The 120,996-nt window shown below is 35.6% G+C and overlaps 8 protein-coding genes across 11 annotated transcripts; 5 read left to right on the top strand and 3 right to left on the bottom strand.

Annotated features, from left to right (window-relative positions):
• Positions 1-5,331: 5,331 nt before the first annotated feature.
• On the top strand, positions 5,332-7,511 carry LOC144443303 (mitochondrial import receptor subunit TOM6 homolog). Its single transcript, XM_078132784.1, has 3 exons — positions 5,332-5,426; positions 6,804-6,927; positions 7,312-7,511. The coding sequence occupies exons 1-2, from the start codon at positions 5,332-5,334 to the stop codon at positions 6,901-6,903; spliced, it is 195 nt and encodes a 64-aa protein (XP_077988910.1). The 3' UTR covers positions 6,904-6,927; positions 7,312-7,511.
• LOC144440470 (mediator of RNA polymerase II transcription subunit 20-like) lies at positions 7,467-10,139 on the bottom strand. Its single transcript, XM_078129841.1, has 4 exons — positions 10,027-10,139; positions 9,029-9,171; positions 8,353-8,612; positions 7,467-7,753 (listed from the first exon to the last, which is right to left on the bottom strand). The coding sequence occupies exons 1-4, from the start codon at positions 10,038-10,040 to the stop codon at positions 7,538-7,540; spliced, it is 633 nt and encodes a 210-aa protein (XP_077985967.1). The 5' UTR covers positions 10,041-10,139; the 3' UTR covers positions 7,467-7,537.
• Positions 10,140-10,391: 252 nt separating this feature from the next.
• On the top strand, positions 10,392-12,312 carry LOC144439693 (small nuclear ribonucleoprotein F). The gene is made up of 4 exons (XM_078128931.1): positions 10,392-10,437; positions 10,964-11,089; positions 11,554-11,618; positions 11,965-12,312. Exons 1-4 carry the CDS (start codon positions 10,429-10,431, stop codon positions 12,029-12,031), a joined length of 267 nt encoding a protein of 88 aa, XP_077985057.1. The 5' UTR covers positions 10,392-10,428; the 3' UTR covers positions 12,032-12,312.
• Positions 12,313-12,712: 400 nt separating this feature from the next.
• Positions 12,713-18,802, bottom strand: LOC144436624 (putative imidazolonepropionase). The gene is made up of 8 exons (XM_078125453.1): positions 18,641-18,802; positions 17,971-18,077; positions 17,451-17,515; positions 16,177-16,454; positions 15,466-15,691; positions 14,964-15,182; positions 14,411-14,571; positions 12,713-13,857 (listed from the first exon to the last, which is right to left on the bottom strand). The coding sequence occupies exons 1-8, from the start codon at positions 18,781-18,783 to the stop codon at positions 13,767-13,769; spliced, it is 1,290 nt and encodes a 429-aa protein (XP_077981579.1). The 5' UTR covers positions 18,784-18,802; the 3' UTR covers positions 12,713-13,766.
• Positions 18,803-19,120: 318 nt separating this feature from the next.
• LOC144436607 (cilia- and flagella-associated protein 100-like) lies at positions 19,121-30,394 on the top strand. 2 transcript variants are annotated; one of them, XM_078125434.1, is made up of 15 exons: positions 19,121-19,221; positions 19,572-19,646; positions 20,800-20,883; positions 21,341-21,438; positions 21,936-22,128; positions 22,810-23,041; positions 23,491-23,571; positions 23,851-24,114; positions 24,560-24,629; positions 25,118-25,368; positions 25,915-25,951; positions 26,370-26,449; positions 27,724-27,820; positions 29,559-29,678; positions 29,970-30,394. In XM_078125434.1, exons 2-15 carry the CDS (start codon positions 19,586-19,588, stop codon positions 30,081-30,083), a joined length of 1,782 nt encoding a protein of 593 aa, XP_077981560.1. In that variant the 5' UTR covers positions 19,121-19,221; positions 19,572-19,585; the 3' UTR covers positions 30,084-30,394. The 2 variants fall into 2 exon arrangements, with proteins under 2 accessions (XP_077981560.1, XP_077981568.1); XM_078125442.1 differs by having other exon boundaries at positions 19,122-19,223; positions 19,580-19,646.
• A 2,168-nt stretch (positions 30,395-32,562) lies between these two features.
• Positions 32,563-81,924, top strand: LOC144451136 (laminin subunit beta-1-like). Its single transcript, XM_078141948.1, has 30 exons — positions 32,563-32,703; positions 33,125-33,389; positions 48,572-49,125; positions 49,610-49,876; positions 52,712-52,832; positions 54,559-54,747; positions 56,246-56,425; positions 57,101-57,210; positions 59,628-59,843; positions 60,368-60,526; positions 62,404-62,531; positions 63,354-63,474; positions 64,432-64,621; positions 65,177-65,320; positions 65,850-66,081; positions 66,967-67,130; positions 67,432-67,656; positions 68,335-68,555; positions 69,377-69,473; positions 69,897-70,088; positions 71,277-71,457; positions 72,404-72,588; positions 73,011-73,246; positions 73,981-74,157; positions 74,584-74,815; positions 75,433-75,553; positions 76,019-76,160; positions 76,761-76,937; positions 77,603-77,759; positions 78,303-81,924. Exons 2-30 carry the CDS (start codon positions 33,341-33,343, stop codon positions 78,461-78,463), a joined length of 5,328 nt encoding a protein of 1,775 aa, XP_077998074.1. The 5' UTR covers positions 32,563-32,703; positions 33,125-33,340; the 3' UTR covers positions 78,464-81,924.
• A 3,141-nt stretch (positions 81,925-85,065) lies between these two features.
• On the bottom strand, positions 85,066-93,741 carry LOC144453864 (vacuolar ATPase assembly protein VMA22-like). Its single transcript, XM_078145234.1, has 5 exons — positions 93,558-93,741; positions 92,252-92,358; positions 89,853-89,983; positions 88,766-88,933; positions 85,066-88,274 (listed from the first exon to the last, which is right to left on the bottom strand). Exons 1-5 carry the CDS (start codon positions 93,660-93,662, stop codon positions 88,123-88,125), a joined length of 663 nt encoding a protein of 220 aa, XP_078001360.1. The 5' UTR covers positions 93,663-93,741; the 3' UTR covers positions 85,066-88,122.
• Positions 93,742-94,085: 344 nt separating this feature from the next.
• Positions 94,086-119,799, top strand: LOC144448785 (histone lysine demethylase PHF8-like). Of its 3 annotated transcripts, XR_013482142.1 has the most exons (21): positions 94,086-94,183; positions 95,622-95,707; positions 103,368-103,426; positions 104,511-104,730; positions 105,054-105,195; positions 105,567-105,765; positions 106,422-106,584; positions 107,252-107,339; positions 107,835-107,941; positions 108,237-108,331; positions 111,142-111,159; positions 112,610-112,699; positions 113,112-113,390; positions 113,663-113,820; positions 114,587-114,762; positions 115,219-115,528; positions 115,864-116,111; positions 116,287-116,492; positions 117,021-117,240; positions 118,028-118,575; positions 118,657-119,799. XR_013482142.1 is itself a non-coding variant. In XM_078139116.1 (20 exons), the coding sequence occupies exons 1-20, from the start codon at positions 94,086-94,088 to the stop codon at positions 118,114-118,116; spliced, it is 3,051 nt and encodes a 1,016-aa protein (XP_077995242.1). In that variant the 3' UTR covers positions 118,117-119,799. The 3 variants fall into 3 exon arrangements, 2 of the variants coding, with proteins under 2 accessions (XP_077995242.1, XP_077995362.1); XM_078139116.1 differs by having other exon boundaries at positions 118,028-119,799; XM_078139236.1 differs by lacking the exon at positions 111,142-111,159 and having other exon boundaries at positions 118,028-119,799.
• The last annotated feature ends 1,197 nt before the right edge of the window (positions 119,800-120,996 follow it).

The raw sequence follows: 120,996 nt of genomic DNA, 5'->3' as shown, positions 1-120,996 counted from the left end.
CATATGCAGCATGCACATCTTAGATGTGTTGTGTAGAATGTGTGGTAGGCAAGAAGAAATCAAAGACTATTTGTTACATTGCATACAAAAGATGTGAGTGCAAATGGTAGTGTGCGCCGAATGATGGGAATCCCACATTAAATCACACACACACAGAGGTATTGGTAACAAAGGGAACTTTAATCCTTAACTAACTTTACTACAAGGTAAGTCCCCTGAAGGACAAAGGCTTCCCCTGCATAGGGGTTACAAGATTACATCATTAAAGATACAATGCAAAGAGACAATGTTCTACAAAAGTATTGAACACTATAAATGCTTACAGTAACAAGAGAAAAAAAACAACTTTTCTCCACACAAGGCATGTGTGACAGCCCAGGCGCCAATATCAAATCTCGTATGCTACAAGTCTCGTGAAGTCTCACGTCACTTTGGCCTGTCTGTCACACTGTATTATTTAAACTACGCTCAAAGGAGCTAAACCTTAAATCACACACACACAGAGGTATTGGTAACAAAGGGAACTTTAATCCTTAACTAACTTTACTACAAGGTAAGTCCCCAAACATCCAATACTTGAGTTAGTGAGAGTTAGTTGTAGGATGTAGGTAAAGAGGAAGTGCACTGTAAGGCTGAGTTAACTTTAAACAGTAGGGGTAAGGTTAAATATTTCATGTAGGCATCACTCTGCCAATCCCCCATAATCTTAATTACCTCTCCAGGAATACCACACTGCAAAGCCCAAGATGCACCGCCCCGGCGCAAGCTGTGAGCTGAATAACGTTCCTTTGACACTCCTAAATGGCCTAGGTGTCTACGCAGCTTACTACAAAAGGTAGACGGGAGAAGCGGTTTAAATTCCCCATTGGCACAGGGCAGTACAAAAGCTGGTCCTTCCCCAGGGGCATTGATTGAAAAAGAGAAAGCCTTAGCAACAGCCCATACAGGGCAGAGTGGATGGCTGGGTACCATGGGGAGAGGCACCATTAGCACCCGATCCTTAGTTTGAATAGTTTTTGACCATCGAATGGACATGGCAAGTCCCCATGGGTGAACCTCGAAAGCATTACGAGAAAGATGTTTAGTGCCATCAAACCCTGTGGCCGATGGTGCCAAGAAATTTGACTTACGCAATAAACCAAAGAAACCCACTAGACAGGCTGCCCAGAAAACGGCATCAGAGGCAACCTGAAAATGTAATTGCTGTCTAATACCAAGTAGAAGCTTAGGAGTAATTGGGAGTTTCCTGTCAACAAAGGTTCCCTTATCTTTAGCAATGCCACGCAAGAGAATAGTCAGGAACCAGTTATCCTGCAAGGGGTTGTCAAACCCATGCTCAAGATGCAAAATGCGAACAATGTTTAAATACTGTCGGATTGAAGTAAATTTAAGCCTACGTGCCAAGTACTCTGCATATCTGCACACCATGAGGGATGAAGCAGGAACTGGCGGATATCCCATGCGCAAACAGAATTCAATATATGATCTCCAGTGTGTACTGTATGTACGTTTTGTGCTAGTGGCGAATGCTTTTGAACGATATCTTTCTACTTCCAAGTCAAGCTCTGTTTCCAACTGCGTGACCTGTGGATCTGTGAATAAACAGTTTGTAGTGAGGAGTAAGACATATGGTAGGGTAAGTTATCATATGTCCAACATGGGTGGACAGTCCCTGTTGGATGTAAAAGGGTATGAAGGCGAAGAAACTGTCCTGGTTCATGTAGCCTGGAGATAGCATCTGGAATATCATTTTGTTTACCTGGAATATAAACAGCATGAATTGAAAAATTGTACCTGGCTGATAGCCAAAACAGGGACCGCAGACCCTTCATCACAAATCTATTTCTGGTAGTACCTTTGTTTATGATGCTGACTGCAGTCATATTGTCAGTGTAAAGGATAACCTTGTGGTTTGCCCAACATGGTGACCAGCGCACAGCTGCCAGCAAAATTACCAGTGTTTCTTTATAGTTTATATGAAAGTCAGCCACAGTCGGCCAGTCAGACCATGGGTAGTAAAACCAATCATTGCGAAAGAAAGCTCCTGCTGCACGACCTGATGAGTCTGTATGAACATCAGTAATAGGAACCCTATTTAAAAAATGTTTAGTACCATTAAAAATCGGCAAATACTGGATCCACCACTCTAAATCTGCAAAAAATTCAGTCGACAATTTAACTTTGTGCCCTGGCTTCTTAAGCTTAGCCATTGTGTCAAGTATACGGCGGAGGAAAGTTCTACCTCCCTGAATAACCTGACATGCCCAGTTTAATTTCCCAGCAAGGGATTGCAATTGGCGTTGTGATGCGCGCTTTCGCTTTCTGAAAGGCACAAGCAGGTCAGACAAGTCGCGCAATTTGTCTGACGGCAAGGATAAAGTCTCCGCAACAGAGTCAATCACGACTCCTAAAAAAGTAATACGCTGTGTTGGGCCTACCACCTTTTGCCAAGCAATGGCAAACCCAAGTCTACGCAACAGCTGAAGTAAGGCATTGAGGGCCGCTTGACAGTCCTCATAACTATCGGCAATGATCAAAAAATCATCAAGATAAACAACAACACTATTAATCCCCATTCTATTGAGCATACGACGCACTGCTTGAGTAATGCGATGAAAAATCATAGGAGACCTCTTGGCCCCAAAAGGTAACCTAGTATCAAACATATATGTCGGTGAATTATGTTGATCAAATGTCCACTTGAGGCCTGTGGCCCTGTAATTGGAAGGATGTATACGTACAGACCGGTAGGCTGACTTAAGGTCAACCTTTGCCATGTATGCACCTGGCTGTATCAAATCAATAGCATCATTTAAAGACTGGTAAGTGAAAGAAGGTGCTGATGCATAATCATTAAGACCCGCACCATGTGGGCGACTACAATCATGAATAATGCGAACATCTGTTGAGTTTGCCTTAGGTATAGCACCAAGTGCACTTATAATGTCTGGCTTGTCTTTAGTAACCATATAACGACCCTCACTCAATTCAACACGAATCTGAGCTTCAACAGCATCTCTAAGTCCATGGTTAGTGGTCGACTTGTAATTATTCTGTTCAACCTTAACTATCATAGCATCATGGTCCACTATATGAAACCCATTTAAAACCCCATCTAAAATAAAGTCTCTGTCTGGGTCATCCTGTGCTAATTCAGTGACCCATGCCTCATAATTCAATGCGCTAGGGTGAAGAGGCGGGAGAGGAAGATCCCCTACGCACTGGCATTTTTTGCTGCAGAGTCATTTTTCTCACCAGGATGTGAGAGCTTAGCATGTTTTTGAAAACATATTTGACAGACATGACTATAATTGCATTTTACACCAAACTTGCAATCACCCCTATTAAAACCTAAGCAAACTGGTTTTCCTGTCCGCTTATCCAATGGTGCAGTCTGCACAACCCTACCTGAGGTTTTACCATTTTTGGTCTGAGTTATGACTGGTACTTTCTCTCTGAGGTACACTGTAGACAGATGTTGAGATTCAGTACCCCAGGGTAAGTTGTATGCAGACTGCAACATTCGAAATTCACGGTCATACAGCAAAACCGAAACCCATTCATATCTATCAGCTAGTTGTGATATCTTAACTGTATAGGCAAGATATTGCTTAACCTGTACCATATCATATGCATGATTTGAAATAAATTCAAATAAAATACGAGCATTAGCAGCTGCCCACTGTTGTGGTGTAACAGCATTTAAATCTGGCTTGTTTGGCCCAGATTCCAACACCAACTTCATGTCCCCTTCACCCACAGATAACAAAGTCTTGTCCATTTTAACAGTGAATGATCCGGGGACATAATCTACTATGTCCAAATGTTTCTGACCTGCAAGTGTTTTTGGTTTAAGATACACCAATGGATCTAAGTCCATTCGTTCTGGAATAGGGGCACGATTTTGAGGACCACTGCCATCATCTTGACGTAGTAATTTAAGCATCCCATCCAACGAGACTGGTGCGGAATCCAATTCAGTGTGTGGTGATGCTGCCTCTGGTGTGTTGTTGACGATCGGTGACGGGTTATCCGGAGCGTTTGTTTTTGGTATGGCCGCCGCCATCTTTGTTGCCGTGTGTTTGTTTGTGTGCAACTCCTCCAATGCTGCTTCTAGTTGTCTAAACTGCGCTAGAGGGCTCACTTTCATTAAAATCAAATCTTCGGGTTTCATTCTTTTTATCGAATTTAAAGTTACAAAACCATTAGCGCCCAACAAAGCCATCGTTGCTGTGGTTAGTCCACTCCCTTCGGCCCACAACATTACCTCCACGTTTGGGGTCAGTGAAAGTATGTCTTGTTCAGTTGACGTTGGTGAGCTAACTGATGTAGCGGGTCCATGTGCACCAGCATGTGCGCGTGTGGCTTGTGCCGACATATCGGACTCCTTCTTGACGGGTCCTTCCATATCATGCATATTGTCTTTAGAAAGTTCCACTGTGACTTCTGGCGTGTCGCAAAAGTTTCTTCTTGGTTTCTTACACCCAGTGTTATCCACAACGCAGACGTAAGCTCTTATTGCTCGTGGAAAAACCAGAGAAACTTTTCTCCACACAAGGCATGTGTGACAGCCCAGGCGCCAATATCAAATCTCGTATGCTACAAGTCTCGTGAAGTCTCACGTCACTTTGGCCTGTCTGTCACACTGTATTATTTAAACTACGCTCAAAGGAGCTAAACCATTACAAAGCATAAAATATACCCATCACCTGATCTGATTTTTTGCGCCAACTTTCTCGGTAACATAGACTACGTATATCCAATGGCGGCGAACGCTCGTGATGTATCAATATACATATACGTTTTGTTCATAAACGAGCAATTGTCAATTTATTTAGCCAAGCCATTTTTTTGTACACTCTTGGCCTAAACATATTGCAATGGTATATTTTAGTTGTGCAAATAGTCCTGTGTCATCAATAAATACTGAAACTACATGAAATGCGACTACTTTCCAACATGAGTGTCTTCCATCTTTTTTATTCTTCATGTGCAACATTCTAAAAAGGTCAGGTATTTGTCTGGTCTGTCCTATACCCGGGTCCTGTACCACAGGGGCCTGTATTATTGCTTAGATTGCCGTTTTCTTAGGAAAATATCATACGAATCTTGCTGCTACAAATGTATCAATCTCTATACTACGTAGATATACAGTCAAAAGGTTGTTATATTTAGTCAGTAGACCTGGAAAACAACAATCTATGAAATAATACTAGTATTACACGCCCCTATGGCCTATCAGCACACTATAATAGTTCACTCGTGAGGGCGCACTATTTGCCTAATTAAATTTTGCGATTGATCGTTAACTTAAGGATACCTAATTTAAAAATGGCGCCCGAGAAAGCATTACCTGCTCCAAAAGCTAGACCTGGGGCAGGAATCGTCGCCAGTGTTAAAGATTTGTATAAAAATCCAACAAAAAGGTACATATTATATTATCTCTGACGTGTGATATTTTGACGACATTTATTTTCAGCATTAATGAACGCTATATGTTTATCAACATTGTCAATTGCACATGCACGGCATGCGGCATGGGCACCACTCGTGGTTCACGTGTTTTAAGTAAAATCGGACTAAAATGACAGAAGCTGTAACGGGCCGAGTACAACTCCCTTGACGAGTCCACATACGTATTTCTTGTTAGGAATATATCCATTTAAAGTCTTGCAGACGAACTGTACTATTATTATAATTGGACATATAATTATTATAATATAAAATCGAGTTTTAGATGCAGTACGTAGTCAGTAGTCTGTAGTCTGTAGCGGTTTTACTCCGTCGCTCTCGGTCCTCCTCAAGAACTTGTTTTTCTTTGCAAACCCAGTAAGAAAATAAAAAGTCAAACTAAAAATTATGTCACAAATTATTAAAAAAAGAATAAAAAAAGTATTATAAATACAATTATTGCAGCTAATCGGTTTGAACTTTGACCTCGACTAACCTGTTATGAAACCTAAGGTAGGCCTAGGAGGGTTGACGACTTCCTCATGTTTAATATATGATGTTTAATACACAATGGTGGTTTACCCATTAAAGCTACTTTTTGTGACATTTGCAGATAGAGATGCAGACAGACAGCTAACAAGATAACAAAATAAATAATATCACAAATCTTTCATTTAGCGCTGCACTTATTGCAACTAGAAACTTAGATATGATGACTTACTTGTAATATGGTACATCATGAAAAGTATGGAATCACCTGTTGGTAAACATATTCATAATAGCGAGGTTTCATTCAACAGATTTTCAGAATAAAAACCACCCATACCCTTGCTAATGACTATATAAAATACAGAAATGAACTTTAAATCACTAAATTCAACCTACGTCTTGTGTATGCTGTCAATTCTTGAGTTACGTTCACTAAGTAAGTCATGCAAACAGATTAGCTCAATATTGCACATGTGCACAACCTTGTACACATTTAAGCCGTTGTCATGTTGCACATTTTGCAGCTCAAGTGAATGTTAAGACAAGAAACGACAAAATAGACAAGACGTAGGTTACATTTAATGATCTAAAGTTGTTCTTAGTATACTTTTATTGCCATTAGCAAGGGTATGGGTTGGTTTAAATCTGTGCAAATGAAATCTGTTCGCAGTCTTGCTATTTATAATAGGGAAGAACCATAGCGGAGGGGGAAGACATGTCGAACCTCGTAGCGTATACACCCAGAGCTACTGTTAGTGCAGCTTTAAAATGTTTTCATACATTATAAAGTAGTTCATAATGACTGATTAATTATTCATTGACAAGTCTGTCAACATTAAAATGCTATGTTTTGTCACTTGCAGGCAGTTTGTCAGAAATCTTTTGCTGTTTGGTGTTGGTATATGGTTGGCTAGAGAATTTGCAGATGTTGATGTTATGGGATCTCCACAACCTGTAGCATAAGAGTGGAAAGACAGAAAGCAACCGGTACTACATGTAATTATTTTTTCTGTTTAAATTACTTAAGGATCCGTGTATCTTCTTATACATAAAGCATGACTTCACAGCAATATAACATGTGCATCTTGGACAACAATAAAATAATTGCATGTCATTGTGACATTTCATTTGAAAACACATTGTACGTGGTTCCAAGAATCAAATTCAACTATAAAATAACGTCGCTCTTGAATGGTAAAAATTGAAACAATTGCAGAGTTTGGATCTGTCTACTATGGACCTTAGTCATGCAATAATGTTAATTACTCTGTGTTGATGTCCCTGACGTGGACATTTCAGTACTACCTCGGTAGTTGTAGTAAAGTCCATATACATATTCCTAAAACATAACATGATTTTACTTTTTGTTAGTTTTGCAGATTGAAGAGTGGACAAACAAAGCTGACAAGATCTTAATGAGAGTTTACCAGGAAGACAGGATTTTTTGTGACACTCAATACAGTTCTTGAAGTGTAACTTAGAAATGTCAGACTGATAATAGTTGTCAACACACATTCATATGGGTTTCTACATGATTTTATTTATGAAAATATTACAATAAAAAATACACATAAACATGACAATGGTGTACAGTGATCTATCTTTGTGGTGGTGGTAATACAGGTTTCCTTCCCATAAAAGTGTTGAAATGGTCAAGATATTGCATGATAGTGTCTGTAGGAGTGTAGTTGGCATCTTGTTTGCCAGCAAGATACAGTGGTAATGATGGTGTGTGTGTTCCCATAAAGCTTTGCATGAACTCTGACAGTAGATTCCAACAGTCCATTACAACTACACATGGTGTGTATTCAACCTGTAGAATAATACATACACGACAAAAATCTTGAGTATATACCATTTTCTGAGGTTATCTGCATGACTTCAAATAAGCTTTGCTGCCAAAAACTTTTAAGATAAACTTTTTATGTTTGTTAGATGGTGAATGAATTCTTTAACATATTGTGTATGCAATGCATCTCTAATGACATCATCATTCTTTGGACACAATACTGTCATTCTTGTCAATACTCTTCATTCAGGGTATGACCAAAAAGCGCTGACAGCTCAGCATAGCATTTGCTCTGTAGACATATTTTCATTTTCCAAGGTCATTCATGTTCACCATATGGCAATAACTTTAAGCCTTTAGACAGCCATTGCTGATAATAATATGCATTATTGCATTATGTTAATAATAATAATAGCTTCCATCATTTCAGTTGAACTGTAATATTAAAGGCAAATACTTTCCCTTTTGACTAAATATGAAAGTACTTGGCTATGGACACAATGAACTCAATTACCGGGGTAAGTGTACTCAATGCTGTGCTTTATTTGTTTATGTAGACAAACGCTATATGCTTCATATGCTTAGCTTACCAGCACTGTATTTGCCAATATGATTGGTCTTACCTCAAACAGAATACCCTTGGTACTTGGTCCAACTGAAACTGTTCCAATTTTGATGACAAAATCACCAAGTTCATAGTGTTGGCCTTTGGATTCAATCTTGGCAGCTTTTCTTGGCATGTAAAATCCTTTTAGTTTTTGCATAACTTGGTCAAACATGGTATCAGCAACTAAGCAGTTAGAGGAGCCAGGATTTTCCAGTATTGTATAACAAGTGAGTGGTTGCTCTGTGTTGTGCATCACATGAATGGTCTTCTGTGGGACTATAAATGATTGACAATGAAGAAAGATTTGTCAGTCACAAATCAATCTTGTTCCAAAGTTGGAGATTTTTTGCAAGTTATGGCATAGCTTTTATTGCTGTGGCAGCAATAAATGATCAAGAAATGATTGGTAAGTCCACAATACACTCATTAAAAGACACCAATTTTGCTCGTTGATGAATGATAAGTCTAACAAGACATACCTATGTCTGTTGATGATTGGTATTATTGTTTACAATCCACACACAATACTTACAAAATGTAACATGGCTGGGAAGTCACTGAATGCATACACACAATACCTAGCCCCTACCAATGGCTACTGATGATTGGCAAACTTCACAATGCATACATGATACTGGTCACTGAAATTTGGAAACAGACATTTCTTCTCCAAAAATTACACACATACTTACCAATGGCCATTGATGATTGGTAAGTTTCACAATCCACACAGAATGTACCCACTTTGCTGGCACCAAGTAGCTCTGCTCTTTTAGTGATCATATCAACCACTTGTTGTTCACTTTTGTTTTCAGGGACAGGCCACTGACAAACACTGTCATAAAGAAAACACATGATGGTCAACACTTAATATGGAACGCATGGGTTTCAAATGATAAATCCTTGAGAAAAAGTCAATAATGCAATTATTGTTAGTCATAGATAATAACTACCACTGATTATAGTTGAATTGGAAGTCGGTGAACCACACGTCACTGAAATTCTCACACCAAGTTTTCATATATCCTGTAAATTACTAGAAATAAAAGTACATGTAATTATGAATAAAATTAAATAAAATTGAAATAAAAGTGATTGCTTCATCTGGTGTACAGTCTATATTTATTCTGCCAAAAAACAAACAAACTTTCATCAACTTCTGCTTAACAATGCACAGTAGATAATTATTTTTCAAAACATGTATCATTAAATGGCAAGTTATAAAAAATAATCCCCCACTTCTTTCTTACCAGATTGTATACATATCACAGAGTAACTTCAAACAAAAACTACCCAAATTAAATCAGATTAAAGTGCAACAACCAAGCACATTTGGTGTATTTCACACCAGAAAATTTGATATAATTATATTGTTTTGAGATTATATAATTTCTGACCAGTTCAGTAAATTATAATGCAGCTGTTTACCTGTCACACAATACAAATCATACCCAATGCTCAAATGAAACTGTTTCATTGCCATTGGTTGCACTTATTTATGTATTGATTTGTCTTTCATATACAGAGAAAACAGTTAAGTGCAAAAGCTCTGTTCTCCTGTCAAAAGGTCTGCATCAGTCAACAAATCACCCCCCCCATCCCTTTCATTGTCATCTTCATCACCTGTATCTTCATCATCTCATATACCTCCTCCCCATGTTAAATGCACCTCTGCATATACTCAACTTACCATGTAACCCCCATCTTGAAGTTTTCACTGCCCTTTAGTGAAACAGCCAAGATGAAACAACGTCTGTGCTTATGAAGTACACAAATGTTTATGGAGTGCTGTGCTGTGTTTTGTTTTCCTCACCGCTCTTTTGTATGGTTGTTTGGTATTTCTCTTCGCCTATACCGAAGCCCTTTTTTACACATCACAGGTGATTTGCAATCTATTTTGTGTACAACAATAGAGAAACAGTCTTGGCCTTGTTCAGGGGATTAACATTTTTAAGAAGAAAGGTCGTTCGCGTTCGTTTTCCCGCACAATTTATTACAACGAGTAAATTTGTAGTGGGTACATCTTTTTACCTACTTAGGGGGTTTAACTTTTGCGCAAACTCAGTAAAACGTACAGTAAGCGTGGTTAGCAATGGCGGCGGTAAGTGACGTTTATTTTGAAATTTGTTTCTTTGCAGCGTTTAATCGAATATCTATTATCTATGATACGATATTAATACTTGCTTAAGTACGCTTTTCTATGTGGGAAAGCAAGACATAGTTGCATTCTATCATTTCCACCATTCTTTTGTTTGTTGATGTTCAGGCATCGATTTCCGCTAGTACTACTACTAGTAGTAGTAGTACTGCACACTGTACAGTGTAGGCTGTCTCACTACTAGTACTACTGTAGTCTGCACATGTGAATCTGTCTGTACATTGTCGTTAAGCATTGTGTATGTGAAGCTATATGGCCCAGATGAATTTATAGACAGACCTATAACATTTCTCTGATTACAAATAAAATGTATGCATCATTAGTAAATGTTCATAAAAAAAGTGCTTCCAAGTTTTCTAGTATTTGTGCAAACCATTGGATAGATGTATCTATGCTAACAGTAACACATGTCAATGTATAAATCTTGTTTGTGCCAATATTCATGATATTTGTCATTGATAACTTTCAGGCATTACCACTGAATCCCAAGCCTTTCCTGAATGGATTGACAGGAAAACCAGTTATGGTCAAACTTAAATGGGGAATGGAGTACAAAGGCTATTTGGTATCAGTTGATGGATATATGAATCTACAGGTTAGTGGACCACATGATGGATGTACACAGACCATGAGAGTACTTCCATGCATAGATTGAGACATCTTTGACTTGAGTACGGTGTCAAGTATATTTATATGTATATATGACGCCATTCTCAAGAGATTCAAAGGCCCCAAAGCTCTTTGGATGCCAACACCGAGTCATTAGTAATTCCTGTCTCCCCAAAATATGTTAAATTGGCAGATAAAAAAGTTATCCTGGTAACTATAATTATGGTCACTGATCTCCAAATATCATTGAAAGTCAACATTTTTAAACCTCTCATTCAATAATAGTAACACTCCTGATGAGGTAGACAAAGTTTTGGTGTGATGATCAGCTGCAGACATTACACTTGCCCTATATAATTTGGACTCTTCTGAAGGAGGAAGAATCAGAAAGTCATTGGAACACCATTTCTTTCACTTCTTAAATAATTTTTCTCTCTCAATCTTTATCAGTTGGCCAACACAGAAGAATTCATTGATGGAACTTTAACAGGGAACCTTGGTGAAGTACTCATAAGGTAGGTATAGCCAAATATTGAAGTGTCAGCTGGTGAATGTACTTGCAATTTTCAAATCTAGTTAAATTGAGTCATACACCACCACCACCACTGCTGTAATTATTACATCTGAAGAACAGTTGCCATCATATACATATCAGTTGTGTTAATGACTGTGTATGTAGTGTGTTATGCAGTGATATTCACAATGCATATAAACTGATAATTGTAATTCTGTAGCACTTCATAGATCAATGCTGCAAACGTTTTACAAATAATAATGTCCAAAAAAATGAACCGATGTCAGTCACTCTGGTAATGTTGAATGATCAAACAAGTGTTTAATAATTCAATTCTTTCTCCATAGATGTAACAACGTGATGTATGTAAGGGGTGTTGAAGAGGAAGAAGAGGATGGTGAAATGAGGGAGTAACAGCAGACAACACAACATGAACATTTTATACTTGAGTGTTTTATGTCTACTGCCACCATACAACAAAGATTGAAAGGGGGGGGGGGGGTATTTGTACTATCCTTGTGAAGAAAGGATTGTTTGATCCACTATAATTTCAATGTTTTTTTCCCCCGTCATTCAAATCACTAAGAGTCAATCATGTAGTGTAATGTAAACTTTCATATTATCAATGTATGTATTCTGCTATTCAACATTTTATCTGTGTTTTCAATTGTTTTTGTCAAGACCAGTAAACTTTTTAGAACATAAAGCATCTTGTTTGACTCTTCATTGCTAACACAAAGACATCAGTACTTTCTGTTCATGTTAAAGTATAGAGATTACAAGTACAAGTAACTGTGGAAAGAAGTGTAAATGAATGATATGGTAACCAAATAGACTTCAAATTTCACTAACATTGCAGAAACATTCATGTATCACTCAGTGTGTCTCTTGATAACCCATTGAAAATGTCACTTCTACAAGAATGTTGTCTCTCTGTACACTAGGCATACACCCTCCACTGTGCACCAGGGGACAGATACAAATGTAGTACATTAATTACATAAGAGTTTCTTGGGGAAAAAGGAATCACACAATTTACTTTCTTAAAATATAGCTTTATTTCTCAAAACATTCATATGTCTCAGACTGGCTGTGACATGGCATTACAAGTATCTTGGACACTACAGGGGTAATAATGAAAACAATACTCTATGCTGAATTAGAGTCCCGGTCAATAAAGCACCATTATTTAAAATGAGAATAAAAGAACTATAACACTCATGTATAGCTGGTCATGACACTTTCAGTAAATATTTATACTTCGTTCAAGACAAAGTTAGCTGCCAAAATCTGTCAAGCACTCCACACAACCAATTTTGAATTGTCTTACTACTAGAGTGTAGTGATATATTAATTTCTAATGATCTTTAGAAGAAATTGGTCCAGTATACACTACTATGAGGTTATATATTGGGTTGCATATAGTAGCATTGGCGATGTCATTGTGAAATGCATGTACCTGTATGAATTTGTAATTTAATGTATGATCATAAATAGTATTATTTATTTGAGTATGGATATTTTCATCAAAATTTCCCTGTTTTGAAAGATGTCTCTGTATTCTGTGGTCATACATGATAACATCAATGTCAAACATTGACTGCTATTTTTGTTTCTTTATGCTCGGAATCTTGTTAATCAGAAAGTACTTTTTTATGACGTTGAATGTGAATATCAATGTTCCATATCAGAAGTGATATTTTATGTGAAACGTCATCAAGAATGATTAATCTGGGCATAGGTATTTGATAAATTGTATTACAAAGGTAAAACAGTCCACAATTTATGCTGGGTATGGAGTGTGTGTTTGAGACTGTCACACTGCAGTATGTACAACTAAATCAGAACTTCATGCTTCTGAATACTACACTGCATTAAAAGCTTTGCTGAAGATCAATTGTTTCCATGGTAACCCTATAAGCCATTAGATTTTATTTAGTCTATATAATCCTACCCTAAATTAGGGTATAAGGGTTAATAAAATCGGAATATACCAAATACCATATGTTGTACATGTATATGCCACCAGGGGTGGAATACATTGATGATGGAGGATGCATAGGGAGATCACATATTTGTTAGTTTCCTTGACATTTGTTTGAGAGGCAGTGATTAGGGTCCAAATGGCTTTGAAGTACTGAACAGTGGTCTATGGCTTGGTATACACAACTTGACCTCTTTTCACGACATGTTGGATCAGATGATCATGGCCACCTATCTGATAGATCAAATGTTCCCACCTGAAGATGAAGAAGATGATAAAATTGTTTGGTAAGGTGATGTATGACAAATGAGTAAACTCATCATGTCACCACAGCTAGACTGGATGACATGAAGAAGAGAAGATGATGTCTAAATGTCACAAATGATGATAGAGGATCTGTTTCATCTTTGTGCTTGCTTGCCCTAACTCAAACTCAGAAACAATGATGACAATGAATTCTACAATTGAAGTTAATTACAAATGTAATTCTTATCAATGAATTTTGACAAAACCCTCCTCACTGCAACATTCAAACCTCTGTAAGATCAAACTCTCCGTTTTATTTTAACAGTTAACTGATCCAGTCATGAACAATTTTGAAATCAACTAAAACTTGAAAACAGGACCATGAAGTTGGTTTGATGGTGTATGGGTCTTGAGAAAGTAAATGCATCAAGTGAATTCTTTGTGATAGGGATGGAGTCTGAGTTGTGAGAGAGAGAGAGAGAGAGAAAGAGAGAGAGAGAGAGAGAGAGAGAGAGAGAGAGAGAGAGACAGACTCATTGTCTAGACTGTAACTGATAACTCACCGTGGGGCATTGATGATGACCAGATCACCTACTTTACCGACCTCCAGTGAACCATGGCTATCAGATTTACCAACTGAAGCTGCAGCATTTATTGTTGCTGCTATTAAAGCCTCATCCATAGACATGTGAAGGTTAACACAGGCCAAATGCATTGCCAGTGGCTGTAAGGAATATATTGATATGTATATAAACTGAACATCAGTGAAAAGACATTCTTGCAGATGCACAACAGTGGAAACAAACATGAAAACATGTTACAGTCGATTACCCATTTGTTTAGTTTACTCAGATGTATACAGAATTAATAAGTTCCATTTAGATTACAAATACTTGTTTGACTCCTACCATTCAAATCTCAAATGATCAGTAGATAAAAATAGAAGTGCAGTGTACTGTTCAGAGGTGTTCTGACTCAAATACCTTTAATACTTTGTAGGTAATAGTGCACTGCACTGTTCATATTTTCTTATTTCGAACTAGATGCTATGGTTATCTCAAATGATTCCATCACATAATTGCTGTACTTTTTCATTAAAACAGTCACTGTCCTTACCATTGAGAGACAGAAGACACCGGGATTGAAGTCAGTACCAAGGGCTACAGCAACACCATTTTCTATCAGTTTTCTAGCTGGTGGTTTATTTAATCTGAGTACATATGCTGTGGTTGGGAGCAGTACACCAATGCTTCCAGACTTAGACATTGCTGTTATTCCTTCATCACTTATCTCCTCTAGATGACTGATGGCTCTAGCATTTAATTCAGCACCTAACTGGTTAAAATAAAATATAAAATTCCATAAAAAATATGCCCTGTGCATTATTAAAAAGTCCCATACAGACATTCAGTTATAAAATCAAGTGCATGAATTGGCGAAAAATGTGCTCAGAATACATGAAAGATTCACAAACTTTAGAACTGTACAGTTAGTATAACTATTGGGTCTCAATCATAAGAGAAATTACTAACAAGATTGATTTCATAATACATTTGAGTTAGTTTTCAGCGTGGACATACAGTTACTATCTGTTAGTCATTAGATTGTAAAACCTTACCTCAGCTGATTTCATTGGGTTCAGTTCTTCAGCATGGAAATTAATAGCTAGTCCTTCATTCACACCAGCTTGTAAAATTCTCTTTGTCTGATCTAGATCAAACACCCCTTTCTCACAGAAAACATCAATATGATCTACTTCCAGCTCACCATTCTTCATCAATTTCACTACTTGGGGTAACTGAACGTTGATGACATCATCTGTAGCTTCGTCCGCTGTCATTCCCCTGAAACAATCATTCCATATATGGCAGGTTAGGGCATAAAGCAAGCTGTGCTCAGAGTTTAAACGTACTACCTCATCACTGACTGCTTCATGTATGCAAGAAAAAATGTGACTCGATCCCTGAGTTTATCACATGATATCAATGAAGACAATATCCCCACCAAAAGTTTGTACAATATGTATATCCTATATTGATATTCATCAATACACATCCCTGACTTGACTAGAATATCAGACCACCATTTTTTTTGAGCTAGAATATTTGATGATGTACTCATTAAGCTATTGCACCTTACTGCTGGAATCAAGCCTTTTTTAATGAAGGAAGTGAAATGTATGTGTTGTTAGAAAGTTTGTGTGCAATAACATCCCATTGTCCATGGACATAAAAACTGGCCAAAATGCACAGTTTGATTATTTATAAATTTGCAAATAGAAAATTACTAAAATTGTCCAGTGTTCAGGAAGGCCCTTTAACTTACTTACTTTGGAATAGAATGTGCACCACAGAAAGTAGCAGAAATTTCAATTGGTAGTTCTCTCTTGGCCCTTTGGATAACTTTCAACATTTTGATTTCAGTTTCAACATCTAAGCCATAACCACTTTTACTTTCTACCAGAGTAGTACCATAAGTCAGCATTCTGTTAAGTCTTTCCTTGTACAATTCATACAGTCTGTCTTCTGATGCTTTGCGTGTGTGCTCCACTGTAAAGTTGATACCTCCTCCAGCTTTGTGTACTTCCATGTATGAAGCACCAGCTAACTGATCATGAGGATATCAAATCGAACAATTATCAATTTCAAACTCTAGTAATAATGAACACAGACCTATGCTATTGGTGAAAACACACTGAACTGAACTACCAACTTTTTAAATAATTTGAACCATTCAAGCTGTAGGTAAAAGTGCATTAATGAAATATTGCATGTAAGGGTGTACAAGTAATATTACATTTGTCATTTGACTCTTTACTTTTGATCTTTTATGGTGTTTCTTTATTTATCTTGAACTTATTTATTTACTGTTTTACTTTAAACAAAATTCAAAGCATCCATAGTACAGTAGTTTATTCCCATTACATGTATCAATTCAAAGGTGTACAGAAATAAGTATATAAATCAATAAATGGAATATTGACACAATTGATGTCATTACACACACAGTATTGAGGATGGAATGACATGACGTAGCTTACAGTCTATACACTACATTACAGAACACAGTAAGATACAATAGTTTTCTTACTTTTACTACTGGTGGGTATAAATTTTGATTTGACATTTCCTCTTATATTAACTATGTTTAAGTTTACTGTTCAAACAAGGATATGATCCAGTGTAGTAGTTCAAACCACCAAGTAAAATGATATGGAATGTTTTCTGGAATGTAGCTTTGAATGCAGTCTGTAAGGTACATCATAAGGGGCACGCTCACACATTGGGAGAGAGAGGAGGCCGGTGAGGGCAGAGCAACACGATGTATCCTACAGTCTATTTTGCATGCTATCTAATAATCTTCTATGGTATCTTGTATGTATATATAACAATCAGGATAAAGGTAAGCCACATTGTCCAGGTTTAAAAAACTTCTTCATACAAGTCCAACGTTTTGAATTACACAGGATGGTACTGTGCCACTCATTCATCCATCATATTTCTACCCAGCAGAAGGCATCCTATGTGATGTCAAAATGTTGCATTTATATAAAGCCACACTGCTGGTATAGGTACAAATTGTAATGAGTGTGATATAACTAACCTTCATGGCAAACTCCTTGACTCTGTCACCATCCCATACAGCATGTGTATGTCCATCTACCAGACCTATAAAGTATGTTTAATCAACAAATCAACTTTCTTTCTAACGTATGTATCAACAGTTCATTACTATAGATTGTACAAAAACTGCCAACAAAAACAGAACACTGACAGTTTGTCAATCATTCTTGTCTCTTTTACTGGTTATAGACTCAACCTAGTTTGATTGTAAAACAGAAATCTTTGAAAAGTATTTACTCGCAAGAGTTCCATGTATTTAATAGATATTTGAGAGATATTTGATAGATAGATAGAAGATAGATAGATAGACAGACAGACAGATAGATAGATAGATAGATAGATAGATAGATAGATAGGAGTGGGTGGGTGGGTAGAGGAGCCTGGAGGTATGTCGGTAGATAGATAGATGGATAGATAGAGAGAATGTTGACGGATTTGTACATTTATTTAGCTTTTTGACTGGTTTTTGGCATATGGCAATCTTATCAACAATGCCATACCTGGAATGACAGACTTTCCCGTAGCATCAATAACTTTAGTGAATTGAGTCTCCTTGTATTTCTCTTGTATTTTAACATCATGGTCAATAGCTTCAATCAAACCATTACTGAAGAGTTAAAAAAGGACTGCATAATTTATTCAAATGTAACTCATATATATCAAGAAGTTATAAAATGTGATACATCAAGAGAAGGACTGTATAATTCACATTTAAATATAAGTACCAATTCATATATCAAAGTGTAGTTAATAATAAACTGTGATACATCAAATTCAGATATTTTATTGGAAGAAAAAATCTTACTTAAAATTCATGAAGTTGTGGGTTCTGTGTAGACACCTGATATCATTGAGGTTGGAAAGGCAAACAAGTAAACCAACCACAGCTGATTGTAGGCTGTGATGGCTTCAGAACAGTTGTAATAAACGTGAAACTAGCATTTATAAAAGGAACAATTTATTGTAATACGTAGTAAAGTTCTTTAAAACTATTTTGTGGGGCGATTACTATTCATAAAATCAATTAAAACTGATTCACTTTGATTACATGACTGTTCACCAGTATAATATAATTATCACATTCACATATGAGGACACAAGAGTTCGTTGAACTTTGGCTAATCAAAATATAGTAACTTGTAAGTTGTACTCTACCACTACAGTACCAACCAGTCAATAACGATGCTAATCCCATTTTTACCGTCTTCTTCAATCACAGCTACATTTTTCATAGCATCCCCTTTCAACACTTTCTCCCCATTTTTGCAGACAAGAACGGCTTGCTTTGCGTGCTGTACCAGTAGCTTGTGCATGATTGACCCGACTGACTCATGGACTGGCACGGACGGATGAGTGTAGACTGAACGTTTTTTCTTCTCCTACATAAGTACGCCCTCATTTGACGGGTCCCCGGCGATCACAAGGAAGTGTTATATTCACCTTTTACAAAAAGTGCAGCGTTGATTGGAGTCTCAAATACGCAAACTTTGTCAAAGATAACATTTATACTTACATTTAGGATGTGGGATCCAGGAGAATTTGCAGCAAAACCATCGATTTATAATTTAAACCACCATAACAAATATGAGTGTTCCCCCTGGTTTCTCCCTTTTTTTCACTGGTGAAAAGTAATTTACAACAAACACATGGCAAGCGCTGTTGCTAAGTAAAGCCTCGTTTTCGACTTTGTTATTGTGGGATCTCGATTAGTGATATTCTCCCGGAGATATTTACTAAAATCGAAGAAAAAGGTAAATGTACACTGTGTTTTGACTAAGTTTCTGTTTATTAGTGCCATAAAGTATCAAATTGCATCTCTTGTAGCTAATATGTTCACTTTGGACCATGGAATTTAGAGCTTAAAATTTCGAGACGATCGACGAAGGATTATGTTCCCCAAAAACGATCAGCAAAATTATAATGTGTGATCTGGACATGCAGAAATATCGGACAGTGACTCCGTACCGATCCAATAGTGACACTATAATACAGGGACTGTGCTGCGGTAACATGGATACAGTGACATGAGTGATAGAAATACACGTCTTTTTCAATCTTGGTGTGATTTACATCTAACTTATTCAGTTGATTTTATTTTTAGGTGTCACTGTCAACATGTCTGAAAGTGCAAGATCATCTAGTTCACCGGTGTCAACTGTATCTGGGAAACGTTCACGTAAGTTAATATTCTTGACAGTTGTTACCTGTAATTCCAAACAAACTAATTTGTCAATCCATCTCTACTTCTGTATTCAAAATACCGTATGAAATTTATATTTACATGTAAAAACTGTCTATACTGGTTTTTCAGATATGATGATATATTGTATAAATTATTTACTAATTTTCAATATGCAAATATTCCATATGATCATCTAGAAAATATATGTGTATCATGTTTTATATCAGGCTTTTTTTGGTGGAATTTTTAAAGTCAGTCAAAACTTGGTAACCATATTAAAAATATTTGCCCTCAGTCAGTCAGAGCTTCTTATGTAACTTGTATACAGTATACTGGTGGAGATGCGAGGATGGAGACGCACCAACCAAGAATAGAATTAGCATGTGACATAAAGGTCACAGTCTCACTTGTGAGCTCCCATTGTGTTGTATGACATTATTACATTGTATTACATACAATATATGTAATATATTCATGTGCGTTTATGTAACAACTACATGATATTAAAAACAATATAAAAATTGAAATTGTGCAAATCCTGCATTGTGCAAGTGTTAAAATGAAAGGGTTTAGATTAAGTGGAGTCCATGCATGGGATTTACTTAACTGGGAGTAAGTTAATGGTGTACTTTAGTGCTGTTTGTTGCATGCCTAACAATGGCAGTCACACGCTCAGTTTGAACTGAACAAGGATTCATATGATGTAAGGGTGCAAATGTTGTGAATAATACAAACAGTCCTTAAGGAAGTTTGGTGGTTGTAAATAATGTGGGGTTTTCCATTGAATTTGATTATAGTCAAATCAGTTATATTTTTGCATGTATAAATGTAATGGTGGATAAGTGTGGTGAAGTGCATTGTGTAAATTTTATAATATTGGAAGTAATGATTCATGTTGTCTTTTGTCAACTCTTCAGACTTCCATTACAACAAATCAACATACTGGTACTATTTATATATCAAATGCATGCTGTGTCACCATCATTAAATGTCACATTCTGTACATATCAAAGTAATATGCTACTTTTAGCATAAATGTAGTCATATTCCTTTCATCTTGATAATTATCTAATGATAGGTTTTTTCCCATCTCTATCCATTGTGTGATTCATCACATACATTTGACCTTTGACATCATAACTGGTAGATGATGCCGTGTCCAGACAGTCAGGCCGAGTTACATTTCCTCACTCGGCCAAGTCAGACTCCCATCCCGGTACAGCTCTCTCAGGTAACATCTGATGATGCCATATTTTCATCGTGAATTCCTTTTCACAACCATTTTTTCTATCATATCAACTTTATCAGTTTATCAGTCCAAAATATTGTTGTCATATATATCATAGTTTGTATGTTTAATTGAAGAAAGAGAGATGATGTTTCATCTTTCACTTTGTTTAGTACAATTTGAGCAGTCATGAATCAAGACAATAGTCTGCACACAAGTCACATCCCTAAACTAGATTTCTTTAGCCTCAGCTGATGTACTACCACAAACTTCCATCGTACTATAATCATACTGTATGTTACCCTGTTGTTTTTGAAGCAGCTGTGTCAAGTGCAGTATATGAACTTTATCATATGTCTTCTAGCTACTCAATGATTTTGATCCACCAAATCAAATAGTCCTCTATGCACACCCCTAAAGAGATATACTATAATATGAAATCACAACTTTGGTTTTGTAGCAACAGACGATATGCAAGGTGATCAAAATCCATTCACTATGCCACCAGAGAATGACATCTTTTTACTCCGAGATAAGGAGAGGCAAAGAAAGAAAGCAGTAAGTATGGAATAGTGACTACAAATAATTCTAGCCCAGACTTGTCTTTGTCTTTCTATCTCAAGAAGATATCCAAACCAATAGCTTCTTTTGGTAGACCAAGACAAGGTTTTGGGCTAAACGAGTTCTTAACTTTGCTGTATTACATAGAGGTACTTGAAGTGTGTATACCATGTAAGATGCATGTACTGTACTTCACTTAGTACCATACCACTTTGCAATGTTGATGTACTGTGCAAGTGTGTTTACCATACTGGTAGCATACAATGTATTTGTTAGAAATCAAGGAAATGTTCAGAGATCATCATGATCATGATGCCATAACTTTGATTGCTTAGTGTGTTGTTGGTATATGTTAATGAACAGAGCATGACAACTAATATAATGTGACTTAATGTGAGTGGAATGAGGTCCTTCAGTTCCAAGTTACTGACAGTGGTAGCTATGTGAAACCTTGGCTAGTACACTGTTAAACAATCTACTTATTTACACTACAGGAACGTATCAAGCAGAGAGGACTGAAGGTACATGAAAAGACAACCTATGCATCTAGAGTGAATGCTAAAAGAGCATCCATGAGGAAACCTATGGGTGAATCTGATGATGATTTAGACTTAGAAGATGAAAAGGACACAGATAAAGCTGTGGCTGTCAAAGATGATCCTCAGTTCACATTGGCTGTAACCAGAGGTAACCATCTATACTTAAATGTTCATCATTCCCTTTGGATTTTTGATTATTACAAACATTACTGTGAATGTTTGATAATAATGAACCAAAAGAATGTGGCCAGTGTTTAGTAATGTCATGACATTTGACCTCCCAAAAGAAAACAATCCACATGCTGTGCAATTATATATAATTGGTGCATATGGTTTTATTTGTCCTTTTGGCGGATGTTTTGACTCTAGGTATCACCTAACATATCCACATTCCAGTCAACATGGTGTAATCATTACTACTGTTTATATAGTGTTGATGTTCAGCGATATCAGACTTCATAGTGGACTTGTTGACAGCATCCAATGGACAACAGCTGTATTTATAGAACTTGAATTGGCTAATCTGTGAAATCTTATAAGGTTCAGTCTTGGTCGCTGTGTATTATGGTTTATTGAGGTGTAATAGAAAGGTCACTGTATACTTTAATAATCATCTATGCTGCCATTAATGCATCTTATTGCCATATGCATCCTTGAAATATGATCACAGGTATCAGTATTGATAACATTCTGGCAAGAAAGTGACTTCAATTTCTCAAGAAATAGATTGATCAGATTTAGTATTCAGCACTGGTCAGCAACTAAATGGCTATATGTGATATTTCAGAATAATATACAATTATATTTGTTCACACCTTTCATTGTCTAGATCGCCATGTAGAAAAAGAAAACCTGACAGATTACATTGCCAAGAAGAGAGAGATGTTCCTTGTACAGTATTCACTTGGAGTTAAAAGAGATGAAATGAGAAAATTAGAAGAAATTGCTCAAGCTGAAGAGAGAAAGTTAGAATTGGCTGAACAGTACCTTGAAGAAGATGCAGCCATGTTTGATGAATTCTTGAAAGAAAATGATAAAAATTCTGTGGAAGCCATCAAAATGTAAGTTGTGATGATGATGACCATCCATTGATGTAGGAGTACATTGTGATCTGTAAATATCAAAATATAAATAGTCAGTTGCCTAGAAAGGAGTACACTGTAGTCTGTAAAGCCAAGAGGTTCAAAAACATAGTTGGTTTACTGTGATATGTGCATAATGTATTAACATAACAGCTTTATTTTAGTAAATTTTCACACATTATTCTTTGTTGTTGTAAACTTAGATATGGTATCTCTATTACCATACCTTTTTCTTCCTTGTGGTGAAATAGCTTCAAATATGCCACCTTGGTAATATTATGGATGCATCATACATATTGAAATATTGATATTTCATAGAATATGGTTACTTCTGTGATTTAACAAATACTTAGATTCAATGTATTTGAAGGTCCAATTATGATAATAACTATACTGTTTTCTTTATTTTACTTTCTATTGTAATCTAGAGCTGAAGCTGAGACAAGAGCCAAACTAGAAAAAGTTGGTGAGATCAAGAAAATTAATGCACAGATTATGTTAATCAAGAGGTGAGTTTATTTACATCTGATTGCTATCGACTCACTATTATACTTAGGTCATGGGTTGATATCAGTGACACAGATCGCAGTTCCCCCGTTTTATGCACATCTATCCACAAGTTTATCCACTTCCTTTTGCAGTCTTACAAATTGTCATCAATTATTTGTCTTTTGATTGGCAGATAACTGGTATATAGCACTCACTGCAATTTCTAGCTTGAATAATTTGTTTAGTTAGAATCATTTTTAAACCTAAAAAAACAATATGATGTATGTATATTCTTTCAGTGAAATCTCTAAGAATGAAGACTTACTCAAGGAATATCAACTGTACAAGAAATTCTTGGACCACCTAACACCACCTGAATGGCAGTCAGACAAAGTTATTGCAAAGGCCAAGAAAAGAGCAGAGAAGAGGAGAGATAAGGAAGACAGGACACTACTGTCTGGCAAGAAGAAAGGCGGTACCTCACCAACACCATCAGTGGACGGTAGAGCATCTAAGTCAAGTAGACAAAGTAAAAGTGCTACTAAAGTGGGATCTGCTAAAAGGTATGGGTTATGGATTTTAGATATTGTGAAAGTATGCTGATTTTGTTGACTTGCATGAAATATGGGTAAATGAAAATAAATCCATGTTGCAATTATTGGACAAAGGAGATAGCAGAATTTTGTCTTAAATATATAGCTATTACAGATTAGGAATGGATTACAATTTGGGTTAGAAAACAGTTGTCTCAAAGAGCCAGTTGAATTCTAAAGAATAGTGTGATCCTACTAAAGCCTTATGGCATGGCTCCACTTATAAGATAACACACATACAAGAACATGAGATTCAAACATTGGGCTTTGAAAAGGCAGACTTCATATGGATTGTTAATCATGTATATGTATATGCTTTACAGGACTTCAATCAGTACAGTATGCATGTATTCCAGGTGTATCACCTTGATCAGAATAACATATTCTGTACATTATGTTTTCCACTGTACTTCAGATCTCTGGCAGTGACACCAAGTGGCCAAGATGTTGATAGTGGTTTGGACTCAGACTCTGACAGTGATGAGGTAGGTTGGCTGTCATAAAACTAGCTGTCAGTCTTCTTCCTTGAAAGTACGGAATCATATGTGTATACATTGCCTTATTTTTTAAATACTATTATACTGTTAATAACGAAGTAATTATAATCTATCCTACTTGTTTTGAATGGCAACTGTTTCACATCCTATCCTGGATGCTTCTTCAGGCCGACATACTGTACTGAGTAATAAGAGTTCAGAAATTTGTGTTATTTTGAACATGATGTTGCTGACTAGACTGTACTGCAGTGTTGTGCTATATGTAAAGTGAGAATAATGTAACTATCGGGGTAATGCTGTAATCTTTCTTTGTGTTGAGTTGAAATTTTGAATGATGGGAAGCAGACTCTGGTTATTACTAGTAATTGAAATGTACTCTTGTATATACACACTAGAATAAATTATCTTTATACCTGCATAAACTACCAAAAATAGATTTTTTTTTTTAATGTTTTTTTTTTTTCTTTACCACACAGTCACTGGACCTGTTTTTCACAGATCCACACCAACTCTTGGATATTTTCCAAGAACTAGAAGAACAAAATTTATCACTCATCCAGAACAGTCAAGAGACTGAAGAAGCCCTTGAAGAAATGAGGCAAACTTTTGTCACTACCAAAGATAAAATGGAAAGAGAGACAGATATCCTAAAACAACAAATTGATATGTTGAATGGGGCCATCACAAGGGAAGAAGAAAAAGCTGCAGATTTGGAACACAAGTCAAAGTGAGTTTTCTTTTGATAAAAATAGATTACAGGTTGGAAATAAATAAAGAGTGACTTTATATTTGATGTGATTATATGCTGGAAATATTTATTGATATTATTTCTGTATAATTTGTAACTGGGTCAACAAATTTTTATTTGGTTTATGTGAATCATTACTATATTGTGCATTCAAAGGTTCAGTCAGTACTAGTTTTGTTTTGCTAGTGTTGTTCAGTTAATGCTTGAAATGAATCTTGAGTTGAGTTTACAAAAATAGTGGCATTGTCATGGTTGAGTGTAACACTAACTCTCCCTAAACATGTATTGCAATTTGCTGCAATAGTCACACACACACACACACACACACACACACACACACAGAACACACGTGCACGCACACACATACACACACAGACAGATAGACACACAGATACACAGACACACATAAACACATTCGTATACATGTGCCAAATTTTTTTATCTTAGCAAAAATATTGTTCATGTAAAATGTTTTTGAGTTTAAAATTACTATTATATAAAGACTCCTTACTTTTTTTCTTCTAGGATGTTCTCATTTGGTGAATTTAAAGCAGAGGATCAGGTAACAAGTCGTGTGAAAACAATTTTCAAGTTGTTTAGTGGGAATGTTTAGATTTACAAGGAAACTAATTCTCATGTTATGTCTTTAGATCTCAGAGATTTAGATATTTGTGTTGATGAGATCCCATTTAAGAGTGAACATTTTCACCATCCAGAAATATCAATCTCCCCAGTTACAATTATCTAACCATTGTTAGTTCAAAATGTGTCAGTAGTTATGACAAGTTCGGGTTATCACATTTCAGACACAATTTCATGTGAAAAAACCATATGATATTAATGACAACAAGATTGAATTTATGACATGTGGTGTTATGTTAGAAAATTTAAACCAAATCAATGAGGCTGTAGATCAAGATTGTATGATTGACCATGTTTTTTGTTTTTTTGTTTTTTTTCTCTTTACTCTGTGATAACAGGAAGCAATGTTAGCTCAACTGAACAAGAAGGTGGAGGAGGTGTATCGTAATTGTATCGGTGACAACGAGGCAAACATCAGGTTAGTGGGCTATTTACTATCATGTTGCCATGGAAATGCTAACAATGTTGTACTGAAAGCTAACAACCACATGTGGCGGTATAACGTATGCTCTGCATAACGTACCATCCATTTGTATTATTTACTGTATTCTATGTATTGTCTTTTGTCCAATAGTGTTTGATTTTGTGTGTCTACTCATACACTAATCAACTTACAAAAAAAAATATATGCTGACAAATTTTCGATGAACTTATAATCCAAAACTGAGTACTATGCAGGTTGGTACTGTGGTCCGAGTATAAAGACTACTGCCACATGTGATACGGTGTTTCTACTAGGCAACGTGAATGCCAAATAACTCACTGACAACTGATACTGTCATTAATATTACATTCTATACATTGCTATGCATGATCCTCCATGTATTCTTGTCATGTTGCATGTGGTGGCAAGACAGTTGCCTTTCCATCATTTGTACCGGTGTTATATATATATGTGGTGTTGTACAGTGGTGAAAGTGGAGCGGTGGTAACATAATCATTCGTTATTTTTTGTTACTCTTTCTATGTTTTTTTCATGTTTTCATTTTACTAACTAATGTGTAAAGATTGTGTAATCCCATTATTAATTTTTGAAGCTTTCGATGTTTTTTTTTTTAACTTACTGATACAAGAATTAGATTGACACTATTTTGTTATCATTAGATTTTAGTGTTACCCTTGTTGGTTTTAGATTTACTTTTTAATGAAAACATCAAGAGGAGATACTGCAAATGGTCGTATTGATATGGTTTTCTGTTTTGGCTTCAACCCACCTCACCTGTAAAAATGTCATTCTGGCAAATTTTATCTTCAAACTTACTTACCTATCAGGGTTTTACAGAGAAAAAAAATTGTTTATTCTATTTTAATGGCACAATAAAGGATCCTAAGACTCACTTGTGGGAGTGCTAGTTGTAGGATCAAGTTTTCACGACAGTGACCATTTACAGTATGCAAGATTTAGTTATGTAGGCATAGCAAGAGTGTAGAACAGTGAACTGATTTACGATAAATACAGTTATATTCAACCTAAGGAGACGGTATTAGGGATAGGAGTTGGGTTAGACACCCTAACACTACATATTAAAATGTGCTACCTTTTGTTTACTAGTAGTATGGCTACTGTGATACAGTGTAATACACTGCTCTACATTCCAATGCCTTAGATTGTTATAATGGTGATTGCATTAGCATTTATTTTTGTTTCATCACTTCATGCCATGGTCTCATATTTATCAACTTGTTAATCAGTACTCTACAGATGTTAACTAATATAGAAAACAGACTAGAAGAATTGTTTGAGATGATTGAAATGATGCCTCCAGAGAGAGTAGAGGCTGCTGAAAAGGTACTGTATAATGTCTTGGTGTACATCATGTCAAAAGTCAAGTATATGATTATTGATAGAACGCCATGATGTATGAGTGCAACTGTGGTGTACTTGGGGTATTTGCTTGAATACTTGTAGTGTTCTCTATGTCCATGCATTCACAAGCATAGCAAGTGAATGTGCAGCAGCAAATACTGGAAGCATGAGTGCAAGTATGCCTGATCACCCACATTAGCACTTGCACATCATGAAGTTCTGTTATTATAACATATGTTTGCCCAAAACAGCAAAATCCTGTAAAAAATTACATTGTCGATCACATGATTTCATAAACAAGGAATGATCTCGTAATCATACTTATATGTATACAATGGTGTTTTCAGATTTGCATTGCAGTGCAAATACCACTAGTATGCGCATGCACAGCACAAGTAATCACTGGTCATATCTAATAGTGAATGGTATTCAGTGTGTGGTTTTGGACCATTGATGGTTTCAAACCACACATTGCGCTTTGGACCATAGATGGTTCCAAACCACTCATTGAGTATTGGACAGTGAATGTTCCAAACCACACATTGAGTATTGTAGCATTGATGGTTTCGCACCACAGATTGTGCATCATTGACCATAGATGTTGCAAACCACATATTGAGTAGCATTGATGGTTTCATACCACACATTGAGTATTCGACCATGGATGGTTCTAAACCACACATTGAGTATTGGACCATGTCACACCACACATTGAGTATAGGACCATGGGCGGTTCCAAACCACACATTGAGTATTGGACCATGGATGGTTCCAAACCATACATTGAGTATTGGACCATGGATGGTTACCACACATTGAGTATTGTAGCATTTATGGTTCCAAACCACACATTGAGTATTGGACCATGGGCAGCTCCAAACCACACACTGAGAGTATTGTAGCATCAATGGTTTCACATCACACATTCCATACCACACACCAAATATTGGACCATGGATGGTTCTAAACTACACATTCAGAATTGCACCATGGATGGTTCCAAACTACACATTCAGAATTGCACCATGGATGGTTCCAAACTACACATTCAGAATTGTGCACCATGGATGGTTCCAAACTACACATTCAGAATTGTGCACCATGGATGGTTCCAAACTACACATTCAGAATTGTGCACCATGGGTGGTTCTAAACTACACATTCAGAATTGTGCACCATGGATGGTTCCAAACTACACATTCAGAATTGTGCACCATGGATGGTTCTAAACTACACATTCAGAATTGTGCACCATGGATGGTTCCAAACTACACATTCAGAATTGTGCACCATGGATGGTTCCAAACTACACATTCAGAATTGTGCACCATGGATGGTTCCAAAACACACGCTGAGTATTAAATTATGTTAGATGGATAGACAGCAAGCTCTTTACAACCTGTAACACCAAAGTAAAGCATTTTCTGTATGTACCGCAGTCATTTCTAGCATCCATATCCATGATCAAGTATACTGTTTCATTTGCTAATTGACCACATTAGAAAGGTCACATGCTAGGCTTGTAAATAAACCAATTGAAAGAGTATACTTTTACACTTTATATGAAAGCTATAAATGAAGTGTAGCACATATAGAAAGTGCTTTACTTCAGTGTTACTCATTGTAAAATCATTTTTAGCCTCTTATTTGTTTTCTCAAAATGCTTTCAAAGTTTGATAGCCAGTAAACAAATTATATTTTATGTACATAAATTATGTAGGCAAAAGAAAAGGAGAGAAGACTGAGACTAAGAGAGGAAAAACTTGAACAGCAGAGAATACATCAAGAAGAAAGAGTTAGGAGAGCATTGGAAAGAGCTCAAGCTGATCCCAAGAAAAAGGTAAGAAACTGAAAACTTCATTTTACTGATGCATACTCTCAGTACCAGTATTAATGCATGATGGTTAAAATGCAATACTTTGAAAAAATAACACAATGTAGTGTTATTAATACCGGAACAAGTGTGATTTGTGATAGTCACATTTTCTTTGTTTCTGATCATTTTTATTTCAAAGGATTATTGTGAAGTTTATTAGTTTAGAATAACATGGTTAGAATAACATAGGAGGAGAGTGATTGGGCTAATGTTGTAATATTTTATTATTTATTTATTTATTTATCATTACTATAGACTGGCAAGAAGTTGGTATACAGGTCAGAGCCACCACAGACCAAACGGAAAGTGGACAAAACGGCACAAAAAGCCAACAAGGAGGAAGAAGAGCTGGCCTATTTCTTTACATAGAAAATTATTACAAACAGTATTATATTACCAACAATAGATGGTGTAAATAAACCAGTCAGACAGATGTCAACTTCCAATTGACAACAACATTTGTACATTACACTGTAAAAAAATATGATTTTAGACTTTTGAGTTTACTCTTGAAATCTGCAGAACATTGATTCTAGAAATGTACAAGTTGATGATATACGGATGATTTCAAGTGTGTCATGAAGTAGAGATTAAATGTAAATATCAAATATTTGTATGTTGAACTCAATAATTTGGTATTAATATAAAATTACCCCAGTACAAATGGGAAATTATCTACAGAGGATTATAATAATAAAGTTGAAATCTTCAATTGTATGTCTTTAAAGTGTGTGTTTTATTTGTTTTTTCCTTCGGGAGGTTCTGTCGATTGTGTGTTCTCACTCAAGCAGTCACAATGTAACATAAGCTGTTAAAATATATTATTTGTTACAGCCAAAAACATAGTTTCCTTGTACTGGAATCATATCTTGTAGTAGTTCTGAATTCAGAGTGTAAATAATAAACTGATCTGAGTTGGAACTACTACAAGAGATTATTTATTGTCTTTTGTGCATATTCCTATTTTGTCAAATAAAAATCTTGCCATTTGCCCAAAACCAACCAAAATAACACGAAGCTTAGCTAAGCAGGATGGAATATCAACACAGCTGTTACTGATTCCTAGTGAAGTCTATTAGGATTGTCAAAAATAGAACTGCTAACATCTTGGAAAGAATGTCCAAACATGCACTTCACTATACTGCTACAATATTGGAGTTACAACTATGAATAATACATACTGTGTGTACCTGGTACTGATTAATTTAATTTATGAAACCACCATTTGATTGGCCGAATGTTTAGCTCATTTCACAGCAAGCCTCAGTTGTGCACCTGTTGCATATTTTATGTTAATTTATGATGTCATCACTTGATTGGAATGTTTAGGTCATCCCAAAGCAGCAGGCCCCCCCCCCCCCCCCAATGTGTCCATTGCTGGCAGGAGAAAGCACCTGATGCATAAGTTATGGTGCCCTCATAAAGTTGGCTCATTGGTATCTTCCACACCTGTACACGTCATACCCTAACAGTTGTGATTAAAACCAGCCAATGTCTGGTAGTGTTTTGTGCACTTAGTGCATCATCTATAATGTTATCATTTGGTTGGCTGAGTAATTAGCTCATTCACCTTCTCCCAAAATTGGCTGGTAGGATTCTGCCATTTGATTGGCTGAGCAACTTAGCTTGAATATGTAAGTGGCTGTCAAATGTTACTGATACATATATATAGTGTAAACCCATTCTGTTACAACTCATCAACTCCACACATCAAGTAGGAAACAAAGAGCAAAGGGAAACCACATTACTGTTAGGCATCTGCAGACGATAAGCCCCAAACCATCGGAATTGAGGTAGGTATACATCGAAACCCTCTTCAAAAAATTAAATGTGTGTATCTAATAAAAAAAATTGTGGATACTCATTTTTCAAAGTATTACTTGTGTCGAACAACACCAAAATGACAAAAATTAGTCTAAGAAGTGAGATTCCCAGGTTTTGATTTTTGTATTGATCAAGTGTTACATTCGATCTCATTCCTACTAGCTAAATGTTTACTTTTACATCTGGGAGAATCCATATAATAATTATTTGAACCATATTATTTTATTCTTGCTAAAAGTTGTCAAGTAAATGTTGTGTTTACATTTGTAATCCAGTTGTCCATAAACTTTGATAAAAGAAATTGGAAAATACCAACAGAAAATTTGCTCTGTACATATTGATATATCTTTCTTTCTCAAACTTGAGATATGGCTAACTCCTGTCATACGTCGCGTTATGTGAGTTTGGTTCACTGCACAGTCGCCCATGTTGCATGTTGAATTATGAAGTTGTACCCTGCGAAGTCTCTTCATCGTGTTCATTGATTCAGATTCGAGTTTGGGTGGTACGCCCTCTGTATTCGACTACCATACCACTGCTTGACAAGGGTGAAAGAAAACCACATTTCTCGAGATTAATTTCCCCAGGAAGTTAATTATGTACACCTTTTGATATTCTGATTGAAAAGTCACCAAAAAATGAAAAAAAAAGATGACTAATTATTTTACATCCGTAGTGCAATCAATGTCTCTCGGCCTGACTCTTTTTACTTACACAGCGCTTGTCTTCAAATCTTCCGCACAAATCCCCGGCGGAAGAATATTCCATTTGAAAGAGGGGCGGATTGGGAGGGAACATGTTAAAGTGCACCTTGTAATTAAAGAGTTGTTGATATTTTAGAAATTTAGATTGTTTATCGGTAACCTTTTTGTCCTTTCTATTCACTACCTAAATTAAAATATCCAATTTACATTTTGTGAAAATTGATCAATTTACACCAAATACAACCAATCATTGATTACCCCATGAAGGTAATTAGATTGGAGCTTCCCGCAAGTCTTTTTGACCTCGTCTCTTCTTCTCCCCGGGAACTACTGGTGGATTTAGCCGCGGAGATCTCTCGGTTGCCGAACGGTTGGACTTGGCCAGGAACTGTAGAACCGGACTTTATGAGACGTTTTGCAGTACTGTGTCCCGTAAGGAATTGGTCAACCAAGTTGTAAAGGTATGTAGTGGATCACTTTTCGCTAACTTTGTAAAGTTAAAGTGTAAATCAAACCGGATCTTTCTATGGCACTCAATGTCCAGCGACGAGACCATAAACACAGCTGGGCGAAACACAGGGCACATTCTTCGTCCTGCACTGAAACTTTCCAACAGGGTGATCAATGCTTATTTGGATACGACCCATCTCGTTAGTATACTTTTCAACACCCCACGCTCAGTAACAAGTTTCGCTAACAATTTCTGCCCCCGTGTTGTCCCAGGACATGTAGTACGTGCGACCTCCACAAAATCTCGCCAACCTTGCAGACGGTCTGGTTCGACCAGCCAAACTTCGAACCACCCACGCAAACCGCACAGTATACTAACAAACTAGTGCTAAATTGTCGCACCGTCTGACTTGAAATTTTCATATTTTACAGACACGGAAGGAGACCAACCCAGGAGTAAATAGTTCGGTTTTGGTGTGGCTCTGCCGGGGAAGTATTCATGATCCTCCATTGACATTTTCTTCGGCCAAACAGCAGAACACCACCGTCAATATTTGGAGACCACCCATGTTTCGATAGCGTTTCTCCAAATAACCTGGATTTTCGCAGCTTTTAGACAACCTTTAGGACTTATAGCGTGATTAAACGATGCTGCAAAAGATGTGGTGCTACTTTTTGTATCTTGTCGCAGTTTACGGTAAGAGAAAACAACTTTTATTATCGGCAGTGCTGCTGAAAATGGCGCTTCAGTATATTGAATAATTGTTGTGTAAAGGAACTGGTTTGCCAGCTCAACCCTTTGTAAATTGTACATCATGGAATTTGAGCCAATGGTTCTAAACTGTTCTTTACACACGCAGTTACATTTGACGAGTGACAACAGTCAGAAATGCAAAGTTATTTATAGCAGCCCCAGGTTCATGAAATGTAAACTTCAAAGCTTGGGCGCAGTCAAAGTTTTAGATCATTATTTTTGGCCACTGAGTATGGACATTGTTATTACAATGGAAACCCAATGGCATTTGCAGACCCATTGCCCAGAAAAAGGGACCAAGCAAGTATGTCAAAGTGTTAAATCAAGTGAAACTGTACTTTTTTTGTGACAATATCTGCTAATCACTGGTGTCATGGTAGGGAAATTGGGTTTTCAGTATGCTAAGTCTAGCCAGGTTGACAAGGACTGAAAAGGGAGGTGTCCTTTGAGAGTTGACAGATGTATGCTGTTTGCAGGACACAAAAGTAAACATTCATGAGTAGTTTCTCTGACCTCACCCTATCTACCATTAATTCTGAAGTTGACTTATGTACTTCAGAATTCTTTGTACAGGACTGTTGTAATGACTAGAGGAAACTGGGTTAAAATTTACAAACTGCATAATGAGGCAGTTACTGGCCAAACTTTGAGGGAAGCAAGCTGATCTTCCCATTGCATTGTACCATCATAGACATTCTCTTTCCAGTATCTGTGGTACCATCTACCTTTTATCTGGTTTTCAATGCAAAGCCTCAATCATTCATTAGACAGTAGCTTGCAACCGTGTGCTTTACCTGCAACACCAGGAACATGGAACAATAGTATGCAGGTTACAGGTTTGAAATAGGGCGAGTAGGATCATGGATGTATTAGTGAACAGTATTGCAGTACAATGTAATAAATTCATGGTGGGACAGAGGAAGAGTATATGTTACAATCATCCCCTTTAACAAAAACAATAGACAACTTTCGGATTTGTTGACGGCAGTCAATCCAATATTCCTTCATCCAGTATCAGGTCATCTTAAGTGTGGAATAATGTTTAATCACAGATATTTGAGTTTTTCTGTAAGCAACTGAAGAAAAGCTTATACAATGATGGCTTGTGTAAATGCAATTTTCTACTACCAAGATACAGTACTGGTGTAATAAAAGGAGAAAATAATGTTCTCACTTATGATTACAAAATTGAGGAATTATCAGTCTAAAAGGGTCATATTATACACATGAATGACTCATTGTTAACACCTACTTAGATATGTCAGAAGATTATACAATCAGTTACTATAGGTACACCAAAGATCTAAAAGATTGTTCAACTAATTGAAGAAGTTAGCTATTTATAAGACTGTAGTCTTAATGGTTTGCCTACAAAGAGTTTTGACATCACTTCAAGGCTTTTCAAAAAAAATTGTGAGCCTAAAACACATGCTGACCTGTTTTACATTATGTACATCAAAATACACAAATGCCATATAGTTAACATGGATTCCAGGCAAAACATTTGTGATTGGTGAAGAAAGAAGCCATACAAATGCCAGTGTTGAGGTCATACCGATTTAAGATATATTGAAATTTACTTGTAAAGGCATGTGGTGAAATACTTTGTATTATAAAATCAATTTATCAGCTGTCACAGCACAGACCTTTGATTTTCTTAGCAGAACTACTGACAAAATAAACATAAATATAGATTATTGGTCTGTGGACTGGGAATTGAAATTTGGAAATCCAGCAGAAAGTTCAACAAATCTAAGTTCCAGTCTATAACTTGTGCTTTGTTGTCAATAATAAAGATACATACCAACTGGAACAAGTGACATTCATAACAAATTCTTATATGTTACGCATGCACAATGTATTCGAAAAGTTCATTTGTTCACTCTGTTTTTCTCAATATAACTAATGAGAAATGACAGCGAGATTACGAGATCAGGGTGGTAAAGTTAACACATGCTACATAGATATAGGATTTGAATGCTATGCAGTGTTTAAACCTTAGAGAAAGAAACATGTAGTTTTATCCCAGTGAGACGTGTTATATAGCCCTACTTGACTGGTCTACAGAAATTCAATGGGGAAGTGGAGGAAACCACTAAACCTTCTTTGTTTCCTCTGTGCAGTTCACTACATTTTTGTATAACCAGTAATACACAACTTTCCATAGTGGCTGATTAGTTTCCTTTCTAGCCCGCCAATCTGCCCGCATTGTATTTCCAAAACTTTGAAATTGAGAATTAGGATAAATTATAAATAGATGCAAAGAAGAAAGTCAGTCATTGAGCCACGGTTCTAGTATTTGCTCAATGTCTTTGTCAAGTTGTATATAGTTCACTATGGAGCTTGTATACCATGTACCAGCAAGTTGTCTGGAAGAACCTGTGGTAGGCCTCCTTCAAAAAAGAAAGCTGTACAAAGTTAGTGTGTCAAGTAGTTTTGTCTGTGCTGCGCCTCACCCTACTCACTTACACCAAGATTTCATGGAATTTGCACTTTGTGCTCCTTTTAGAAGCTGATAAAAATTATTAGTATTGATTGCAGTATTTTGCATGGTTGCAATTTTCTTTGACAACAAAATGGAAATTGTTACCTGGGGCCTATTGTTTAAGCCTCTGCAACTTTTCTACTTCAAGATATTTGATGTATACATAATACACTAATACCACAGAATTTCCAGAAATAAAGTTATGTAACTTGTTGATCAAATTTTTCTTTAGTTTTCATTGATGTATTGTAACTTGTGAGGACTATGGAAATTTTTTGATCAAATTTCCGTAGGCATTAAAAATAGGATAGCAAGCTAGCTGTAAGACAGTGACAATTTTTGTAGACATTGAAATCCTGGATTACAGTCATGCTAATGGAATTTAGAGCATCATTAACTATTTAGTTTCTTATGTTGTCATAATTTTTTTTTTAATTGTGAAATTACAAACAGTTGAGGAAAGTTGAACATTAGCGAGGGCAGCCAAAATTTACAAAAGATGATTAATTCCTTTGTTTGAAGGGTAAATAAAGTTTAAGTAACTGTAATAAAACTCAAGGACCCTTTATATCTGCAAACACTTTATTACACAACCTTCAAGGGGGAACCTGGAAGCCATTGAAACTGGGAGTCCGAAATGTCAGGACTATTTGATATGCAAACTACTGATACTTCCAACAGAAGCAAAAGGAAGCTTCTTATCAGCTGTCTGACGGTAAAACTGCTAACTTGCAGCTTTTACTAATCATCAAACAAAGAATAAAACCCAGTCAAATTTCAGCTGTCAAACTTAAGTTCTTTGAAGATTGTTCGTCTTTCTTGTGATACATCTTGCTGTTAACTTGACATGAGTTTGATAAGTTTTTGTATGCTATCTCTATCCATTATGCTTACAAGGTATAAATCCTATCTACATACATGCACAACTGTAATTGAGTCATGATTGCTATGAAATCTGATGGGACTTCAACATATTTGCTAAGGTTGTTGTTTCTGGGTGGGCTGACAAGAGAAATTTTCTTTGACAAACCCGAGTATATTGTGTACTGCAGCTGTTTTGTAAAGGATTGGATAACTTTTCGTTTTTCATTCATTGACACTATTGCTAATCACATTGTAAATAAAAGGGTGTACATTTTGTAATTTTTTACTTATGTAATTCAAATGAAGTTAAAAATAAGCCATGTGCTCAACTGAAGTTCAACAAGATCTGTAGGTTGTAAAACAGAATTGTAAATGAAGATTATATTAGCTGCATAACTCCCAGATGGATTTTGAAATGTAATGACTTGCACAACACCGTGCAATTTTAAATCAGATGGTTTCCACAGAAATAGCAATGATGTATACAATTTCACCATCCAGATACATGATATGACCACAAAACAGCATTAAATGTATGAAACGTGTCCATTTATTACAAATGTGTAAGCTTGTCAGTATACATATGAACTACTTGTGAAAGTTCAATAGTTTATATTATTGTTGTTGTTGTTGTTTCATTTTGACTTGTGTTAGACTTGTAATATTTCAAGAAGACTGTTCAGTGTTTAGAATCGTACAAATCTGAAGCTTGAAAATGCAAATGTTGTGTATTGACCAGTGTTTTTCATTGTGTGGGAAGGTGTTAGCTTATGTCACCATTCAATATACAGTAAGCTAAATTCGTTCATATGTACCTCTACAGAAGAGAGGTTAAACAATCATTTTAATAGCCATCAATATGCGAAATAGCTGATTGATATGCATGTATATATACAAATTAGCTGATTGATATAACTGTAATTTAAACAAAGCCATCTGTTTCTTTGACCATTTTGCAAATACAAAGATGTCCATAAAATCAAAGATATCCAATCAGCAGCTAAGAAGTTTGTACACACCTTGTTGTATTGATCAATATGCAAATTAAGTTATTAGGATTATGATCACTGGAAGACATTGTCAGTAAGTAAAGTTTAGTAAAATATGGAACCTTTACAAAAAATGTAACCATTGGATGGGTTATACTTCCATGCTTTAACTATATACTGTTTCTGAATACAGTGTATCCCGTATACTCTAGCCATTTGCTATAAATCATTGACTGCATACTAGAGGTCGATTTGAACTGTCCTACTTTAGTAGTAGTCTGATTTCAGTAAAGCGTTACTATGTTTGGTATATCATTGAATTATTCACCTCAGGATCCAACAGTTACAAATTCCTTGTCATGGCCTTCATTAGCTGCTTTGTGTAATTGTCAGTGGTATGTGCTAGCACTGTAATTAGGGGATGTTTATTCAAAATAAATGTAATGGCGTGTAAAATGGATGTGCAATTTGTAGTAGATAGGTTTTGCTGACAAGCATTGAACCCGAAAATCTTGATACAGTTATTCTTGTAAGTTTCATGCACAAATATGAGGAGGACGCATGCATGGTAAGCAGTTTCATTGCAGGGAGTCTACATATGATACTTGGCTGCTGTATGGTGTGGTTTGTGATTCAATAGTTGGAATTCCTAGAGGAGGTTCAAACTAAACCTGTAACAGTTACTACCTGTTGTGTGATAGCTTGTCCAATGCTTTCATTCCATTAAAGACCCTCATCTCTATAAATTAACAAATTGGTGGTGTTTATTTAGATGATTGGTTGAATTCCAAAAATGACATAAAAGATGTGTGACATTTATACAGATTTGCAGTATGGTTAGCTGGTTGTCTAACCCAAGCAGATATATGTCCCTATCAAGGGCAGCCTCCTAGTGGAGGTCAATTAAAACACGTGAATGTCAAATCAAGTCCTTCTTTAAAGATAAAATACAGCTCTCTTGTCCTTTATTGTGATAGGCTTCTTGTGTTTTTGGACATGGTTGTTGTAGAAAGCCATCAATCAACCTTGACCCAGTGTTGATATATTAAACCTTCTTCTACTAGTTCTAGAATAAAAACTTGATGTATTATCTGACACTCGTCTTCACAATTTCACCAAGGCAAATACATTATAGTTCATCATCTGAATGTTCCAAATGATCAGACTGACCTCATTTCATATGAGGACAATTCTTGTCTGGAATTTCCTAGTCCTCACCAGCAACTTTTGTCCTTGCAGTATTACATTTTATCATTGGAAAAAGTGGATGATTTCACTTGTGTAGGGCTGGATATTTCAGCTTTGTGAATATACTACTACTATTACTACTACGACGATGGCGACAACGATGGCAATGACAGCGACAATGATGATGACCGCGACTACTTGTACATAAGTTTTAATCTCTAGTGTTTCCTTGTGGATGTTTGTTTGCTGCTGGCAACTTGTCTGGATGGATATAGCATGATGATACTTGATGTCATTGTAAGGGACAGTGATATTTTGAGCAGGTAAACATTTGCATCTTCAATGAAACATAAAATCATGAGAAAAGTCAACCTCATTTGTCTATATTACTAGTTCATGAAATCATCTTAAAATCCTCTTTCTACTAGAGGAGTATTTGTACACAAAAAACTGCAAATTTGGAAGAACAAGACTAATACTTGTTTTGTGCATGGTTGGAATACAGTATCCCTTAATAAAAGTGATTATAACTCCCAAATGTAAGACCATTTCTTGCTAGTATTATTGCGTATACAACAAAGGTTGAATAAGGGATTTTATGTCTTATGGCAGATCTCGCAAGATATGCAAATATGCCTAGCAATGATTGTTACGCATGTGTCCGTGGTCAAGCTTTCGCTGTGGCTGTATCTGTTTACATGAAAGCCAACACGTTTGTCTGAAAAGATTACTTCATTTTGTGTGACCATCTTCAACCGTAAATCATCATGGAAAACTTTGAAAATCTGAAAGGAGCAGAACTAAATAGCATGTTACAAAAATTTGGCGTGACAACAAGTTATGAGAAAAATGTACTTGTTTCCCTTGCCAAGGCAGTACATGATCTTCAGCTCACTGGAACAGCTAGTGCCACCACCTGTAATACTTCTCGTCGCTGAACATTTCCCAGTAAGTAAACCACACAGAACTCTTCAAGCACTTCCATTCTACCTGAAAACACTAAAAGGAAATATATTATTTCATTTCTCGTGCAGCGCACAACCACTTAAAAAGTCTCTGTATGTATACATGCATTTGACATGCATTTGACAAGATGTGATGACGTATTTCTGGATGCAAGGACTACGTACATGTGCACTGCATGATACTAGACTTGGCCTATTTTCAAACATTCTCAGTTCGATACCTCGAGCCGTAGCACTAGCAGGTATTGGGTCAGGGTGATTGTCTGTGGGTCCCTTTCTTCCAACAAAGTATAGCGAGCATATGAAAATATATGCCTTGGTACTATGTACACCAAAGTTATCACCCTGGGAACAGGCCTTTATCCAAAGCTGGCATTTCTCTGGTTGTGTTTTTGGTTTTGAGAATCTCATGAAGTGAACACTATCCATGTAGTCTCGGTCATAATATCGGGAATCCGACTTACATTCCCCATATGCACATCATTTTACAACCATACTTTTAAAGTTTGCTTCGCTTGATCAATCATATACTATACATATATGATGCGATGATATTTAGAACAAAAGTGTTGCTAAACATTGGACACTTCAGCTTGACCACCCTCATGTGGTTGATGTGGCCTCAATGGCTCATGCAGGATCTCGTGGGATCTGCCATGAGATGAAAAATGACTTATTTATCAACTGGCCGATTACATCATCACCTGAGATGAATGTTGCATGTTCTAAATCAATGTGATTGCAAAACAAAGTGTTAGTATTACTGATAATTAATATATAAGGATAACATGAGGTATCTGCAATAGTGACCTTTTCAAGTCATCGATCTCTGGTAGGTTTTCAAACTGTAAATTGAACCAAAAATAGATAGAAAGTGGTATGGTGTTATGAGCTAAGTTGCAAGTTTTGCATTGATTGCTTTGTCCTTGTAATGTATCCCCAAAGGGCAAAGACAATGGATTGGAAACGAGAGATATGTAGATTTGCAGTCTGCAATAATCCTTCAAAGGGCAAGAGATTTTGTCTTTAGCGAGCGTACTGGGCATGAACTTAAATCTCTTATTAGCTGAATGGGACTTTGCCTATAAACAATGCCAGTTACAACTATTGTCATGGAAATTTCAATTTAATCAATCACCAAGTTTTTATTTTGGTCAAAATTTGCAAAATTGATCCATGTTTTTGCATGTGTTCATTATTCCACGCAAATCAAATGAATACCTAGAAGTAGAAGTGTTGGCACTTTACACAGTACTTCTATATTCATCCAAAAAGTGGTACTTCCTAAGTTGTACCGAAAGTTGAAAAGGAGTGAGTTATTGATGAGTTAAAGCTAATGTTTTCAAGTTAGCATTTAGATTCTATTCAGTGCTTTGTATTCAGACTTAAGAAATCATTGACCCCTGGTGCCATCGTTTGTGTGTCTATTGTTGACTGTCTTATGGTGGACTGCTTTTACTCACTTTTGTTTTGGCATGTTTATGACTTATTATGTTGTAAGTTAGAGTTGCTGTAGCTACTTATTGATGGATATCCAGGGATATATACTATGGTTAAAAAGTTTTTGACGTGTGTGAGCTGTTATTTTGGTACAATGCAGTTTTCTAGGTGTCCTGTTAATTTAATGTCAAGGTTGCCAGGTGTTCAAGCTCCCAGTGACAAGTGACGTCATGTGTAGATAGACAAAGTGTTAAGCAACATTTGTATAATGTACAAAAGACTACATGTAATGTATGTATAGATCAAGGGTGGAGATGATCCACATTTTACATATTCACAGAGTAAACTGTGAAGTATAGATGTTGATGATGATTTAATGAATTTGTGTAATATCCCGAAGATATGTTTATTCACTGATTGTCTTCAGACAGAATTATTCTATTAAAGTTTGGCTTTGGAAGAAAGTTATTACCAAGTTTATCAATTGCATTCTGTAGAACCATGGCTCTGGAAAATATACAAAAGATAGATATTATCACCAGGAATCTATCCAATGGAAATATATTAAATGTCCTTTTGTAAAGTTTATAAAATGACATTTCATATCTTACCTTTGGAAGAATATAATTTACTTTATGAACTTATTCCAGATGAGTGTGATACTAACAGAGCAACCTATTATTTATTAGTTGAAAGTATGAACTGTAAGGCTTTGTATGGTAGTTGCCAGGAGTCTCCAAGTCATTGACATAGTTTGGGTGCTAGGTAATGGCAGCTAAACAAGTTCACAACCATGATAATAGACTAGTTAATGGCTTAAAGCTCACAAACTACACAGAAGCATTGCCACTTGGATTTACTAAGTACTTGTTCTCTTGGTAGTGTTTGAATAAGAAAGTGTCATCAGACTTAGTAAGACTGACACAAATCCTGCCACCAGCTTATGTTTGTTGATCGGTTTTGACAAGGTCTAAGGGATTTACATGTGAGGAGTCAACCCAGAAAGTGGTAACTTCACATACCATTTAGAGTTTACATGTATTTCGTCATTGCAAATTTATTGAAATTAGTAGATATTGATATTTATAACCCAAGGTAAAAGCAAAGTTGCAGACAATGTCCTGACATGTGAGGTCTTCATTTAAAATCCAGTTTTAGAACATTCTTATCTTGTTATAGACTTTCTAGGTACATGTAATACTTTTTTGGTAGTGAGGATATTATGAGACAGTCTGAATCTATAATTTATAAAGGTTTGCTTTAATGTTGTAGAAGAGGCAATGAAATTCTTATAGCATGGGCCAGCTAATGAATTCATGGATCTATGGATGATAATGTTTCCCTTTAAATATGGAATGACTTCAAATAGTGTAACCAGATACGTACACATTTTCATTACAAATCACATACAGTTGAAAAGCATGGCAGTCTCCACTCCAAGTCACACACTAAATTTGCACAATGTACAACACAGGATTCACAAGGAAAGTTTCAAAGGAGAGCAAAAAATCTATTGAATTATGTTTGTAACCTGGAACCAGTGCTTTCCTGGGGACACAATGTGTTTCTTCATGCATTGTCAGAAGAATTAGAAATAGCTGAAGGGAAAATAACAAAGGTTGCTGACTAGCATATCTGATGTTGTGCATAATTACTTAAAACAGTACTGTGATAAGAACACAAGTCCCAGCTGCCAGTTTGTTGCAGAGCCACCCAAGTACCATGGCCTATTATATCAAAGTATTAAGACAATACATTTATAGCAAGATTCTTTTCACCTTCAAGATGTCAGATGAAATATTTCTACTTAGATGTGGTTGCTTTGAGTACATCCTAACAGTTAAACCTCAAAGTAAACTATTTACAGTGTGAAAGCAAACATTATTAAGTTGCCATTAGAAAGTCATTGTTTTCAAACTTGGACAAACATATTGGTGTTGTGTGGCATTGTCTCGGTATTCCATCCCAAAATTGTAACAAAGGTGAGACTTTCAGCATGAAGAATTGAATGAGTCTGATATTCCCATTGTTATGTTTGCTATGTTATAAGTAAAGGTGCATATAGTATTTCAGACTCTGTAAAATAGGAATGTTTGACCTACGTGCACCTGTAATGGTACGTGTGTATTGAAAGTCTTTTTATATATATCTAGTTATGTGACCTATACCATGGTACTGACACATCCAAAGAATGTGTCATGCTGGTGTTGGTACTGGCATGTTAATCTGAGCTACTTGTGAGGAAATGTATTAGAAATAGTGCACCAGTCTTTCTACATGTGACTGTCTCTCTGTAGTACTGTGAGAGAGGAAACTGTGTTTTTAAAAATAAGAACTTCAAACTATATTGTCTGGAAGGGTTTATCAAACACTCAAATCTTTTCTTTTGGTGATTGCATTCTATTTGAACATTGAAAATTTTTGTCAGTACATCGCTTGGAAAGACAGGTTTTCAAATTGTAATTCAGAGGGGTTATCTTCTCAAATGGGAAATACCAAATTGGCCTGAGTATTTGTTCTAGGGTTATAAGTAACCATACACTTCTTGTATTTCAACCAAAATTAAGAGAGAATATGGAAAAGAATTCCAAATTTTACTGGATCCTTTCTGTACGTGTTATACCAATTCACAAAACTGACAAATCAATTAACACTAGCAGTAATAGTTTAATTTGTACATTTGTAACTACCGGTATATGATGTAGGTATGCTTAAAGATAGTGAAGGTACTGTATCTTTCCTTTAAAAACCTGACTACCAGGACAGCCATTACAAAGTCAAGTTCTTGTAAAGTTGTGGATTGTATTCTTTTGAAGTTTTACATAATAAATGTAAACTGTAAATGTATCGGTGTCTGCAGATTCAATTTGATTGTCAGTCTTTTGTACATAACTTCACAAATAGACAGACTACGAAATAAAGATTTTACAAAGCCCTAGCTAGTCTCCAAGGACATGCATGATATATTACACAAATGTCATTGTTGGGACAGAGGAATGGTTTGAATTCATAGGTTCACTCTGAATATCTAGAGTTCCAATTTGATTATGGCCTTCAAGGCTTGTCTGCATACAGAACATTCAGATTAGTGTAAAAGCTACCTGATAAAAGAAGTTGGCCTGTACTTGATTAAAAAAAAAACTTTTGTGGAGATGGAATAGATGTGTTTCTTTGAAGTTTCTGTAAATGTAAAGTTTACATTCAATTCAAAAGGTGCTGAGTAAGAATTACTTGTAGGAATTATAAAGCTGTAAACACATTCACTGCACACTGTAGAATTGTTATCTCTTTCATTCAGTAGCCTCCTTACTATTCACACCTAGGTTACATAAACACCTAACATCATCTAAAAGTTATAATTTGAAAATACTTCATGTGAGTATATTATACGGTATCAAAGTTAAAATATTATGTGGTGACTTTAATAGTTTATACCACTTCATTTGTCAGTCAAGTGTATTATAATTTCACATATGATATACACAGTGACACATACATGCACATCAGGGCTTGAAATTAACTATTTTCTTTGGTAGTCCTAGTGGGCTACCAATTTCTGAAATTGGTAGCTCAAGGATTGTGACCTGTTGTCCCATATTCCTGAACTGAAAACAGATTTCCTCTATTGTGTTATTAAAATACTTTCATGTCTGTAAATCTTCCATCTTCATCAAATAATCAGTGGTAGCCCAAGTTGCTACCAGCTGCAAATTATGGTAGTCCCATGATAAGAATTGGTCTGTGGGCATGGGACTAGTGTTAATTTCATACACGTATGCACATACACACACATGCATATATACACACAATGCATGGCATAGACACATACACACAGAGAGACAGACGTATACCAATAAAAACATTACATGTAATAAATCGAGCTGTTATATTAGAGACCCTGGTCAATTAAGATTAAAATGTAGATGATGATAGATCTGAAAAACACTTATATGGCAAAGCGATGTGGAAAGTTTGTTCTCAACAAAAGCATGATTGAGCACTCCGCCACTGATGAAATGAGAATTTGGATTGGACCCCTGGCCTTTACATGTAAAAAGCTGAATGTGTTGGGCTGGTACTGAACGTTGTCTTCTAAAAATACAACATATCATTGATACTGCCATTTTCTCATTCTGTTCAAACTAACTATGGTTATAGTGGTAAAATTTAACTGAATTGCCAGATGGGAATTTTCTTATTCAAATGGAATAGTTTGATGCTTTAAATCCACTATGGTGTTTTTTCTTTACCTCAGCCAGTACTTGTTTGCAACCATTTACAGATCAGATCATTTCTCTGAGTGACTTCATGCATGCCTGACAGCAGTTTTACTCTTCTCATTTGCCAACAAAAACAAACAGGAACCAGTCACATTCAGAACACTTCAGTTTGTGAAAAAAGAACCCTTGCTGAAACAGACATGAGGAATTTGTACTTTTATAGTGGCAGAGGAGAGCAAAGGTCCCACTGTCCTTGCCGACAAATGTACCAATCATTGAAAAGAACAACTAGTGCTATGTTGAGTAGCATTCTTACTACTTACAAGTTTTACCTGTAAAGAATTCAAATAGGTTGCAATGATTGTACTACAAACACTATTACATGTCTATGTATGTGCATCTTGGCACAAATGAGGGTTATGTAAAAATAGAATCAGAACAGAACAATGTAGCTCAACCCAGTGATACAAATTTTTGGTTTGGCTATACCAGGCTGGCAGCAATCAAGCACTTTGAATGGTATGGTAGTTTCTAGCATACATGTATTTCCATTATAGAATGATTATTTATGGCAATTCAATGATCTGAGAAACTATTCAAAACTGATGCTTGAATATCAATTGCTAGAAGGGCTTCAATACTTTCAACAGTTGTGGATTGAAATATTACTATTTATGGACAGTGAATGGTTTGCAATTTAGGTATTTAGTAGTATGAGTATTTCCCCCCTGATTTTGGTGGTTTAGGTGTACAGGTTGATAATACACCTATCCAATGTAGTCTGGTTTACACATGTAGTCTAGATCAGTCAGAACAGGTTCAGTATCATTTCCGCAGGGCTTGAAATTAATGGCAAGAAAACTGCCTGGTGTGTCTCTGTATGCATGTGTTGGGGAACTACCAGTCAAAATCATTTGACTACCAAAATTAAAAACTGGTAGCCCAGTCGGACTACCACTCTACCAGGAAAAAAGGTTAATTTTGAGCCCTGTTTCCCTTAGGTGTGTACACAGACAACTAACTAGATTGTGTTAGTTGTCTGTGGTGTGTAGGAGAAGGTGCAGCAATTTTATTGATTACTTTGCAGAAAGTTTTCGCTGAAACACCTATAGATTTTCATGGTAATCTAATAGTTGAATGTTATCTAGAGACTGGTGCTTGTGCTTGCTTGATATACATGTAGGTTGTCTACTGTTTGCTGTTCTTTACTAGGGATAGTTGGCAGGTCTTTATTTTTGCACCTCACTTTTTCTAATATTTGTTTTCTGACAACAGTGCAAAAATCTACCATAAAGGCACAGGGGCACGTATTATTGTTTAGATTGCCGTTTTCTTAGGAAAATTCTGCTGCTACAAATGTATCAATCTCTACTATACTAGTATACTCTTTTCTCCTTACACTTACAGGTAGGAATATATAGTCAAAAGGTTGTTATATTTAGTCTAGACCTGGAAAACAACAATCTATGAAATATTACACGCCCCTATGCACAAAGGGTACCATGTACATACTGGATTGAGCTTTCTTGCATTATTCACTGTGACCTAGAAAATCAAATTCCTTTCTGGCGTTCCCTTCAGTGTTGCAAAGAAAACACCATTGGTCAGAAGGTCTACTTTCGTATTTGTTATAAAACGTATTATTTATTTTTGTTACTAAAATCCTTGCCAGCTTGTCTCTATTTTTTATGTCAGGTTTACTATTCCTTGGCCTAACACAAAGATTTACTGTGTTCAATTGTATAAACCAGAATCTTACAACTATTTGCAAAGTTTATGCATGTTTACAGAGTTATAATGCAGTGTTCAAATTCAGGTCAAAGGTCAGTGAAATCCTTTGACCCTTGCCCCAATATACTGATACTCCCCATTAGCTATTTACATGCGGATGTCTCAATCATAGCACGTAGAGTCCATGTATATGTGAAAGACCTCAGTCGATTATTGCCACCATTATAGTTGGTTACAAGAGTTTGGAGCGTTTGCTTTTAAATATGATTTGACAGAAACCCGAGCAGAAACCATTTCTGTTGCTAAGACCGTTTTCATTTATATGACTCTTGTTCCAAAATGCTCTTTGATGCAACACTTGAAATGCACTATCAGAGCGGAGACAGACTAATGAATAAAAAATGTTTGACTACCATGTACTACTAAGAATTTTGCATGAAGTAAACTTTAGAAAATAAAGTATGGACACCATGTCCTATGTATGACTTGGGTTGACATGACTTGACTTCTGATCACACTGTAAAGTTCTGTAAGATATTATCAGTATCAACTTGAAACATAGGATCTATACCAGACATAATAATGCTGTACTTTGTATGGGTATTAGTGAAGTATCTCAAATAATAATACAAAACACATGATAATGATTGCATACATACATTTTATACATGTACGTACATGATGCTAATGGTAGAAAAAGTAAGCAATGGAAGTGTTTCAGATAAGGAAACCAGGACCAAAACTTTCCAGATGTTTCAGATTCCACTGCTTTACATGTAATTGCCGTCTGACTCTACGTTTATATTTGATCATGCTTTTCAAATCTTGTTTAATTCTCAGTATGAAATCTCAGTACACAATGACTGCTATGCATCTAGCAATTGACACTTGTCCACAACCAGCTTTACTTGTATCAGTAATTGTAATTGTACAGTGAATGTATGTGTTTTGGCTATTAACTTAGTTTGGCATACTACCGGTAGTTAAAATAATTACATGCAAAAATGAATCAGCATAAAAATGGAATCACTCACTGGTAAATTATGAAACTCCAGGTAATAAAGGCAGATTAGTAATATGAATGAAAATGACATAAACAAAATATAATCATCAAAAGAATGATCAGTGTTCAAGTTAGGTTGGTTTAGTACTGCTATTAACACCTGAAACTAAAAATATTGCAATGGAACTCACAAATGCTCTCTGTCTAAAACTTGTCCTTTGTCATTTTCATCATATATAGGTGCTAGTACAGTTGCCCAAGAGAGTACCTGTGAAGGAGGAGGCTGTTACCCAGCAACAGGTGACTTGTTGATTGGAAGACAAAATCAACTTTTATCTTCATCAACATGTGGTAAAGAGGGACCAGAACGTTTCTGTATCGTCAGTCATTTAACAGACCTTAAGAAATGTTTTTATTGTGATTCTCGTTCTGCATACAAAAAAGATCAAAATGAATTCAGCCACAGGATTCAAAACGTGATCACATCGTTTGATGTAGACAGGAAGAAAACTTGGTGGCAGTCACAAAATGGTCAAGAAGATGTCCATGTACAGTTGGATTTAGAAGCAGAGTTCCATTTTACACATCTTATAATGACCTTCAAAACCTTCCGTCCTGCTGCCATGTTAGTGGAGAGATCTTCAGATTATGGCAGGACGTGGAAAGTATATCGCTACTATGCCTATAACTGTGACGAGTCTTTCCCTGACGTACCTCGCGGACCACAGACACATATTGATGAAGTGATATGTGAACCTAGATACTCAGCTGTAGAACCGTCAACAGAAGGCGAGGTATGTGTATGGTTATAATGCTTATTTGTACAAACTGTTTGAATTTTTCTTTTCTTTTAAGATGGGGAGGGGAGGGGGGCAATACAGAGTGGGAGCTTGTAAAATTTTATGCTTTTGGCAGATTCAGAAATCTTTGTAACCTAATAACAAAGAGGGGAAGTCTGAGAAAATTCACAGAGTTCTCTATACATTTATTCATTCATTGTATTTTATTTTATTTTATTTTAGAATTTTCATAACTAGATTTGTACAAATTATGGAAAATCTTTGCATTTAATGTTTGTAGGAAGGAAGGTCTTTCCTGGCCAATGGGAAGCATAGTATTTACAGTTGAAGGAAAAGACTGCTTTTAATTTCCTTGTTTACTAATAAATCGGTTATTATTCATCACTAGGTTGATGTTGGTTTTCCAGATAGCTGTAAGTAGACATACTCCTGCCATCTCTTGATTCATGTTCACATTACTTAATTTCTCTATAAACAGGTGATTTTCAGAGTCTTGCCACCCAATCTTGAAACCATTGATGATCCATATGCACCTGAAGTCCAAGATCTGTTGAGAGTAACCAATCTACGTATAAACTTCACCAAACTTCATACACTTGGAGACAATCTTTTGGATAGTAGAGATGAAATTAAAGAAAAATACTACTATGCTGTGTATGATATGATAGTGAGAGGAAGTTGTCAGTGTTATGGTCATGCCAGCAGATGCATACCCCATGAAGGAATGCAGCCAGTCTCAGGCATGGTAAGTTGACAGTGTTAATAAACTTTTGATATATAAGACCCCACCCTTGAGTTCTGCCATTGAATCTGGAATTTATGCATGGGGTAAATACTTGAAGTTTTGACATATGGAATGGTGTAGGCATTGGACAATTAAGATGTCATATCTCACATTTTCACTTATACTCAGACATATTCAAACATCTTTACCGTTTAGGATAGAAATCTGAGCACGAACGATCAACATAAAAATTCTGAGGTTTTATCTGTATTTTATAAGGCATGTCTACAAATTGATTTATACATTGGAAAGCCAATGTTTACTTTCTAAATCAACCATATCCCCAATAGTGAATACGAGTAGGCAGTGGCTACCCCATGTCAGGAATGTAAACCAACAAAAGAGACTGATTGTTTTCCCTTTGGCAATGAAACTGTGAGCTCAGTTGCTTTGTAGATGACTTCTTACATGTATTTCAGCCAGTGAAAGAAGTAAGTTATGTGAAGTTGTAAATTACCTGAATGTAACTGGTAACTCCAGGATGAACCTCAAATGCACACATGTAGGAGAACATTTCATTTTCCTCCATGTACTACATTTGTATATAACAAGACAGCATAGATTCCAGGGCTATGCAAAGACTGCACATTGATGGGTAGTGTAGAGGCTATCCATGGCTCTTATTCTCAACATTTCCCTTCACCCTCTTCTGAGAAGAGATTCAAAGCCATGGATAGCCGCTAGACTAACTCACAGAATATTACATTTTCTTCCATGTACAATGTACCATATAACAAGACAGCATAGAATCCAAACTAATGGAAAGATCAAATGGAAGTTTTAGTACATGTAAAAATTAACTAGAATGTTTATAATTGTATAAAATTAGGGATAAGGGGGTTGCAAGTACTTTCAAATTAGAAGTATTATGTGCTCGTTCAAAAAATTGCAGGCAATGAGATCTCTGAATGGCTTACAAGGAACTACTGATCGAGTTTATAGATAACTAAAACAGTATAATGTACTGACTTGTACTAAACTGTAGTGAGAAACAAAAAATCCTAGGTGGTACTGTCTGGAGACTATATCAGAACAGTAGGCTTTGTTTGTGAGAAATTGTCAATGTGATTTTTTAAAAAGAATAGTAGAATTGTCATGCTTTACTTACAGCCTATGGTGAATTTTGTCATTTTCACCGGGATTGCAGGCTGATACAATACTGTTAATTCATTCTAGTAGTAGTGGCCCATGTCAATAAATTTGTTCTAAGTGTTACATTATTGTGTGCCCTGCCACAGTGTGATTGTTGAACTGAGTGCGATACAATCTTATACATACCCAGTATAATTTTTTATCAGTTTTGGCAGACAGTAGATGTACTGTTGGAAGAACTAACAAGTCAACTTTAGCATTCAGTACTTGTTGAACTTGAGTTTACAAGTTAGTTTTAGCATTCAACACCCCCATCCTTGGAAAGAATTTACAGGTCTGTGTTGACCAATAGTAAATTGTTGAAAGAACTTTTTTAAAGTCAGTTTTAGCATTCAATACCTGTTGAAAGAGCTTACAAGTCAAGTTTAAACTGTAAGATATGTCAATGTTGTTGAGCCCTATCAGGTTTCTTAAACACGATGAGTGCCCGATGTCTGTATCTTACAGAATAAAATCAGTTTTAGCATACAAAATCTGATGAAAGGGCTTACAAGTCCATTTTAGCATTCAGTACCTATTGAAAGAACTTAAATGTCAATATAGCATACAATAAGTTTTGAAAGAACTTGTGTCAGGGGAAAAAAATTACAAGGTCAGTTTAGCAGTAAAGTCAGTTTTAGCAAACAAGACCAATAGAAAGAACTCCTTAGTCAGTTTTAGCACTACTGTGAAAAAAATTACAAAGTCAATTTTAGCCAATCAAATTAAATACTAGTAAACCATATAGATAAGTATTTTATATGACATCATGGTGTTCACCAAAATATGTATAAATCCAGCAATAAAATTACAGGTCACTTAGGGTCACTGCTTCTGATAACAAGATTTATTGCTCTCAGTCAGTGCATGCAGTGTGTACATGTACATGGTCTCTGCAGACACCTTATATTTACTGTAAAGGAACCCCTTAGGTGCATGTACAAAGGGTAACAAGTAGTCTTCTTGTTTGTTTAAAAGATATATATTCCTTGGAGGCTCCAGCATTCAACAATTTTGCTGTTTGACAACAATCAACTTGACCTGACTTGTCAGAAAGCTGTGAAACATATTGTATTATTGTCATGGATATAGCTGATCCATAGACATACAATGTAATACACCCTTGCGATTACCATACCATAGAATCTAAAGGACTCTAAACACAGCCAAGATGACATAAAACTAAGTCTAGTATTGTACTTGAGTGGTAAATATGTCAACTGTGTCACTTACTGTCTGTATTCCTCCTCAGATTTTATTACACAATGATAGCAAACCAGTAGTGGTAGTCCTTTGTAGTAGGAACTATTAGCAGTATCCCAGGCGTTATGATATATTACCCTCTCAAAAAGAATCCTTGACCCAGAGCTAAGCAGTATATAGGCCTTAACAAAGGAAAGCCATTAATGGTTTTAGTCTTGATGGTGAAACCGTCTGAATTTCACACTTAGTAAACTTTGGTATAACTTGGGTGGTGGGGATCTCTTTGCTCTCAGTTTGACATCTATTTACCTGACTATAAGTTTTGGCACATATATTCCATAATACTTGCTATAAATAAGTGAGCATGCAGTGCTCCAGAATTGTGACAGAAGAAATGTATGAAAGTAGACACATAAAGTTGTTGCGTTCAATCATGCAGTGACTGATTGTGATTGTTTTCAGGTATATGGAAACTGTGACTGTACACACAACACCAAAGGTTTCAACTGTGAACAGTGTGAAGATTTCTACAATGACATACCTTGGAAACCAGCAAGTGGTACTGACACCAATGCTTGTAAACGTAAGTTCACCTTCTGTTCATGCAAATCATTCAAGGCCATAGGCCTTGGGCTTAAGATATGTGCAATGAATATGAAAATAATTTTACTTCAGTTTACTAGGTAAAGGATTAGCACATATGTGACACATAGAATCCTACCCTACTGTACCCGCACTACACTATACCTTGGGAATTATTAGGATGAATAAATCAACCTCGAATGTGCTAATAGGAGCTTGCCTCATTGCTTCCCCTTTTGTGAACTCATTGCAGACTTCTATAGTATGGTCATGTTGACATTTGTGAAACAGACAGTATAAATTCTTGACTTTGTGTGTTTAGGTAAACTTTCTTGTCCAGAGGCAATAGTTATCTACAATGATATGAGGCACCTCTACATGAAACATCCTGTGGTCATTTGAAATTTACCTTAATGCATGGTCAGTGAACTCAAAATACAATTGAAATGGTGCCAGGGTAGGTGATAGTTCTACAGTGAACTGTGGCTTTGTTTTGCCAACTGATTACTTTTTGACCTTTGGCAGACCAACAATGAACACACTATTTATACTGGGGACAGTGGAATTATACTGTACACTATACAGTGTTTACAAATTTAATAACTGTAGGTGTATAGTTTACATTGTACTTGAAATTCATTTTTTCCTTGAAGGTTATTTGCTAGGAAATGACCACTCATACCTTCCCATATAATTCACGGTGACTGGAACATGATCAAAGTAAGATCTTACCTTGATGGAAAAAAAAGAAGTCATTATTTCACGTTTCAACAAAAATACAGTTGTCAGATTTATATTTTTGAATTATTGATTTTGATATGTGTATTTTAACATTCATGTGAAAAAAGTACATGTACTTGAGAGTTTACCTTGACTATTTATATTAGCCCAAGTGCAACTCTACTGGACTAACTAAATCTTAAATAGATGTTATTCTAGCCTTGATTTCTGTAACCAATACATCTATTTGACCATGACATTCTCTCTGTGTCATTGACAGACTACTGTTATCTTTCCCTACACATTCTTTCAATCTCCTGTTTTCTGTTTGAAAATGCCTATGTGTAATTCTACCCCTAATTACAAATTGTAAAAAAAGTTCATGAAAGGACTCTTTTTGTAGCTCAAGAGCACCAGTCAGTCAGTCAGTCAATCAGTCAGTCAGTCAGTCAGTCAGTCAAACAATTAGTCTATCAGTCTGTTGGTCAATCTGTTAGTCTGTGTGTCTTTCAATTAGTCAGCCGAATTGATGATCTGTTAGAGTCAGCCTGTGTGTCTGTCTGTCTGTCTGTCTGTCTGTCTGTCTGTCTGTCTGTCTGTCTGTCTGTCTGTCTCTGTCTCTGTCTCTGTCTGTCAATCAGTCAGCCAGCCAAACTGATGGTCTGTTAGAGTCAGTCAGTCAAGCTCTTAGTCTGTCTGTCTCTCAGTAAGTCTGCATGATCATCTGTATTCTTACAACAACACTTGATTAAATCAGGGGATGATATTCTGATTAATTTATACACAAGTGTTCAGATTAGTAACAGCTCAACTGAGGCAGTTCACATCAATGGATTCATCAAAGGATAGGGGTAATCATGCTGTAGATATTATTATCATCTGTTTTCTTCAAATTGTCAGGTGCAACACAGACTCTACAGCCACAATTTATAATGTCAAACTAAACAAAAAATTTCAGTTTAAAAAAATGACATTTGAATTTCCTGTATATTGTCTCTCTTTTTCAGGATGTAATTGTAACAACCATGCCTTCAAATGTCACTTTGACCCAGCTGTATATGAGCAGACAGGTAAAGTAAGTGGTGGTGTCTGTGATGACTGTCAACATAACACTATGGGTAGGAATTGTGAACAGTGTCGACCATTCTTCTACATGGACCCACTTCGAGATATCAGAGATCCCAACATCTGTGTGCGTAAGTATCAAACACCAGTTATAAGACTTGTCCCTTGAGAGAGGTCTTTCTGTTCATAGATCTCTAAATGTGGTCTTTCATTCCTTTTGCAATATTCATTGATGTATTGTGTATAAAAAAGGTACACTGTTAATATGTTGTAACATGATCACAGTTTTCTATGTGTAAGTATGAACATACGAAAGGGTTGTAAATCAATAAATCCAACAGATTTGAGCAATGCTTGCCAAAATAATTCATGCCTTTACTTTTCTCAGAATGCAACAAATTCAAAATTTGAATAAACAAAGATATGAGGAGCAAGGGGTAGAGAAAGACTTCAACACCATTGAGGTTAGGGTGTTTGAAATGGAAAACTAATCTGGTTGATTATCTGTGAAACGAATTCCCTGTGAGCATGGGTCAAGTATCTTGTTAGCGGAAGAAAATGAAACCTTTACATGCAGTGGCATGCCCCACAGGCTTGAATATGATAGTATTCACATTGTATATACAAACATAAATTACAGTTAGTTGTAATACATTGTAGCAGACTGGGATAGTGAGTTGTGGATACTGTATCAGACTGGTGATGGGGAATTACTAAAAATAGATGATAGCTGTGTGGTCTGTATCTCCAGTATTTACATGCAAGACTGTTGATTTTCAAGTCAATGCGTTTTTATTGGTGACATTATGCTGAGATAAACCATACTTGAGCCACACTGTAACAGTTGATGCATGTAATTGATGTGCCCCTCTATGGAACCATGCAATGTAGATATGGTCTATAGCAAGCAATCTTGACAGACTGTCTTCTTTTGATCAAATATAAACAAGTAGAAAGTAAAGGTTGACAGCTACGGTAGTTAAAATTCTGATAACAGGACCATAAGTTTTCGTACCTGCAAGTAATGCATAGCTGTTTCTGTCAATAAATTTTGTGTAACTTTCTATTTGTTTGCATTACTATGATGGGTCATTGTGGGATGAAAGTCATTTTATCAATCTGATGAACATAAAGGTTTTGAACCATGATAGCATTTTGACAGAATATGATATTTGAACTACTGGTATGTCGCCGTTGGATACCAACAATTCTGATTTCTGTATCCTGTGGCCTATTGGCCTTTCTCTATTACAATAAATGATTGTAGTGTAAGATTTTATCAAAGAAAAGTGTTCTTGAATGTGACTATTATGTACCAATTTTAAAGAGTTTTATGCAGAGACACCGCATATACTTGTCATAACTCTATGGAACTTAGGGATATGCTTGGAAATTATTTGGATATGTTGGCCTGTTTTGAGCCAAATAGTAGGGATTTATGTTAGGAAGAATGATTGTTGAAATTTCTTCTCTGTTAGAGAATGATTGCGCCGGATTTGATAATCCCGGCGATGATTGCGGTATATTATTAAACCATTCATTCAAATGTAAATACATGCTCAACAAAATGGAAAGGGTGTCTGTAACACTGGTATTGTGTAATCAACCATTGCTTGTATTTTTTCACAGCTTGTAATTGTGACCCTAATGGTGCTGTTAATGGCGGTGAGTGTGAAAGCCGTGAAGACCCTGATAATGGTTTACAAGCTGGACGCTGTATCTGTAAAAGGTTTGCAGAAGGTGAACGCTGTGATGTCTGTCGTGATGGGTACTGGGATCTACAGTTCAGTAATCCAGAGGGCTGTCAAGGTACATAGGCTCACAAGACTTGCAATATTATTTTATTTTCAAAGTTTATTTTAATATTCAGTTACAGTCTGTGTACATGAAATCAGAAGAAAATGTTGAAAGGTAGTGTGCATATGCTTTATGTGAATTTGTAATGTATTAGCATGTTTGTTGTTTTATTTAAGTACGTTTGAAATATATTAAAAGTGTCATTAGTTTCTTCTAATGAGTGGGGTTCTTGATGAATTTCTGATTACTTATGGAGGAGGCATGACTTAATCAGCTGTTTTTCATGTGTGATAGTCAGAAGGAAATTTTGTTCTATTTCAAAAATCAATCTGAAAGATTTCCGTGATTGAAGTAAATATATATTTCTTCATGTGCTCTTAATGTTCCATCAAAATGACTACATTTGTACAATTTGATGGCAATAAATAAAGTAGTAAATAGGAAATGACATGCCATCCCCTTGTTTGAGTAGTATGCACCTGAATCAATTTGAGATTCAATGCGCATGAATGCATGTTCATATTTAAGAGTTTAACTTTAAACAAAACAAGGCAGAGATTTAGTCCCAGACTTAATATCAACATGAGATAACAACTCAGACAATTCAAATCCAACACATCTGAATAGTTTTTATCAGCAGACAGAGCACAAGGAAATGTAACAGACAGCATTAATTCTGTTTTACAGCTTGTTCATGCGTGCTGCAAGGTACTGTTGGTAACCAGGGCTGCAATAAAGTGACCGGACAATGTGTCTGCAAGAGACTGGTAACTGGCAGAGATTGCGATGAATGTCTGGTAAGCTGGACACTGTCTTTTTTGCAACAGCCTCAGATAGGTGATTTACATGTAAAGGGGGTGTGTTTCAGTCCCAGGTCATTGCATTAGTGTTATCTTTATAAGGATCACTTGAGATCATTCTTTTCTTCTGAATCATCTTTTTCTATATCTCTGCCAAATCTTAGGCCCCCCCAAAAAATATCTGGTTCTGGTCAGGGTAAACTTTCTAAAGTGGTGCGACGACGCGAATTTTTTTTTTCCTATTTTTTTTTTCTTCAAATTAGTAAATACACATTTTTTTGACACTTCACATACTCTGTTCTATCATATTTATCTTTTGAAAAACTTCCTTTTTCTTCGAAGCAGTTTAGGCTTTGTATTTAAGCAGTCTTGGCATGTAGGGTAGATTTCAGCTGCTTGTTTTGATATCAGGAATAAATAAGGAATGGGAAAGCAAAAATTATCGAAAAAAAAAGGATCGACGCGAGGGTATTCAGGGCACGCGCACTGAACAAAACAAGATATATTTTTTTTTGGCCTAACCAGTTTTCATGCCTAGATTTGACTGGACAATGTGTCTGCAAGAGACTGGTGATCAATTTCATTCATTCATTCATTCATTCATTCATTTTAGTTGTAATCCAAAGTGGGCTTTTAACAACATTTGTTGTTCAGAGCTTGTTATCCAGTAGAGTACTAGTTATCCTGTACTATGAGAAAATGAGAATCCTACCTGTCCATTCTTATTTGCATCAGAACTAGTAAACTGAGAATTATCCTCATAATATTGTCAACTAGATCAAGTTTCTGAAAAAAAGTTGACTCCAATGTTAAAATCTTTCTTCCAAATCAATGTATCATGTGATAGATATTGTCATATTATTGATTCATTCTAATGAGTCTTTGAATACAAGTTATTTAAAGTCAAAATAGTAATGTTAAACTAACCATATCTTGATACCATCAGTAAAACTGTAAAAGGGAGAAGACTTCTGTCAAGCTTGTCATTTCAACTGTTGCAATGAAGTACTACACATGTTAAATATAATATTCATTTTGAAAAAAATCTGTTTTGGTGTTAATTTTTTCTGTATTTAAGACAAAAGAAAAAATGTATTCTCTTCAGAATTCTGAAATATTGTTTGCTGTCAGTCTGACCTAGTTGGAAAATTTGGAACAGTAAATTCTTGTGTGAATTATGAGGAGGAGATAGATTTATTTGTATCTGGTAGCTAGGCCACATGTCACACAAATCATAGACACTGTGTGATTACTATTATACTCTCCAGCGTATAGCCGTCAGCTGTCTCCTTCCTAGGGGAGGTCAATCTTTGCTGGACAGCTTTCCATGATAAGATACCTCCCGCTGTAAAATCTGAAGATTACTCTATAATTGTATGATAGCTGTGAGTGTAAACACACTGCTATGCCGTGACAGGTCTTGCTTAGAAGTCAAGAATATTATATGGCTCTGTCTGTAGACTGTACATCATTTTATGGATGATTGTGTGCTCTTTGCAAGAATTCCATCATCTCAGGGTAAACCTAGTTCTTTGAGATGAATACATTGACCTAGTATTGTAAACATGATCAAAGAGGTCAAGATCTCGTGTTAAAAATGCTGTGGTCAGAGTATGACAAATTTGTATGAATGACTCAAAGCTAGAGCTCACCAGGGTTTCATATTTGAGATGATACTTTAGTTGTGACATCATTGGCATGCAGGTCAAACTGCACTATTTTAGTCTGTCATATTTCTGATACTCAGCTGTGAAGTTAATCACTATATGAAGTGGACAAATATAGATATCTCTGTCAATAGACATATATTTATAATGATTGTAACCTATGTAAACCCATCTCAGCTTTCTATTAAAGTTGTGGCAGTGAGTTCATTGTCTTGCCAGATTTTTGATCAACATAACAATTGGACAGGTACTAAAATTTGTGGTAGTCAGTTTATCCTCTGCCAATATTTGTGATAAACTTACCACAACAAATTACCGTCTTGCCAGATATATTCCAAGTAAAGTCACAATGATTAACTACAGTCATTTTCAACTATTGTCATTGTTTTGTTTATACTCATGTCTCTTCACACACACGCAAACAAATATTTCCAACCAGCTATTTACATTTCTTGGTCACGCTGCCACCACGTAGCTTGGTCATGCTGCCACAAGGCTTTAATACCAAACATCTACTTTCTTCAAAATACAGGACGAATATTTTGAATTGAGTGATAATTACATATACCAGTATATCATCTGTGTGTCCTTGGTTTTTTGTGTGCATGTACATTTGTATATAGTCATATATCAACATGTGTGTATCTTTCTTCACTTTGGAAGGCAATGAGTTATAACATGATCCTGTCCCTTGATTTTGTGTGCTTGTCATATTTCAACATGTGTGTATATTTCATCACATTGTAGGATGGATATTGGGGTTTGAGTGATGATCCAGAAGGCTGTAAACCATGTGATTGTGATGTTGGCGGTGCTTATGATAACAATTGTGCAAAGGGCAATGGTCAGTGTAACTGTAAACGTAACATCATTACTAGACGATGTGATATGGTAGAACCTGGTTACTATATACCTGGATTAGATGCACTCACATATGAAGCAGAACTCAACAGAGGGATTGGGGTAAGTATCAGGTGTTCTTAACAGTGACCAGTGCTAATTTTTGGACCAAGTGCCTAATCAGAAAGTGGTTAACATTGCCAGGTCCTTCGTTTATTTGTTTCCTGGCTATTATACATTTTCATCAGAAATGTTTATAGATGAAATACAAACTATATGGTTTAATATTATCAATATCAATCTACCATTCAAGCAGTGCTAAACCTTGAAATAAAAGTGTTTAGACTTAAACACATATTCATTAAGCCTAAGTGCCAACTTTTTTGAAACTAAGCTATTTAAAACAATTTGAAAATCACATCAATCATTGATAAAACAAATTCGTACTGAAAAGAGATTTCAACTGAAAGTATTGAAACAAGTGAATTATTTGTTACCAATGCTAACATTCCTTGGCATGTACAGTTTTGATTCTTCCTCAAAACTAATGAAACGTTTTGAGCCAACATTTACCGCTTCATTGTAGACACAAAGATAAAAACATTGTATACTTGTTAATAATGGATATTTTCATCTGTTTATTGCAGCCAATATCTGTGGATGTGCGAGACCAACCTGAAGGTACAGTAGTGACTTGGACAGGACCTGGATTTATGAGAATCAGAGAAGGTGGAAGTGTTGAATTCAGAATAGATAACATCCCAAATTCTATGGAGTATGATGTCGTGCTGAGATACGAACCTCAGGTAGGTTCTTGAGAATATGTCGTCATGTAGAGACATGTACCTCAGGTATGTTCTTGAGAGTATGATGTCATGTAGAGATATGTACCTCAAGTATGTTCTTGAGAATATGATGTCATGTAGAGACATGTACCTCAGGTATGTTCTTGAGAGTATGATGTCATGTAGAGATATGTACCTCAAGTATGTTCTTGAGAGTATGATGTCATGTAGAATTAGATGAACCTCAGGTATGTTCTTGAGAATATGATGTCATATAGAGATATGTACCTCAGGTATGTTCTTGAGAATATGATGTCATGTAGAGATATGTACCTCAGGTATGTTCTTGAGAGTATGATGTCATGTAGAGATATGTACCTCAAGTATGTTCTTGAGAGTATGATGTCATGTAGAATTAGATGAACCTCAGGTATGTTCTTGAGAATATGATGTCATATAGAGATATGTACCTCAGGTATGTTCTTGAGAATATGATGTCATGTAGAGATATGTACCTCAGGTATGTTCTTGAGAATATGATGTCATGTAGAGATATGTACCTCAGGTATGTTCTTGAGAGTATGATGTCATGTAGAGATATAGAGATAGAGATAAATAAGATGACATGTTTCTCTTTTACCAGTACTTGCAAATTGCTTCAAATTGGTAAAACTAACAAACTGGAATTTTTATAGTTTCACTTGTTCTTTCCCAGTATTCATTTTCCACGTTGTACATATTTCCTTTATAGTGATAATTTATATGTAGAACTGTCACTTAGCTCTCTGCACATCATTAAAAGTGAAAACTAATACACATGAGGGATTTTCAGGTCTAGGGTGTTTCCTTTGACGCCACCCTTTCAGCATAGCTGACATACTTTCTTAGATTTATTATCAGAGGGGACTTCATGCTATTAAACCTAAAACAGCCTTTACATCATTTACAGCCAAAAAGTTGTTTAAAAATGTTATCTAGCCATTTATGATTGATTGTAGCCAGTCATTGCACATTGCTTTATGTTCTTCAATGAATAGTTAGTGTACTAGTTCTTCCAACACCAACTTGTACAATATCCTATATTACTATAGGCTGAATTTATACTGTGTTGGTTAACAATTTGATGATGACTGTTGGAGAACCTTTCTGAAAATAACATTGTACTGTGCATAGAGAGAGTGTGTGTGTGTGTGTGTGTGTGTGTGTGTGTGTGTGTGTGTGTGTGTGTGTGTGTCTGTCTGTCTGTCTGTCTGTCTGTCTGTCTGTCTGTCTGTCTGTCTGTCTGTCTGTCTGTCTGTCTGTCTGTCTGTCTGTCTGTCTGTCTGTCTGTCTGTCTCTGTCTGTCTGTCTGTCTGTATAGTGTATATGTATAGTGCACACGTGTGTGTGTGCATGCCTGTCTGTCTGTGTGTGCATGTATAGTGTGTATGTATAGCATGTGTGTGTGTGTGTGTGTGTGTGTGTGTGTGTGTGTGTGTGTGTGTGTGTGTGTGTGTGCATGTTTAGTGTGTATGTATAGCGTGTGTGCGTGTGTGTGTGTGTGTGTGTGTGTGTGTGTGAATAGATCAGGGGAGAACAAAAAGAGGGCTCAGTTTGTATAGCTGCTCAGTGATTGCTGTTAAACCCTGGAGTGTATCAAGAGTCTATGCTGTTATCATTCAAACATATGAAATTAACAAATTAACTCATAAATTACTTGATTTGCAATATCCTTAAAAATATAGATGTAAAAGTAGTGACTTGAGATTTCAAATACATGTATGCTTCAACTCAAGCAGGGGCTTCTAGAAGTTTTCATGGTGATGGAAATAAAGTGAAACCTTTCATACATTCTGAAAACACTGCTCAAGTTGATATTACTAGGTATGCAATGTCTGACTCGTAATTTATATTACCAGCTGCCAGAAACTTGGGAAGATGTACGTGTGACAGTAACCAGGCCCACTGCTATCCCAACCAGTAGTGTGTGTGGGAACACTATTCCCCAGGATGATTTACTAGCTACATCATTGTTGCCAGGACAAAGGTAAAATAGTACTTACAATATCTAAGACATTGTGATATCCTGTGTTCACAAAAATCAGGCCAGCACACTTTTCACTTTAAAAAAAAGATTCAAATTGGGCCAAGGTCGATTCAGGGCAGTGTCGACCTCATTAGAAACTCATAAATATATCACGAAGTACTGGTTTCTTATTGCAGTAATGACCTTGGGGGTCATTAAAGTAAATGGTATCTATTCCAAACATTGTTCAATAGGAATGTCTTGGGTCAGTACAGGGACCATGAATGAAATACACTTGTAAATACATTATGAATGTGCAAGAATGAATGTTCATGGACTCTGGGTGCATAGTACAAGCCGTATCTGTGCACAGTCAAAAAAAACTTCTGGAGGTGAATTCAGCATTGTCAGGGATGTAATATACTTATGAACAAGAAAGAAGAGATGCTTTATTTGATTTGAGTTAATGATAGAAAGTATAATCAAAATAACCATATTCTGGCCAAATTTTTTTTAAAAGAATGTTTATTTATAATTATACCCATGTTGATTCATTTGTACTGTCAATTGTAATATGAATTATAGGAAGACTTGAGTGATTAACAATTGTATTAGTACATTGCTGATTGAAAGGTTCTACATATTTTGACTGAGGCTAATACAAATTGTGAATTTATGATGATTTTGATGATTAAGCGTTCTGTTTTGAGGGAAGAATTAAATTAACAGCTGAGAGACTTGATGGAAATGTGTAGCTACTTCGTTGTAAATTACTTTGATATCAATTTCAGTAGTATGTCTATTTATCACCACTTATTTTTACCACTTTTCTTCATCTTTCAGGTACCGTATATTGTCTACACCAATTTGCCTTGAGCGTGGAAACCAGTACACCATCAGAGTGGATTTCAACCGATACCATAATGGTGCACCTACACCAGGGGCTCAAGTCTTGTTTGACTCAGTAAGTAAATGTTGATTGATCATTTCAAGGTCTTCGGGTATAGGATTAAACCTGAATTTTGTAGAAATTCTCCTTTTATATTCAAAATAATTTCTTTGAAAAATTAAACTGTGCCGAGTACATTGTATAAGTTCTGTTACTGCTATGTCAAGTGAAAGGCAGTTTTATTTTACTGAATCAGATATACATTAGAAACTTCAAAGATGAAAGCTACATCATCTTGTGTGAGTATAAACTGCCCCCAAATACAATATAATGAATATTAAAATACCCCCAGAGCAATTTAATAGAGGTGGGAAGTGAATAATTATTAAAGTCTGTGTGATGAAATACAAATTATCAGGTAAGCCCACCATGTCATATTGTCACCAGAAATCATGGCCTGTCAATATAGCTATTAAAAGTGAGAAGATCTTTCTCCTTGCATATGACCTGCTGTAAACCAGAGACTATCAAAGCCCTGTCCTTATTGAAAAGATGGGAGAGATATTAAACTCTATATCAGTTTGCATATAGGCATCCTACCCCAGGTGTTGCTGTAACTCCTTTGCTTGCATCTCAAGTTTGTTTTCACAAGTGAAGTAGGTACGAGAGTGTAGAGGAGTTCAGGTCATTTGTTTTAATGTAGTGGGTGTCTCAGAAATATAATCTTAAAATTTTGATGTTCGGGAAAACTCAAACCCATTCTCAGGTCAAATTACCCAACCCCCACCACAACCACCAAAAAAAAGTCTATTATATCACAAGGACCAGGAACATGGCAACATTTTGAGAGTCTCAGAGATTTAAAGAACTTTGATGATTTTCAAGGAAAGTGCATTATAACTTAACCTGTACTTGAATGTTCACTTTTGAGAAAGGTAGGAACAGGGAGGGTTTTTATGCCTGAATGGACTAGACATACTAGGATATATCTGGTTTAACTTAACACATGTTCTGTGCTTCTTTGTCTTACAGTTAGTGTTAGTACCAACATATACAAGTCTGGATATGTTCCAAGGACCAGGTTTGGCTGAAATTAGAAGGGATCAGTATGAGAGATATCGTTGTCAAGAAAGTCAGCTATCCGTGTACAAACCACAAATGCCAGAAATTTGTGAAGATCTCATTTTTAGTATGTCTTCTGATATGTACGATGGTGCATTGCGTAAGTATTACCTGAAATTCCTGTACTTAAATTTCAAAAGATGAAAACATTTAGAAATATAACAGACTGTGCCAAGTCATGATGTCCTGGATATAAAGAAGCAAGAAAAATAGAATGTTATGTCAGAATACAGAAACAGAAATTAGAAAGTAAAGCTACAGTGAGAATAGGTATTCCTAAGGTAAAGCAGCAACAGTTTACAATTCATTGACAGTGGCTAAATCTGGCCAAAATATTGCTGTTGGTATGAGATGATACTGTCAAGTTTAATGAGTTAAAAAAGATAGCACCTTTGCCAAGCTATTAAAATCAAAGTTGTCCATACATAAAAAAAATACACTGCTACAAGCTATGTGAGTGAATATACTAGTAGTACCTGTAACCAGAATAACAGAGCACATGTAAAATATTTATCCTTGCTTGAATAAATAGCAGTCAAAAGGTAATCAGGTATGTTCAGTCTTCAGACAAAATACCATAAATGTTATATACTGTCTTAAATTAGGACTGGGTCACTATTGGTTCTAATCTAAAATTGTTTTGTTCCACACACAGCTTGTGACTGTGATCCTACAGGAGCTGTGAGTACAGTATGTTCAGGCATTGGTGGAAACTGTGAATGTAAACCTAATGTAGTCGGTAGACGTTGTGATAGGTGTGCACCAGGAACATATGGATTTGGACCTCAAGGATGTCTACGTAAGTCACTAAATATACTCTTAAATTACAACAAACAAATTGTCACATGTTTAGGTATTTTCAACAAAATTAATTTGGAAATGTAAAGTGCAAATGATAGAATTATATTTCACCAGTCATGCCAGAAGACAACTGTCCCCCCCCCCCCAAAAAAAAAATTAAAAAAAAAAAAATTGCAACTTTCCCTCTCTCTCTCTTTGTAACTACATAAAACAAATCTTGACACGTAGAATTTCATTAAAGAATGAAATAAGATTATTGGTGGAATTCTTGATTCTAAAAATAATTTGTGCTCTAACAAGTACTTTTTGAACTAACTAACTGGAATTGATAATGTGCGTGGGAACATTTTTAGCCTGCTCAAATAGCATTCAGAATTACATGTACGTCTTACTAGCTTTCACAACATGTCTGTACTGTGTCCATAATCCATAATGTGAGATCTTCCCAGATTGAGCTGTAGTGCCTAACAGCAATGTTGCTATTTTAAATTGAATTTGAAGTGTGTCATGTTTAATTTGTCTACCAGCATGTGATTGTAATGCCATTGGTTCAAGAAGTGAGCTATGTGAAGTCAACTCTGGTCAGTGTCAGTGTAATGCTAACACATTTGGCCGACAGTGTGATCTCTGTGAGCGTGGTTACTGGAATTTCCCTAACTGTCAGCCATGTCAGTGCAATGGCCATGCCGATTCATGTGATTCAAGAACTGGAATATGTGAGAACTGTAGGGATAACACTGCTGGAGACTTCTGTCAAGTGTAAGTGATCATCTCAAATCTATGTAAATGTAGAGTACAGGTTTACTCTAACTAGTCAGTTTAACTCAACAGGTGAATGAATACATGCAAAATCTTGTCAAGAGGACAAAACATTTGGGATACTTGTCACTCATAAAATAGTGAAACATGAGGCCAGTCATACTAAATACTCTACAATTCGTAGGTTGTTACATGATATATTTAGCAAGTTTGTTAAAAACCAAGGTTTCTAACAATGATGAGAACTTATTTTTTCTATTATATTGTTCATATGTTGACTGTTCAACTAAGTATGTGTATGCACTTGTAAAAAAGTCACAGAATCATTATCTCAATTACTTCACTATGAAATCTGAAAACAGAAGTAAATAAAAGATAAACCTGGTAACCTTAACGGAAGTAGCCACACTTTTAGTACTATTTTCCCAGGACTTAATGAGGTGAAGAATACACTATACAGTGTAGCACAGTTGTATTAGATATGTGTATATATAAAGTGTATAGGCAATGTTTTAAACAAAACATTCTCTCTACTCATACAACCACTTGTGCAGTAATGCAGAATTTTAAAGCATGGTGTTAGACACATATTAAACAAGTCCTATTTATTTTGCAAGAAATAGAATTATGTGTTTTTGGTGTATTGGTATTACAAATGCAGGAGTATGTTTTAAAATACTTTGTGCTTAATTTAGTGAATAAATAAAGTTGAAGTACGTAGAAAAATGTAATGCTTTCTTAGTTGTAGCTCTTGTACAAATGTAAAATCAGTCTCTTGACTTTTCCCAAGTTCATTATTCTTAAATAAGAATTCCTGTAAGATTCTACAGATATCTTTTCTGAAAAGGTACCAACAGTTGTGTTTGTGTATGTGTGTAAATACAGGTGTGGACGCGGTTATTATGGTGATCCTCGTGAAGGCATCAACCAGCCATGTCAACTATGTATGTGTCCAGGTGGTGCAGGCAGTGGATTTCAGTTTGCTGATACCTGTTATTTAGATCAGAGATCATCCACAGTTATTTGTCAATGTATAGATGGATATACAGGTAAGTTTCACCAATGTTGTGTATTATTACGGGATTTCATATTCATATAACTCAACAGGCAAATATCTAAGATATGTAAATATCTAACCAATTTGCACTTCTTATATTAAACAAGGTATCCGATATGATCTGTATGACAACAACTACTTTGGTAATCCTATGATCCCTGGTGGCAGTTGTCAGAATTCTAATTGTAATGGTAATATTGACCCTTCTGTAACTGGAAACTGTGATGCCAGAACTGGAGAATGTCTTACTTAGCCATGTAAATGTCTAAGTAATTTAATTTTTTTATAATAAGGTATCCGATGTGACCAGTGTGACAATAACTACTTTGGTAATCCTCTGATCCCTGGTGGTGGCTGTCAGAATTGTAGTTGTAATGGTAATATTGACCCCTCTGTACCTGGAAACTGTGATGCCAGAACTGGAGAATGTCTAAGATGTTTGTACAACACTGAAGGTAGTGACTGTGGATCATGTAAAGCTGGCTACTTTGGCAATGCATTGGAGCAAGACTGTGAAAGTAAGTTATGAGAAATCATCAGTCAATCTATACATTTTAGGTATTCAAGAAAGTTGCTTATAGGCTCTCTAGAAGAACTCAACAAGTAAATGTTAAGACAATCAATCAGTCAGATAAAGAAAACCAGAAAACTATCATAATTTAACTTCAGATTCTTCAGATGACTAAACTTTGATATATTTGTGTACAAATCTTCGACGCAAGTGTACTGTTTTAATGATTATGTAATATATAACTTTGCTTTGAATCATGGTCTGTATGATGTGGTGTATGTCCTCTTAAGTTGACATCAGTATGTGCTTTGGAAAGGTTGATTTTGAAGGGGATGGGGGGAGGGGGATCTTAGAGGGTGGCAATGAAATGAATGTGTCAATGTGGATGTGTTACAGAAAATGTCTGAATGATTCAGTGACTCATGTCGAGAGATGTTACAAAGGTATATACAGACATTTTTATAAGTTCTGTGGTAATAATGGGCGTACCTTTTGGCAGGATGAAGTCTTCGGTGTGTTCAGCTAACATTGATTTCCTTAGAAACTTAAATAATGTTCACATTCTGAGTCATCTTTACCTAAGGATGTATGTGTAATGGTTAGGTTAGGTTAGGTTTTAATTGGGGATAATCAAACATTGATTTCTTTAGATTGTTGATTCTAACTGTATACTTCCTTCCACTAGGATGTGTATGCAACATCCTTGGTACCGACAGGAGTAGTTGTGACAACATGAACAACTGTGGTGTATGTGACCGTATCAGTGGACAGTGTCCATGTCTGCCCAATGTAGAAGGTGTCAATTGTGATCGCTGTACAGAGAACTTCTGGAAATTAGCTAGCGGTACTGGATGTGAGCCATGTGATTGTTGTGGGTATGGTTCAGTGTCAGAACAATGTAATGAGGTGAGGCAACCTATGTAACTTCAGCAAATATAAAATTAACGACAAACTGATTTATCAGATTGCTAATGAAATTTTCTAGTCATAGCATCAAAAAAGTTCTAGAAGCAATTTAGCAGAATTTATTAGTTGGACATATAGATCATATATTGATTATCTTTACCCTTAAAGGCTGATGCCCTTTTTATTAGTGATTATATCGATGAGGATTGATTTATTTGGGATTTGTAATTTATAAAAACTATTTTATGATGACTTCCAATTTGAAAAATCAATATGAAACAACATATGCCAAGTCCTTGTTTGTAACTTAATAAATGGCAAAAAGAGTAATAAATGTGTAAAATGTTTGTTATTATACGTACAATGACAAACTTTTTACCCATTTTTTTTTAGCTTTTTGCAATTTTATCGAGGTAAGAACACAGACTCTGTCAATGTTATTTCCCATTGATTTTTCAAGTAGGAAACCCATCATAAAATTATAAATTTAAAATCCAACATAAATATCAAATCTTCATCCATATGGCCACTTTAAGAGTGCAATTACATAGACTTAGTAGAAACCAAGTTTTTAAAAAAAATAAGGCCTATAGTTTTCTGATAACAATAAAAAGAGCATTGTTGATGGTAAAAAGCATACCAGTTTTCATATTTTGCATACCAACTGTTCATTTAAATTTCAAATTTTAAACATTGTCTGCCCAGAAGATTTACAATTCTGATACATGTAAATCAAAATCACCTACCATGTATCTTGTGCTTTTATACTTGAATTCAATTTTACAATTTAATTTGCCAACTAAATTTTGTTTACTTTGTAGTTCCTTGGCCAGTGTCAGTGCAAACCAGGTTTTGGTGGCAAACAATGTTGTGACTGTGAAGCTAACTTCTGGGGAGATCCGTTAGTTGAATGCAAACGTAAGTGATACACTGTTTATGTGTGCCATTCCTTCCTGTCTCCTGTAACAGTTTAAATCTTAAAATGAAATTTGTACTTGGAGGATAACAAAATCAAAACTACCAAAAAACATAACATAATGTAATGATAGCATGAACCTGTTTTTGACAATACTTTCAAAAGATCTGGGTGTATCTAGAGTAGCATTGATTTGGACCAAAGAAAATTTATCTGCAGAAAAGTGAACGTTGATATTTTTTGTTTCGTTTATGCAGAATTGTTTGTATTATTTCCAATTTGTCTTTACAGATGAATTTGAAAAATTGTCTACCTTTAGAAGAAGAATTTGACCCTGTGCCATGCGCCATGTGCATTAACTTGTTTGTTGGAATGCCAATGTTTGACCTCAAGTTTAATTTATGTTTCACTGTCGTATATTATAGCCTGTGACTGTGATCCTGATGGTTCTGAAGCACTGCAGTGTGATCGTAATACTGGTGTGTGTACATGCAGAGCTGGAGTCACTGGTGATAGATGTGATAGATGTGACAGGGGCACAACTGGTGATCTACCAAATTGTGAACCATGTGGTGAATGCTTTGAAGACTGGGATGACATCATTGATGACCTGAAAAGTAAGTCTTTCCACATAGGTAGTGGCAATATTTCTAATGGAAATCTCACATAGGTAGTGTCAATATTTCTAATGGGAATCTCACATAGGTAGTGTCAATATTTCTAATGGAAATCTCACATAGGTAGTGTCAATATTTATAATTGGAATCTCACATAGGTAGTGTCAATATTTCTAATGGAAATCTCACATAGGTAGTGTCAATATTTCTAATGGAAATCTCACATAGGTAGTGTCAATATTTCTAATGGAAATCTCACATAGGTAGTGGCAATATTTCTAATGGAAATCTCACATAGGTAGTGTCAATATTTCTAATGGAAATCTCACATAGGTAGTGTCAATATTTCTAATGGAAATCTCACATAGGTAGTGGCAATATTTCTAATGGAAATCTCACATAGGTAGTGTCAATATTTCTAATGGAAATCTCACATAGGTAGTGGCAATATTTCTAATGGAAATCTCACATAGGTAGTGTCAATATTTATAATTGGAATCTCACATACGTAGTGTCAATATTTCTAATGGGAATCTCACATAGGTAGTGTCAATATTTCTAATGGAAATCTCACATAGGTAGTGTCAATATTTCTAATGGGAATCTCACATAGGTAGTGTCAATATTTCTAATGGAAATCTCACAATATGAACGAGCAAATGGTTAGTGTGGCCTGCTTTGAATCTGCGCTTATAGAGGCTGCAATGGATTGTATGCTCCCCAGGGTGTTGACGTATAAAGGGCCGTTGTACACTCATTGATCTGTGCCAAGGGTAATAATTGTGAGCGCCTTGAGCTCTCAGGAGGAAATGTGCATTATAAATTCGCATTATTATTATTATTATTAATACGCACATGAAGTCCATAGAAATTATGATACTGCACTTCTGGTTCATGTTATTCCTATGGGATTCATGCATATACAGTGAAATTAACAGTATTGTAGATATGTGCCAGGCGTAATAATTATAAAACACTTGAAAGTATGTCTCATCGCACAGCTGCAAAGTGTCATTTAATAAAGAACTGATGACAGAAATGACACTATTGAAAACAGTAGAAGTAAGGCTCTAAATTTTACCTACTTAGTAACATGAACAAAAACACAATTATGTGTGAAGAGTCAACATAGAAACATAATCTATTATTTCAAGATGACAGCTGTCTCTCTTTGACTTGTGTCCACAGATCAGACAGACAATGAAATCCGTCGTGCACGTAACATCCAGCACACTGGTGCTCCTGGTGCCTATGATGATGAATTCCTTGAAATGGAAATGAAACTTGACAAGATCAAAAAACTGTTGACTGCTCCCAATGTAACTGAAGAAGATGTCACGGAACTACAGGAAGACCTGGATAAAATCAAGTAATGAAATAACAGAACTAAATGTTGTAGCTGCATTTGATGAATGTAGGGATGTCATATCAGTGTTGTTCTTCCAGTATTGGTGAATACATCTTTGCCTCTATGTGAAATGAAGATCTTTGTTCTCAATGACATGAAGTGTTTACATCAGTAATTGTGATAAATTTTAGTGCATATACATGTATTTACTAATTCCTCTATTCATTTGCATAGAATATGAATCCTTTGACTGTATGTAGTATATGCAGGGGGGGGGGGGGGGGGGGTATTCACAATGGTCCAAGTTAGCAGAGGCAGTAGTCAAAGAATTCTTCCCATGGCAGTGCTTGCAGAATGACCATTTCCAACAAACAGCACCCTCTATCATTGGAGTTTTCCATACCATTCTAAATAAAGTCATGCTATTGTTGTAGCATTAGGTAATAGCAGTTTTAGTACTAGTATGAAACATTTCAATGAGTGTGATGTAAGAAATGTTACATGCTAATTTACAAGGATTATCGTGATGGGAACTCATTGAGGTTGTTGACTTTTTGCCCTGGATTACCAACTTGTCTAACTTATTATTGAATATTCCATATTTTGGTTGATATGGAAGTTTTTTGTTGATACAGAATAATAGAGTAGAATCCCCCCCCCCTCCCAAACAAAACAAAACAAAACAAAACAAACAACAACAAACACACCCAAAACAAAACAAAAACAGGGCTGTTCCAGTAGACAACAATGCCCAACTTTGCCAAAAAGTAGGACAACCCAGGAAATTATCAACATGGGAAGTTCCTGAAAATGATATATAATCTGTTAATGCGACCGTCACTGTGTAATGGTGTTTATATACCTCAGAAGTTAGTGTGAACGTAATGATAAAAATCTACATCAACCATCCTGAATTAATTACATGTACTTCTAAGTCTGACTTTGTCAAATTTTTCATCCAAATCAGGGATGATCTGGATGGCTATGAGAAACAACTGGATGATATTGAGGATGATCTAGGAGATGTGGACAAGAGAGTGCCAAATGCAAATGATGAGTTAGATAAGTTAGAAGATGCTGCCAATAACCTAGCTCAGAGAGCTAAAGAGTTAGAGGACAATGTGACAGACATTCGTTTATCCGATGTTGGTGGTAAGTTGCAGCTTATATAAAAATATTGTTGTGTTTTGTTGATAGTTTTTGTGAACAAGCATTCTAAGTTACTTCAGTCAGTCAGAATTGTTTGTCAGATTTTACTATTTGAACTATTCCTTTTGAAAAAAAAAAAAAAAAAAAAGATATTGGAAAAACTGACATTGTTCTTGAGGTTTCAAAGACCAGATTAATCAATTCTGTTGTATTTATACCGATTATTTAAAAACAACAGTTATACTTCTGATGTACCATCAAATTCTTAAATCTTGAAGTATTCTAAGTGTCCTAAATAAAACATTTCTTGAATGTGACCTAAAGTTTAATAACCAAGATTTTTATGACCACATTTGTGTAAAGTGCTCTAAGAATGACTACTATTCTAAACATTTTCTAATTTATTGTGCAATTTATGTAAACAGAGGCTTTCAACAGTATCAAAGAAAGTCAGAACAAATCCCAGATGGCCCAGGACAAAGCTGATAATACTGGTGATATTGTTGATGAATCAGAAGAAGTACGAGACCAGCTGGAAAAAATCCTCCGTGACAGACAGGGAGATCTGGACCAGAAGCATAGAGAAAATGAAGATGCTTTGAATGATATTGACAATCAGCTGGCAGGATTGGAAGCTAAACTGAAAGATGTGAATGAAATGGTATGTCAAATGATCAGATACTTGGATGGCAGGATTGGTGAGAGTGTTACACTCAACCATTGAATATTTATTTAGCATGCTCAAGTAAACGACTGGAATTAATTCTGTTCATTGATTTTGTTGATTGGCGCACATCAAAATCATAGTGCAGACAAACTTTGAAATGATCAAGTAATACAACTTTGTTATGAAATGATAGAGTTATGATAAAAACTGATAAGTGATATGAGTACTAACATTTTACCCAACATACATTTGAGAAGCTGAGAGCTTGCGACTGCAGACATTCAGTCTTGTTCACTTCATGATGATTTATTGCTGCATATTTTGCCATGTCATGTTATACAGAAAAGCAGGGTTGTTGAAGTGAAATATGAACACAGACCTGTCTGTATTTAGTGTATACTCATTATGCATGATAGATTTAGTGTCTGAGTGTCATAATCCATATTAATGATGGCATGATAATATATTTTGGCAAGAATGGGTGAGGGAAATAAGTGTCTGCTATTTAGATCTCAAATCTGTTTTACAACCTCAACAAAATGAAGGAGACTCTAGCAGCATTAGAGTGAGTGGTGCTACAGCACAGTGGCAAGTTTATATACTTGTTTTTGTCTTTCTACATGGTATATTATGATAATGTAACTATACAAAGTAAGAAGTGAAAACAATTTGAGACCCTACCAAAGACATAGATGTAGTTCTATCTTAAATGTGCTATCCATACACAGGTGTGTGGTCAACCTGGAGATTCATGTGGTGCTTGTGGTGGTGCTGGATGTGGTCAGTGTGGTGGTTTGGGCTGTGGTGGCGCTGCTCCTACGGCTGATGAAGCTCAGGACAGAGCTGCTGATGCTGGAATCAAACTCAGACAGAAAGAGAGAGATGCCAACGAGCTGCTAGATGAGGTGAGCTGATTAAGTCTACTGATTATATTTTTCAGAGTGTAATTTTGTGTATTGAAGTAGAACATTATTTATACGTCTATTGATGAGATTCTGGTCTGTGAAGTAATAGAAGTGGATGCAGTGTGCCCTTTAAGTCAATTTGACGTGCCACTGACACACAATTTCTAGTGATGCACCAAAATCTGGTGTTCCACTATCTCTTACTATGTGGTGACTCACAAGAAATCGTTTTGACTCGCAACAACAAAAATTTGGCTATCATTAGAGGGCACACTAGAAGTGGTACCACGTAAAGTGATTAGAGTTTCAATGTTTTGTGAAATGGTTCCATGTTGGATTTTGGCATTAAGAGATCCTTTATATTACAAACCCATGCATCAAAGTGTAAGTCTATTTCTTTAACATTGAATGTTGATTCTCCATCAGGTGGAAGAAGCCAAGAATGAAGCAGGAAGAGCTAAAGATGCAGCACAGATGGCATACGATGCAGCTCTACAAGCCAAAACTGAAGCTGAGGGTGCTCAGACTAACCTGACAGATCTGTTAGATGCTATAACCGACTTCCTGCACTCTGAAGGTGCTAAACCATCAGATATCAGACGTATTGCTGAAAGGGTACTGGGCATGACTATATCACTGACACCAGATGAAATCAAAGGTAAAGAAAACTAGTTTACCACCTATCATATAACCATCTTTCAATCTTTCAATGAGAAGTAGATTTACATACAGTGGGCAGGTTAATAATCATATAAACATAGAGTTGTAACTCAGATAGCTGTGTTTTTTGAAACGTGCCCATTGCTTTGTTGATGAAGTTATTAAGTACAAACCAACATTGAAAAGACAGACTCACATCTCTGTTTGTGCACTCCACCCTCTACACACATTCCTATAAATATACATTCTCAGACTGTCATGATTTTGAGCCACTGTATCAGTGCATACTTTAACCATGCCACAATGTCTCGGTGCATGAAGTGCATTATGCGCCCATACATATACACTGACAGTTAGGCCACTACACTTTGAAAGCAAACTGTAAATTTTTTTCAAAAATCGACATAAATTCATATTTGGCATAAATTCACTGTGAAATAATATATATTGTGACATTCACAATGGCTTGGGGGGGGGGGGGGGTGTGTTGAATAGTCAAAGAATTCTTCCTATGAGTAGCAAGTGCTTGCAGAATGATCAATTGCAAGTTTCCAACAAATAGCGCCCTCTATCGTCAAAGTCTTTATCTGTTGTATCTTTCTTTTTTATTCATAGCGCTTGCCAGGGAGATTAATGAGACCATTCAGAACCTGGACAACATTGAAGCCATCCTTAATGCAACCAAAGATGATCTGGACAGAGCAAAGAAACTGAAAGCAGATGCAGAAAGAACTAAGTAAGTTTGTACAATGAATCGTTGTTAGCAGAATTTCATGATCTTTGAAAGTTGATGGTTGTACTTTGGTATGTAGGAAGGCCTTACGACTACCCACAGTTTATTGCGGTAAAGAATTCTAAATAGATGAATAAAATATTTGACTTTTCAGAGTCTTATGTCATTGGTAGCCAATGTCAGTTATGTAGCAAAAGAGAAGTACATTTGTATTCTCCTAAAGTAAAGTAGTAGCAGAGAACTTTTTTCACTCGTATGCCATGTGTAGTGGTAAAGATTCTGTAAGGATATCAAGATTGGACTTAATTCATGGACTTCCTGAGATTATCAATCCAAATATCCTTGTTATTTCAAATGTTGTTGTGAACAGGATATGCTCTGAACAGACCAAGACAGTATTTCATGTCTCAGAGTAAAGACAGTCATCATGTTTGATATCACTACTAATACATAATTGTCGCATTGCAGGGACTATGCTGATGAAGTTTTGGAGAAAGCAAATAATGTAGTGGATGCCTTAGATGAAGCTAAGAGAGCACAGGATGCTGCTGATAGTGCCATAGATCAAGCTGAAGAAGATATTGGTACAGCTGAGAATGCTTTAATTCAGGTAGGACATAGAAATTAGAATGTTGGCAGTGAATAGTGCCATCTAGTGTTGTAATTAGGTGATGACTGCAGTCTGAAAACATACTGTGTGTACAATTAATATATAATGTATAGAAAATTACGCACTAAGCAGCTCAGTCTGAAAATATGGCCCAATCAATAAGATCATTATCTGCTTGCATTGACAGTACTGTTAAGTTTGTATGCTGAGCAGTGATATATGGAGTCTTTGCGTGTTTAGGTACTTGTTTCCATCGTTTGGGAATTATCAACTGTAGGCGTAAGATGTTAGCATAAACACAGAAGATTTCTTAGCTCACTGGTGCAACAGAAAGTGATGTACAATTGCTGGGTATTTCTGAGATTGTTCAGGTACTTTGGAAATATCACTTTTGTTGCTATTCAGCAAGTATATTAAACTGTTGAATGCAGTGTACACCATGTTCAGACAACAGATGGATAGAAAACCTCACAAAATCTTACTCATTTTCAAAGAATAATAACAGTAGCAGTCACTTGATTGAAGAACTTTTCTCATGTCAGTTGGAAGTCTTCAGAGATAAATGATTGAAAATCAGTGCTCTGTTTATCTCTTTGTTAGATTGAATCAGAGACAAGTTCAGCTTTAGATAAGGCCAGAGATTCCCTGGATATGGTGGATATGATGGGTGATCAATTGGATGACATCAAGAAGAAGTTTACTGGCAATGCTTTGGATATCGGTAACGCTGCTGATGCTGCAGATCAGGCAGATCAACTCGCTGACAAAGCTGAACAGGTAAGTTCTAATCTAATCCTGTCAACCCTAATGTCTCTATGATGGGTACCACCCATTCTATAGACATCAATGGGACAAACCAAAGTATATAGATATTAGGGGTAACCAATTAATTTGAGGAAAGTTAGTTTGCTACTGACTGGTGATTGTTATATAAAGAGATGAATTTAAATTATCCCTGTTTTGTACACGAAGCAGATTGGATCTTAGGAAAGGAGAAACATGTATATTAATCTGTACATGTTGATTGACAGGTGAGTTGGTTTTGCTAACCAACTATACCTGTATCTGTTGTATTGAACCCCAGTGTGTGAATCCGACAGTTGTACTCAGTCATACACTCTTATCTTGTCAGTGGAGCCATGTTGTAACAGGATTATTGTTTTGTTCAGTGCCAATTATTGAATTTTGAAATGTTTTTCAGACTGAAATGTTAATTTTCAGTTCAGCTGGTGTGTTATTGGTTTCCTAATCCTAATGTAATTTGACAAGTTAGGGAGTTAAAGTTAAGGATAGGGATAGACCTCCTAACTTACACCCGATTTGTACTGTGTATATACCCCCACAGCTTCATCCAATTTTTATCATCACTTATTTATTCCGTAATGTTTGATCTGCTCGATGAATTCATTCACATCGTCTTTCTTCCGTTATGTCTTGTACAGGATGCTGATGACCTGCAAGGCAAATACATAGATGCAGCACAGCAGGTTGATGACAAGTTGAAAGAAAGCAGTGATGCCCTGGCTAGAGCAGAGAAACTGAAAAATGATGCCAATACCTTGGAAGATGACACAAGTGAAAAATTGAAAGACTTGACCAGTGAGTAGACATTTCATTTGATTTGAGGAAAAATTCACAAACAACAAGAGATGCTACAATATGATGGTCTCTCTTTATACTGTTACTGGATTATTTTTATTGACCAGGCAATTAAATTTTCATTGATGTAATATCGTCAGCAAAAATCAACATAGACTTATAAACTTTTGAAACACAACACACGGGTTGATATTTGGAGAAAGCAAAAAAATGAAGCTTTTTTTGCCACACTTTTGGACTTGTTCACCAGTCAGATGTTCTGGGTTGGTCACAAGACTCATCACTGGAATCATGTGATAAAAATGTGGAATCTCATATGTGTAAAAGTTGAAAACAACCAGGTTCTCAGTTGAGATCAGGGATTTGACTTCCTGACATAGATTACACCATATAGAATGATAACGTTGCTCTTTGTAAAGTAGTTGAACATTATCCCGGCTAATCTTGTGACCTGGGCATATGTTTTGAATCTTAAGTTGTGTGGACGCTGATGTTCCATGAAATGTGCTTTAAGTTTCTGAATCCTGTTATTTTATATTTCAGATCTTCAGAGTGACTTCAATGACAACGAAGGTGAACTGAACAAGTTAGCTGATGAACTGTTTGATCTGAATGAAGAAATGGCTAAACTCCTTGAAGATATAGAAACTAAAGCTCACTTTTACAGGACTTGTCAGCCAGGCACACTAATACCAGGGATTTAAGTTCCTTTGTGGTAAACCTGTTTGCCATCCATATAGGTACACACTCTGGGGTACCATTGTTGTAAAGTTATCATAACATGGCTATTAATATATCATGTATTGAAGTATGGAAATAATTTAATGTATTCATTGCTTTATACTAATGCACAATCATGTCACAAATAATGTTTGAAATTGTTCTTATTTTTTGTTGTTGATTTTTTTCCTGAAAAGCCCAACTAACTTATCTGAATATAAACCTTCATGTATGTGTGTGATTAATTTCAGTCCCTTCACCTGGAAAAAAAATAAATAGTTTTTCAGTTTATTTTAATTGTGTTTGTTTTAAGAGAAACTGGTTACATATTTTCCAAATATATCTATGGTGATCAAATCTTGTTGCATGATTGAGACTTCCAACGTTTGATTCTGAGGCATATGCGACTGTAATCTGTAAGGTACGCCATGAGAGGGCGCCCTCATTGGCATTCATCAGCCAACCTCCCTTCAGTGCTAGCTGGCAGATGTGGAACGACATATTGTATCTTAGAGACTAATGTAACTGTAGTGGTTTATAAAGCAAGTAATGATGAAGAAAAATTATATGAAGTGGTCATTTCCTAATTTTACTGTCATTAGAGCCAGAATTGTATTTTACAGTGATTTGATAAAACACATCATATTTGATAACTTTAACGATTATTATCCCTCTTCTGTAATAACATTATACCTTGCACACAAACATGAAACTTTTGAAAGAAAATTTAAATTAAAAAAAAACTAATATTAAATGATTAAAGACAGTTAGAATATAATGACAATATTAATTTCTGAAATACTAGTATTTTGTTGTATGATGGTCATATTGGAAATCTTTTATGTGGGTTATGGGGTCAATTGTCTTGTAATAAAAACAACAACGAAAGTAAGTTAAAAGAAATAAGTAAGGCTTATAATCATTTATGAAATTTGGTTTTTACAGCTGAATTCATTTTGTTCTTTATGCCAACTCATTTGTATAGTCAATGAGATACCAATCATGTAATGACTTATCCTTACTGAAATCTATAACTGCTTTACTTCTGTACCTCGATGCAGTGGCCCACATCATGATGGGCATTTGAATATTCAATCAAATTCTAGGGGTGTGCAACCCAGCTCCCTGGCAGAATTGTGCGTCTCATGATGGGAGTGTGAACAGTTAGATCAGCTCTTAGGAGAAGGCATCCCCTGTTATTTGATAGAATGCTCCAACACATTATGGGAAGGGGGTGGAAGAGTTAGTCGAATTGTAGGGATGTGAACCCCTGTTTATTGAATGGTTCGTCTCGTTATTTGGGACAATTCTATCAAATAGTAGTAGGGCTGCATATACCGGATGCAAGATAGCAACGGAAATCATGAAATTTAGTTGTGGTAGTGAAAGACAAATACCTCCAATGAAAATCTTAAACTTAGAGTTATAGCGATATTTTGGACTTGTATGTAAATCAAGGAATACTACAGTAAGTATCTTACATCACAGGTCCTCTATAAACTATGTCTACCTTGAGCAACAATAAAAAAAAATTCTAAGCCAGGGAAAATATCTTATATGCTTATATAAAGGCTTTTTTCGTGATTTTTTTAAATGGTGTAGATTAGTTTGTCTAGATTTGACTGTTTGTAGATCTTTATAAATATTGATAAAAAAAACTTTTCATTGTGAATTCACTGAAATACAAACATATACAAAGTAATCACTAGATTTCCGTAGGTATGTTTACAGAGACTTGTACATTTATTTACCCCATGATGTTATTCAGGATTGCATACTAAAGTATCTGCAAATGATCCATTTGCAGGGGACCAATTTTTGTCAACCCCCCTACTCTGTAATCTGACAAATGAGACAATCTACAAACACAATACCTGTCAAACATCATGGGATAAATACAGAGTCTCCCCAGAAAATAGCTAACAGAAAAACCATCAAGTTTTCATCAAGGGTAACCCAGTGTGTTTCCAAACGACAGAACATTCTGTTAGTGTGAAGTGTTGGCATGCAAAAAAATTCAGCATATCAAGTAGTCGGTTTTTCTCTATTTCTTTCCACATTCAGGGATTTCTTGCAAGAGCATACATTTCATTTCTTATCCGACTTGCGAAGACATGTTTTGCATATATTTATAGCTTGTCTTTTATACTTTATTTGTATGTAGATCGTAGTTTATAGACGGTAACACTGTTCACTTGAGAAGACTGCTGGTATGTAACAATACAGCTGGTTACCGTAATATGTATACTTTTTATAAGTTTTTTGTAACTTTATTTAATCATTTTTTTTATTATAAAACTAAGACATTTTTACTATATACCTTGTTAATATTTTTCACTTGTGTACACTTTTTCGATTTTTAACGTATATTTCATGGAAGCAGAAAAAGTTTGCTGTGCAAAACTTATCCTAACCCAAACCATAGATAATTATGTTAAATGCATTGTATCCTTGGCTAGTCAGTGTCCTGTCAAGCTTATAGCTGTCATTGCATCAGGATTCTTATATAGTTATAGCATACATAAGAACCAACAATGTGTTAGTTATACCTCAGACCATCTGATACCATCAGTGTATGTTTGTCAGTCTGAAGTTTTACTACAGATATTCTATGAATAGGTACCTGTGTCACCGGTTTCAACAGAGTGGAACTAACAATCAACACGACATTACTCACAGCTTCAAAAGGCTTGCTTATAGATTTACATGTAATTAGTACTGCCTATGATTTTCTACATTTAGTTACAAGGTATGCATTACCAGAGGATTCTTGTCACATCTCAGTCTTGGAAGTGAATACCAAGGACCTTTCTGAGGTACTTACATTTTCAAAGACAGAATGAAGGATCAGTTTGGGAAATAATACCGCTCAACATTGCGAGCAAACGTTGATTTAGTCACTTATATAGCTGTACTGCTGTTGAAATGAATCCACTGTGAAGGAATCTACTATGTATGTAATAACAGTCATTAATTTGTGTAGTAGTTATAGATGAGAGCTTGAGAAAGGGTAAAAGATCACCTCAATAATCAACTATTACACTTTCAAATTTTCGTGGATTTTTCAATATAAACCTTGTTCAGTTGTAATATGAATCTGACAGCACTCACTCTTTAGTTGTTTTATAAAGTGATGTTACAAGTTTGAAGGATCACTTCCAGTCACGCTGTTACTGGACTTTCTTCACTGTGGATTTCTGCACTCAGCTGTTAGTTTTTACTGGCCTAAAAAGGATCACATTTGCAAGCAGTGAAAGCAGACTTCTTCTAACCAGCAAAGTAATGTAAATTGCACAGAGCAGCAATAGCTGACTAGATATCAACTACACTGCTACCAAGCAAAGCCAACATCAACCTCAGCCATCACATTGATGCAGTTTCTTTTCAGAGATTTAATGTACATGTAAATCAGATTCATTTCAGGAAATTTTAATAAAAACTGTTCCATCAATATTCACCATGTCTTTTACCATTGTTTTCTATGTATGTATGTATGTATGTATGTATGTATGTATGTATGTATGTATGTATGTATCTGTCTGTGTATGTATGTATGTTTGTATGTATGTATGTATGTATGTATGTATGTATGTATGTATGTATGTATGTATGTATATGTATGTATGTATGTATGTATGTATGTATGTATGTATGTATGAAAGTATGTGTGTGTGTGAGTGGGGGGATTGTACACACAACCAATGACACTGTATGGAGTCATTAATTTAGCTGGTAGGTTGATGGGTGGGTGCAATGACTCTTTAGCTGTGACCATAGTTTGAACTCCCCTGCCTGTGTTTTTGTTTTCAAGTTTAAAAGTGGTGATTGGATGCCTACCTTAACCTATGGTCCATTGTTGTGGCAATGCACCATGCCATATACTGTCAAATTCAGGACTGAAATATTGTCCATTTTCTGCCCGATACCTTGGCATATCATACTCACTACATGGTATTTTCTTCCCTTGTGTAGGACAAGATAGTAATTTTCTAGATAACTTGTCTATCTTGTGATGTTGGCTGCAATTTTGATCTTACCTGGGTCAAAGTTCATATGTTGACTTGTAGAGAGACCAGCTTCTGACATGGAGACCACAAGTCATTGGTTAGACTATGTACAAATAGACACATAAAACAACTACTGTGGTATAACTTTTGATAATAAACTGGCACCACATGATTCATTCTTAATCTAGACCACTGCACTGACACATTGACACAAATTTATCTATACTCACCAAAACATTGTCAAAGGCTGAAAGCAGTGGCAGTTTCAAAGCGTGTATATATTTGTACATGTCTGAAAGCAGTGGCAATTTCGAAGCGTGTATATATTTGTACATGTCTGAAAGCAGTGGCAATTTCGAAGCGTGTATATATTTGTACATGTCTGAAAGCAGTGGCAATTTCGAAGTGTGTATATATTTGTACATGTCTGAAAGCAGTGGCAATTTCGAAGCGTGTATATATTTATATGTACATGTATTAAGTCTTTGGCAACAAAAGGAAATATATACCACCTGATGAGTCAGGCCAGTTTTTCCATTGGCCTACCTATAGGCCCTTGCTCTTGTCTTTATTGACTTGTGAACCAGAGGCAAGACCGAAGCAATGAGAAAGATTTAAAAAGTGAGTTACTGATGCAATGCATGTTAGTGTAGCTGTATTGTCATCAGCATATTGGAGTAGATAGCATGGAGTTAAGAAGCCAGGTAGGTGAAGACCTTTAATATCATTGCATTGTCTTATAGCCACAGCCAAAGGTTCTATAAATAAAACATATAGGAAGAGGGATAAATGGCATCCTTGATGTACCCCTCAAGATAGGGAGAAGGGAGAGGAAAGAAAGTTTGTTACCTCAGTATAAAGAGTTTGTACATTTTGGATGAATTCATCACTGAAATTCATCTTTTTCAAGACTTAAATAAAAAGGACCATTCAAAGTGATCAAAAGCTTTTTGTTGATCGAGTGAAATAACTAACTACCAGTGGCGGGTTTCGTTTGGTTGCGAAGTAAACTACGTCAAGTAATGACAAATATTTTCATGGATGACTGCCGGGAACGCCACAGGTTTGAAAAGGCGAGAGAATAGATTTATTCCATTTCATAAGGATTTTGAAATCAGTTTATAGTCGGTGTTGGGAAGAGAAATGGGACGTTTGTTTTTTTCGGGTTCAAATGTACTTTGTCGTTGTATTGACTGGTTTATCGAGCAGTGTTATGACACTAGTAAGCTGGTAGCTCGGGGTGTCCTTGTTCTAAGACATGATTAAGAACTGCTGTAAGGTCGTCGCTGATGAAATACCAACATTTAATGTAGAATTCTTGGGGGGGGGGGGGTCTTGTTGCTCATTTGTTTTAATGAATCAAAAATTGCTGTTTTGGTCAGAGGGCCATTTAATGATCAACTTTGCTGTTGTGTAAGAGAAGAAGAAATTTGAGAAAGAAAGAAGGAAATCTTGCTCGCTTTGAGCTTAGCATAGTAGTTGGTGAGGGTTTTTGTGATAGTCTTGTTAGTGGTGTATAGTTCCGTGTTCGTCTTCTATCATAGAGATGATTTTTTTTCTTTCCTCTTCGGTGTTGCCGGCTAAGAAAGTACCAAGTGCACTTTTCATCCATGTTAATTTTTTTTTACCCGCACACAAATCATTATGCCATTGAGATGTTTTGCGTTTATGTTTTGTTTGATGTTATTTATCGAGTGACCTTTGACCTATCCCCCTGATTTAGAATTGTGGTGTATCTGTTTAATTATTAAATTCTGAGTGAAGGTATTGAAATTTATGTTCGACTCTATGTGCCTCTGCTTTCTCATGGGTGTATTTTATCAGCAGGGCTTTTATTTGAGTTTTGACCATCTCCCACCAATCTGCTAAGTTTTCAAAGCCTGGCTGTAGGGTTTGCCATTGTCCATAATTGTGTTATAGTATATGAACACACTGTCTGTACTGTAGCAGTACAGTGTGTATGTACGAAAACATTAATTCCTGGCTCGTTTTGCCTCGTTTATGGGTCGTTTGGCTAGTTTTAGATAAAATTACCAGACTTTGGGTCATTTCATTACATATGAAAGACCATAACAAAATTAGGTGATGATGGTCAGATGAATGGAACAACTTTGTTTAAAGTATCAAAAATATAACAAATTAAAACAAACTTCACAATTGAGACATTTGTTATTCATTGATCATAAATTTATTATTTTACTTAATCATCATTCTTTGAAACTTAAAATTTGACAAAGAACAAGTTTGGGATGACAGTCATTTATACCTAGTCTAGATATGTGGCATTGCATCTCCAAAATCATCTCTTCTTTGAAGAGCTCTTGAGATTTGATGTCACAGATAGCATCTAGACTACTCTACACATCCCTTGATTTGAAAATGTTGATACATTTTTTAATGTCTGGAATAGTACATCTCAGCTGAAGGTATACTCCTGTTTAATACACATACTGATTTCATACACCACAGTTTAAAACTCCTTACCCAATAAAAGCTGTCAATGTTTTCTCAAACACACAAAAAGTATACATCATAATGCACAAATGTTTAAGTTTCTCCCCCCCCCCCCCCCCCCCAGCAAACATCACCTGTTTTACTTTTGTCGGTAATTCAATACAACCAGATTGTCTTTTTTTTTTAACCAGTTAATCTTATATACATTGTATATTAAAGTGGAATCAAACAGACACTTGCCTCTTACACGTTATCCCAAATGTCAAATGATAAAAATAGAATTGGAATTACTGGCATTAAAAATAGTGAAATCCCCAGTAATTATGGCCAAAGTCACAGTTACTATGGATTTCAGTAAACAATAGTGGAATGTTTATTTTCTAGGACACTCATTACTCATTTTTCTGTGAGCCAAATTAACTCCAGCCATGCAATTACAATATAAGCTAGGTTTTACATTACACTAAAACCAAATACCACAACAGCTTCATTTTTATTGCATCTCTTGACTTCCAAAGATTTTCTCCACAAAAACTATTGTTTTGTGGAGATGTTGCCTGTATGAATCTCTATCAGCGGGTGATTATGATTGACTTAGATTGTGAATAATAATACTGTACATTCAAAAACAAACATGTTAGCACCATGGTACAATTTCACATGTCTAAATAGTATGCCTTTATCTATCCATATCTAAATTTTCAACAAAATATGTATTAATTTCTGCTTTGTCACAAAATATTTATGTACATGTTATGTAAATTTTGACTCTTAACAAATGGTTATCGAAATATGGAAATTCTTGATTTGTTATTGTTCATAGTACTGGTAACCCCTAGTGACTTGTTCAGTTGAGATTTAATTCAATAGACAAACTAAACTGGGAGAAAAAAATGAAATAGGGGTCACAAAACTCATCTTTCTTTCCTAATCTAAATACGTTGTCAACAATTTTAAATCTACTTTATATATTCATTCATACAAATTTTACCTCTTTGCCTACTATTATGATGTAACATAAATGTAACAGTAACCTTGATTGTTTTAAACTCTAATTCATACTACTAAATATTATCACATATGTACCAGTGAGTACTTGTACTGGTGCACGTGCATATTTGTAGTATTTTCACTGCAGTGCAATACCAAAAACATTATTGCATACCTGCATGCAAATGATATGCAAATGAGGACACAGCCGTTCACTACACACAAAAAAGTGTGATTTTTTATGGAAATTTTCTGTTTCAGATATAAACATATGTTATAATAACAAGCCATGCCACCCGAGTTCCAGTGTGGGTATTCAGGGGTATTTGCACCCATGCTTGAGAACACTGCAAGCTTTCATACAAATACCCTGAGTACACCACACTAGCACTCGTGTGTCAAGGAGGTTCTGTTATATGCTTTAGGCACTTATTGTTGTTGAGTACTCATAATACCAAGAATATTTCCACATTCTCAATTCTTTTCAATCCAAAACTACATGTTCATATTTTTCTTCACTTATACAGTATATTATTTTGCTCCGAAAACAAAATAAACCTTTGCCTCCAGAAAATAAGTTTACATTTGTTGCTTCAAAACCCAGTCATACATTGTAACATTACATTGCACTCCCCACATGCTTCCTTGGTATACATATTAACAAACAGAGACATAACCACTTTCAAATATTTGAAAACACTCTGAGGACCATTTAAGTTCAAAAAGTCAATTCTATTTTTGATTTCAAAACTTCTCTTGTAAGTGAATGAGTTGCCTTTTCTAAATCAGTTTGACAACCTGAGATTCAATGTTATTGCATTGATGATAGCACTTTCATTATTTCTCTGCCCGTTGCAGACAGAACAAATGACAGCAAAACGTACAAATAAAATTAAAGGGCCACAAGCTGAGTTTATACATTTTTAGGGCAAGATTTATAATGCGTATTTAAAAGTCACTCATAGTATTCTACTTACTGAAGCATACTAAACCATCACTTGTAATTTACTTAACTCAAACCTGGTATTGAGAGATAGCATATAAACGATCCAATGATATAATTTTTGATAAGTATGAAAAAAATGTTAGGAATCCATACTAGGAAATGAACTGTTCTAAGAATGTCATTAAAGTCAATTGTAATATCATAGAAGGCATGCATTGACATTGATATTACACTGTAATAGTTTATTCGAGTTTTATACTGAGGCCTAATAAAAAAATTGTGTGGTTCTGATTACAATCAATTTTAGAAAGGGTGGGGTAGGTAGATTTTTTTTATTTTATTTTATTATATATTTTTTTTCTCTGTGAGTGTCTAGCTTAGGTTTTCCATTCTTTTCAAAATGGTCTCTGTGTTGTTTAAGTCTTCCTATCAGATATACAGCCATTACAGATTGGGAGAACAGTTTTATTTTGTATTTTTAAGTTGATGTCAGTTTCTGCATCCACTATTTCTCGTGAGATTTCACAATTTTTGTGATTTTATTATTTTTTTCGCGAATATGTAAAAAAAAAATTTAGGGTTGGCAGTGAAATGCTAGGTGGGGTCGGGTAACCGGAACCAAACAATAAAGGTTTATAAACTCAGCTTGTACCGCTTGAAAATTAGTTGTTTTTCTGAAAAGGAAAGACTACTTTATAACATTCTCAGCAGTGTTTATGATTTGTGTGCACCAGGTTCACCAAGATAGCAAATGGAATATACAACAGAAAACTACTACACCTGCCACTTGTTTGAAAATAAAGTAAATAGAGAATTAGATAAAACACTACAGTAACTTATGACTCACTCCAGTTCCAATATCATCTGAGGAGTTTTGATTTCACAGCCAACAACAGCAAGGAAAGAAAGACAATCTGTAACATCAGTAATTCTGTTTTTGAATAACTGCAATTACAAAGGAAGATACCAGTGCACCACAAATATCATCTTTAGATCACTGGTTGTCATGGTTACCACAATTACAAAGGAAGATACCAGTGCACCACAAATATCATCTTTAGATCACTGGTTGTCATGGTTACCACAATTACAAAGGAAGATACCAGTGCACCACAAATATCATCTTTATATCACTGGTTGTCATGGTTACCACAATTACAAAGGAGGGTACCAGTGCACCACAAATATCATCTTTATATCATTGGTCCTCATTGTCACTGCAATTACAACGGAAGATACCAGTGCATCACTGGTCCTTATGGTCACTACTAGAAATCTCACTCTTGGTAGATTCTTTCATCATCAGTTCTTTTTTCTCTTTCAATAAACTTTGGTATTCAATTCTATTCCTTTCAAGCTCACTCTGTAGGTTTGTTAAAGAGCATGCCACTTCAACAGCTGGAAAGAAAACAAATATGAAGTAGATAGTCAAATAATTGTAGTAAACCACAGACGCTAAGAGTCAACTCCACTACTAACACTCCATGTATCAGTTATATCTGGGATTCCAATAAGGAAGGGTCATGAATGCTGACAAAAGAACACTTCCAAAAGTAATTCAAACATACAACCAAATCAACCAGATGATTTCATTTAATCATTTACACGCTATGGCTGTGCTCCTCTTCCTAGCACTAGGATGTGGCCACACGCTAGCATTAGGGTGTGCACATCCTCGTGCTAGGATGTTCGAGGTTCCCAGTGATATCGCCTATAACAAAATCATGAAGTAATGTTTTGTATCCCTATACACGGTTACTGACAGGACTTCACAAATAAAAGTTTTCTCCCACTCCATACACATATGCACATTTATAATTTATAAATGTTACTGAGTACACCAGAACAGCAATAGAACAATGACTGAGAGCAAGAAGTGTAAAACTGACCTTGGATAAAACTAGATTGTCCTTGTCTTAGAGTTGGTGGTACTAATACTCCGAACCATCGGAGTGGATCTGGTGCTGTATTTTCATCATTTGCATCATTCAAATCTAAGTCTTGCATCTGAATTACTGGCATTCCACCACCAGTACCATCTCCCTTTCTCCTCCTCACTGAAATTTAAATACAAACAACTTTATTTGAAATTTGACATTCACTAATCATTTTTTTTCTTTCTCTGTTTATTTTGGTAAAGTGATATACAACAAGAATGGTACATAAACCTTCTTATTTCAAACCAATAAGAACTGTTTGCACATCTGTATTATGCTGATGAGTAATGCATGGATATGTGGGGGTGGGGGGGGGGGGGGAGGGGGGAAGAAGTATCCGTTCTACAAATGTTACCAGTTTAGTATGTTTCATTGTTAACAGTCAACTTTTCCAGTGTGTAACTTTAGTCTGAACAAACCATGGTTTGGTTTGGCTGGTAGATTTTCCATGATTTCTCATCATACACCATTAGAAATAAAATTACAATGTATGCATATTGTATTGCCTCAAGTGAGTTTATACAATTTCGGGGTGTAATTTTTTTACTACAAACTCAAAATCTACTCACAATATTCCATTTTAATACTTAATCCTCTTTCTACCAGGGAGTATTTGTTTGTACACAAAAAGCTTACAAGTTGGGAAAAAAGGATTAGCTATCATTTGCAATTGACTGAATTCCAAAATTTGCCAAAATTAAAGGTATTAAGATGTACAATCCGATATGACATCACTTTTTAATGCATAAAAAATATTAAGAAAGACCTTAGTATGTACTCAACACATCTAACAATGCCAAATTATAATGTTACAGAAAGTATATATTGACAATAACATTATACTAGAAAGGTTTAATTGAGGTTTTAAGTAAGTATTTCTACTGAAGTGAAAGATTTGTAAACTCAGCTTATGTCACTTTAATGTAAGATTTTTATAAGGAATGAAATACATCACAGTAAACTGTCTGAATATGACTTAACATGATAGTATTGATTGATTGCCTGTCACTACTACTTAAAACGTTATAGAACTATTTACCTTCTGTACTTTCGTGTAAATCAATAACAGGATAAACACTCTCTGTACGTTTGGAAGACTGTGATTTCTTCACTTTGGATGCTTTCTTCCTCTCAATTTCAAAAATACATCCACTGCCCTGGGATGGTTTACTGCTTTTAGTGAGTGAGAACAAATATTTGAATAAACAAAATGTGATACAATGAGACAACAGTGAATGGATGGCTGGATGGATGGATGTTTGGATGATTGGATGGATGGATGGATGGATGGATGGATGGATGGATGGATGGAAGGGTGGATGGATGGATGGATGGATGAGTGGATGGATGGAAGGGTGGGTGGGTGGATGGATGGATGGATGGATGGATGGATTGGTGGATGTTTTGATGATTGGATGGATGGATGGATGGATGGATGGATGGAAGGGTGGGTGGGTGGGTGGATGGATGGATGGATGAGTGGATGAGTGGATGAATGGATGGATGGATGGATGGATGGTTGGATGGATGAGTGGATGGATGGATGAGTGGATGGATGGATGGATGGATGGATGGATGGATGGATAGATGGAAGGGTGGGTGTATGGGTGGGTGGATGGATGGGTGGTGGGTGGGTGGATGAATGGATGGATGGTTGGATGGATGGATGATGGTTGGAAGGGTGGGTGGGTGGATGAGTGGGTAGATAGATGGAAGGGTGGTGTATGGATGGCGGGAGGGAAGGATTAATGGATGGATATATGGTGGGGGGATAAAAGGATGGGTGGGTGGGTGGGTGGGTTGATATGTTGGATGGATCAATGGATGGGTGGGTTGATATGTTGGATGGATATGCAGTGTTATTGAAAACAAAATCGTGGTCTACTTAATCATATGCTTTCACTTATACATTTACTCATTCAATTCAATTGAGCAATCAATAAATCAATCAAATCATTAGATCAAAAAATCATTAAAATAATCTTCTTCAATCAATAATGAATTAAGCAATATAGATATTTCACTATATATATATATATATCATAAATAGATAAATATAATTAATCCAGATAAACAAATCATATTAATCAACTGAATCATATACCAAGTTACTAACTTTCATCAAATTGTCATTGCTCTGGCAATCAATAAGTCAATTCACTTGCCAAATCAATGAATCTGTTCATAAATTGATAATTGAGGTAAACTTTATTATACAGACTATAGAATACTCATGGAAGGTGTTTTAATAGTTTATTGATAACTGTACTGTACTGTTCTATCACACAGCATAGCCAGCATAGTGGGATGCTTTGATTTGATTTTTTGTTGTGGTTTAATAACACTGATTTTTCTGTTACTTTTCTTTCCCTGACTAGTATTTTTGCAACTGAATATTCACTTTCTTTGTCATGTGTATTGACAGAATCTCTTAATAAAGAGACTTAATAAAGACACTATGTCCTTTCTTCTATTCAATTTCCTTTATCTAATACTACATTTCACATTTAGCATAATCTAGGCCATGACCTGGTCCTCGTAAACAAACTATTCTTGGATTAACTTTTTAGTCTGTGTCCACATTACCACTAGGTTAGCCAAAAACAGACAATTAATAACACTGCTTGCTGATTCAAAGGCAAGTCGGACATCTAATCATAGAATGGGCACATTTTAATATGATATTCTCTTCTTGTCGATTGGATCTATAAAATGGGACATTTTCTATATTGTGTTTTCTTTGTTTTTGTTGTGTATCAAGTCATGTGTTACTGATGAGATGTTCACAATATATATATTCACATAACACATATCATTGATTCAATTTGAGTTACAAAACTGATACTATCAGCTGTTCTTTGGTTGGTTTGTTATGTTGGTAAATTGTTTTTTGTATAACCCACTTCCATGGTCTTTCGATAATAGCTCCCTCTTGCTTCTGGAATGACCATGACTGCACCGAAAACCCATGTAAAAAGGTCACATGTAATACCGAGTGTCACCATTTAGGGTGTCATCTGGTCCCAGACCCAGACAAAAAACGTTCACACTGTTAGCTTTGGTCTGACCCTAAACCATGTTTCGCTATAGAAAAAATCTTGTCTGAGCCTGGCCCAGACCAAACTGTCCACACTTGTTTTAATCCTTCACTTGGACTTGGCCATGGCCAGGTTCTAGCTGAAAGTCCAAACCCCCTAAAAGTGAAAACATTGCTCACCTCAGGTATGAGCTTATCTCACAGTTCACCTACCATCTTAACCTCTGGGAGATTATCACACCAAAGAAACAAGCATTCACATACTGATTAATAGGTGTAATATCTATGTAACATTAGAGTGTAAAATGTCAAATCAAATCAAAGCATCACATCACTAACAGTAACATGTCGGCATGTCCTGGGGTTCTATCAATTTAATATCACTGTCTGAATCACTGTACCTGACTGTAATTGTAGCCATTGCTTTCATATTGTGGGTATCGTACTGTAATGAACTGACAGCTTTGTTCCCCATAGAATACCTGGCTTTGGATAACTTGTAGTAGCCCTGATGGTGAAAACAAAGAGGGTTACTCATTTATATGTCTATGCACAGCAGTGTTAACTTTTTTATCAGCTTAGAGAATTATATACTTTGGATTCATAGTCATACAAATGAAAATGATCCTTCCTCCAATGGATTGAACAACAAAACAAGTCAAAAACTTGTATACAGTCTACTTGTATTATGAATGTATGCCATACATAGTGTGACAATTACTAAATTTTGCATCAAAACATCTCATTATCATACCTTTTTTTCAAATATAACACAAATCCAATTATATAGAGGTGTTCCACTGCAATATTTGTATATTGTAGCAGAGCATTATAGGAATTAGGAAGTTGCAAGTTGCAGCTTAAGAGTTTTATGCTTTTTATATATACACACACAAGTCATGGGTGCAAGTACATGTACATGCACAGGGAGCACTGGAACCAAGTTACAAACAAACAAATATGCATGGGTAAATGGATTATCATTTTAAACTCATGGAAAACTATCTACAAACATGTGTATATGTATATACGGGGGCTGTATATTTTTGAAATACTATACCAAGTTTCTATATATACTATCTATACAAACAACATGCAGTTACACATGACTCATTTGAGTATATAGAAACATAGTTTATATTATTTCAAAATAGTATACAGGTTCGTATATACCCTTGGTACATATATACATGTATATCATAGTTGGTAAAAGGATTGTCACTTTATTTTTGTATGTTATTTTTGTATGCTTTACGATGCTTGCTATGGCATGTTGTCATGCAATAAAGATTGATTGATTGATTGATTGATTGTGTATAGATACTGATAGTTATGCAAGAGTTAAAAATGATATTCCATTTCTCCATGCAGAGTTGTTTATTATTTTTTTTTATTTATTTGTTTGTTTGCTTGTAACCCGGTTCCTGGGCTCCCTGTGGTACATAATGCTGTGAGTCTTTGTCACGTGCATCATCTAGTACATCAGTCTCTACATGTAAACAACATTCATTTCATTCATGAATACTACAAATGTTTGACGTGAGAAAACGTGAATTGTTATGTGAAATGGACTATTACAGGCTGTTAGATGGCTTCTTTGCCGACTTTGTTGATCTAATTGGGCTAGATAAAAACGTAGTAGTAATGGCAATGACGAACATGACTAGTAATGGTAAAGTGATCGTGTATAAGAGTACCACCGTTTACCTCTGACAAAAGTATTTGGAGTCGTTCTCTTTCTTCCATCAATTTCTTCAGAGTATCAAAGTAATGAAGAACTATTTCATCCAATCGTCTGCACACGTCCTCCATTTCAAACTGTGTCGAGATACACTTTCAAACGATGTATTAAACATAAAGGGTCATACAGCCCGATATTCGAGTTCTTACAATTTGCTTCCGCAGATCTTAAGTTGTAGCGCCACCACAGTCCAAATGAAAAATGTCCGGGTTAAAAAATAAATTATGTTTCGCTAACTCAGACATTTTTCAAAATTAATGACCTATAAATGACCAATCCTAACTCAACTAATCTAAACTAAACCTTTAAATATGTTCAGAACTATTAGTATTTAATAGTACTAAGCTATAAGAAACAAGGTTTTATTGTTTTTTAAAAAAATCATTCGAACATAAACTTCAATATTCATCTACTTTTCGAAACATAATTTTTTTTATATTGTCTATCTCGAAAATTCTCGCGAGAACTGAGTGACCTTCGGCAGTGTTTTCAACATGGCGTCTGTTCCTGTGTACTGCATTTGCCGGGAAGTTTACGATGTCACACGCTTTATGATCGAGTGTGATATTTGTAAGGACTGGTTCCACGGAAAGTAAGTATTTTACTTTGTTGTCCTGTCGAGTTTTGGGAATTGTTAAACATTCAAAATCAAGATATCTGCAAAAATGTCGCGCGTCACTTTGTTCCAACTCAACCGCTATGTACGCAGTGCATTGAGTGTATACATACATTTACTACAGACCGGTATCCGTCCCACAACCAATGTTTTCAGTTACGACATTTTCCTTTGTTCGTACTCGCAAGTCAATAAAACATTATTACACTCTTCAGCGTCTTTGTTGAAAGAAGACTAACACCGTTGGGGAGTTCTCAAAACTCGATGTCACGTCGGAAAGCTTAGGAGGAAAAAAAAAATTGTCCCAACCAAGTGCACAAAATGCTAATCTCTGACAACAGCATAATAGTATTAATGCAGGCAAGTGTGTCAAGGTCACGGTGAAACTATCAGAATTCATCAACAGAAATTGTTTAATAAGAGCGTCCTAAATAAGCATCCGCCACAGTGAAAACTTTTCTCACGTTCTGATGAAAATAGATCAATAAATCTTCTGTTCTGTTCACCGTGTTGAGAGTGGAATTCGCGATCAATAGATAAGTTGAAATCCTAATAATAATATACACTCACTTTTGATAAAAGATGTATTTATAGATTACCCAGTACTATAATCTATTTAATCTTCATCATCGCTGTCTTTTTTAAATATTAAATTACCAGTAATGCCACTGATTTGACATGTGTAAAATAAATATCATGTTATATTTTCTTCCGATACACTAGTGTTGTACAAACTGAGCACATATTTCTTTGTTTCTTTTTGTGTTCTTGTGAATAGTTTCCAATCCAGGAAGTGAGCTCACAGTACAATAGTAAAGGCTTTGTTGAGTTCATTGACTTACATGTTACATGCTAACACATGCATGAGTTTTCACTTTCCCTTCATTTGTAACTGTTTCTCATTCTAATTTCATTTCCTTTCCTGAAGGCAGTTTTATTCAACAAGTCATTTTGGAACAAAAGTTTGATGCATTTTGAACGCATTTTTTGGATGATAATAGTGAAAGATGTGATCATTGGTTGATTGAACCCATAGATAATGATATTCAATTTGAATAGTTGTTCACATCAACATTGTCATAATCAATCACCAAAGCATTTTTTTCTCTCTCCTTAAATTTCTTTCCATTGTTATGATGTAAAGATGATTAATTCAAAATGAAAAATTACCCATAATTAAAATGAAAATGTCATCACTGCTATGGAAAATCATACAAAAGAAATTTATACAAATGTCTATTTTGTATAAAGTACAGAAATGTGATTACAAATTGCATGTGTGTATGCAAAATTTTGAAGGAATGCTACATTTGTAACTATTCCATGAACTAAGATCCATTTATATGTATTTAAAAATGTACTGGCATTTCAGGAAAACATTGTTAATCCAAACTGTTGTCTTTTCCTGTTTTAGTTGTGTTGGAATAAGTGAACATCAAGCTAATGACATAGAATCATACCACTGCCCAAATTGTGCCAATATCCATGGACCTGTAAAAAGTAAGTAATCGTGTTGAAGTTTTTCTGCTACAATGTTCTCTTCAAGAACTGTCATTACAGTATTTTTGTTTCAGAGGCTCAGTTTGAATATAAGGATTAAACCTGGGGATGTGGAAACAGTTGTTTAGCAGAGCTATAGAAAAAGGTGGGCTGGCCCAGACAAAATAATGATCCTCTGTAGTCTATTGTTCCACTGATAAGCAAGCAGTAGTACTGACTGTGAGAACCTGGGATTGAAACCTTTACCTTTAACTTGCTAGGAATCCGATAAAAGTAGCGTTACACCCGGGTAAAATATTTTAGGTAATGAATTGAGATTTTTGCTCCTGTCCATTGATACGACTAATTATAGTATGTGTGACAACAAAGTCAACTACCAGTACATGTGTTTTTGTTTATTTTTTCTATTGTACATGTGTTCTAAACTGACCCAACTAAGAGCACCAAATTCAAAAAAAGGGCAACTACAAAAACATTTAGTGATGGTATATTCTGGGATACAACTGTTGTCACTTCATTTTATAGATGTCCTTGTTGTATTGATATGTGTTATATAAATCTACACTCAGTTTAATACATGCATTGTAACCAAGTTTTTAGTGTGTTTAAATTTTCGTGAGATACTAAGGCTATTTATATTTAGTTAGTCAATTCATGGCATGTTATTTTATTGGAGCACTTTCGTAGTGGCGATGATCGCAATAATCGTAACTCGTATCGTATAGAAACTAGACTATCCTGTCTGTGGCAGTTGTACTCTTTTGATACAGATGTGCAACAGGCATGAATGAGAAAACAGCCATTTATTAACTTGTACCATGCTACCATGTGTACACAGTGTGTATTATCATTTATCCTGAGCAGAATTCATTTAGTGTTTACATTTTGCTGGTAAAAGCTGTACAAGTTATAGATAAATAGTCACTCAACAAAGAGCTGGGATGGATTGTGTTGTTTGTGTATGTTTATCAACAGTGACATATGTTCTCTTCATCATCATGTACAAGCATTGTATATGTATTTATCAATGAAAGAGTACATATGATGTACCTGATGTTAAACACTGTGTAGTATACTACATGTAAAGTAATATGGAATATATTCTAACAATAGATGACATTATACATAATGTAACATCATTCCATATTGTGTTATTGTTTGTAGTATTTTATTCAAAAGCAGGAAAATGATCTATTTTCCCATAATTATTGAAATTTGAATGACATGGACAAGATGTTTTAATTTTTTGTTGAAATACATGTACATCAAAAATACATCAAAAAGAGTGTGGTTTTCATGAATTTACTGGACATTTGAATGACTTCACAAAAGGAAGTGTTTATAAAGTGTGGTGAGATTTTGTTCAAAGGTGACATCTGTTGTTAAGATGGCAAATGTAATTTAATAAAAGGGGTCATTTTTTGATATGAAATAGACATGAAATATGATTAGAAGAGATAATGTAGATGACCCTTGACCTCTCTCTGACAATCTCACTGTCCTTTTCAATTGGTTTTAATGGTATTATAGATTCTTTGGAAAAACTATAATAACCATTGCTCTATCGTCATGAGTATTCCCTACAGCTTTCCATATAGCTAGATATTATTTAATATTTCAGAATTTCCATCAATTTTCAATAAGAGTACAGTAATTGAGGTAGTATTTATGCATTACATGTGGAGTAATAACACCTGCGACAAACTCAACATGGTGAAACATTGTTATGATAACAATCAACTTTAATGTCATTAGGGATGCAATCATTCTCATCACTAGTTCCTGACACTCTAATTAATTTATCAAGATAATGATTGACACCCCACCCTCCCATTTATTTTGACCCATTCCTGTTGATTTTTGGAGAGATTTATGGGGAAAAACTAAAAAGGGTATGTCTACAAATTTAGATTATTTCAGGAGAAGTCCTATCAAAATTCTAGTTTTAGCTTTCCAAACTTTGTATGTGTGTTTAGTTATGACAAAAAATGAAATATGAACATTCATCAGTAAATAAATATATCTTCGTATTTCAAATTGTTAAACATAAAAGCTACTAGTACTGAAAATAACATCATGCAAGAGTAATAAATAACATGAAAGTAAACACAGATTTTGACGTCAGTACAATGTCCTAAATGTAATAAACTGGTTGTAAGAACCTAAATTTTGAGATACCCATAACACTTACAAGTTACAAGCATGGACATAGTGTAGCTCTATGCTGTACAGGTTTATACAATATTACATTTCTACAAAGTTTTGTAAAGGGTGTCTGTTGAGTGCAACCAAAATTATTTCAGGGATTTTTACACTGTGTGAAATGCAAGATATGTTTATTATTAATGACAAAATGTTGGTCTAGTTTTGCCTTTGTACATGTTTCTCAGAGATTCAACGTATGGTTTTGTGCAGACAGTATCGTATGTAATAACTAATATATTATGTCTGTGTTCACGTCGTGATTTCATCCACTACTACAAACACAATGGCTGAGATGAGACCTCACAATATGAAATGTGATGTTAAATCACATAGTTTGTAAGCACTTTCAGCTATAAATCACTGGAAAGGAAATGACAGTAATAATGATCCCCAGTCATTATGATCGTTGATCAGGACGACCGGACGTCATGTATCATGCTTTCAAACTCCTCATCCACACAGAGCATAGATTTAAGATAACATCAAGTAATAATAATTTGTCTTGAATAACATGTTTTCAAAATATAAGAAAATAGGATTTGGGTATAAATATAGATATTGATACAGCGATATTTGCTGGGTACAAGTAACAGATGTCTTGAGTTGTTCTCTGGAAATGTCTATATTGTCTGTGTGTAAGGTGATATGGTATGATGTGTATATCATAGGCAGAGTTGCTGTCTCTCAGGGTCATATTATGGATTACAAGTTGACTCTCCAGTTACTTCTATATTGATACACTAGATACATGTACATTGTACATATAGTCTTGTATTTCTTATCATCATAATCATATAGTTATTATCAGACAGTCATCAGGGGTTCAAATAAAACATCTACTGCAGGGTACTTGTAGCTACCAATATATAGTTAGTACGTGCATTTGATGGTTTTCTCAAAGAACTGGTGCAGGTCACAGCCAAATGTAAATGATAAGTTTTATATTTTTTTGTAAATGCTTTATGTATCCTTGATATTTAGTATCATTAATTCTGGCAAAATACGAATGACAAATGAGAGAATATTGGAGAGTTATTATAGAAATTAAAGTAATTATGGTTGTGCAAGCTGAGTTTATTGAAAATTGAGGAAAATAATGACTTGGACATTTTGACTTTTTTTTTCAATAAAGCACTTAGAATTACCAATGGCATAGAGTCTGTTGTCATGACAGAAAAATGACTAGAAACATGTTTGTACAAATATACATAAATGTACATTTAAAGACAGGCTGATTGTCTCAGTTTGCTACTGTATTAACCGACCAAGTACAACCAATTTCAGATAAACTCTCCAAAACGGTGGGTGTCATAAATGTATTTTTAAATTGGTTCATAGTGATTGATAGATACAGATAACACTTCAGGCATGTCAGTTCTTTACAGAATTAAAATGAAAAAAATACAATTGTAACACATTGTTAGTGTTACAACTGAAGTCATTGAGGGAGGGAGGAGGGGGTGTATACATGTTACAATGGGTCGGGTAGGTACAGTGTATCTTAGTACTTGTTAGTTAGTACTTGTATTTTATTTTCATTTGTAATGACTCAGCCTGCCTGCTACCGATGTTGTATGAACCAAGATATACACATGTAAATACATGTACATGTACAGTTTTGACATACAATTTTTTTACAAGCTTAGCTGAAAATTGAGAAATAGGCTGTAAAATCATTTCAGTGTCCATTGATTGATGATAATGCAATCATAAATCTAATACCAACACTACAGGATGTGAGATTTCATAAAATTTGCTATGTTGACATTTGGGGTATTGAATTATCATGTTTACCAAGGGCTGGCTGCTGTTTTCATATCATTGTAACATGAATCATTGTTGAAGTGTTTTTTTTTTCAATATTAACTGCAAAGATCATTTATGTATACACACAACACAAAAACATGGATAATAATATTATTGTAGCTACATTAGTTAGTTCTACCTCACTGCAATTTGATTTCACACTGTGTCCACAAGTCCATCAAATTTGTTTCAGGCCAATATACAAAAGTTAGAGAATCATGTACTCAACCATTATATAGGAATGGAAAACTTAATGCTAGTAGTATGGAAAGAGTTTTTGTAAACCCAACCAAAGTCAGGATTATTACAATTGAAGACAACATGTTAGCAGTGTTGGGTGTCATTTACAGGCAATTTAACCTAACCTCGCCAAAACGATGTCTGTCACAGATGTACTTGTATTCTCGTCTCGGTTCATTCAGTTAGAGACAACACTACAGACTGACTCATTACAAATGAAAAAGTACAAATTGTGTACAGTGATACACTTACTATCTGGTCCATTGCAATAGACTACATGTACCCATTTCCCAAGACTTCAATGACTTCAGTGGTAACAATGTGTTACCACAAGTACTTGTATTTTGTAAAGAGTCAAATTGAATTTCAAAGTGTCTGAAGTGTTGTATAAACCAAGTGGCACACACTTTCAGGTAGGTTAGGTGAAATTGAATGTATTATATTATATTTTTCATAGATTTTTACATGACTGTTGGAAAGCGTTGTCTTGCGCTTGAATTATTGACAATTATGAATATGAAATATGATATTGACAGAGACTGTATTGCATAATATCTGTCTAGTATATTCTGTTGTCACAAGTTAATATTACAGAGTTGCTTGACAGGCTGGTGCTAAATATTTATAACTAATCAGCTACATGTAATACATCACCATTAATAATTGAAAGTCATCAATTTTACAACATTTGGTGACAATTATAAGATTACAATTCATACACTTGTAAGTTGTAACAATAGATAACACTATGTCTATGTCTGTTTGCAAGTGAGTGTGTGTCTCTTCGCATTAGTGCATGTGTTAGAGATACATGTATTCGCATGGTGTCATTTTGTATCCCTTGTATTGCCTTGAATACTGTACATATTTAGTATCTTCTATTGAACTATCATGGAAGACAATGGTATTTACATTTAAACAGTATTTACAAGAAACTTAACATAATAATTAATTGGTTTATTTTAACTATCAAAACTGAAAACAAAGAAAATTATTCTTGTTCAACTCTGGTTGTAACAAATTCTGGTGCTTTTTGAATTTTTTCTTAAATTCAGATCCAACATTACAGACTGAAGGTCCATTTACAGGAGAGACAAAAAAATGAAAAATGTAATTTAAAAAAGCACAATACAAACATGCACACATAAGATCCGTTGAAAAGATTTTTTTTCAAATGTATGTAGAGAAATGGGTAAAAGAAATATTATAATTTACACATACACAAAATGGTGTTTTTTACTGAAGGTCAGCTAGTACAAATTATATCAATAAATACATGTATAAGTAATTTTATTCAGCTGGTTATAAAAGGACGAGGAAATAGGAAAATTCCCTAATATTAAAAATGGGCGATATTAATATTTGTAATATATTAAAGTTTGACAATTAGTAACAGACAGTGTTTAGACATGTTACAAAAGACATATTGTACCATGTTATGTATACATTTAAGTATGATGTATCGTTGTGAATGTCTTTGTTGTCAGACTGCTGGTATATGCATACATTGAAGTCTAAATTTAGATCATAAATTCACTTATAACGGTAAACTAGGCAATTGATACTAGGTATACAAATGTACATGTACAAAATGTACTGTCAATGTATATATATATATATTGTCAGTGTCAATAGTTCAGTTTATCCATAGGCAGTGGAGGGGAAATATCTCACATAATCTACCGTACATTTCTTGTATACCAGTATACCATGTCTGGTGTGGTCAGACAGTAACACAATTTTGATCAACTTTTTTGTGTCATACAAAAAAATGTATGGTACTACCACAGAACCCCATGATGCGCCAAGTGTGGCATACTCTTGATATTTGCATGAGTGCTTGCAGTGTTTTCTGCTGCACTTTGACTAGGCCAGTTTATCTGGAATGGCAAATTCCATAAAAATCATACAGCACAATATGGCTTTCATATTTAGCGAATGATCATGTCCTCATTTGCATATCATTTGCATGCAGGTATGCAATAATGTTTTCAGTATTGCACTGCAGTGAAAATACCACTAGTATGCCCGCGCACCAGTGCAAGTAATCTTTGGTACATTCTATGTAATAATTCATACCTTTATACGGTACTAGTAGTCTGCATTTGTTAAATTATTATAGCTAAAATAATTTCTTTTTGTGTAATAATTTTCATGTTTACAACTTAAATTTTAAATCTTCGGGTGGTTAACACTGGTACAGAAATTAGTTCCTCTACATGTATTTGGAGTTTTGAGTTGTCATTTACATGTAAAGAGAACAGACTATTACTTTTTTTTTAATGTGGAAATATTTTTAAAATGAAAATAAGCCATTCCTCGATCTCTTAAAATCTAAAAGTTCTTTGTTACATGCAATACCAGAAGTGTGCAGATGTGCATGTTTTATTTTCTTGGAAGGTTTTCTTTGTTACACTACTGGGGCTCACAGGCATAGCTCACAATATACAACCACGTGCCCAGACTGTTCTCTGTACAACATCAAGGGTCGTTGACCTTTCTAATTCAGAAAAAAACAAAACTGTCAGTTACAACAACTACAAGTTATGCATTACAGAGCTTTTTTACGTGCCTATCAAGTGACCACAAAAGTCTCCTTTCATTGTGGCTGTTATTTCCCAGTTTGTGTCTGGTACAGTGAACACCTGAACCTCACAAAAGCAAGGTCATGCGAGGTCGCCAATTAAAGTAAAATACCATTAGGAAATTGCTGTAGCTTTTGTCCATTCTATTGTTGGTAATTTCCAAATGGTTTTCAAAAAAAAAAAACTGTCAATGCCTCCTGTCTAGTCGTACACAGTAATTACAGCATGGTTAATTAAGAATAACGACTTTTGAACATTAATGTTTGTAATTATGTAGTTTTCACAAGGGAACTGTTACTGTTTATATTGCAAAATTTAAAGGCTAATAAAAATCATTCTGCCTCTTGCTTAAATAGCCATGAAACTTTAACAAACCAAACATACATGTACCAAAGAGGCTGTACTGTTTGAAAATCAACAGATGAAAGAGAAAGATCATTATGACAGACTTGGATTGAATTCATTTGCATGTTGTCTAGGTGAATGGTAATAATGAACCAAAATTCTTCAGAAAAGTTAAAACAATATTTTGTTTCTTCATGACTTGATTTTATATTTTATGCCTTTATCATTCTACACATTGTGTGTACATTTATCTCTAATGGACAAAGGTTAAAGAACACCTGTTGCTTTACTTGACTAGTTGCCATGGAAACAGATTAGTGCCCTAGGAGATTTTATAAATGGGAATAAAATGTAAACTATATTATGATAAATGTTCACAAAATAGGAATAGATATTGTCAGAAATGAACATACAGTAATGTTTGCCATTTATGATGTGATTCTAAAGAAATTTACAAATGATGGTTTTGTTAATTTCAGTGAAACCAAGGCGGAATTGGCATCGACATGATTATTCTGAAGCAGATGCTATGTCTAAGGTAGGGATTATTATAATATCTTACTTGAGGTGCCCAGTGCTTTATGTGAACACAGAGCCTGTGACTTGTTGGAAGACTAAACCATGCCAGCTGTTCATTTTTAGTCCTGTTGTAAAAAGTAGCACTGACTTCTCTGTAGTGATGGATGCTGTAGGGCTTCAACTCTATGGCAATACAGACTGAGACAGTTTATGCTACACCAGACTTACATATCGTTAGCTACTGCTTTTAATTGGCAATAGGGGCTGCATATGCTGTCAGTAGATTTTGTATGTCTGTCTGTGTGTGTGTGTATCTCTAAATGTATGCGCATCTATGTTTGTACATATGTATTTGTTTGTGTGCGTTCTCGTATTTGTGTTCCTTTACTAGGTTTAAGTTAGGACGTAGAGTGTGTCCTCACCTGCACTCAGACAAACCTAACCTCAAATCATACTTACTATCAATCACTTCCATTGTTTACACAAATTGTGCACATTGATCAAAAGCTGCAAATCACAATATGAGTCCTCCTGAATATTACAGTTGACTGCATCACTTAGTGAAAATAGAGGATGGTAATGTTACAGGGAAATGCCATGCCAGGAAATAAAGGCATTTTCAATAATTTGGAGAGTCGTGTCATGGTTGTACATCCCCTACATAATAGTAGTACATTACGTGCAATTTCAGAGAAACATCAAGTTGAATTTGGGTACCTTTGCTGTTCACCACATTCCATATGGGAGTAAACAGAAAGATAATGTTTATGTAATGGTTGAACAATGAATATTCATGATGTTTTCACTGAAGGTAATCTGCTCCTAGGGGGGGTCATGAATATTCATTGTTCAACCACTGCATAAGCATTTCTACTGGCACACAGCAAAGATCCCCAAGTGAGAGACAACTTCAACTTGATGTTTCTCTGAAATGGCATGTAATGTAGGTGATGTAAAATCATATAATGACTCTCCAGCACACACAATTCATGAAGATGTCTTTATTTCCTGGAGTGGCATTTCCCTTTACTTGTAAGATTATTAGTACTGGATAAAAAATATCGATGCAATACATGTTTGTTTCTGTGTTGTTTGTTTCACAGCCAGTACAGACAGGAACAGTTATGTTTATCAAAGAACTTCAAAAGAGAACATTTCCAAACGCCGATGAAATCATTCACAAAGTTCATGGTAGCCGTATGACGATAGATTACTTTGAAAGACACAATTTTGAAAAACCAGTCCTGATAGAGAACAAAGATGGTCTCGGTTTGGTTGTCCCACCACCCAATTTTAGTGTCAATGATGTAGAAGCGTATGTAGGTAAGTTTATGGTTTGGTTGTCTACTGAGCAATGGATTGTAGCAGCTCAGATGTAGAGGCACTTGTATGAAGTTAACATCATTTGAGATCAACTTAGTATACAAAGATATACTGTAGACTGGTATACCATAATATCACGTAGAATAATTTTATGTAAATTTTAGTGAAACTAGACTTCATTTTTGTGATCAAACTTGTGTAATTGCAATATGCAAAATGTTTAAATCACATATTAATCAACACCAAATAAAAATCATTATCAGAAAAAGTTCACGTGTAATTTTTTTTGGAAAAAACAACGTTTACCTAATGTTTGCTTCCAGGGGTTTCAAAAGAAGTTCACGTTATCGATGTGAACAGGCAACAAGAATTCAAAATGCCAATGAAAGAATGGACGAGATATTTCAACAATCCCAACAGGAATAAAATCTATAATGTTATCAGTCTGGAATTCTCAGAAACAAGGTACGTGGTCTTCTGAAAGATGATTACTTACAAACTGGTTACAATAGGATGAATGTAAGTTTACAAGACACGTGTAATAGAAAGTTTTAGTGTACAATTGTACTTGACTGTGGTGTTCTATATCCATATTTGTCGTCATCATCATCATCATCATCATCATCGTCATCAACATCACCACTATGATCATCAAATTCACCAGCAGTACCATCATCATCACCATCATCATCATCACTGCCATCATTATTCATCATCATCATCATCAGCATCATCATCATCATCATCATAACCTTCATTAAGTCCTGGAGATGATGAGTAAAGTAAAGTACCAGTAAATACCACCATCACAATCCTTCTTTTGTTTGCTATTTCAGACTTTCTCAAATAGTGATAGCACCTACAATAGTCAGACATTTGTGCTGGGTGTCTAACCTATGGCCAGATCAGTTGCCAGAGGACTGTCCTTATACCAAACCACAGGTACAGAAGTACTGTCTTATGGGTGTCAAAGACAGCTACACAGATTTCCATGTGGACTTTGGTGGTACGTCAGTTTGGTACCACATACTCAGGGTGAGTATTCACTTTGTTGAAACAGGTTATGCTGTATATAGTAATTGTATACAGCAATAACATGTACATGATGAATTACTCAAGTAAATTTTCTATCATTTATATTTAATGTCATTGTATTTTGTAGCTGATATCATAAATATTATGGTTCTGTAATTACCAAAGCAGATGAAACCTGTACATGCCTGGGCTGTCAGGGGGCTGCACTCTTATATCTGAACTAGTCATTCATTTCAAATGATGACATCATATCTCAGAATGAGACAACTACATAATACTTTAAATTTCTGTGAATACTGAGACTTTTCTATTGACCCATTTTTGCAGTTTCAATGTTGATAAAATGATCAATTGCAGTTCTTTTCCCTATAATAACTTGATGTTCTTCCTACTACAGTATATCAAATCAAGTACATTATAGGAAAAAATAGACAAAATAAAGGAAGTACTCCGGTACTAAATTTAGGAAAATTACAAATTTTAAGGTATAATTATTTTGCTGCATACATCATAGCTTGTTTTAAACTTTGACAAAGTTTCTGAAGTAGATATGTTATCATTTGAGATTAATGATTCAAAGTTTTTTGATGTGCATGTGTTTGAAAATGAATTAATCATGCCGGAATTAATGTTTCTCTTTACCTTGTGATTTGCAGGGTGAAAAAGTATTTTATATAATTGAACCAACACAATCCAATCTTGCCTTGTATGAAAGCTGGGTGTCATCAGGCAACCAAAGTGAAATGTTTTTTGGTGATCAGGTGGATAAATGCTATAAACTAGTACTCAGACAAGGACAGACATTATTTATACCAACTGGTGAGTATGAATCCCCTAGGTGCTTGGTTTTTATACAGTTTATATCTAGAAATATGGTTTTAGTCTTTATTTAGTGAAATATGTACTTGGATCACGCTGTGGAATAAGTTTTGAGGAATTCTTTTAACAGTTGGTAATAGGGAAATTTAAAAACTTGTTACACGCATACAAGTAGCCAGTGTGACTTTAGCTGTTACTGAACCAGCAATGTGACAAACATTTAAGAATTGTGAAAATTGAAAGAGAGAAGTAAAACAGACTAGCAATGATGGCAATGAGTTGCTCATATGGTCTTTAAATCTGTCTGACTTCCACAGGTTCATTTGAATAAAGCTGTAGTGCATTGCATTACGTTCTAAAATTTCCTCTCATAGTAGTTGATAATATTTTCCATATGTAACTTGATACTTACTGAATTGGAATAGTGTTTGCATACACTGAATTCTGTAAACCCATACATATGACATATCTTCAAGGAAAACAGTCAAAGTTCATTCAGTTTGACCCTGCCAAACAATGCAGGTCCCCCCTAAGTCGAGTGCAACAACAGCAATGTGGAGTGCAAAAAATGCTCAATATTTCAGTTTTGATGCATTGAAGAAAAACCAGATAATTTGTGAGTTAGGATGAGTAGTTTGAATGACATTGTCTAACTTGCGCATTACAGGGTGGATTCACGCTGTCTTCACACCAGTTGATACCATGGTGTTTGGTGGAAATTTCCTACATCAGTTTGATATTGCACTTCAAATACAGTAAGTACCCAGACCTACATACAACAATTAACATAGATATAGAATTAAGTTTGATGGAAGAAATGACAAGTCCTTTTGTCATGTCAATGTAAACATTTCGACGTCATGCAGGAAGTCTTCTTATGGGTAGAGTAGTACATCTAACTTCTAAAAGCCGACAGTGGTGAATTAGTTGTACATTGTAAGTGTAGCACTTTTGATACTGTGAGTCTTACAAGTATATAAATACATCTGTAATCTAACAGAGGTACAATAGATATACATCACAATCTAGCTTGAGGTTTAGGGTTATATTTTGCACACACACACAGTGAGATGTCTTACTGCTATCTACTGCCCTCATTCATCAAGTTTTAACAGGTTCAGAGCTTTCTCTCATAAAGGTGACAGTTGTGTTTTCGAAGAAAATTAACAAAGTTAACATGTTAACACTGATTCTATTTCAATTGCATTATTCAGATTAATGTATTTTTTCATTGATACTGTTTCTTCCAGAATACATGAATTGGAGAAGAGAGTAAAAACACCGGAAAGGTTTCAGTTTCCGTGGTTTGAGACCACAATGTGGTATGCTGCCAAACACTTCCAGGATCTGTTCAAAGGTATGTTGTCATATTATAAAAAAAAATATTGAAATGTAAAGTTTCACTGAAACCAAAACAGTCATACAATAGCACAGAAATCAAGTAACCATACTATCACGCTATTATTCTCAGTTTTAACAATCTCGTATAAAGCATTGGTAGACTATTTTTGCTGGAAATAAAGCCATTCTCAATGATGTTGTGTGTCTCACTGCTTTTGAGTATGGCATCTGAAGTGAATCTGAAATCTTTGTTACCACATTTCACAAGGTTTTCTGTACTGTAATACTTCTGATTTTTCTATTTGACACAGACTACAGAGATGATGAAAAGAGGCCTCCCAGTTATCTTCTAGATGGTGTCAAGTCACTGTGTTCAGCTCTCAGAAGTTGGACAATGAAAAAAGAGGTCAGTTTCTACACCCTGTGTATGATTAACAGAAATACAATTATTTCACTCTCATTTGGTGTTGTACTCAAATTCATTTTTTCAGTTTCACATATTGGGGGTGGGTGGGGGGGGGTGTATTTTGACATGGGTTTCAAAGCATGCATTCATACCTAGCATAACACCTACAGTACATGTAAAACACGATAGAAGTTGTGATCGCTGTAACCAGCTGTGTCTGCCTCCAGAGGGCGCCATGATGTCATCAATTACATGTTTTGGTACATGCAATTACTATGTATCGAGTATGTAAATGACCTGGTGATGCTCTTTTGACAGGGTGTAAGCTTGTCAGAATTTTTGGAAACCCTTTGAGTTGAGTTTTGTCAAGTCCATCCAGTTCTTATTTGTGTTACTTAGTATGTAGATGTATAGAAATTATGAAGATGGCACAGTGTACCATTTCATCTTGCACTATAAAAGGAATCATTTTTATCATCATATCCCAATTCCGACATTTCCATTGTATAACTTTTCATTTCTCTAAAATCATGTCTGTAAGTGGCTACCTACTGGCACTACTGATGACCCAAATGACTAAACAGCAAAGCCTTCCTTTGACAGTCACCTGTTGTATGTGGTGCTGCATTGTTTCTCACTTTGCTGGTCATGAAAATATTTCAGCCAAAATAAAAGCAATATGTCAAAATCTTTGATTCTGCTACTAGACCCCCTGTTCCAGAAGAAAAAAATGATGAAAATGCTGTTTTTTTGTGTGTATTACAGTGATCATCATGTACACAAATAGACTTTGTAGTCAAGCTATGCATACTACGTCCATCATATTCTACATAATTTAAATAGAATGTTTTGTAGTAGACAGCAGTTTTTTGTGCCAGCTAATTTAGATGGATGCGGTATGGGGGGCATCCACCACCGACTAGGAGGAGGACCCTGCATAAACTGACTCTGCAGTTGAGTGCTAGCCAGTAATTCATGAATCATATCTCAAACTCCAAAACTAATACTGAACCTCCCTGATGTAATATTCATTTTAATGATAGTTGACTGCCTGGATTTACAGTTCCAGATGTATTATTTCCTGATACTGTCTGTCACTTCTACAGGGCTCAGATCCCCCTCCCTACCTCCCTCCAACAGATTTGATAGGTTGTACTGATAGAAGGTAACACCCACCCACCCCACCCCCACCCCCCCCCCCCCCACCTTACCCAACAGATTTGATGGGTTGTACGAGTAGATGGTACCCCTACCTTCCCCAACAGATTTGATAGGTTTTACTGGTAGATGGTAACACCCCCCTCCCCAACCTTCCCCAACAGATTTACTAGGGTGTACTGGTAGGTGGTGGTACCCCCACCCCACCCTTTCCCCACCACCACCACCACCACCACCACATCTCCTGACATATTTGGTAGTTTGTACTGGTAGATGGTAGATTTATATGTAATGGTGCATGTACGATTGAACTTTGACTAAAGTCGGAACCATGGCATGATGAAGGAATGTTATATCCCATTTGGCTTGAACAGCTTGAACACATGGTTACTGCATGATTTAATATTAGCATGCTGTTGACATCCCCAACCCCAACACCATCACCATTAAAAATAGAAATGAAACATTGACAGAACATATAAAATGGAAAGCATGATAAAAAAACTTAACTATGAATGCTCAGGTCAAGTTTTGAAGCATGATATATTGATTCTGTTCTAAATGGACTGACACCCACACTCCCAAATATTCAAACGATATATCTACTGCTTTGAGTGAAATTTGAATTCCTAACCCGCAGTTTCCCAGAATATTACTAGTTGATGACACAACTTGATAGGTTGCCAAGGCTAATAACTTGTAGAGAGAATATATTAACCCAAATTTGGTTGGACATCATGATTCACAAGGCTTCCATTGTCAATGGTGACATATGTACATGTCTGTTTACAAGTATCAGTGATCTGTGTTACCAAGAGGTGTTTTACTTTTCATGCTGCACTTGCAGAGTTGGGGCGAAATGAATAAAGGGGGATCAAACTCATACAGTTTTTAGTTAGGCTATAGTTGATTACAAAGCAAACATAACAGGAACAGACTCAGTTTCAGAGATTTTGTCATTTTGCCAAATTGTGGTTATACTTTGATTACTTTTCTTTGAAAAAGAAAAAGGAGTATAATACAATACCTCAACTAAAAATTGTCAAAAACCAACCCCCACCTTACCTCCCTCCATCACTACTACCAAAAATATCACCTGTCCTGTGTTTAATTTGAATTGATGTAATATTTTGATAAAGTTGTGTAGATACTAATTGCTATGGCCTAGCTATATTGGAAATAAAACCCTCAGTACAACATAGATAACTGGGCAATATTTGGTAGTAAAGAGTTTTTCAGGTTTCCAACTTACCCCTGTAGTCCGCTATTCCTAGATTGGTTGCTGACATGGTTCAGATCAGATCTTTTTACCCAATTTTTTTGTTTGTTTCATATCTCTTGTCTTTAGAGTTTCTGCATGTTTTTTATACTAACTATTTCAGTTTTGTTGTGTTCTTCTGTCACTGAAAAACTGTTTACCTTCAAGTGCTGCTGTGTATGTGTACCAGTAACTGTAATGGGAAAGTGTGTTTAGTTTGTTATACATACATACACACGTATCTCCTTTTCACACTGACACACACACACACGCACACTTGCTGTCTCTTTCTCCTTTATTTGATTTTCTCAATCAATAAGAGTCTGAATAACTCTTGTTTTTTTTGTCTTTTTTTCCTTTTATTTCTTAAATATTGACAACATGACTGTGACAGCCAAAAGATCTGACCATTGTAAGTGCTATTCTATGTTTATTACATGGTGCTGTGTTGGCATAGCAACAAGTCAAGGCACACAACAAAGCATAGATCTGTAGAAGCACTTATAATAAAACTGCAGTCAGCGAATGTCATGTAAAATTGCTGACTTATAAGTCAACCCTCTCTACCAGTGTGGCTCATTAAAAAAAAAAGAAACATAACATATATAATGAATGTTGTCGTTCTTATGTGTGTTTACAATGATCTTTATCCGTATCTCAGTGCTGTACTCTCTTAAAGCATGGCTTTGATTTCTCTGTTTATGTTAATCTTTCCACTGCCTGTACGGTTATTGCTTCCAAGTTCCCACCCCACCCCCATCCATCCCAACTAAAACACCCCTGAACATCTATGTTTCTGAAATTTTTCAAAATTCTGTAAACATTGCCTTTTTGTATGAGTGTGAGCTCAAAGTTTAAATACAAAATTTACAAGTACTTAATTTTCATGCGGATTTTATTCTTATAATTTTCTGTTTTGGCTGGTGTGTTCTTTTGGCTAATATAAACCACTAATAGAAAGATATGTTTGCTCATTATAGGTTCCAGGCATACATGTCTGCAAAATTTAGGTCATGGCAAAACAGCCAAGTCAAACATGATGTTTCAGCAGAACTAAAAATGTCTTGAATTCTAGCTTTCCACAGTAGCTCTTATTTCAATGGTTGTCCAGAAGGACTCAAAATCACTCATCTTAAATTTACTTTGCAAATAGAAAATGAAACAAAACAATGTACAGTCGTAACTTTATTTTGAAGTTTGTCAAACAAAGGTTATTTTCTTTATCTATTCAGCCATAACATAGACAATAACAAAATATAAGCAATGTTGAAGACTGATTTAACTTTCTGTATAGTAGCTTGAACAGAGATGACACTTCAAAAAAAAATTGATTCATATTTCAATACATCATCCAAACACACTTGGAGAAAGTAAGACAGGAGAAGAACCAATGTTCAAGAATGAACCACTTCTCATATTAAGGTGTCCAGTATACCACATTTCATGAAAGGAAAATAACCAATATTGGAAGATTTGTATAAGTGTGTTGAAGCATATTTTGAGAGAGAATACCCCAACAGTGGTAGTGAAATGGATCTATACCTTCCACTTTATTGCTGTTGGTTTGTTGCTATCTTTTTGATAATTAATCTTGACCCTTCCCTCTACCTCACCACTTTCTTCATGTTAATTTGTCTCTCATTTTTATCCATTCATTTATTTCATTCAACCTAGTTATTTTGAATACTATCAAATCTTGTGTCATCTTTTGCTTAGATATTTAACTGTGACTTTTATTTCATTGTAAATTTGTATTGCTTTGTTTTCTTAGCCTGATATTAAGAATCTATGAAATATTTTACATTTCGTTGCAATCCCAGCAGATGTTTAGAAACGTCAATTTTTTTTTCTCCTCCTTACAGTATCTGAAGCAACATCAGCACGAGATTCCAGAGACAATACAGTACAGTTCATTAATCAAGGAACTAAGTCGAGAACTAAAACAGTTTGATGTAAGTTACATTTATTTCTTGTCACCACCAAACATTTCAAGTTTCTCTGGACTTTGGAACATGAGTCTGTCACACTGGAACCTTTTTAACATAATAGAGATTGGCATTGTGCCAAAATTATTATGCAAATTTATGCATACAAATTCATCAGATTGAAAATCTTTCTAAGCCAATAGATGTAATTATTTTGGAACTGTGCCAAGGATTTATATCTTGGTATGATTTGCATATTTTATGCAAATTAAAGCTTTTTGAATGTATTCCATTCTGTTAGTGTGTGCAACCATATTTTGATTGTCATATAACATTCTTGTCATGTACCCCCTGGGTAAATGGGAGTGCAACTGAATACAAATTTTTTCTAGATTTTTGAATGGATAATTTTGTAATATACATTATTCGACTATTTCAGAACAAGCCTTCAGCCAAGAAAAAGGAGAAAAAGAAAGGAAAAAAGAAATCTGCTCAGTCACAAAAACAACAGATGGACCTAAATATTTTGCATCAACATACCCAGGAAAAACTGCAGCAAGTATCAGAGGAAATGTCACACCGTCTATCACATCATCTGACAGGGGATGTGTCACAGAGTCTGGCAGGGGATGTATCAAGCAATGAGATGAGTTTACCGTTAGCACCACACCTGACCCACAGACTACCTGCTCAAGTAGTTGCACCAAGAGTACATGAGGTACTGTCATTTGATTTATCAGGTTTTTTCAAAGTATATTGATCATCAGTCTGTCTGTCTGTCTGTCTGTCTGTCTGTCTGTTGTTTATCTCTACTTGTCTGTCAATGTCTACCTCTTTACATTTCTTCAATGCATAAATGCAAAACTTTATGAAAACTTCAAATGAATGTTTGAGAACTGAATATCATATTAGTATTTGAATGGAGAAAACTGGTGCAATGTACTCGCTGTATAGTAATAGAACATCCCTTCTAATACTTGATTGTTACAGCAAGCCTACCATGCCCTACCACAGGAGGTCAAACCATCACTAAAAGTTCGCATTCCTAAAGCTGGTGCTTTGATGGATGACAAGAAAGAAGAGAAGGAGGCAGACAACAATCCAAATACAGGACTGAAGTTAGTTCTGTCCAATGGAAAGATTGTTAGGTTAGTCATCAAGTCTATATTATCAAATACATTGTAACTGACTGTCTAGTCTGTCATAATTCTATTTGAATTGTATTCGAATGTCTGTAACCTTCAAGTAAATTATATTGCTATTATTACCCAGTTGTTGTAAATATCAGCAATGAACTGGTAATTAGCTGATTATAGAAATTTTGACATTCCCATATGAATATCAAGTTGTGTTTTTGCTCATAACCGTGAGCTTACATTTGATGATTGATTGACAAAGAAGGAAATCTAATAAAATGTGTATAGTTTACCCACACACTCCAGATCATTCTTTTGGGTTACTGGGATCATAGACATTGTCTATGCTGGGATGTACCAGTAATTCTAGATAAAAAGCAAGGATCTGCTGTGGAGGTTCCCTACTTTCTCCTTTACAAAAAACACTTGAAGTGAACCCTGGTCAAATGACAGGGGAATACAGATAGATTTTACCTACTTGTCACCCATAACAAAAACAGTGGTAGGGAACCCTAATGAAATGATGTGGGAACTCAGGTAGATTTTACCTACTTGCCATCCATAACAAAACAGTGGTACGGAACCCTGGTGAAATGACAGGGGAATACAGATAGATTTTACCTACTTATTGCCCATAATGTATTCTATGAAAACTTAGAATCCCTGCATGCTGTGTTACATGTATGTCTTTATATTCATGCCGTGTACAAGTGATTGCTGTCATTCTTGAAATAATCACACCTTCGTCTGACATTCATCATATCTTTCCGTATTTCAGTCGGAGTGGTTCTCCTAAACCAAAGAAGGGTAGATTAGCATCGGGTATCACAGGATTTCAACCATTGGTTAGTACAAATAGTGAATTGGAATCCAGTGACAATGAAGAAGTCATTGTTGATGATGATGTTCCAGTACAGAAACCAAAAACAGGATCCTTGAAACTAAAGCTGTCTTGTAAGTTTTACATTTCTTGTCTTTCTTAAAAGTGATGGCGAAAATAAGACCCCTAGGTGTAGCAATAACACTATTGTCAACAATTTGTTATGTCAGTTACTGATATTTTACACAGAGCAATAATGTCCCCACTTACTGCTTGCAAACACCAAACTATAGGTTGTATGTGATTTGCAATGCTATTTGCAAACACCAGAGGGTGGTATACTGTAAACCTGAAAATTTTGGCTAAAGACTTATTTTCACTTATTTTGCTGGACAATAAAAATGCCTTCTTGTACATGAACACAGTGTATACCAGTCTAGTAATTAGTAAAAATTAGTCTTTGAGAACCAGCTGAAGATTGTAAAATGGCAAAATTTTCTAGTAGTGAAAATATCTAGGTTTACAGTGTGTGATCAACAGTGAGTGGTACTTCTTGTAAACCAGTTCTTGTACACCTTCATCTATTACAGTCAATGGTAAACCCATAATTCCACAGAGTACTACATCTACCACAACCACGACAACAAGTGAAGAGAGTCCCTTCCCATCGGCTGTGGACATCACAACCACCACACCCCTACATAGTCACCAGTCAGATTCAGGAGACGACATGATGCCATCAGATAGAAGTCCTCGGGGTCCACCTCCTCCCTATCCTGGTACATCATTCAATAAAATAGGCAGTATTGATGACTTGTTACAGGCTAGTCAGTATGGACAGGAATTAGCCCCTGCACCAGGTGTAAATATGACAATTGCAGAAATTGAGGCAGAGTTGAAGTAAGTGATGTACTAACTAAGTAGGTTGGTCTTTAGATAAAAATCAATCAATGTTTTAACTGCAATCCACAAACTTTACAGATGACATCAACAAGTCAATTGATGCAATGGAAGTTGTTCAGTTTTTGAAGTGCCATAGAAGTTAGACAACTCATTTTACCATACTTTTATGATGTAAAAACAATTTTTTCAGATGTTTATTATTTGCAGGAGTGTAGAGAATTCCATTATTGCAGGATTGTACACTTTTAGTTGAAACCCTCACATGATATATATACCGTTGCCACAACAGACTTTGTAACACAATGTTCCCAACCTTGGGATTGTCTACACAGGAAGCAGCCTGCATCACCGAGCACACATGAAGCTATACAGGGTATGCTATCAATTGGCTTACCAAAATCCTCACCTGATAGATCTGATGCACCCTCACAGCCACATTCTACGGCACTGGCATCGTTCATGAGTCTGTCAGCAAGGGCAAAGTTCGAAGAAAGAGCCAGACCAAAGGAGAAAAGAATTTATGCTGATTTAGAGGACAACCCAGATAATCTCCCAACTTGTTTTCAAGACTCAAAATATGGTAAGAGGAGTTGTCTCTTGAAAGATATGAATTTTTCCAGTGATAGAGATTTGAGTCACTTAAAATATTCATCACTAGATATCAAGATATGTGAAGATCTACCAGGGTATAAAAACCATAGTGCCTATTAGTGTTTCCATTGAGTCAATATTTCAAACTTTCACTTCTTACACAGTCTACCCAACGCTGGATGATGATGAAGGGCCATTGTTTAAGTCAAGGTCAAAGAAGCCAAGGCGAGATCCATCAGATGCTCCATGGAATCCCAAAGCCAAGTTAGTTGCATCATGTCCCAAACCAGACCGGCCTGTCAGAGATGCTGCCAAAAAACCTAATATTGAATCAGGGCTTGCAGAGGCTGCAGCAAGATTGGCCCAGCAGGTAGGGCCATAGTAATCTCACAGTTGACTTAGGAATAGTAGTCAAAATTGTCCTTTGCTGATTCAACTTCCCCACAAATTAAAAATGGAGTACTTTTCAATGTAATGACTTTCCAATAAAAAGGCTTCAGCTTACTAAGATACACATAAACTAAAACGATTGCGGTTTGATGTGGTAGATTAAACAAAGTGGGTGATGGCAGTTACTCTGTTGTGTGATTCTAATCACCCTGTGATTAAGATAGTGTAGAAAATTGGAAGTCCAAAAGCACTGCACTGCAAATTTATGGAGCTAACTTTCAGAGAGCTGCCCTGTTGAGACTATTATTAAACCAACATCCATTTAATAGTTTGTCACTGTTGTATCAACATATAGTAACAATAGTTTTAGTCTGTGTCTATCTTAATAAAACGAGACCTCAATTACCAGAGCTAAAAGTGTTAGACAACGTTTGTGACATAAAATTTATTGTATATTTGAACATCAAAGAGGAAACTAATAGAATTAGTTTTACGTTTGATTTCATAGCCAAGACCAAAAAGGCAATACATCAGAAAGAAACCAGTAGAGAAACCACCTCCTACCCCTGAACCACTACCTGGACCATCAACTTCAGGATTCAATCTAAGTCATTCCACGGGACCAGCAGCATTCCGACAACAAATAGATGGTGGATTTAGTCTATCAAGTAGTGCTCCAGGCTCTCTATTGAAAGATGCAATGAAAGATCAGTCAGGACCAGGAAGGCGTAAGTTGTGTATTTGTCCACTTTGTAGCATCAAATATCACAAAAAGATGTGAAAAAAATGTAGGATATCTTTGTAGGTTTTATTCTAGTTATGCCAAAAAACTGTCAGTATCATATGTGAACAAAGTTGTTAGTGTCTACATATAGTTTCATTGTGTAGTAACCTTGCTTTTAAAATAGATATATGGATGAGGATTGGGTATTTATTTTGGATTTTGAATTTATAAAACAATTTTATCATGGCTTCCTACTTGAAAAATCAATGTGAAACAAATTGACAAAGTTTGTGTTTTGTGACTTAATACAGAACAAAAGCTTAAAAAAAATGTAAAAGGTTTGTTATTGTACATACAATAACAAACATTTTACACATTTATTAATCTTTTGCAATTTATTGAGTTACAAACAACAACTTGGCATGTGTTGTTTCACATTGATTTTACAAGTAGGACGTCATGATACAATTGTCTTATATTTATAAATTAAAAACCCCAAATAAATACCCAATCCACATCCATATGGCCACTTTTAACATCTCTAATGTCAAAACACTGAAGATTTCTGAAAATTTCTCTTCAAACATTTTTTTATGTAAATATATATTTTCTTAATGTGACAGTGAAAAATTACATTGAAAAACAGGTGTTATCATAAACTGTTGAGGGAACTCTCAAATACAGATTTAAAAAAAATACAAATAATTGTCGAGTGGAATGGCCATTGGTAGACCCTATTTTACATTTACAATTCTTGTATTACTAATGTTACTTCTTTTCTTATTTTGCAGCGAAGAAACCTAAGAAGGGCATGGCAACTGCTAAACAGAGACTTAGTAAAATATTAAAATTACAAAAAGGAGGTCGACTTATTCTCTGATACCGTACTAGCCTTTTTTGACTGCCACCACAGGGGAAGTTAAGTAAGAGAGAGAGAGAGAGTGAGAGAGAGAGAGTTGACTATACTGCCTGCACTAGAGATAACCATCTCGACTGCCAGTAATGGGGACATTACAGATACAAAGGGGAGGTTGACTGAAAACAGTTTAGGCTTCCAGGACGTAGAGTGTCCAGAACAATGGTTGACCGATGATCATTTGGATTACCAACACATGGGAAATTGCAGAATAGACAGGTCAGCTGAAATTCTATGGAAAACCATCCAGATAATGAGTAGGAGTTAGAGAAGGATTATCAACATATGCAGATTACCAGGTCCTTTGATTTCAACTAGGCAGGTCAATCAATGGCTGCCTGTAGTGCTATCACTTCACATCCACAAGGAAAGTCAACCAATGGCCATCTGAACTGCCAGCACTTGGTAAGTTACAGAAGGGAGGTTGACTACAGCCTACTCAGACAACATGACTTTGGATTTCTGTCAGCAAGGTCGACCAATGGCCGACTGTGCTGAAGGGAGGTTGACTACAGCCCACTCAGACAACATGACTTTGGATTTCTGCAAGCAAGGTCGACCAATGGCCGACTGTAACTAATGCCAGCACTTTGGAAGTTACAGAAGGGAGGTTGACTGAAACCCACTCAAACTAAATGGGATTGGATTCTCACACGGAATGTTGACCAATGGCTGGCTATAGTGCCAGCACTTGGGAAAGTTACAGAAGGGAGGTTGACTGAAGCATACTAAGGCTAGCAGTCATGAGTTAAGAATTCCAAATTGGAGGTGAACTATACTGCCAGCAATTGGGAAGTTAGAGAAAAAAAGCTTATCTGCAGGCTTACTAAGACTGCCAGGATTTGGGATGTTTCCATTGTACAGTTCAATCTATTTATATCAATACATTCTCAGATGTTAATAACTATGCAACAAATCTATCACTTTCAGGGTTTATTTAATGATTTCTTTTTTTAAATATCGTTTGCTGTGATTTTAATTTAAAGGTATTTTGAGAACTGTAACTGTAGACAAATCAAAAACAGTATATGTAAATATGTTTTGTACATGATGTCTTTTGTAGAGAGATTCTAGTTGATAAAATACAAAGAAAAAGTCAAAAAAGAATGATCAAAAAATCCATTTTGGGACTGGTTTTTGGCTGTAGAATGATAGCTGAAAGTGATACACTGTAACATAACATAACATTCATTATAGTTATCATGGACATTTTCTTTGGTTGTGTGGTAGGTGACATTTTCAATTTTCTATGGTTCTAAGATGACGTTTTTACTGTATCAGTGTTTATTGTAGGAAATTTTATTTGCCCTTCAACAAGCTAATGTGAGATGTTATAATTGTAAACATAACATAAATAAGTATTCTGTAGGTACTTGCACCAAATTTGGTCATTTTGATGTTGCTTCAACCACAAGTTGAAAATGATGCTTTTAGTATCTAACACCTTGTAATATTTATGATTTATACTGAATTTATGGTAATGGAACATTTTATAGAGCTTTAGTTCCTCAATTGACTTGTTGAATCACAAGTAAAATGTTCTATTACTAGTATATGAATTGCATGACTTTGCTTTTTCATTTCTGATGTTTGCAAGCCACAATTTGCCATCTAAGTAGGCCTTTTTAGATCAGGACATTCTGATCATGTGGGGGGGGGGGGGGGGGGGTTGTGAGTTAATTAGGCAGATACCATTAATCTAATAATCTTTATTTGTACTGGATAGTGCTTTAAGTATAAACACTTATCTCCCAAAAAGTTCAGTGAGGGCCATCCCTTTTTACTGAAGAATGGCAAACACTTTATTTCATATTTTTGACATGAAAGTTTTATTAATGAGTAAGTTTGTTGTAGTATGCCCTAAAGAAAGAAATGGCTATATTTTGGAAAGAGAGAAATGTAACTAAGTTTTGAAAGAAAGGTGTAGTTCATTTATGTAGGTATATTGGCAAGTGAACAAAGGAGTGAGATATCAATGCTGTTAGTCTTAAAGTCTTATTAATCTTTGCAAGGTGTTTTTCATGTTAATTTTTTAATGTTAAGTTAAGTATCATTCATTTGTCAAACATTACAGACTTCTCTATCCTTACCAAAACCCGATCTACTGCCAACTTTATGTTCATTCATAATGGCAATACTTCAACACGCAGCAAAAATTATAGCTTGCAGTTTAAAACGAAGACAAAACAAGTGCAATATTGAGATACTAACAGCATTGAGATCGCCTAGCTTGCTATAGTGGATGAGGTCTCCTAGCTTGCCATGGTTGTTGAGGTCCCGTAGCTTGCCATGGTGGTTGAGGTCTCCTAGCTTGCCATGGTTGTTGAGGTCCCGTAGCTTGCCATGGTGGTTGAGGTATCCTAGCTTGCCAATGGTGGCTGGGGTCTGCTAGCTTGCCATGGGGGTTGAGGTCTCCTTGTTTCCTAGCTTGCCAATGGTGGTTGAGGTATCCTAGCTTGCCATGGTGGTTGAGGTATCCTAGCTTGCCAATGGTGGTTGAGGTATCCTAGCTTGCCATGGTGGCTGAGGTATCCTAGCTTGCCATGGTGGTTGAGGTCTCCTAGCTTTCCATGGTGGTTTAGATCTCCCAGCTTTCCATGGTGGTTGAGGTCTCCTAGCTTGCCATGGTGGTTGAGGTCCCGTAGCTTGCCATGGTGGTTGAGGTCTAAAGCTTGCCAATGGTGGTTGAGGTCTCCTAGCTTGCCATGGTTGTTGAGGTCTCCTAGCTTTCCATGGTGGTTGAGGTCTCCTAGCTTGCCATGGTTGTTGAGGTCTCCTAGCTTTCCATGGTGGTTGGGGTATCCTAGTTTGCCATGGTGGTTATTGACAGATGAACATTAAAAC

This window comes from Glandiceps talaboti, chromosome 1 (assembly GCF_964340395.1).
Source record: "Glandiceps talaboti chromosome 1, keGlaTala1.1, whole genome shotgun sequence".
Classification (NCBI taxonomy): Eukaryota; Metazoa; Hemichordata; class Enteropneusta; family Spengelidae; genus Glandiceps; species Glandiceps talaboti.
The sequence above is the reverse complement of the archived record's forward strand: the minus strand, read 5'-3'. Positions and strand labels throughout refer to the sequence as shown.

Coding starts and splice junctions, on each gene's coding strand:
- LOC144443303 (XM_078132784.1), top strand. CDS start 5,332: ATGGCGCCCGAGAAAGCATTACCTGCTCCAAAAGCTAGACCTGGGGCA. Junction 5,427..6,803: donor TATAAAAATCCAACAAAAAG/GTACATATTATA, acceptor TGTCACTTGCAG/GCAGTTTGTCAGAAATCTTT.
- LOC144448785 (XM_078139116.1), top strand. CDS start 94,086: ATGGCGTCTGTTCCTGTGTACTGCATTTGCCGGGAAGTTTACGATGTC. Junction 107,942..108,236: donor CTTCCAGGATCTGTTCAAAG/GTATGTTGTCAT, acceptor TATTTGACACAG/ACTACAGAGATGATGAAAAG. Junction 112,700..113,111: donor GAGAACTAAAACAGTTTGAT/GTAAGTTACATT, acceptor CGACTATTTCAG/AACAAGCCTTCAGCCAAGAA.
- LOC144436624 (XM_078125453.1), bottom strand. CDS start 18,783: ATGCACAAGCTACTGGTACAGCACGCAAAGCAAGCCGTTCTTGTCTGC. Junction 17,516..17,970: donor GGGAAAGTCTGTCATTCCAG/GTATGGCATTGT, acceptor CATACTTTATAG/GTCTGGTAGATGGACATACA. Junction 15,692..16,176: donor GGTGCACATTCTATTCCAAA/GTAAGTAAGTTA, acceptor TGATTGTTTCAG/GGGAATGACAGCGGACGAAG.
- LOC144439693 (XM_078128931.1), top strand. Junction 11,090..11,553: donor ATGGATATATGAATCTACAG/GTTAGTGGACCA, acceptor AATCTTTATCAG/TTGGCCAACACAGAAGAATT. Junction 11,619..11,964: donor CTTGGTGAAGTACTCATAAG/GTAGGTATAGCC, acceptor CTTTCTCCATAG/ATGTAACAACGTGATGTATG.
- LOC144451136 (XM_078141948.1), top strand. CDS start 33,341: ATGCTGCAAAAGATGTGGTGCTACTTTTTGTATCTTGTCGCAGTTTAC. Junction 69,474..69,896: donor TCCGTTAGTTGAATGCAAAC/GTAAGTGATACA, acceptor CGTATATTATAG/CCTGTGACTGTGATCCTGAT. Junction 75,554..76,018: donor GCAGATGCAGAAAGAACTAA/GTAAGTTTGTAC, acceptor GTCGCATTGCAG/GGACTATGCTGATGAAGTTT.
- LOC144453864 (XM_078145234.1), bottom strand. CDS start 93,662: ATGGAGGACGTGTGCAGACGATTGGATGAAATAGTTCTTCATTACTTT. Junction 88,934..89,852: donor TTTACACGAAAGTACAGAAG/GTAAATAGTTCT, acceptor TTTAAATTTCAG/TGAGGAGGAGAAAGGGAGAT. Junction 88,275..88,765: donor ACAATCTAGTTTTATCCAAG/GTCAGTTTTACA, acceptor TTTTCTTTCCAG/CTGTTGAAGTGGCATGCTCT.
- LOC144440470 (XM_078129841.1), bottom strand. Junction 8,613..9,028: donor CCAATCATCAATGGCCATTG/GTAAGTATGTGT, acceptor AATCATTTATAG/TCCCACAGAAGACCATTCAT. Junction 7,754..8,352: donor CCAAGGGTATTCTGTTTGAG/GTAAGACCAATC, acceptor ATTATTCTACAG/GTTGAATACACACCATGTGT.
- LOC144436607 (XM_078125434.1), top strand. CDS start 19,586: ATGTCTGAAAGTGCAAGATCATCTAGTTCACCGGTGTCAACTGTATCT. Junction 23,042..23,490: donor TCTGTGGAAGCCATCAAAAT/GTAAGTTGTGAT, acceptor ATTGTAATCTAG/AGCTGAAGCTGAGACAAGAG. Junction 25,952..26,369: donor AATTTAAAGCAGAGGATCAG/GTAACAAGTCGT, acceptor CTGTGATAACAG/GAAGCAATGTTAGCTCAACT.